This window comes from Tiliqua scincoides, chromosome 2 (assembly GCF_035046505.1).
Source record: "Tiliqua scincoides isolate rTilSci1 chromosome 2, rTilSci1.hap2, whole genome shotgun sequence".
In the NCBI taxonomy this organism is placed as follows: Eukaryota; Metazoa; Chordata; class Lepidosauria; order Squamata; family Scincidae; genus Tiliqua; species Tiliqua scincoides.
This window is the reverse complement of record NC_089822.1, coordinates 179,468,026-179,612,204: the sequence shown is the minus strand read 5'-3', so window position 1 is coordinate 179,612,204 and position 144,179 is coordinate 179,468,026. Positions and strand designations below refer to the sequence as shown.

Below are 144,179 nucleotides of genomic sequence, written 5' to 3'. Positions count from 1 at the left end.
ACTTTAGATTACAGGTCAAGCCTATTTATACATGGATTTTTTATACACGGATTTGACTCAACACGAATGGCCCCTGCAAATGAGAAGGAATGTGCTGATCCCTGGAGAAGGGGAAAAATGCATCCCTTTAAAATCAGTTTTAAAAACTGAACAGTCCTTTAACAACAGCCTCCTCAATGAGCAAGAGAGAGGGCAGCTGGCTGACAATTCATCAATCCTTCTCTCTCCATCGGCCCCTCCCTTCCCCCTGAGCACTTTTGCATTGGTGAAGGGTGAGTGGAGTGGTTGGAGGAGGACTGATTGATGGATTGTCTTCTTAATGACTCTTATCTTAGAGTCAAAAGGTCAGCAAGGCTGTTTTTCAATCACCAGAGCAAAGAAACTTTGTTTTTTAAATTGATAGTGCATTTTTTTGCCATCCACCTGAGTACTTGGAACCCACTGGAATAATTAGTCTCAACCTGTACTATGTATATGCTTCTAACAATGATTGTCAATGGGGCTTACTCCCAGGTAAGTGAGGATAGGATTGCAGCCTTTGGGATATTTGGGGAATTTTTTAAAAACAGATCAGCAACTGCATGGGAGGGTCAGGAGGGTTCTTCTTTATTTTAAACAATTTTTAAACTTATACTTATTGTAAACTTACATACTTACTTGATTTGATTTTGTTGTATGGGAGTGTTAAAATTTTCCTGCTTGATTATGTCATTTCCAGCCATGACATCACTTCCAGGTTAATGACATCACTTCCGGTGGGTCCAGACAGATTGTCATTCTAAAAAATGGGTCCCAGTACTAAAAAGTTTGAGAGCCACTGATCTAAAGAATTCCACTGTTTTCAGGTGAAGCTAAGTAAATTCAATGCTTTTGCTACAAGATGTCCTTGTAGAACGCTTAATTACTGCTATGCAAATCAAGTCACTCCTTAAATATAAAATTACCCAGCTTTACCCTGCAGTCATTGCATTAGTTCCATTCATTTTGCTCCTGCCCTTAACAGACGATTCCACTGCCTTATTCAATTTTAATTTTTCATTCATTCACTATTGCTCTGGATAAAACCCTTTTCACATATGTACATGGGAATTCAAAATCAAACAAGTTTGTAATGGGTAGCCATTTAGGTTACTGGAAATGGACATTTTAAGGTCAGTCACTCAGAATGACAACATGGCACAATTTCAGGGAAGATGCCAGTTTCTATAAATCAAATGTTGACTGGGCAATCAAATGCTGACACCTATCTATGCTGGTTTGCCATGATATTTTTTTGGAGAGGATATATTTGCCTGAATCATGGCTGAAATGGTTAATCATTAGGTGGAAAGTGAGATTCTTCTGTCAACAAGACATGCTTTAAAGGGTCACAATTGCTCCATAATAAAAGCAATCACAACAGGGTGGATGTGCTACTCATTCAACAATATCACCATAGCAACCCCACTTTATATCCTTAAAGCATGTTCTCATCCTTGAATACAGTCATAGGACATTCCCTTTGGATGCAGTTCTTCAGTTGTCCATGGAGGTGTGGTTCGGCCTATCAAAGTAGACACTTTCCTCCTCCTCTTTGTGATCATACAGAAAGAGTAATTAATGTTCATTCTGTGGAATTATAAGTGAGCTGATGTGTAGAAAGGAGAATTCTGGAAGTCAGGCCAAGCACAAGAGCTGGTGTCATGTAGCGGCAAAGACAGGAGCTGCAAATCATGAATGGTCTGAATCTTGCTTCAGCCATGATCTCACCGGGTGGCCTTTGGCAAGCTGCTCCTTCTCAGCCTTGGCAGAAATATGGGAATAATGTGATTCACTTTACAGCACCGTGGCAAGGTTTAAGACAATATATGTGATGCGTTAATCACACTTGGAAAATGTTATGATAATGCTAAGTATTGTGATTACTATTATTGAATACATAAGGGTTCACTGGATAAATGGACATTCCTGAAATATTCCAGCACTGGCATAGCTGTTTCAATGGGACGTGTGCTGCATCCTGCAGTTGCGTGGCACTCACAGAGGCCTCCTCAAAGTAAGGTAGTGCTTGTTCCCTTACCTTGGAGCTGCATTGCCCTTATGTCGATGCTGCAAAGTGGGTTAGGATTGCGCCCCATGTCTTACAAATGCCATATTTCATTGAACAGCTGGTTATTTTCCATTTTCTCTGAATTTCCCTTTCTCATATCTTCTTATTTGTTCTGAGATGGCACAATGCATTCAACACAATGTGTTTCATTTGACAGCAGATTTCAGTGTGTTGCTTAATTTACTAACATCTGCACAAGTTCCTTAATATGGTGAAGGACAAGTTCAGCAAGCATTGAGAAGTGCAACTGCAGTCCCCACAAGATGAGGAGCAGTTCAGATCTTAGATATGAAAATGGAACCAGAAGTTCTGCATAAATGCAACCAAAGAACACATCTACAGGACAAACTTCTTTTGGTTTTCTAACAGTTTGAGAGTAATGGCTTCCCACAAAGAATTCCTGAGATTGTAATTTGGTGAGGGTACTAAGTGCCAAAGCCTATCCAACTTTCCAGCCCTAGTGTAGCTGTGCCAATGGGGTGTGTGCTGCATCCTGTGGTAGGAGGGTAGTTATGGAGGCCACCAAAAGATAAGGGAATGTTTGTTCCCTTGCCTCAGGGCTGCATTGCAGCTGCACTGGCGCCGGAAAGCTGGATAGGATTGGAAACTTTGTTATGTGACAGAAATCCCCAGGATCCCTTACAGAACTGCAGTTCTCAGGATTCCCTGGGGTATGAGAGTGGCTAAATTTAAGCTACTTATGTAGATATGCTGTGTTTAATACTCAATGGTTTGTTGCACATATAGGCATTAGGGAACAGCTCATGCAGTTGAAATGGAACTGGTAGACACCATAAGGGTTATTCATTTGAATTCCTGAGTCCATGATAGCCACAATTTTGTCTAGGTTGACTTTGCATGTCACAAAGTCACATGAAACCTGGCTAATCCTACCAGGTTCATGATTATCTCAGTCTTGGTCAGCTATTTGTACTTGATCATTAACCTCTGCAGTTGCAGCTGAGTACAAAGAGTTAGACTGAGTCAACTCTCACCCAATGTCTGTACTCTGAGGCGATGCAATTAAAAGAGGCAGCCCGCATCTATGAAAAGTCTCTGGTGAAATGCCCTAGCTTAGTGAACATAAGAAGAGCACCGCTGAATCAGGTCACAGGCCCATCTAGTCCAGCTTCCTATATCTCTCAGAGGTCCATCAGATGCCTCAGAGCATCAGGACAACAAGAGACCTGCATCCTGGTGCCCTCGCCTGAGTGAGGCATTCCGAGTGCCCAATTCTATCCAACTTTCCAGCACTGATGAAGTGGCACCAAGAGGGAGTGTGCTGTATCCTGGGGCAGGGCTGTCACAGAGACCTCTTCAAGGTAAGGGAACGTTTGCTCCTTTACCTCAGGGCTACATTGCTGCAGGAAAGTTGGATAGAATTGGGCCCTCACTTCAGTACCCCATTTGCTCGGTGCAAAATGAGAAGTATTTCTTCAACTGGGGGAGGGTGTTATTTGAGGATATAAACAAACATATCAGGTGTTTCCAATATTCTTCCTGGTTGCTGCCAGCTGCCATGGTTTCCTCGGAATATTCTCCAGGAAGAAGCTACATTAATACATTGTCAGCTCAATCCTAACCTGCCCTGGAGCAGGCAGGCCAGCCAGCTGGCCTGCAATGCATCCAGAGCATGGTTGAAGAAACAGATAGCAATGAAAGTAAAAAAGAAACAAAAAAGATAGGGCAATTTGCTCAGCACCACCATTCTTGCCTAAAATTCTACTGAAAATTCTTCTCAGAGGGCACTCAGATTGAGACACTATAGATAGAGGACACTAGGCCCACTTTCCTGGGAGTAAATCCCACTGAGCATAATGGAACTTACCGTTGAGCAGACATGCATAGGATTGCACTATCAGTCTGGTCAGAAAACCACAGGTGGAAGGGTCCAAAAGATCATGGACATGCTCCACACCTCTAGCTATCTATCACCTTCATCCTAAAGCTAGTGAGTACATTTTTGAGTTATACTGAAGTAGTACTTCAATCTTGGGCAGCACCCTGCATAAAACTCTGCCTTCATCTGGAACACTTGCTGGACCAATTCTGAAATACAGGGATTTAACATGATAGGTTTTAAAGGTCATCTCTTTTGGTGCCATCTTTCAGGATTTGTTTTCTGTTGTCATGCTCTAGCCTCTGGTCAGCAGCACAGCTTCTTGTTCCTTCATTTAAAGCCCTTCATTCATCCACCTGGGCAAAGCCGTCTCATTCCCCATCCGGTGACATCCAGATCAATGACTATAAATAAAAGGTATCTAGCTTTTAGGCTGGAAGAGATAGGCCGCCAAAGGTTTGTCAGATCCATATGCTGTCTTTTGCTCAGGCATTTGGATTTTACCAAAAACGACAAGGACAATCGTTTCAGTGCATCTGAGCATTTGCCCCTTTCTCTGCTGTGGTGCAGAGAAAGGGTGTCTCGGTGTCTAGGTGACAGCTGATTCTACAACATGGGGCCCCATCAGCAGCGTACCAGGCTGTTGCAAGTCAAAGACTGATAATTATTTGGTACTCGAGCATACAGAAGGCCAGTGGGGATGGCGATGGGGGAGGGAATCAAATTTACATGAATCACTACAATGGCTTTTAAAAGCCTTCACATGAAAAATGCATGACCAACCATACATTATTTATTCCGCAATGAATAGAATTTTATGAAGATCAGACTCCTGGGTCAGAGCTGACAAATTTGGCAGATTTAAGCCTCACATCTGTCTGTCCGCCAACAGCCACGATCAGGATGGAGATGTGTAATAGCTCTGGGTCTGTAATTTTACATTAAAACAATGCCCAGTTTTTCCTGTGCTCTGCTCACTCACGTGACTTCACCAGCATCAGTGTCTCACCTTTATGAGCACTCAGGCATCTTAAGATGAAGCTGACTTCCAGTGCCTGAAATGAAAAGTCTCTTTAAATTAAATCTCTATAGAGGGATCTGGCTCAATGGGTCCCCTTCCCTCCCACCCACCCACCCTCTGTCTCTTTGTTTCAGGATTCCTCATGCTGCTACTGAATTGGATTAGGAGGAGCCAGTGGATGCACTTCCCCAAGCAGTGCCACAGATAAACGCTCTAAAGTTCTCTTTCATTCTCTCTGCTGTTTCTATTGTAATCCTTATTTGAAATTAATTTGGTGCAGTCTCTGGTCCTTCGGTGTTCTGCATGCTAATGAAGCTCATCTTCTGCTTCAGCTGGTGTCCTTCTTTCGCATGCTGGTCTGTTTTACTGTATTAGGAAAGCTATGCTCCGTCATTGTACATGTACAGCAGTGCATGTAGAGCTGCTTCCTCTAAAACACATGCACACCACCACCACCACCACCACCACCACACCTGCACAATTTTCACAGCATCAATCAAAGCATGTTCAGGAGTGAGCTTTTCATACTGCAGGTTCAGTGACAAAAGCACTTCACACGGAAACAATACTATTTATTTATTTATTTATTTATTTATTTATTTATTTATTTATTTATTTATATGCCCCTTCCCCATGCCAAAGCAAATGCCCAAGGCAATTTACAAAGCTCCATAATAATTGTACAATGTATCACAACAGTAAGTAAAAAACATTGAAATCAAGCATTAAAACAGTGATTTTAACATTAAACACTAACAGCCCAATCCTGAGCTGCCCAGCGAGCACAGCTGCAGCAATGCTGAAAATGGCTGCCACTGCATCCAGCACACCCCAGGCAGCCGCCGCCACCTTCTTAGGAGAAGGGGACTTTCTACAATGATTCTACGATGACGCAAAGGTTGGCATAGAATGAAGAGCCTCTGTTTCAGGTGGGCAGACCAACATTGAGGTTCAGGATACAGTGGAGCTTTGCTCCACCAGTCCTGCCTCCCTCTCGCCCCACTCCCTCCCTGCCCTCTCCCCGCCTTCTCTCCACCTCACCCTGCCCCAGAAAGCCTTCTCCCTGCCTCCCCCCACACCCCCACCTACCTTTCCACTACCTGGCGATCTACGTAGCCACCAAGCGGTGGAGCTCCAGTGTTCCACCTGCACAAGCCCAGCGCTATTACAGACATCCATTAAGCAAACGCCAGATGGAAAAGTGATGTTTTGAGCCCTCATCGAAAAGCCATAAGCAGGGTGACCAGATACAATGGAGGACAGGGTACCTCCTGTCCTGTTAAGGATACCTTTAATCATTGTATAGCAGAGGAAATTTTGGCAAGGTGGAGCTTAACTTGGAAGGGTTTAAAAAGCTGCACATGCCAAAATTTCCTCTTTTATATAATGATTAAAGGTATAGGCACTCTATCCTCCATTGTATCTGGTCACCCTGGCCATGACGAAGCAGTAGTTCTTTACTCCCCTGGAAGGGAATTCCGTAATTGTGATGCCACTGCAGAGAAGGCTTATCCCTGAGCAGCCATCCCTCTAACTGGGGATTGAGGCAGCACTTGATGGAGAGCCCCTTCAGATGACCTCAGAGGATGGGCTGGAATGTATGGGAGAAGAAAGTCTCTCAGACAGCCTGGACCCAACCTGTGAAGGGCCTTGAAGGTTAGTATCAGCACCTTGAATTGAGACTGGGAAAGAATAGCAGCCAGTGTAGCTGCTGAAGCAGTGGTCCAACAGCTTGTCTAGCCCCTATACTCACCCAGGCCATCGCATTCTGCACAATTTGTAGCTTCCAAACAGTCCTTGAGGGTAGCCCCACATATAGTGCATTATAGTAGTCCAGTCTGGAAGTCACTAAGTCATGAACCACTGTGACCAGGTCTGATAGGCTCAAGTACAGTCGTGGCTGGTGCACCAGTCGAAGCTGGGCAGACGAGCAACTAGCCACTACTGCTGCCTGAGTCTCCATAGAGAGCTGCAAGTCCAGGAGTACTCCCAGACAGTGCACACATTCTTGCAGGGAGAGTACAACAGTATCGACAACAGGTAGAGGACTCAGTATCTACATCGAGGATTTCCTGACCAGGAGGATTTCCATCTTTTCTGAATTCAGTCTCAACTAATTGGCTTTCATCCAGACCCCAACTGCCTCCAGGCAGCACCCCAGGACTTCCACAGCCTCTCCGGCATGAGATGGAAAGGATAGAGATACAGTTGGGTGTCAAGCACTTTCTGGCAGCACGCTGAGTGATGCACTGCCAGGACACTGGCCTACGTGCATCATAAGCTTTCCTACCACACACTAGAGCAGGTAAGCCAGCGGGAGAGACAGGAGGGGGTGAAAGGAGGGTAGAACAGGGGCGGTGAGGCTGCAGGAAGAGATTAATCTGGAAATCAGTAACACAAGTCTGAGCATGTGCAAGTGAAGCATACCCAAGTTTTCACTAGATTGACACAATAAGTTCTGGCTTGGTTATAGAAGTGAAAGAGCTTCCATGTACTTTGTTTCCCCACATACCTATGAACTGCAAGCTGAAGTTTGCAACGCATCATCAGTTCAGGCTTCCAAGCATGGAAATCACTCAACAGGAATCTTTCTGTATCTGGAAAACATTAACAGCTGCTTGCCAGAGGTCAAAAGACCTAAATCCATAGCTGTCTGTCATGTAGACAATTATGGCAGGAGGAAGATACAGGAGAAGTCCAAATGGCCTAAAGGGCATCATCTTTGAAAGATAGAATAACAAAACCTTTAATGAAAAAGGAATTCCTGATTTTTTAAATATTCAGGAGAAGCATGATGGCTTGGCAATCTAAAACTTAGCACACCAAGGAGAATGCAAGGTTGAACTCAAAATGTCCATTTTATGTGTATAGAATTATGTGTGTGCAGAGAGGGATAGAATTCAGGCATGCAACTTCCTCACTGCTATCGGCAACCTGAAGTGGTACGGACCAGGAACAAGCTTTATAATGTTTTTCTGCTGATCATGGAAGGGGTTCTAGCAGCACCTTAGAGAATAAATTTACAGTTTTGAATTCTGGTTCCTGTGTGTTGGGATATGGGACAAGTGAAAATGTGTTGCTTTGAATGTACATCTTCGGCATGAAGTAGCTTACCCAGGTTGCTTTGAGAAAGAAACAGTGGCCCTGTTCAGATGACACATCTAAGCCAGGCCCTTTCACTCTCACTCCTCCTTGTATTTCATTGCATGACAGGGAGGTGGCTGAATGGAACCACCCTTTCACACATGATTTACACATGTGAAAATTGGATGCCGGGAGGGGGACAGGATATGAGCGTGTATGTCCCTAATTGTGTAGATAGAAACTGGTCAGTCATATCATCCAAAAAACCCATGGAGGAAGGAATCACAGACCCACTTAATATGTCATTTCAATCTAAATAAATCTCTTCCATGAAATTACAGGCTACTAGCAATGCAACTGGCAAGAGAAAGTGTGAACAGAAGGCTCTATTCAGAGAAGGAAACATGTTTTCTTCAGTCTCACTCTCTGATCTTGCTTATGAAACACTTATTATTGTAGCTGTCTCTGGGGGTGATTTTCCTAATAATGGAACACAGAGCTAAAGTCTATAACCTTGTTCAGGGGTTACATGAGGATGCTGGTATACTGCTTTGTGGACTGGCTGATAGGAAAGCCCAAGAGAGAAGTGCCAGAACACAGCTTGCTTTGTAGGGTGAGAGGAAACAAACAGGAATGATACATTCACTGTTTTATTCCCTCTAAAATTCAAGTTAACATGTCCACCATTAAAATGTTGCTCCACAAATAACAAGCAGCATAACACATCTCTGAGTTTAGAATCCTTGTCTCATGGCCAAACAACATGCTATGCTATATTGGTAGTACGTAGGAGTCACAGGGACCTGATCCAGACTGGGACTGTAGCACGGACAGAGAGCCACCAACTTTCACTCGTACCACAGTTCTGATCTGGACTGGGGCTTCCTATGGCTGATACTTCCGTCTGGAAGAGAAGCTTGTATTGGTGTTGGAAGTTGGAACTTCAGCCTCTTTTTTCTCTACTAAAAGCAGCCATGTGGTGTGTTTGTGGAGGCAAGTGGGACTGGTATATTCATACAACATTAAAAAAAAAATACTGCAAACCACTCTGAGAAGGGGGGGGGGGAGAGGGATCAGAGCCACCAGCCAGTCAGCTGTTGCAAAGCCAGTCATCAGTGATTCAATACTGGGCACAACCAGCTTGTAGCCAATCAGCACTGTGCAAGCTAGCTCTAATACAAAGCCCACAGAACATGTTTCCCATCCTGCTCAGTTTTCGAATGGCAAAAAATACATCTGACAACACTGCAGAGAGTGTAATTCCAGAACACAGTGACTTCTGCTTCTTATATAGATGGGTGCACCCTTGGAGCACAATCCTATGCCTGTTTACTCAGAAGTAAGCCCTATGGTCCTCAGTGGGGCTTACTCTCAGGAAAGTGTGCATAGGATTGCAGCCTTATGGCCCAATCCTATTGGGCTTGAACACTAGCAGAACAAGTGTTTCATCAACGGTGACTGCCATGCGGTAGTTGAAAAAGGGCCTCTGACAGTGCACTGAGACAAAGGCATGTGTTGCCAGAACACAAACAGGGAGGCCATAGCAGCCCTGCGTATGGCAGTGGCTCCATCAGGACCCACCGACCCAGGTAAGTCAGCAGGAGAGGTAGGTTGGGGTGGGGGGAGGGTGGAACAGGACAAGAGGTGTGGGAAGGGCAGATCAACTCCATGAAGGGGGTGAGTTCAGTGCTAGTGGCACTGGCCAAATCCTAACTCCCTTCCTGGACCCAATCCTTCAACCTACTGTAGATACGTATAGTACATGAAATTTTTGCCAAGTCATCAAGCTCTAGTTCTCACTTTGCCTGATCTCCGGGTCAATCAGAGGGCAGAGCCTTTCAACTCTGAACAGTTTCCTTTCTCAGCTGAGCTGTTGCTCAGCTCAGGCAGGCACCTCTTTTTATAGTTGCTATAGTTACTTTCCTGGGACATTCCAGCCAAAGTTAACCTTTTCTTCTCCTTCCTTCTGCTGCAGCCTGGTTCTGATTCTGCTTGGCAAATGCTTGCAAAGCAGGTCTGTTTTTGGAAACACCAGGATGGGACCCTCCTTCCCAGGCTACAATTCAGTGCACCATGACTTCAGAAGAACACCCATGGAAAGCAGTGGGTCTACTTCTGAGGAAAAAGGGTTGCAAATATCTCATCTCTCTGCTGTGAATTGAATTGCACACTCTCAGTTGTGTGTTATGGGTTGTATGTTGTATGTAGAGCTTCTGGCTTAACACACCAGACACCTTAAAGGTGTCTTTGATTCATGGTTCTCCTCATGTCTACCTTAAAGGTGGATTTGATTCATGGGTCTCCTGCAGTGGTTCCCAACCTTTTTCACTTGCATATCCCTTGGCAGCCCATTTCCATAAATTGTACCCTCCATATTAGCAAAATATTTGTAATTAATAATACAAGCCTTCATCTCCTCCATATGAAAGCCCAGACTTCATGTATTCATCGCATATTTTCTCTTTTCATCTGTTTGAAGAACAGGAGACTCTGCTCTTGCAGTGTTTTGCACCAGAAGTGTGCTGAGAAATTCTGGGTGATAGATCACTTTCCATATTATGTTTCAGCTTTTTTACTGTGCTGGTTTTCAATCACTGGTTCATAGATGAACTGATGACCAAAAACTAGCCCTTGGTGGGGCTTTTACAGCCAACTAGCTACCTCCCTTCCTGCCTTGCAAGGCATTCTGGAGCACAGCCTGCCTGTTTCTGCCATTATTTCATTCTTTTTCAATTACCCCTAAAGGTCCTGTTGAGTGTCCTTGGGAGTACGTGAATACCAGGTTGGGAACCACTGTTTTACTGGTATGTAGTTTACAGTGCACTTACTCTGATAGTGTTTACAAAAATGTGGTGGAGACCAGAATTTTAAAAAGAATAAAAATGTATCTTATGATCTTTTACTGTGTTTAACCCCCGACTTATCTGAGGGTCATAGAAAATTCCATGAGGCCTGCCCTCGACTTATCTGTAGGGTCAGCTTATATGCGGGTGTCTGCAGTGAGTCCCATTGTGTTCATTGGTCAAGTCAAGTCAAGTCAACCTTTATTAGGCATAAACATTTGGTAGGTGAAGACTCTACAGAAACCATAGAGTGTGTTCATTGGTGCTTACTCCTAGGAAAGAGTGCATAAATTGCAGCCCTAGCCCATAGTTGTCTGCTTGAAGCACAAAGAGATGATTTCACTAGTGCAGATCAGAATAGACCCCTCCATACTGCAGAGGCTTACTCTTTGATAAGGGAACAAACATTCCCTTACTCAAAGGAGACCTCTGGGATTCCCCCCCTCCCCTGCAGGATGCAGTGTGAGCTATTTTGGCATGGCTGCATTGGCAGGGGTGGGAATCATAGGACTGGGCTGTTTCTTAGGTGTTGTCAGGGCCAGGTTGCATCCAGTCAACCTTGCAGCAAAACTTACAGAACTAGAGTGAAGGCAGGAGGAATACTCTACATGCACCCACAGTTTACACAGAAAAAAACTACTTAAGACATTATTCATTCTTGGCAAATATAATACTTGATTCTTCTTCCCCACTGAATAGAAGGGGAAATAATAAATACTATGCATGAATCATACAAAATGCACACATGTCGCCGTGTTGTTGATGCTGCAGAAGTACTCTTTTTCCAAACTTGCTTAGAAATTGCTGCTGTCTATAATGCCACCCATGGGAGTGCTAAACACCAATATTTGTTTTAAGACAGGCTGGTAAAAAAACAGATTAATGACATTCTCCAATGTATGGATGCAGGTAGGATACCATCATGCTGCACAAAGCCAATTCCATGAATTGGCCTACGGAAAAACAATTACACCAAAAAGCTCAAGTATTAGATCCAAGTTCAGACAGAAATGCTGTAGAAAATAACTGGAAAATGGAAACAATTACAGCATCAGAATTTGGTACTCCTCAAAGATCTGGCTCTCCTCAGGATGATGTAAGGCTTTCTATCCCACTGCTTAGTATAGGTATTTGCCATGATGTTGTCAAGGTTATGTCACGGCTGGTTTTTCCTATACAGGTCCAGCCTATTTATACATGGATTTTTTATACACAGATTTGACTCAACACGAATGGCCCCTGCAAATGAGAAGGAATGTGCTGATCCCTGGAGAAGGGAAAAAATGCACCCCTTTAAAATCACAGTTTAAAAAACTGCTTTTTTACTGTTGCAGAGAGACAGTCATACAAGTGATTACAGGCATAACCTAAGTATCCACAGATTTTTCTATCTCATAGCTGATGAGAAGGGCCCTTTAAATTAAAGGAAAACAGTTGTTTAATGCCAGAGTTGTTGACAATCCATCAGTCATTCTCTCTGCAAGCTTCACTCCTCCCTTCCCCCTGAGCATGTGAAAGAAGGCTAAATGGCAGATTATCACCTCCATTCTTTCCCCTTCATTGATCGCTTCCTCCTAGTGAAGCTCCTGGAGACAGACTGATTGTGTCTGTGTGATTACAAAGGTCAGCAAGTCTGTTTTTAAATCACCAGAGCAAAGAAACTTTGTTTTTAAATTCATTTGCTATATTGCCATCATTTGCTATATTGCCATTCATTTGCTATATTGCCATTTGTTTTTTTTGCCATCCAGGTGAGTTCTTGGAACTGAACCAGGAATAATGAGTCTCAACCTGTATAGAAAAGCCTGGTTAGCTGTTGTGAGTTCACTTGGTAACTCCAAAACATAAATGAGCTACCTTATTACAGATCAATAGCACTAAGGACAGGATTGTCATGTGACTTCACATCCTCTCACAGAGCTTGATTGGACTATGCTGTTCCCCAATATATATGCATGGAAAGGAGCAATAGTGCACTTATATTCTTGCCATTCCGGCATGGTTACCCTGTTTCTGATATTCCCAGACATTTATATAATACCGTAAAGTTTCAGTCTAGTCTACAAATATATACCTGTAGACCAAGATGGCATGGCTGTTTAGCAGAGATTGGCCAGTGCATGTTGATTGTACATACATAGGCCATATTTCAACATCTGTCAACTCTTATGTGGATATTGGATACATACAGATCCAGGTACAGAGTAGGGGTGCTCTCCCCTTTGTGCCTATGAGCTGGATCAGGGAAAGGTTTCACCTGATCCAACTTTAAAAAATCCTCATTGCTTTTTACAGCGTCAGTTCACACATTCAGCTGCCAATCATCAACGCTGAGTAATCAAGTTATAAGAAATCAACTAATTGAACCAACCAATCTATGGTGGGAACAAGATGACCAAAAAGGGGTGGAGATGATTATTTTCCCATTAATTTCCCCTGTTTACACCTGCCTCTTCTGTGTCTTTATTGAAATTGCTGTCCCCTTGGGAAAAGGACTTTTTTCACTTTAAAATGCCATGCACACTGGTGGCACTGTTTAAGCCATTTCTGCCCAACATTGTACATACACAACAGGAATCAAATGTGTGCCCCTGTGGACTGGGCAAAAATGATAAGCAGATAATAACAACATTGACGCTGATAGCTTGAGCTTTCTGGGATTTGCTTTCTACTAATTTCAGAAGCATTAAAGAATTACAAAAAAAAAGTATCTTAAAATGCTGGTTCCATCACTACAGGTATTCCTCCTTCAAATCAACATACCTCTGCTTTCTGACTTTTTTCTGTTTTAGGTTACATCCTAAATAGTGCCACCTGATACCATTGTTTCACGGCCAGGTATCCAGATCATTTTGACACTCTACACGACACACATAGCTGATTCTGTATTTCACACTTTTGCCACCTGTAATGTTGTAACACGTGTCAGAGTGCTACAAATTGCAGAGGCATTGTAATTTCAGGGTCAGGCTTTTTTTGTATTCTGAACATGCATTGGTAGTTTATAACCTGCATTCAGGTGGGTGCTGTATAGATAACCTGATTATGCTTCTGTCAGAATGGTTCCTTTAAATCACCAGAAGAGCCTTAGGAAGAAGCACTGCTGACTGTCATGCCTTCACACATGCACCTGAGGGTATGGTGTCAAGTTTCAAGTGTGTTTGAATGTTTTCCCATTGCTTTTTTTTTCTTTTTCAGCATTATGCTTTTATGTTTGAGATATATTAAGAGTTACATTCAATGAATAAAACACGTTGGTACAATAGTATAACACCACATTACTATATTTCAGTACAGTGCATTGAATTTTACAATTATGGCTGTACCAAATATTCACCCATTTCAGTTGGGGAGGGGGAGGTTTAAAAATATTACTTTCAAAGAGCAGAAATATTTCCTTTAAAAAAAGTCATTTAGCATGAATGCATTAAGCCATGTTTGCCCAACGTTGCATTTACGCAACAGGAATCAAATGTGTACACTTGTGGGTTGGGTAGAAAGGAGTTAATGCTTTCTAGACCAGGGGTTTCCAAATCCTGGCCTGGGGGCCAAATCTGGCCCTTGGGAGGATTTTATCCTGTCCCTGAGGTGCCCCAGGTTCTTAGGGCTAAAAATAACTCAAGACACACTTCTGGGTATATACTGCATTCAACCACAAGAGGTGCCAAATGTAATGCAACGTAATGGAAAGAAATTATTCCATTACACTGCATTACATTCCGCACCTCTAGTGGCTGAATGAAATATATACCGATACTTAGAGACCTGGAATATAAATATAATGTTTGTTAAACTTAAAAAGGAGCAGAAAAAGTTTGAGATTTGCATTGTAGGTTGCTTGCTGCTTTTTCAAAATCCATTTCCCCCCTTTCCTGTGCAAATCAATTTTGTCCTCCTGTCCCCTCCTCCTTCCACCCCACCCGCTTATTGTATTCAATCAAACTCTCAGCACAACAATCCTCCATTTATTTATTATTTATTAATTTTCTAGTCCTCGACATTGCGTCAGATACACGATGCAGCCCTTGCGCCAAAAAGTTTGGACCACTATTCTAGACTGATCACATGGTGATCCTGGCCAATCAGGGAACACGTAGTGAACTGAAGATGCCTGGGCAATCCTTCCTAAACAGGTAAATGTTCTCTATCACAGCTACATCCCTCTCAAACAATGAATCACCTTCTGACATTAAAACGTTTGTAAAATACCCATTTCAATTTGGCCCTACAACACAATATGTTATAACAGGCCCTTTGCTATCATTATACAAAAGAATTCCCTGACTCAGATTTCCATTTGTGCATTGTCTACTATTAATATGATAGTAGCCTTTACAAAAGCCAATCTACACATAACAACAACTCTAGTTAGGTGTAACTTTCTTAGGAGCATCTACCTGATAATAAGATCTTTTGTAACAGACTCATAAAAACATAAGAACAGCCCCACTGGATCAGGCCATAGGCCCATCTAGTCCAGCTTCCTGTATCTCACAGCGGCCCACCAAATGCCCCAGGGAGCACACCAGACTCCAGCACAGTCCCTCACTTTTTCCTCTTCTGTTCCAATTATGCCTCACTGGGTCAAGATAATATGCTATTCAGTTGTAAACCATATCTTAAGATTGCTGCAGCACTGGGAGGATGTGTAGCAAAATACAGTGCTTCACATTTATCAGTCATCAGACACTGAGACTGCAGCAAGAGAATTAAGATCATACCTCTTGAAATAGTTATCATCCCAAAAAAAGTTCTGGCTATTGTGATATCTGTAAAACCTTGACACGTTCATTGTCAGCAAAATGGTTTTCTATGCATATACAGAGCACAATTTTCATAATTCATTTCTGTTGTACAGTACATCTTGGCAGCTGCATTGATAGTGGACTCTCGTTTTTTGACTTTTATCATTTTGGTCATATATTTTTGTCCCCTCAGCCTACCAGTGCCCAAGTTTTCTGTACCTTAGAAAGGTTTTGTGCAGTTACCGAATTGGCTTCCCCAAGTGCTTTCTTTTATAGAGCAAAATAGCAGCAAATGACTCCCGATTGAGCAAAATACTGGTGGGACAGGAATCGGCTGAATAATCATTTTCATTCTTGCCCTTTATTCACTCAAAATTCACATGCACACACCCCATTGCTTTCCCACCTCCCAGATAAATGTGTCTGTATTTTTTACTGTGCAGGAAGAAAATCAGCTTGGACCAAGGCAATTTTGAGTGGACAGATGACTGGCAAGGAAAGAATCTCTTCCCACTGATCCTTTGTACAACACCAACTCCTGCTATTCTGCATTATAAAAAAAGTCCATGGGGAAAGTCATCACAGGTCTATGGTATACTTAACAGGTGACTCTCACATTATGGCCTCCATAGTTACATATTTAGTATAATTTTCTGTGTGAGCTGAGGCCAAATATACAAACCTTCCTCACTAATGCGTGTGGATGTGAACACAGATGGGGAATATCAAGGGCTGATAAAGCCAAGAAAAGCCCTCCAGCTGTTAATGCAGGTGGAGGGAAACTTGTCCGGTTCCCTGCCTGCGTGACATGGTGAGCAGCTATTGGTTGGGGGAGGAGGAAAGCTGGGGCGTGTAGTTTAAAGGCTGGCGCCCATGCTTTCCCAGCCTCTTTGTTCCTCGGCAGCAGTGGAACCCACCCACACGACCTTTAATCACAGTCAGAAGTCTAGCTGGTTGCCTTTTGGGGCCGGGTAGGAATTTTTTGGCTTTTCCCCTATTGGCCATGGGGTGAAGCTTTTTTCACCTACCCCTGACTGTCCCCTTGGGGTTCTTGTGGGTCTTTCAGCCAGGTTGGCCGTGTCTGGCAGGGTAGTGCGGGAACTGGAGGAGAAATAGGGAACTGGTGTCTACCTTCAGGCAAGCAACACGCCAGGTTAAGGCCAGTGCTGAGCCCCAAGGCTACCCGGATCGGGGGCAGCCTGGCTTGACCCTGGAATGGAATTGGGATGCTCACCTTCATGGTTCCCCAGCTCAGGGTGGGCAGAACAATTCAGCTAGCTGGACCCCGTTTCCAGGGGTTGGTGATGAAGAACCTGGGGGAGCCTTGGGCGAGCTTAGGTTCTGAGTCAAGGTGGTTCGCCCAAAGGCGGGCTCAGACAGGAACTGTCTCCTCCTAGTTAGGTGCCCGGACTAAAGTGGGGTGGAGTATAATCAGGACCCGTTGCATTGCACCAATCGCTGCCCTTGTAATGGAATAAATCACGGCCCTGTTTCAACCAAGTCTTATGTGTCATGCATGTTTGTGCGGGGATACCTGGGCAAGTGTGCTATAAGCAGAAGTGTTTGTTTCTGTTAAGATAGGATTACAAATCCTTGCAAATAAGTTCACAAAGGCTGCAATCCTATGCATGCTTTCCTGGGTGCAAACTCCATTGAACATAGTAGAGCTTACTTCTGAGTAAGCATGACTAGAATTGTGCTGAAAAACTGCTAATCCACAAGCATTTTCATTAAACTACTTGACATAGCTGTGCCAATGGGGTGTGTACTGCAACCTGCAGTTGGACGGTAGTCATGGAGGCCTTCTCAAGGTAAGGGAATGTTTGTTAACTTACCTTGGAGCTGGAAAGTTGGTTAGGATTGTGTCCTTAACCTTTTTTCCCCCAAAAAAAGTCATTGAAAGGCAGTTTTTTCTTCTTGTTTGCCTCAGCAATCTGATAAATGTATTTTATTTATTTAAAAGATTTATATATCACTTTTCCTAAAGCTCAAAGCAATGTGGCTGCCTTAAGTCTGGTTCATCTAAGAAATCTTATGTGTGCCTAAATTGATGTGTTGATTTTGTTGCTTTCTAATAAACCTAGAATAAACCAAGCTAGATATTTCAGTAATTTTTTTAAAATAATATTTTTGTCTGGATTTCAGACTTGATTCTGAAACAGCAACAATTAGAGATGGTGTACCCCAGGCTTTAAAAAAAAAACACAAACTGGTAGGAGGTTGTGTGAGTGAGAACCATAATACTCCTTTACAATCGCCAAACAATGAACAGTAGTTTCTTGTCACTACATAGGAAGGAGGAGTCTTTCATTACTACTAGAGTGACTTATTGACCATGAATTTCTCCACTTCTTGATACCTTCAATTTCACCTGCTTAAGCTTTTTAGGATGCAGTCCTAACCAACTTTCCAGCACTGACCTAGCTGTGCCAATGTGGTGGCCACTGCATCCTGCAGTGGGGAGGCAGAAGGGAGCCTTCTCAAGGTAAGGGCATTTTTGTTACCTTATCTTGGGGCTGCATTGCGGCTAGGTCAGTGCTGAAAAGTTGGTTAGGATTGTGCCCTTAATTGACCACAGATTTGGTTAACATGGCCCAAGCCAAAGACACACAGGGTCAATTGTGCTCTGCCGTAGTTCTCCAACAGACACTCTTTGGAACAAGTGTATTTATCTATACACTGTTTTGATCATTCTCTACTAAAAGCAGTTGCATGATGTCAACGACAGTAAAACGTATTGTTAAGGTACAACAGTCTAAGATTCAGTCAAAGTTAAGTATGTTTACATCCTCTTGTTTTACAACGGAGATAAGCAGGTTCTTAATATTTTGAAATAAATAGATGGAGATTAAAATATGTGCTTAACTTTGACTCCTTGGGCATGATACAGCATGACTTCTTATTAAGAAGGCTAGAAACTGTGGAACTCCCATGTGGGAGAAGAGCGTTCTGAGCCTTCATTGGTAGCTTTCTGGCAGCTAGTAAATCCTATTTGACTTCAGACCCTCTGTGTTTTTTTCTGATGGAATCTGGATCCTACCGTAGGTTGTGTTTTTATTGTTGTTTATGTTATATTCCTAACCTATTGCTGCTTGAATGTGAGTGCTCTTGCATGAAATGATAGAATACAAATACCTACAGAAACATTTGACTGTATTTTCCTCATTATCACTGCCCCTTCTGTACCTCCTTTTATCCAGTTAGCGAAGCAGATATTACAGCACCTAGTTGAAACATATTTCTTTGCAGTAGCTTCAGTTCATGCCAGCAAAGCCTATACCTTGCAATACCAGCAGCACTAGTTTTCTAAAGTTGGGGAGTCCAGTTCTATCTTTCATCATGCATTTAAAGTGGGATACACTGGCAGCATGTCTGTGTGTTGGCAACCTTCAGTCTCGAAAGACTCTGGTATCGCGCTCTGAAAGGTGGTTCTGGAACAGCGTCTAGTGTGGCTGAAAAGGCCAATCCGGGAGTGACAATCCCTTCCACACTGGGAGCAAGTGCAGTCTGTCCCTGGTCTGTCTCCCTGGCTATGGGCCTTCCTTCTTTGCCTCTTAGCCTCAGACTGTTGGCCAAGTGTCTCTTCAAACTGGGAAAGGCCATGCTGCACAGCCTGCCTCCAAGCGGGCCGCTCAGAGGCCAGGATTTCCCACTTGTTGAGGTCCACTCCTAGGCAACATATCTAGTTCATGATAAAATACTGGACAAACCAGGAAAAGAAAAGAAACTAGGCCTCAGTCATTCTTACTCCCTAGCCCATTTCTTTCCCCAGGTGAGATTTTAAGAGCAGCAAATAAAGGTGTCTCTTGGTGTGCAAAAATGGATACCTACACTTTATTTGTTTCCTGCAGGATATGTTGATTTGTCAAAGTATAGTGATTCCTCTTCTCCCTTTATGTTCCATCCATGACCTATGGGTGAGATGATGAAGGGCAGAGTTATCTATAAACACAGCCATCCTTGCAAATTGATATGATGGAGAAATCATAGTACAGAAAGGTAAAGTCACTATGAAAACTACATACAAAAATGATGGGTAGAACAGAAACACAAGTTTGATAACAGAAATAGAACTGTGGTATTATATATATATATATATATATATATATAAAATTTCATTCCCTTTGAAATATTCTTTCCTTCCACAGTGCTTTGTGCAACCCAGAACCGAAAATTCCAATACTTTGAGTAATAGCAACATATAGCATTTGTATACCACCTTTCTCACTGACTTTCACAACACATTGTGAGGTTCTTACAGACTCAAGATGGTTCACAGGTCAGCAAGGGAGGAGAGCGGCACGGGAGCATAGGGAGATAGCAAAAGAAGCAGACACAGACTTGAGTGGAAATGGAAAAGGTGCAAAAGAGAGCAACTAAGATGATTACTGGGCTGAGGCACCTTCCTTATGAGGAAAGGCTACGGCGTTTGGGCCTCTTCAGCCTAGAAAAGAGGTGCCTGAGGGGGGACATGATTGAGACATACGTACAAAATTATGCAGAGGAAGGATAAAGTGGATAGAGAGACGCTCTTTTCCCTCTCACAACAACAAAACCAGGGAACATCCACTAAAATTCAGTGTTGGGAGAGTTAGAACAGACAAAAGAAAATATTTCTTTACTTAGCGTGTGATTGGTCTGTGGAACTCCTTTGCACAGGATGTGGTGATGGCATCTGGCCTGGACGCCTTTAACAGGGGATTGGACAAGTTTCTGGAGGAAAAATCCATTACAGGTTACAAGCCATGATGTGTATGTGCAACCTCCTGATTTTAGAAATGGGCTATGTCAGAATGCCAATGCAAGGGAGGGCACCAGGATGAGGTCTCTTGTTATCTAGTGTGCTCCCTGGGGCATTTGGTGGGCCGCTGTGAGATACAGGAAGCTGGACTAGATGGGACTACGGCTTGATCCAGTGGGGCTGTTCTTATGTTCTTTTTGTAAAAGGAGCAGGCAGAAGAGTGGTCGGTCCAGAAGTCAGGGATACAGCAGGTCACAGTCACTATAAGGCAGTCCAAATCAGTACACAAACCAGCAGCACAACACACACCTGGAGTCTGTGCTTGCCCGCATATATACCGGGGCCAGCCAATCAGAGTAGGGCGACCTCATAGTCACAAGACAGTCTTGTGACCCACTCTGATTGGTTGTCCAGTGGTGCATTGCACCATTCCTCCATAGCCTATGTGACCCAGCACTCATCTCTCCCCAAGTCACATGACTCCCACCTGCAACAGGTGCAGTTGATTGCATCAGCTATGCTGCCTTGCTGGTTGCTTCACACCAGGCCCAGATATCAGGGCCTCCTGCCACATCCTAGCTAATAACAATCTCAAGCCTGGGATGCCAAAAACCTGACAACATTGGCAGGTTAAACTCATTTTTGCAAATGGGTTTTTACAATAACTGTTCTACAAGCAGCTCATAGAACTAACCCTTCGCTTCCAGCTGGACTCCAGGTACACTGCCTTTGTGCGTGCAGGCCCTCCTGCAGAGCCATTTGCAGTAATATTTAAAGGAAAACTAATCAGGCCGATGAATTTGCTTCTAAAAGAAACTGAAGACATAAAGGAGTGAATAAAACAAGAAATGAAAAGAAAGTACAACTTATTTAGGAAAAGGTAATACTGCCTCTCTGCCACCATTATGAAGGCAGGAGGATTGGGGTGGAACCTGGTCAGCAGGCAGCCAAGCTTATCCCTCTGGGTTCAGTCTGTTTTCAGCAAGCTCTGTTGGTATAGTCTGAAACTAGCTGGTTGCTGGCTGGAGCCTGGTAGGAACGTTTTGCCTGTTGCCTGATTGATGGTTGGTGAGGCTGTTCCCCCACCCCAAACTGTTTTAAGGGTGTGGTGTAATTCTTATTTCTAAGACTGCCCAGCTTGGGGATAGATGGTATAATTCAGCTGCCTTGACACCACTGGAGTTGGTATAAAGCTGTGACCTTCAGCAGACAATCTGCAGGTTTAAGGCAGGGCAGGAATGTTCGAAAAGACATGCTGTATTGCTGAAATATGTCCCCACACTAGGGGAGGGAGAATGTATGGAGATAGGACCCCTGGCAGAGTTTGTAGTAGCTTACTACCAGCCCAATTCTATGCATGTCTAGTCAGAAGTAATCCCATTATAGTCAATAGGGCTTACTCCCAGGTAAATGTGCATAGGATTGTAGCCTACATTATTTTCAGTAAATATGGCCCAGTTTTAACTCAAAACCTTGTCTTGTGTATTCATTGGGTGGTGAGTAGTCCCTGTCTAAATGCAATATGGTTGCAGTTCTCAAACTCTCCGGGAGTTTGAAACCCGCAGTAAGTCTTTGCGGGGGGGGGGGGAGGCAGCAGGGGCATGGGGAAGGCAGCAATGCGATCCCCAGGATCGCATGGCTCAGGGGGCTGCAGGGACTGGAATGCACTCACCAGTCCCTGCAGCAGCCGTCCCTGTGTGCGGAGCGCCCTGCCTGAGCACCTGCAGGGTGCCCCAGGTCAGGGAAAGAGAGAGTGGAGCAATCTGCTCTGCCTCTGCAAAAGCGGAAGCAGAGCGCGATCGCCCCACTCTCCCTTTCCCTGACCTGCACACAGGGATGGCTGCTGCAGGAACTGGAGGGTGCACCCCAGTTCCTGCAGCCCCATCAGAAGGGAAAGCGGAGTGATCGTGTTCTGCTTCCAGTTTTGCGGAGTGGGGCGCAATCACTCCACTTTCCCTTTTCCTGACCTGGGGAGGCTTGCCAAAGGTTGCGCAGGGCTCCCCACACCCCCAGTAGGCTGCAGGGGGCTTGGGCAAGCCCCCCTGCCTTCCCCCTCCTGGCTGCCCCTGCCCCTTAACGGGGCAGAGGCCAGGACCCACAGGCTGGGGCATCACGACGCCCCAGTTTGAATACCACTGCAATATGGAGTTAGGTTTTGGCTGATTGTCAAGAGGGATGATGCAGAATACAAGAGAATTATTACTTGAATTAAACAAGTCAGAGCACAATCCTATGCATGTCTACAAGTCAGAGCACAATCCTATGCATGTCTACTCAGAAGTAAGTCTGATTAGAGTTAATGGGGCTTACTCCCAGGAAAGTGTGGATAGGATCGGGCTGTCAATAGCATATCCCAAGAAGGCGATCATCCCAGGTTGTGTTTTGTCAAAATATATTTTCCCTGCTAAAAAGACTTGCTTGTCTACTCAAAAGCATGTCCCACTGAGTTTTATGGAATTTTGCTCCCACACAAGGTGTGTATAGAATTGTGGCCTCAGCACCCAGATAAGTAATCTAGAGCATCCCTCCTCCTCAGTTGCTGCTCAGAAGTGGACATTTCCCTCTTCCTAGTCATTCTAACTTACTGGCCAAGAATTCAAAACAAAATTCTTATTCTAAAGGCATCTTTCAAAAAGGAAAAGGAAAAGGTTCCCCCCAGTATTAGAAATCACCCATGCTAAGGAAATGCTATTCTTCAAGTTTCATATCTATATGTGTGTGAATACTACTTTTTAGTCACTTAAGTCTTCGCTCAGCATCTTCTCATCAATGCAGATTAAGAGTGCAGAAGGTAATCTTTGTTCCCCTCCTCTTCTAAGTTGCTTGCTTTTGTGGACAACTGCATCTCTCAAAGCTCAATCCCATGATTGGGCAGCACCAGGAAATCATTTTTTGACACCCAGAGAGTAGGTGGCACCAGCAGACCGGCCTGTACCATCCCACTGGTGCTATATGCTGCTTGGTGGTCGCCAGGACAGGTAAGTGTTGCACCAGGCAGTGGAGGGGCAGGGGGAGAGTGGCAGGATAGCTGAACAGAGTTGGGGAGGGGGGTTCAGGACAGGATGAGGAGGGAGAGTGCCTCAGGCCCAGGAGGGGGCAGGAACAGCAGAGCAGGCCTCTGCTGCATATGAGCCCCCATCCTGGGCCTGAATGCCCTACGTGGGGCTACTTGGTTCTGCCCCAGCTAAATTACTGCCACAGATTCAACTAGCTCCATTGAACAGCACTACACAGACAAGGGAACAAATGTTCCTTTACCCCTAGGAAACCTCCTTCCTGCTCAGATTCCACCAGCGTGAAGTCATTTTACTTTGACAGAGTACCAATTTCTTCCTTCTTGTAGGATGGTTATGTCCTTCCACACACTCAGACTGTAAGGACGTGTTTCATAAGGATGCTCTAACTTCATATTTATGTTAGAGATGACAAAAGTGGCAGATCCTTTGTTTCAGAGCCAGCTGTTCTACAGGGCCCCTTTAAAAACTGGTTTCCTCTGGCTGCTCAGAATAACTTCTGCATTGCCCACTGGAAACTAAATTAGACTTCACATCAGTTATCACTGATGAAATGGGAACTTCATAGTGGTAGAGGCCTTCCAGTGAAAGTCTAACCAATAAATCAATAATAAGTACACAGAAACAGATCAATGTTGCTCAGATTTTAGAATTTGCCTCCAAACATTGCCTGTGGCTATGCATCATTCTAATTATCCAAATTTCAGTATAAAATATCTGAAACGGTGAGACAAACAATGTCATCTAATAAATGGTTCACACATCACTCTGAAGTGCTTTTCTCAACTTGCATGTGTCTACTTACATGAACTATGTAACACGCAAAGAAAAGTTCGTGATTTTTGTTGGGGCAACTTCCACAACCTGCAAAGCTCCAAAATGGAATTTTCAGGTAACAACAGTTGCCACAGTAGAAATCTTTGCATACGTTATTTTGTTCACTAATTGAATGTTCATATGATATAAGAAAAATCAGCTAGAATGTGACCAGATGTATGAATTATTGGTTAGATTTTCAGAGCTGGACACTTTTTTTTTCTTTCACTAACTGCAGTGTACATATCTTCCTGATCTTTAAACAGATAACTGTGCATACACATACAGAAGAAAAAAAAAATTGGCATTCCAAGTGTGCATGTCAAGTAACCTTGGGGAGGGGGAAGCAATCGCTTCTAAAAATGATCACAGTTTAAAAGAGAATAGTTCTAGTTTCAGGCATAAATGGAGCCCTGGTTGTGAGCCAAAAAGTCTATGAATAATCCATTATCTCTAATCTGTCGAGGAGTGAATATGAGAGCTATTGTTGCATTTCCTTTGTGCTCACTGGCATTCAATTTCACTTTGTATTCTTCAGTGACATTAATGTATTGATGTTTACATCCCTACTGTACACAGATGCCAGAACAAGTAATAGAAAGATAGTGCAATGCTGCTAATGTGGAAATTAGCAGGACAAAAGTCCTTCTGCAAGAGATTTTATAGCAACCAATTATTCCCTGATGCTGTCCATATTTGTGCTACTGGGCAACTGATACTTATTTTTAAGGGGGTCTAAACAGAATATGATTTAAAAGACTTAGAAAAAGGAAAAGCAGCCCCCATTTTCTGTCCTGATTTTTTTAAAAAAAAATTCTTTTCAGTTTGGGGATGTCCAGGGATTGGTGCATGTAAAGATTACTGTACATCCATTTGCACAAGTCACTTCTAAATTAAAAATATAATGGTTTTTTTAGATTGTCAGACAGGAGACATCTCTTGTAATGGAGAGAGAAATGCAAGGGGCATCTCTTTTAAGGGAGAGAAAATTCAATTTCTGGAACAAGCCAAAATCAAGCTGTCTTGTAACACTCAGGCAGCTCTCCACCCATAATGAAGTGTGATAGTTTCACAGCAGCAGCTCCGCTTCCCTGGTGACAGAGCTCAATCTGCTAGATTCATTATATTTATGACCTCAGGATGAACTACAAGCAAGGTCTTGCGTGTCTAAAATCTGCACTTTTTAATGCATAGCAATGATGAGTCCAAATGGGAATTGTGTCCCAAGGCATTTGCAATAATATAGCTGTACCACCACAATATAACCCATATACTTACACAAAGAAAATGCAAAATGTTACTGAGGAGGAGTCAAAAGAAAAGGGTGGCCCCAGATATTTGGGCATCCGAAGTTGACAGTGCAAACTAGCTACACAAAGAGCCCAATCCCATCCCTCAACATCTTCCGCCATGCTGAAGGACACAGGGTGGGGCAATGGTGCAGAAGAGACCAGACAGCCTGGGAGAGGCCAGAAAAAATGTTTCTTATTTATTTCTCTGTAGGCCATCTGGCCATCAATGGGCCTCATCAGACCTATACCAGCTATTTTGCTGGCATGAGTCCAAGGTAGGCAGGGGCATGTTGCGCTGGAAAAACTGGGATAGCATCTTGATCCTGCTGCCAGCAGGATCCAATCCCTCCAGCCCCTGAACCAATCCCTTGCCCTGAACCTCCTCCAAGCCACTCATGACCTGTCCCCGCCGGCACCTTACCAGCTGTAACATGGGCTGGGTCTATGTGTGGTGGACACATAGAGTCTCTGGCTTTTTCCACCAATGGCTCAGACATGCCCTATGGCAGAGCAACAGTTGCACCACCATTAGAGGACATAACAGAGAATTGGAAGATATGTTGCCATAAGGCCATTTATAGGATTGCTCTGTGAGACCTGCAATCCCCAGAGCGGGTCTCATTGAATTCAGTGTGCATGTAAGCAGGGCTTACATCTGGGTAGCTATGCATAGGATTGAAAGGTTAGAGTGCAGGAATATTGCATATACACACTGGATGTCAGATGCCAGGTATTCCCTTGCATAGTAGGTCTGCAAATGTGAGAGGACTAAACCCTCTGACGGCTAGTCTAAAGGCTTGAAATTTCTCAGAAAGCTTCTAGACCTTTTGATGGTGGAGATATAAGGAAATATTTTCCCTATAAGCCTCTTGACCAGACTCCCAGCGGGGTGAAGGGGTGGAAGCATGATCCTAATCATGCATTTCTGGTGGTAGTGGAAGTCTATTTCATATGCACAGCCTGAGAGAGGAGCATTTTTTGTGACAAACTTGTTGACAGTGGTCAAAATCATTTCGGAGTGTTGCTGTCAGAAGTCTTTCCCTGCATCAGTCAAACAATGGTGGATAAAAACTGGCCATTGCTGAATTGGATAAATTGACCTGTACTATCCCCATCAAACTGCTGGAGCTCTTCACTGATGAATTTTGCAGATGAATGGACTCCCCTGTTCTTTTTGGGTATGATTACTATAGGCCTAAGACATCTGTGTGATGCCTCTTCAAACTCCTTCTCTTAAAATCCACCTTTTCTCTGAGGCCCTTGGCATGACACCTTTGTCCCTGTTTCCTGCTGCAGCTATGTGTAAGCACTGTCTTTCTAAGTTTAGCTCTGCCTCCATTGTCCTTCCCTTCCTCTGCAGTCTGACTTCTGACCACATCTAAATTCATCAGGCAAATACTGATCTTCTCATTCTAGGTAAAGCACATATATTTATGTTCTGGCTCTTCTGCAATGATTCCCCATATCCTTAAGACCAAACCACCCCCAATGACACACACACAGACACACAAACCCACATTTTTCTGGGTATGGGCCTTGTGCATTTTTTTCATGTACAGATTCAGTCCAAAAGGGTTATCTGCATACAGAGGCTGTCCCATGTGGCTGCCTGAGTTCCTTGGAGCATGGCTCAGCCTTACTATATCCTTTCTCATGCCTCTTGCATTCTGAATTCAGTCCCTTCTGTGCTGCATTCACTTTATGTGCCCTTCACTTTTTCCGATTTTGTAGGAGGAAAATATTTTACAGAGGAATTAATTATTCAGTACCTCCTCAGCAAAGTTCATATCCTAAGGAAGATTTGGACTAAATAAATTCACTGCAATATTCTGAAAAGTCAACTTATTGGAAACTAAATTCTAAATGAATGTGCTTAGTTAGAAACTAAAGAGAATCAATAGGTACGAGGCACACTACGTCCTATGCTCAAAGGCAGAATGATGTCAAAAGTTAAAGATGGTGTCTTCATTTGCACAAGTCACAAGTATTTCATCCAACTGAGAGCCAAATCCTATGGAAGTGTGCCAGTACCTAGCCAGCCCCAATCGGTGCTGAGCGCAGTGCCAGATGGACACTGCCTGGAGCACGGTAAGAGCTCCAGGCAGCAGAAAGGGCCTGGGGGCAAGCGTTCCGGGGTGGGAAGGAACTGGGGTGAGGGGAGAGTAGGACTGGCAGAGCCCTGCTTTGTCATATCCAATCCTCCATGTCGGGTTGAAAAGCCCAACATAGAGGTTCTCAAGTCTGCACTGGCAAAATAACTACTGCAGACTTGAAAAGTCCCATTACGGGGTCTGAAGCTTTCCCTGGGGGAAGGGAATGAAAGTCCCCCCAAGGAGACCGCTGGAGGCCCCAGCAGTGCAGCTGGATACAGCAATAGCCATTTTGGCATAGCTGCACCTGGTGGTTCTGCCAAGGATAGGATTGGGCTGCCCGACAATCTAATGTAAAATAAGGAACACAACCACCAAGTAGACTTTTCAAATGGAATTTAGAATATCCATTTAATTAATTTCCTGGCTTGTCCTGAAAGCAGACAAATGAGCACTTTATATTTTGCTTATTTTAAAATAAATGAATATGAGCAAATGAGAGATAGCTAGGGTTTGTTTTTTTTTTAATGTTACAGTAAAAATCGAAATCCATCATTACTAGTTCTGACCAATAAAAATGTGAAGATCCAGACAGTGTTGAAAACTTCTAGTATTTCCTGGTAAAAACTAGAAACTCCTGTGCCTCATGGGGAAAAACCAGTTCCCAGTAGTAAAAATGCAAAGCTCTGGATGGTGCTGGAGTTTTCTAGTATTATCTAGTAAAAACTATAACAGGCTGAAACTAGGGGGGAGAACTAGTTCCAACTAGGAAAAACCCATTTTTGCTACCTTGAAAATGTCTGGAGCTTCTCATTTTTCCCTCTTCCCAACAGATATGGGAGTTTCTAATTCTTAGGCAATACTAGAAAACTCAAACACCGCTCAAAACTTCTTGATTTGACTAGTTAGAACTATTTTCTCTCAATAGGAAAGGAACTTTTTCATTCTTCCATCGAAGGCAACACTAGAAACTTCCACTGCCATCCAGAGTTTCTAGTTTTACTAGTCATAACTAGTAATAAAGGTTAGGTTTTTACTGTAACGTGGATGTATATATAGCTATCTTACAATGTCCTCAAAGCTTCATTATCTGCCATAAATTTTATGTGAATCAATAAGAAAGTACAGGAGAAAATTTTAGCATTATTACACAAGGAATTTTGCTATCTTAGAGCCAAATTACACAATACACAGAATGCACAATGTGGCCCCGTGGTGTGTTTTTGTTTGTTTGTTTTGCTTGGCTTGGCTTGGCTTTTTAAAAGAGAGTACCAATAGATGTTCAAACAAACCAATAGATGTTTGTTTGTTTTGCTTGGCTTGGCTTTTTAAAAGAGAGTACCAATAGATGAAAGTGCAGTGGGGAGTTTGGGTCTTAGCACTTCTTCCACACTGCAATTCCAACCCCAAACACAGTTGTCCCTGCGTACAATTTTTATTGAAAAAAATCTCCCATTGAATGCCAATGGGCAAAGATCTAAAGCTCTCCTCCAATGCAGTTTTGCTTCCCTCAGCTGGCCATTTAAAAACACAATGGGTCACATTCTGCTTTATGTGTCATGTGTAGTTTGGCCCTTGGGCACATTATCAAGGCACAGTACAGCAGTGCAACAAATCACACATCTCCTGATGGCTTCTCTTTAATTTACGTAACTCTTTCAGTTATCAAGTCTCATTGAGTCATCCTTCTTCCTTCTCCCATTTCCACCAGCTGACCCCGACCTGCTAATTGGCTTCCACTGCATTGCAGTTTACCTACATACATATTGTGCTAGAGTTTCCCAGGATGATCCTGTTTCTTAGCTTTTTTGTTTTCAATTAACCTCCAACTGTTTAGGGGCCACTGCCAGGTACCAGATATTTACTTCTGGTATTACTTCGGTACCTTGCCTGGTACCTGGTATTTTCCCCTATTTTTCAGGCATTCTACTTTATAATAATAATAATAATAATAATAATAATAATAATAATACACAGTATTTATATACCGCCTTTCTTGGTCTTTATTCAAGACTTTATTCAAGGCGGTTTACACAGGCAGGCTTATTAAATCCACGCAGGGATTTTTACAAATTGAAAGAAGGTTCTCTCTTTCAAGAACCACTACATATTCAAGATGTTACACTCCGATCTGGTTTAACATTCTGGCCTCCATCCTCCCACGCTCCGAGCAGATGGAACAGCTCAGCTGCAGCTTGTCAGCTGCTCCAAGGTCGCACGGTGCCGGTGGCCTCGAACTGGCGACCTTGTGGATGTTAATCTTCAGGCAAATGGAGGCTCTACCCTCTAGACCAGACCTCCTGCCCTACTTTGCATATGTTATTCCTAAACAAGAGAAACACATGCTCTACAGCAAGGTTCTCCAAAGTTTTCGGCCCCAGGGCCATATCATCTATCTTAACATGGTGTCAAGGTGTGAATGTGGCCTTCAGGCCATGGTTTGGAGACTTCTGCTCTACAGTGATACTACAATGAAATCCACTGGGCCAGCCAAGTCCTCTTGATGCCTGGGGCAGCATGCCCTTACCCAATGGTGTGCCAGCCTATACTTCTCCCACTCTGTGGTGTTCTAGTTCATCTCTTCTCTCCAGGGAGTGGAAGGAGGTACAGTGGAGGTCCTTCCCACCAATCTGCTGGCTGAGGCAACCACTTCAGTTGGCCTCATGGATGGGCTGGTCCTGGAAGTATAAGTTAAAAAACAAAAGAAATGTAGGGGCCTGCATAAGCAAGCAAATGACAGAGATCGGAATTCCTTGGAAGCTGGAAAGAGCTTGTCTGAAGTCACTGGAGCATGAAGACTACAGTTGTTTTATGCTCCGAGGACAGAACTGCCTGCTTCCCACTCATTCTCAGCCTCTAGCTATGTAAACATTTCACAAAAAAATCTTCAGTCCTCTCTGTTCTTTAAGGAAAAGTAACCTTGGATAAGCTGTCCTAAAACTGCTTAGCTCTTGGAGACAATGAAGCAAAATACTCTAATTTGGAGGAAGGTGAGACTCTTCTTGCTTCCCATGCCTGGATCATTCATTCATGTAAAACTCAAATCTTTTGCAGAATCTGGAAAGCAATTCACGTTTTAGCTCAGATGCTATTCTTTGACTTTCAGCCCAATCCTAATGAGGGCCTGCACCAGCAAAACACATGCTTGACTGGCGCACACAAAAGCACTATAAAGTGCTGTAAAGCTCAGAGCCTTACTGCATGCACCACCAGGAGGCCTACTTGAGCAGTAGGGTTGGGGGAAGGGAAGGAGGGGTTTGAACAGGGGTGGGCAGAATGGGGCTATGACAGGGGCAGCGGGTGGGTATATTGAGCCTGGGAGGGGGCAGGACTTGCAGCACTGGCTCTCACCTTATCCAAGCCACCCTTCCAGTGCCCGATCCACCTGCATGGATCATCACAGACTTATGCCAGTGATACCACTGACACAAGTCCAGTTGACCTATTGTGGCTGCTGGGGTTAGCCTGGTGCATGGGGACAAATGCCCCCTTACCCCAAGGAGACCTCCAGCAGCCAAATATCCCATATGAAATGCACCATAGCCCACACTTCCACTGCTGTATCACCATGTGGGGATTTAAGTAGGATTGTGCTACTAGTCTGACTTAGCTCATCAACTGCAAGGACCAGACCAGACCAAATATCATCAAGTAAATATTGGGCCTCACAACATGACAGAAATAATGCTTGAGGCTTTATCTCTGGTACTTGGCTTGGAAGTGCAAAGCCTTCTTTCATTTTCCCTGGTGAAAACTTTACAGAATCTTCCCCTATTTTGTTCTCATTACAGCCATTGTCAGCTTATCAGGCACTGGTGAATGTTGTTTCTGTCTTCTAGTAGGTTATATGAACCATAGCATCTTAGTATCTATGAACAGATATCCTGTCATTCCCCATGCTTCACTGAAAAAAGCCTCAGTTCCCATGTGTAGCACATCGCATATGCCCCTGAAGCCATCCATCTTTCTGAAATCCTATAAAACAGTCTTTGTATCGGCATCTCTGAAACATGACTAGATCTAACCTGCAGTGAAACAAAGTAGCAGGCAACATTGTCCAAGACAGCAGACTGCATTTTTATAGCCCCAATCACCAAAATTGCAGCCAACTATAATCCACGATTGTGTGGTTCACACATGATGCTTGACCATAAGAATGCATACCAAAGATGTTTTGGACCACTGACAAGTATACAAAACATACAGTGTGAATCAGCCCACAAAAACATTCTCCAGCTGGTACAAACAGAATGACTGAAGCATCATCCTAGAGTAAAACTTATTCTGTTTATTCAAGACTAAAACTTCGGCTGCAATCTTAACCGCACTTTCCTGAGAGTAAGCCCCACTGAACCAAGTATGATTTACTTCTGAGTAGACCTGGTTAGGATTGTGCCCCTATTCTGTTACAAGAATTTATAATATTGCCCTTGAGTTTGACACCCTAGGAATCCAGTACATACAAGTCTCTTTCCAGAGCCCCTCCTTCTCCTTGCTTTGGATCCTATTGAAAGGGTAAAGGCTACGATGTTGATCACTGCTGAATTTTAATGGCAACCACATGATCGCCCATTAGGAATGTTAGAGGGAAAAGGGAGATTCCGTCTTCTCCATAGGAGAAAAGTAATACGTGCTTATGTGTAAAGTGTTTAGTTTAAGAACATAAGAACAGCCCCACTGGATCAGGCCATAGGCCCATCTAGTCCAGCTTCCTGTATCTCACAGCGGCCCAACAAATGCCCCAGGGAGCACACCTGATAACAAGAGACCTGCATCCTGGTGCCCTTCCTTGCATCTGACATAGCCCATTTCTAAAATCAGAAGGTTGCACATACACATCATGGCTTGTAACCCGTAATGGATTTTTCCTCCAGAAACTTGTCCAATCCCCTTTTAAAGGCGTCCAGGCTAGACGCCATCACCACATGGCAAGGAGTTCCACAGACCAACCACACGCTGAGTAAAGAAATATTTTCTTTTGTCTGTCCTAACTCTCCCAACACTCAATTTTAGTGGATGCCCCCTGGTTCTGGTGTTATGTGAGAGTGTAAAGAGCATCTCTCTATCCATCCCCTGCATAATTTTGTATGTCTCAATCATGTCCCCCCTCAGGCGTCTCTTTTCTAGGCTGAAGAGGCCCAAACGCCATAGCCTTTCCTCATAAGTAAGGTGCCCCAGCCCCGTAATCATCTTAGTCGCTCTCTTTTGCACCTTTTCCATTTCCACTATTTCATTCTCACATCTGAAAGTTTTTAAAAAGTTATTGAAATTGGGGTTGTTTTAAGGGTGGGAAGTCTTAACAATAAACCTTGTGATGAGGCACAGCACTTTTCATTAACTAAAATTCAGTCCATGTTTCATAGTAAACTAGGGCTACAATCAGTCCTATGCACACTTTCCTGGGATCAAGCCACATTATACCCAGCAGGATTTGCTTGACTAAAAGGGACCCAGTCTCAGACAGAATCTAAAAAGTGGGACAAGTTTTGAATTTCTAGCCTCACACAATGTTAACCCATTGAAATTATGTGCACGGGTTTGTTGTTATTTCACTGAAGATTTGCTTTTTCCAAATCCCTAATGTAACTAACAGCCAAAAAGTCTGAACAAATCTCTGTTAATCCTCCGGTAGCATTATCATTGTCAGACACAAGGCTAGCTACAAACTACAAATGAGAGTCTGCAGAGCATCACATTCTTTTCTTCCTCAATAGATAGAATTCATACTAAAAGAACACTTGCCCACCTAGAAGGCACTTTCACAAGAGGTGCTATAAAGTAGTTCAAATTCCCAGTGACTCTGCGTTCACTGAAGGATCTAAATTTCCTATTTCCTTGTTCTTATATTCCTATACCGTCTTTCTCTAGTTTTTGCCTATGGAATTTCCATATCCTGAGGTCAGTTTATAGCCTTCAGAAGGCAGCTGCATCTGAAATGGATCTACGGATCAAGCCATGCTATTTGTTCTAGTCAAACAGGCAGAATATATGAATTGTGAACTCTTAGAAGAAGTCCCATGGGCCAGATCCAGCACCCTTCCAAAGCCCTCCCCACGCGACTGGCACTTACCGTTTAATGGGGAAGGCTTGACAAAGCGCCTCTGTTTTCCTCCATTTCTCCTTAAGTCCAGCCACTTCAGCTTGGAAATCCAGGTGCAAAGCCTCCTGGGGCATCAGAGACCAGAAGCAGCTGGATGCGAGAAAGAATGGGGGCAAATGGAGGTACTTTGTAAAGGCTCCATGGAATGGTAAGCACCATCCGTGCCAGGAAAGCCTTTGCGGGCACACAGCAGTCTCCACTTTGGAGACCACTATTGAAATGAGTTACTAGCTACACTACCATTGTAACCTGAACTTTGGTTAGTATCATAGGGCCCAATCCTATCTAACTTTCCAGCACCGGTGCAGCCACAATGCAGCCCCAAGGTAAGGGAACAAAAGTTCCCATACCTTGAGGAGGCCACTGTGACTGCCTCCCCAACACAAGAAACAATGTATACCCCCATTGGCACAGCAGCATCGGCACTGGAAAATTGGATAGAATTGGGCCAATAGAGTATAAAACCATTTCATGGCTAAAGTGGGAGTCACAGTCATATGGTGTGAATGCCCACCATTATATCTAATCAGAAATAGGTATAGTACCCCAGGATCACCATGGAAATCTAGTTTGATATAATTGTGATCAGATGAGTCTTCCACATTTATTTTTGTTAGGATGTAGTTGAATTAGTAAATTTATTATAGAATGATCTCACAACTATGCTGAATATATGTGTTACCTTTATTAGAAAATGGGTATTCACATACTCTTTGAAGATACCTTGAAAGTCAGCAACAATGAATATGAAATCAATGTAAGCTATTTTCTTAAATTGTTTTAATTGTCTATCTATATGAACAACGATAGTTTAGGTAATTAACCCACTATCCTTCACCACCACCACCCTCCTTTTCCTCAGTAACATGACAATTGCACACTAACAGGCATTATGAAGAATCAAACGTTGCATTATCACACCCTAGTTATGTGCCCCAGTATCAGAATAGTTGGCACTTGGCAACAGTTAATGCGCCTTTGCAAGATCTTCTCTGTTTGCGGGAACAGGAGATCATATGTCAAGTAGATAATTGTAATTAAATAGCCATAGTGGAAAAAAATACAATTATTACTTTGTACAGCTTGCTGAACTGGGTTTATTTTGGAAAGACTTAAAACTATACATATATGTTTGCAAAGGAGTGGGATGAACTAAACAACGTAAGAAAATGAGAACCCAATCCTATCGGCTTTGAGCATTAGCAGTGTGGCTGCAGAGCTGGCGATGGATGTTGTAAAAGCACCATAAAGCACTTTTCAGCATGCAGTGAGTAAGCATAGCCAGCAGGAAGGCCTTGTCATCCTGTGGGCACCACATCCTGCCCAACAGCCATCTGCAAAGGTAAAATTTGCATCGGGCCAGGGGGGTGGCAAAAAGGTGGTCTGGAGGCAAGCAAGGAGTCTTTCTGGACAGGGGGAGGACAGAATAGGGGGCAAATTGGGTCGAGAAGGGGGTGGGACAGCCGAGCAGGCCTCTGCTGCATCCTAACCCCCATCCCAGGTGTGCCGACCTTATACAGAGCTACCTGGTTCTGCGCCAGATAAACAGTTGGCACAGATCCAAGTAGCTCCATTGAGCAGGCTGGGGTGCTACACAGGGTAAGGTAACAAATGTTCCCTTACCACTCGAAGCCCTCCCACCTGATCAACTGCAGTGCTGGATACAGCATGGGCCTCACTGGTCCAGCTCTGCATTGGACTGGGCTGTTAAAAGAAATGTTGAGAATAAAATAATAGTTAGTTGGTTATTTCTATCATTGCTTAGACATTTCTCCTAGCTGAGCATGCTTCTCATAATGAATATAACCAATAGAGTAAATCACTCTTGAATTCTACAAGTGTGTCCAAATCTTAGGCATGCATTGTATTACCCGCATCTAATTGCAGCCCCCTAAAAAGCAGTATTCAGCCAAACTGTTGTCATTTTTCTGCTTTTCAGTAAATCCCAAACTACCCATGCTGAACCACACAAGGCCATTGATCCTGGTGAGAAGCTGATACAGCCCTTCCATTTTGTTCCTTAGTTTCATCTAGCAGGACATCGATTATTTATAACAAAGAAAGCTGTCTTGAAAATAAGTCAATAAACTCTCACTTCGGTGCCTATGTATGTGAGAGAGACAGGACAAAACTGGCACAAGGCTTTTAGTTTGACTTGCTTGAACATAGTGGTGGTTGGTTTATGAGCCTTTGATTATGTGAGATTCTAAAAGGTTCCACAAGAGGCTTGAAGGACTGGTTCACACATGCATGTTCAATATTTGACAATAACCAAAATGACTTGCATGTCTGAGTGAGCCATCATAGATCAAACACCCCAGCTAGAACTTCCATATCACTTCACTTCAAAGTTAATGCTTTTCAATTGACAGTGCAATCCAATCTTGCACTGGAACAGGCAGGCCAGGAGGCCTGTGCTGTATCCAGTGCAAGATTGGGAACTGAAGTGGCACAGCTGTAGGCAAGGGGAAAATCTTTCCCTTACCTCTAGGTAAGCCACCACAGCCCCAATGGGTCTCTTCAAACTTGTGCCACCTCAAGAGGTGGCTTAAGTCTGAGGAGATCAGAGCGGCTTGCAGCCACTGCGCTGCTCGGGGAATGGGGTTGGATTCGGCATAACAGCCAGGTCCCAGTCCCGTCTCCTACTCCCTGCCTGCCCGCCCCTGGGACTGCCCTCTGCCTGCCCCGAAACGCCTCCCTCCCACCTCCGCCCCAGATCCTTGCGTTGGCTGAGCTTGGCCAACACAATCCTCCCTGCCTGAGTAATGCGCAGAGGCTGGATTCAGCCTCTGTGGGTTAGCCCGTGTCCCTGCACCAGCCCAGCCAACTCTCAAGGAGGCACAAACATATTTTACGGAACATTTGTGACCCTCTTGGACTGGCGCAAGGGTCTTGCATCGGCCCAAGGTGCAGTCATGATTGCACCCTGAATCACTTAACACATTCAGCCGCCGACCATAAAGTGCAGCATATTCAACCGAGGAGAAGTCAAGGGGCATGTGTGAATCATTGCTGAGGATATACCAACATGCAGTGCTTTAACCCAAGCTTGCTCCCTGAAGTGTTCATCCTGGAAAAGCTTGTTCCCTAAGGAGATTCAACAAGAAGAGCAGATGGTTGAAGAAAGTAGGAGTTCAGTATCTGTCTCTGCTGTTGTGCAACCTGCTTGGCAAGGGAAACAGTGCTTGGAGTTTATGACCCAAGATGATGTTGGCAGACTTGGATGGAAAATAAGTCTAGAGAGGTATCTCATTTCTATCAGTCTGCCATATAATTTGTCATACTCAATGCTAACGTTAGTTCAGGCTCCCTGGACTTGAGCTGATGCAGCAAAAGTGGTTATTGGAAACGCTATTCTGAACTGCTCCCAAAAAAGATATTGGTTGCTACAAGCTGCTAAGCAGAGTAAGATAATAACAATAACAATAACAATAACAATAACAACAACAACAACAACAACAACAACTCGGTATTTATATACCGCCTTTCTGGTCATCGAATTACTCCTCTGACTTTATATGATACATATAACTTGTATATATGTGCCAAATTTTTGCTTGCTTGGGTTAAATCACTGCATGCAACTTCTTCACTGTCCACTTCACACAGCTGACAGTCATCTCTAGCCAATGAAATATGATTGTCAGTTTTTAAAGTTCCCAAAAACTCCGACTAAAATCCAATTCAAACATAAGCATGCATAAACCCATGTATGGCTTTATACATGCCTAATTCTATATTGGATTGTGGCCATTTAGGGTGCAAAGGACTAACACGGCTGCTCTTCTAGAGGTCGAAAATGCATACATACAGAATGGTTACCACTTCAGCAACCCCTGCCTGCACACAGCTCTTTCTGCAAGCGACCGGATCCTGCCTCAAAGATAAATGTGTAAGTTATGTGGAGCAATAGATATGAAATTAAACCACAGGCAGGTGAGCTTAGGCCTTAATCCTACTAAGGCTTTGTGCTACAGGAATTTGCATTCTGGCAGCACAACGTCATTTAAAGCGGTGCAAAAGCCAGGCCACTATCACAAGCTTCCAGGCCACTGTTGCAAAAAGGCAGTGACACGGTACATACAACAGTGGCTTCCAAAGCCCCTACTGGTGCTGGTGAGCTTGACAGCAGAATCACATTGTGAGTGGAGAGGGGAAGGGAGGGGGTGGAAAATGGCACCAGCATATGCCAGATTGCATCCCCCTTTCCCCAGGCTGCAGTGCCTCTTTTCTCTCCTTCAACTTATGCCAGCAAAATGGCTAGCATAAGTCTGAGGAGACCCATAGGTGATCAGGTAGCCTACTGGGGGTGAGTAAACCATATTTACTATAATAAGTACAAAATATTTAAGTGCATTCTTAAAATATTTTTATTTACCTCCTATCCAATCAATCACCCCCCCCCCCAAAAAAAAAAAATTGGATGCTGTCTGTGCTCTATAAGCATGGCTGCATTGGCACAAATGGTGAGGGATGGGATAGGGTGGAGGACTGGATTGGACAGAAATGTCTATCACCATTTGAAAATGAAGAATCTTTTCCTATGTTGATTTTCATTAAAAACATGTCATTATCATCCTATTACATGAAAATAAAAGGAATTCTTTGCATTCTGACTACTCTTCGTTGATGTTCTCTGTTTTCTGAAGAAAACAAAAACAATAACCTTGCCTCCTTTGGACCTTAAAAACTGAGAAGCATGTGCACATCTCCCTGGAATGACAGCATTTGCCAAATGGCAATAGGAGGGACATCTAGAAAACAAAAGGCAGGCTGAGCTAAAGAGCAACGAAAGAAAAATTATTGAAAAATTGCCTATCACTGGAGTCAGTGAGAGCAGTGAAATAAGTGGCCGGATTATTGTTCTCCCATAAAAAGAAATACAGAATAGCTAAACTGAAAAAAATCTTAGGGTGGCTTGGAGTAAGTATGACAGAATGTGTTTGCCAACCTACACATGAGGAAGGAGTCAAGTGGAATTTCGATTGACAGTGTATGTTTTTACTGAAACGGGGGGGGGGGTCCTAGATGAGATTGGTGCAGCAATGCCAGAAAAGGGATGCTAAACCCTATTCACATGGGTCATTTCCTCATGAAAATGGAAAACTAGACATCCCAGTTGCTTTCCCCCTTACCTGGGAAAAGATGCTGTAACTGCATGTCTTTCCCCCTCTGGAATGAAAGCAACTGAGGGAGTGATTCTGGCTAGGAAAATGACTCATGAGGAAGGAATCTATTACCCCCTCCTGCCTCTCTGCTCCAAAAAAAACCACTTCACAACTCCCTCATAGCTGCAGTGAAGTAAAAAAGAGAAGCCATCATGAGAAACTCCATACATTTGTTGAATCACACCCAGTTTGGCCTTGAACTGAGGATCATGTGGGGATTGTTCAGACTTTGATAAGAGAACATAAGAACTGGATCAGGCCATAGGCCCATCTAGTCCAGCTTCCTGTATCTCACAGCGGCCCACCAAATGCCCCAGGGAGCACACCAGATAACAACAGACCTGCATCCTGGTGCCCTCCCTTGCATTGGCATTCTGACACAGTCCATTTCTAAAATCAGGAGGTTGCACATGCACATCATGGCTTGTAACCTATAATGGATTTTTCCTCCAGAAACTTGTCCAATCCCCTTTTAAAGACGTCCAGGCCAGATGCCGTCACCACATCCTGCGGCAAGGAGTTCCACAGACCAGCCACACGCTGTGTAAAGGAATATTTTCTTTTGTCTGTCCTAACCCTCCCAACACTCAATTTTAGTGGAGAGAAAGGATGGACCAAGAACAGGAAAAAAAATCCTCCAAAATGTTTTCCTTTCTTCTCAGACAAGATCTACCACCACAGAGTGGCAGGCAGGCTATATTATATGTAATATTCAATGAATGCATATAGAGCTTCTCAAGCTGAAAAATGAATGTCTATTATTATTGGTGATGGCACTTGTTTGATTTAAAATATCCATATGGTTTTTCTCTTCCCTTCTCCATTTTATGCTTATGGTGCAAATGCAGGTGATAACAGACTGCTGAAAGAACTGCTAGTGGATTAGGCTGAATGGATTGTGTGATATATTTAAAGCTTACATGCCACTCTTCAGTTCAAACTTTGAAGTGGCTACCAAAAAGTATTTAGTGGTTATAGTCAGTGGACTTCCTTTCCCTCCAGTGTCCTCACATCATAGGTCATCTACTATTAAAATCAAAGCATCCTTGATGTCAAAACCCAGCCTGAAAACAGGTTGAAATTGATCCAGAGATGTTCAGTCTCATCCAGCAATGCCTGGAATTGCACAGCAACCATCAGTACAAGCAAGCAGTCCTGGCGAGCAGATTAAACAAAAGGCAAGCAACATGGCTGGGTGCAAAGGAGAATGGGTCACTGGACCATGAATAGTTGTGAGAAAAGAAGATTTTGGAAAATGCAGTGTTTCATACAGAGGAAAGAAGAACCGTGCCTGCTAAACTCTTCATTGCTAAGCACTGTCAAAAGTAAGAAGGTATGTCTCCTTTTTCTCATGGTTCTACGAGCTTGCCTCTCTTCTGGTGAAATGGAAGGGGAGACGCTGACTCTTGCCATGTAAGCAGAGGCAACCTGACTCTAAGGGCCACTTGTCGTGGAGTGCAAATGCTGCTTCCACCTGCTGTTGAGCCACCCTGCACCTTACAGATGTTTTACTTTGGGAAGAACACTGACATTCACTTCAAGTTTGACTCTTTGGACATTTTGGTGCCAACTCTGCTCAGGCATTCCCTTCCTATGTGCACATACCAGATAAACTAGGAGACTCTCACATACACCATCTCCAGTTTTCTCTGCTTGGTTTCTCTCCCGTCTTTTTTGGGGGGCAAGACTGTATCTTTGAGAAGAACTTGCTCCTGAAAATGGTCTAAAAGGGCAATGTGTTTCCTCAGCAGCAGCCGATTAGCATATCTGCTGTATTTTCTCTGAACAGCCTGAGGAGAAGATTGTTCTCAGAGGTGGCAGGTTAAAAAGCACATGTGTGCACCAAGGGAAGCCAAGGACGGACAAAGCCTCACTGACTTGGGAAAGCAAGCCAACCGACATGCCAGGAGGGATCTGTGATCTCCAGGGGTTTAAACCAGCTGACAACAGAATGTGTTTCAGAGAGATTACAGGCTAATTTGATTTCAGGAGATTTGCACCACTGGCAAATCTAGGTGGATGCTTCTAAAGAGAGACTAAAGAAAAGCAGGTAAGAGTTTCCAAGTGCAAAAATGAAGGTCAGGGAAACACAGGTGGTGCAACAGCCAGAGAGCTCACAGTTATCTGTTATTAGATGACAGTTCCTGCAGAGTAGCTTGCAGTGCTGCAAATAGAAACCCCTTGGAAGGAGGTGGACACCTTGGGGGGAAAAAAAGCCTTGCACCATCATTACTGATGATGATGTACATTTCTATCAACGACCTTAGAAGAGTATCAAAAAACACTGGAAGAGAAGAGTCCCCCAAATCTCTTGGTAAGAAGGTAATCCTATCAGAATTCATTCTTTTCTAACTAGAGAGAGACAGGGAAGACCTCCAGGTACCTTCAATTTTAACTAAGGATGCAGCCCTATACAGACTTACCTTGGAGTAAGGGTGCAATCCTATGCACGCTTCTAAGTAGACATAAATAAATAAAATTGTGTTGTTAGTCCCACTGAACTTGTGACAAAAGGCACACATAAAATTGCCCTGCAAGTCTCATTGTTTTCATTGGGGTCTATTCACAGATGTGTGTGCAGAGGTGTCCAGGTCCTGTAGCCAAGCACCCTCTTGGGACATGACTTCTTGGTTACAGCTGCCAACCTGACTCTCTCATGTCTCCAGAAATCAAGTGAAGAACCTCATGGATCACCACCCTTCCAACATCTGTTGGTCCTTAAGCAAAATGAGAATAACTTGCCTTGATCCTTGAAAAAAAAATGTTCCCCCTTCCTTTCCTGCCCCTTCTTAAAAATCCTTCATTTCAGCTTGCTTGGTTTCTGAAACATATATTAATTTGAACAATCACTTAAACAAATTAGATTCACCTTCTGTGAGGACAGATCAGATGTGCCAAAGGCCAAGACTCAAAGGAGCTGCATTCTATTGAACCAAACCCACAGCTCATCTAACTCACTATGATCAACCCTGACTCAATCTAAATCTAAATCTCATTTACAAAAATGTGTAAACAGCTGATCACATATACACCCTATAATTCACAGATGAACATAGGGACACCACTGTAAAAACCCCTTCACTATTACACATTATGGAAAGCTCTGTTCTCTGCCTGTTGTATTATTCTGCATTAATCCTCTCCTCTACGGATTAAAAAAATCAAAAGCATGATGCTTTCTTTGGTTTAAACTATACTAGAATATCACAATTGTCCTGCAGTATGGTACCAAGCATTCAAAATATCCCTCAGCAGCTGCAATGTGTGACATAGGTACTAGGTTGTGTCCTAGCATTCACACACATGCATTTAATTCAGGAAGTTTGCACTACAGAGACACATGCACCTTCCTACCCCTAGAAGATCAAATTTCTAGAGAGCCCAAGGTGGTTGCTGAATCATAGCACTCCTCTTTCTAAACAAATGCACCCCTTGTATGGGTAGCTTCCATTTTTTATTCCTAGACATGTTGTACTGAAACCATTGCACATGCACACCAAGGCCCAAATCCTAAACAACTTTCCGGCACAGGCTTAGCTGTGCCAATGGAACATGTGCTGCATCCTACAGTTGGGTGGCACTCACTGCGGCCTCCTCAAAATAAGGGAGTGTTTGTTCCCTTACCTTGGAGCTGCATTGCCCTTATGTCAGTGCTGGAAACTGAGTTAGGATGGCACTGTTGTTGGCAACCTTCAGTCTCGAAAGACTATGGTATCGCGCTCTGAAAGGTGGTTCTGGAACAGCGTCTAGTGTGGCTGAAAAGGCCAATTTGGGAGTGACAATCCCTTCCACACTGGGAGCAAGTGCAGTCTGTCCCTGGTCTGTCTCCCTGGCTATGGGCCTTCCTTCTTTGCCTCTTTGCCTCAGACTGTTGGCCAAGCATCTCTTCAAACTGGGAAAGGCCAAGCTGCACAGGATTGCACCCCAATTCAAATAACATGGTATATTAAATGCTTCTTCTAGACTCACACAATATGGGCAATGTGGGCACCTCTGGCACAAGTCAGAGGAGAGCAGAGAGGCTTGAAACTGTTCCGAACTCCCCCGGGAACAGGGGTTGGAATCCAGCATAACTGCCAGATCCCAGCCCTGCCTCCCACTCCCCACCCGCCCCCAGGGCTGCCACTGCCTGCCACCTGCTCTCCCCCTGCCCAGGAATGTCTCCCTCCCACCTCCTACCCGACCATCCCAGAGCCTTGCATCAGCCCAGCCCAGCCGAGCCAACACAAGGCTCACTGCACAAGCTGCCACAGAGACTGACTTCAGCCTCCATGTGCTGGCGCACCTCAGCAGCTTACTCCTGTGGAGGCCCAAACCTGCTTTACGGCATGTTTGCGACCCTCCTGGGCTGGTGCAAGGGACTTGCGCTGGCCCAAGTCCTCCTCTGGATTGCACCTTATGAGTCTATTTTCATATTCCAGCTGAGAACTGGTCATGTACCTTCGAGAAGTAAGCAACAAAGGAAGGTGCAATGAGGGAATCCATTCTCTTTCTGCTTTTCCTGTGCAGGAATGCTCTCCTCATGTGCTTGACTGCAGAAAACCAGTATCAGTGTGTATACTGAGACAGTGACCTAAAAGTGGAAGCACATAAAAATTCTGCCTTTGGTCATTTCCCCTCCACAGCACAATAAAGTCAAAAAGATTTATAGCCAATTGCTAAATTCCACAGGTTCTTTCTAGCCTCCTGTGAAAAAGTACCACAGCTGACCACTTTTTTCTTCTTAACACTCTTCTTGTCATTGTTCAGGCTAATCAGTTATCTACCTTAGCTCTGAATTTTCCTAGTTTCCCCCCTCCCCCCGGTGCAAAGAATTACAACTGGGAAAACTAATTAATGGGTAGGAATGTATCTGGAATGCTGAACCAGTTGCTGTGATGAAATAATTGCAGACAGTAAGAAAATGGCTGCTGAGATCTGCCAGGAACCACAACATTTGTTCCACGGTTTATTGTATTGGAGTTTCTTGAGTGTTCCCCCTTGAGACGGAAGTCTGTCTAGGTTGCAAGATAGCAGCCTGGCCTCTGTGGATCTGCATGTCTTCCATTTGATAATTACAGGGCACCTGCTCCTTTAGAGACCATGTACTACAAAGAATAACACACATGAAAGGGGCTGCTTTTCGCTGATGGGCTGCTCATGCCAGATGAGCAGGAGGTTTGGAGGCAACAGGCTCCAGGACAGCACAAGTTCTGAAAACATGGCATGGTGACTGAATTAAACGCACATGTTCCAATAGCGCAATAGAAAGCCTGAAGCAAAACAAGAGTAAAAGTTCAGGCTTCATTCTGCCTTAGCTAAAATGCTCCAGAGAGTTGTATTTCAACTTCTGAGTTGAGTTTAAAGCCTAAGAGCAGAGAAATAGAAGCAACATCTTCTGAACTTCTTGACTTACAACCTCATTGTTGAACCCTCTGGAGAGATCATTTCCCACTCCTGTCCTGGTTATGTAGGATCATAAGAACATAAGAACAGCCCCACTAGATCAGGCCATAGGCCCATCTAGTCCAGCTTCCTGTATCTCACAGCCAAATGCCCCAGGGAGACCTGCATCCTGGTGCCCTCCCTTGCATCTGGCATTCTGACATAGCCCATTTCTAAATAGAGGTCCATATAGAGGTGACACTACAGGAAGGGTCTGATTGGGCATGTTCTTGGGTGTGGTGAGCTCCAGGTCTGAGCAGGCATAGCCACATGAATACTTACTCAAGCACTCTGTGGATCTTATTTTCCTTGAAATATACAAAGTTTCTTTCCCACTCCCTGCCCCTGAAAATAACTTTTAAAAACCTCACCTCTTCTTCCCCCACTCAGAGCTTCCCCCACTCAGAGCCCCACTCAGGGCGTGACACCACTCAGGTGTCACACCCCCTGAGGCAGCTTGATTCTGACTCCCTGGTGCTTTAGAAAACCTACAGCCCATTCTTGTGCTTCCCAGGGCTGCAGCAGTGCCAAAACGGCTACCATTGTATCCCATGGGGCTGGGAAGCAGCACCAGGGCTACTCTGGGTAAGGACACTTGCACCCCTTTCCCTGTGTAATGGCCACGAAGCCCTGATGGGTCTCCTCAGATTTGTGCCCACAATTGAGCAGGTGCAGATTAAAGGAAACCCGTGTCAGGTCTCCTGAGCTGGGAGGGGCGTTTGGATATGGCAGCGAACCTGCTGCCATCTTCACTCCCTTCTCACTCTATCACACCTACCGCCGCCCTCCCCCACCCTGGAACACCTCCCCCCTGTTGCAACTTACCATTCTGCTGCCTGGTGCTCACTGGGAGCTCGGAGTGGCGGTCCTCCATCCTCCGCCCAGCGCTGGCTCAGCATGTGCTCGCACTGAGCTGGAGCAGAGTGTCGCAGGCATGCCTTACAGCATGTTTATAACAGTAGTACGGCCCAATAGGATCAGGCCCAAAGTCCCTTCATGCAGGCTCTCTGGTGTTTTCATGGCTTTCTCAAGAACAGAATGGCAGCAATGTTGCCGGCTGCCACCCCACAGCTTGTCAATGCAAGAGTCGTGCCATTTTTCATTGGAAGTCAGCCATGACTGTAACCTAACCTGCTGAGATAGTTCTATGTGCTGCCTCCCCAGCAAATGCTGATGCAAGAACCCTGCCTGTTTTACATTGGAAGCCAGCCAATGATTGCAGTGGTTCACTGCTAGCTGTTTCTCTGTGTATTGTGTGTATGTGTGTTGCTTAACTCAATGACTGCTGGAGAAGGAAGGGGAGGCATGGAAAAGCAAGGTACTGTTCTCTTGTTGGGTCTGGTGAGGCTCTGCCTCCCCTGACTGCCCATCACTGCTTGGGATCCCATGTCCACACAAGGACCTGCACCTACGCACAGCCAACCTCTGAGGTAGTGAGGGTCTGCTGCTGCTCCCTACCTCCACCTAGTAAGCTTATGGGGAGGCTTCCTAACCACCTGTGGGGTGCAACAGCAGCAGCATTGCTATTTTGCAGTATATTTTACAATCCCAAACTGTCCTGCCTCCCAGTGCTGCATTGGTGACTGGGACATCTGGGGAAGAAAGGATGATCTGCTGCTGCCACTCACTCCTAACTGCATCCCAGTTAGCTTCCCAGTTGGGCCTTGGGTTTATCCTGAAGATAGCAGGGAGCAATGGAAGCGGCAAATCTCTCTCCTCCAACACAATTTTACAAATTGTTTTGCTGTTGTTCTCCACCATTGCTCAGTAAGCCATCCAGAGGCCAGTGAGAAGGTGAAACCGGAAGCAGCAGGGCACTGACAGCAGCAGCAGATGCAAGTCCTCCATCATGCTGCCCCCTGTAACTCTCATGTTAGTGGAGAAGTCTTGCCTGGTTCCCAGGAACATAGAGGAGGTTGTTGGCTTGCACATGGGATCTTGTAAGCATAGAAAGAGTGTCACAGGGGGACCCTAGCATGAGGGGGCTTTCTCTCCAAACTGGAGCCTGCAGGAGATCCATAGATGCAAGGAGAGCAACACAAGAGAGAGACTGGTTACAGTAGACTGCTTAGATTTAAATCTTTGTCCATGGAGAGAGTACTGATAAATCTAATGATGCTCATCAAAGGCTGCAAACAGACTGGCTTCATGCAAGCTGATGCAGAGAGCTCTTGAGACCCCTCCCCTTACTATGAAATGAAACAGATACTCTGGTAGGGCCCCCCTCGGTCCCCCTCATCCCTCTAAGGCACAAACGGAGGGCTCTTTTAAACAACAGTACCCCCCTGCAGTTAACAGAGGAACAGAGACTATGACAAAGCAGCTGAGGTGCATCATGGGAGAACTCTGCCAAAGCCTTTGTTGCTCTTCTCAAGAAAGAAAGGAATGAAGAGCCCTTTGCAACTGAAGCCAATACGGAGAGGAGTCTGCTACAGCATCTGTTTCTGCTCACAGTAGGAAGGAGTTAAAGGATGCTTTATCTTGGCCTTGGCTTGATTGGTTTTAAGTTGTGGGATGGGGGCCCCATTGCTAGCCATCAGCCTTTTATCAGTTCAAACCATGGTCCCATTCAAAGTCAGTTGCCCACCAGGGCAGCGCCCTATTTCTTATGGCATCCCACCACTATTTGGAAGTCATTTCTGCAGGGATGTTTCACTGAAGTCAATAAGATGACTGCAAAATAAGTAGACTGAAAGCTACGGCTTCCAATCAGACTCACAATATGTCCACATTCAGACCTCAGTCACGTCCTTCGCTTGAGTTTCAGCATTTTGTCATAAATTCTCCCAGTTGGAGTAAGGTGACGAATAAGGCATGAGTGGTTTGAGAATGTGCACGCAACCCCTTCATCTGCCACAATAGCTTAGAAGCTCCTGCATTCAATTTGCTTCATAACCTCGACATTATCCTTCAAATTCTGCTGGCACATGACAAAGTAATTGAATAGTCACTTTAAAAAAAAAAAAAGGTTGTACGTAACCGACCAGATTGACTCCATCACCAGACGTCACAGTTTATCACCATCTAATCAGCAGTGAGCAAGGGGAATTATCGTATCGGAATATGCCTGTCTCAGTTCATAAGGCAGTGATTATTCAGCCAATATGAAGACCAAGTCTCTCTTTGTTTCTTCAGATAGATGATATTCCATGAGGATTCCCCACAGGAGAGATTATAGCTCCAGTAGTGGAAAAAGCACAGCAAAGGAAGCCGAAGAACAGCCAAGAGAAATCTTCCTCTGAACATAAACATAACAAGCCATAATGCTCAGCTTTTGCAGGAGGAAATTGTAAAGCCATATTAGTAAATTAAATATGCATTGCTCTGTCAGTTTTGTAACACTGAAATGTGGTGGTTATGCTGGCACTAATAGAAGTATCAAGATAAGCTGTTGTGTTAGGCTTTGTTGCTTTGCATATTTTATTTTGAAACGGTTAGAATTACAGCACAGCATTATCATATTACAAGAACACGAACTTTCTACACCATAATGCAGAATAAAATATCTGGCAACCGTCTTGCCAAAACTGAGTATGTGAAATCCATCCAAATCTCTCTCCAGCCACATCTGATCACTTATCCAATTATGCTACTTCCATAGCCTTTAATAACCATTCCTTCCCAGTTGGAATTGATGCCATTTTCCCATTGCCCTACCAATGATGCCACAGCTTTGACTTTATCCTGAACCTAGCACCTTGAATGCCATGACTACAGTATGATTTCTCAGCTGCTGTGTCAAAGAAGCTGTTGGAAAACAAAGTGGGCTTCATGGATTGCAGTGATTTCACTTCCTCGGGGGGGGGGGGGGAAGTTTCCACATCACTTCATGATGGCTGCTTTCAATCCAGTTTAGAATCAGTGACCTCATCAGACAGTAAAATGGCATCTTGCTGTGCCATTTCAAACTCCAGGCAAACAGTTTCAGGTTTGAACGATTCCCTCCAAAGCTTCCTGGCATCCCACTTTCTCACATGTTGAAAGGGCAGGAGCATTCACAGTCATGCAGTCCCCCCACCAAGTTTTGCAATGCAATGACCTGTTTCTCTATACCAGGCCTCCTTCTTTTCATCTGAAAAGAAGCATATGGAAAGTCCTGCTGACCATCAGATCCAGCAACCTGTTTCTCAAGGGGCCAGCAAGGGGATTTTGGAAAGCTTGAACACAAAGGTTCCAATGTGCCACTGGCAGGCCTCACCTTCATGAATTGTCTAATCCTCTTTTAACATCATCTAAGCTGGTAGCCATCACATCTCACGGCCATGAATTCCAAATTCCAAGTTGCAGCTCAAGCACACTGGGTCTCCTCTGGTGCCCCCCCCCCACCTCCTCCTGCCTCTTGCCAGTCTTGTGTCGACGTCCACAGGTGTTCCCATGCAGTCCCAACCCAGCACATCGAAAAGGAACATATTTCAGGGAAAAAGTAAACATTGTAAAAAGCGACACTGGAAATTATATGGTGATGTCATCTGGAGGTAGGTGACTGTAAACAATGGCATGGTCAGGCCATTCTTGCAGTTGGGCAGAAGCAAACGGAGCACTGAATGCACTGCAAGCATAGAGAGACCCTAGAGCAGCAATTTTGAACCACTGTGCCATGGCACATTGGTGTGCTGCGAATGGTCCAGAGGTGTGCCTAGAGAGTTTGGGGGAGGGTCATATATTAATAGGGCCATTGGAGAGTATGATTCCCCTGGCCACCAGGGCAGTGTACCTTGTCAATTGTAAAAAAAAAAACTGATGGTGTGCATTGAAAATTTTAGCTGCTTCTCTGTGCGCCATGAGATGAAAAAGGTTTAAAATCACTGCTCTAGAGTAACCCCGAGATTGGGACCAAAGCTATGCCACTAAAACCTCTTGAAAATTCCTGTGGGTCAAAAGGTGACCTGTTGATTCAAGTGAATACCAGTAAACTAACATTCTCTTAAAGAATCAGAGGTGTTCCTAATCAAGAATGCCCTGTTAATGAGACAGCTGACTGAGGAGGCAAATGGACATTGGGAGGCATGCCATGGCCACTGGCCACCTCCACCAGCCACCTCACCCTGCCTGTCCATTTACCCAGCAGCAGCAGCAGCTATTCAAGCCACCTGCTTGATACCCCTTCTTGATACCCCTGCTTGATACCCCTGCTGCTAATCTCCCTTCCTCCTGTACCACTTCCTCTTCTCTACTTATGGAAAGGCAGAGGGTGGGAGCAGGGCCAGGACTTGTGTAGGAGGAGTACTGAAGGCAGTAATGTGGAAGGGAAGCAGCAGTAGGGCAGGAAGACAAATGGGAGGTATCTCAGGGAGTGGGGTCCATGTCAAAGGAGAATATCTCAGGTGGGGCATTGCTGGGCTTCAGCCAGGCCTGCCCTAACTGCAGGACAAGTCAGAAGAGATTTTCCAACTCTTCTGCTTCTGGAAAAAGTCAACTTCAAAAAATACTTAACTCTAATTAGTTGAGAACACAAGATCAGAAAGTGAAGCCATAGCATAGCGCTGCCCATGGCCTTTTGCCGACATGCCTTTATAGTGCTTTGTTCTCTATGGGAATGTTTGCTAAATGATCCTTCCCCCGCTGCTCAGCTATGACACATGACATATGCTGGGGCCATCTGGGTGAGTTTTATCACAGGCACCACCAGCATGATGTCCTGCTGTTTGCTGCCTGTCGCCAGCCAATACTAATCCAAGTAATATGGAGTAAACTTATGTGTGTATGAGCACCGCTGGACGTGGAGAGTCTTGCCTCCGTGCAACAAGTTGAATAAGTAACTTCCATCTCCTACATTCTTCTCTGGGCATGGAAAGGGTCATTAGGAAAGGGACTGGGAATATGACTGCAAAATAATTGCCCTGGTTTTGCCCTGGAATAATATTGCCCTGGTATAAATCTATGTTATGGCCACATTTGTAATTCTGAATACACCTCTGGCTGCAGCACTTCAAGAAGGATATTGTAGAGCTGGAAAAGGTGCAAGGGGGGGGGGAACCAAAATGATCTGAAATCAGGAACACCTTCCTTATGAAGTAAGGCTACAGGCTTTTTAGCTTGAAAAGGGGTGATTAAAGGGGGACATGGTTAATGGCCCTGTTCCATCCAGGGCTGGCCTAGAGCATGCAGTACCACCAGTTGAGTGTTTCCTGAATGCTACAGGCCAGCCAGCCAGGGACCAGGAAGCCTAGGAGAGGTAAGTAAAGAACATTTTTACTTCTCTCTCTATAGGCTGCCTGGTCCCAAATGAGCATGGTGGTCACTCCACCAGCTCTATGGCTGGCATATGTCTGATGAGCCTTCTGGGGGTATTTCTAGGTTGCAAAGGAAGAATAAGATCTGGCATGCATGCCCAAACCACCCCAATCCCTGCCCCAATCCACCCGATTCCCTTGCCGTCAAGTTACCTGCTCCAGTGGAAGTTCTGTCGTCCACCACTGCCAGCTCCAGCATTATCACTAGTGAGCCACAAAACGATGGAGGGGTTGCGGTACCAGTGGCCCCCGCTTGGTGGATGGCAAGATAAGATTGAACCATAAAATTATGCATTATGTGGAGAGGGTGGACAGAGAAGAGTTTTCTTCTCACAAACCTAGAACCAGGGAGTCATCCAAAGAAACTGAGTTTACCGGAGATTTAAGACAGACGAAAGGAGGTACTTCACACAGTGCATAATTATTCCATGGAAATGGTGGTCACAAGATGCCCATTAGCTTGGATGACTTTAAATTGGGGATGACTTTAAATTGGGGATTTAAATTGGGGATTGGATAAATTCATGAAGGACAATTCTATCAATGGCTAGTCATCATGGCTGTGTGCTCCTTCTGGGTTCAGTGGCAGTATGTCTCCAAGTACTCATTGCAGGGAAGCAATGACTAGAAAGAAGTATGCCTTTCCCTCCTTCTTTTGGGCTTCCCAAAGACAGCTGGTGGACCACAGTGGAAAGCAGGATGCTGGACTGGTTGGGCACTTGGTCCACCTAGGGCTGTTCCTATGGAACAGGCCATATTCACTTAGGGACCTCTTTTACACGATTCCCCATGACGGTTCTGTGACCATGTGCAGATATGTGGAGTCTTTGGCTCCATGGCAAGCCAAGATCTGTCATATTCTTAAAACTTTGACATTTGGGGAACTTGGGGCAGCATGGTAACACTCAGTTCACTATATGACTGGAGTCTAAAGCCTTCCATGTGGTTAGAGCTGCCAAAGGAGACATCTATAAGCAGCCACTATATAGTTAAGTGGACATTTGTTTCCACTTCCTCATTAATACATGGTGAATGGTGGTTCTCAGCACTTCTTGATGAGCACAGTATGAAGATGTAAAATACATACACCAATTAAGTATGAAAAGGACTGAAGCTCAGATTCACAGACTTATTTAACACTTGGCTAAGCATCACTTAACATGGTGCTGCCCATTTGCTTCTGTTGTAAAGTGGAATATGTTCAGTCCCCACAGGAACAGCAGTCATTACGATTTGCAATTATTAGCTTAATCAGTTTCCAGGGAACCAGACGAGGAAACAAAAAAAGCACACTATTAAACTCAACTTCATTATTATTGCTATTTTTATTATTAGCAGTAGTTGTATGAGAGATGGGAGAATTGAGGCACTAGTCAAATGACCAGTATATCCAATTACTAACCATTGAATACCAGTCAAAGACTGTGCTAAAATATCCTAATTAGAAAACAGGATAATGCAATGGATAGTGTTGGACATGGTTTGTTAGAGACCCGAGTTCAAATTCCTGCTTAGCCACCAGCATTTTAGGAAGGGGATACGCTTCTCTCTCAGGGCATATCAGTCTCTTCTGGCATAAGTAGAACCTGATTTTATTTAGACTTGTTGACTATGGGCCAATTACTAGAACCCCGGGTTGTGTTGCCTATTATTACAATTTGGTTGTTGGTTAATTTTGTCGCATAAGTTGTTTTACTGGGTATTAAATTATGTTAGCTGCTCTAGGGATATCTTAGATTGTTCGGTGCACTGATATTCCCAGTACTTGCAACTCACTGTCAGAGCGAGCAAGCAGCTATCGTACGTGCTCTGTCAAGGTGGGCATGATGTGCCTTGGGCCACCATGGCCGGCCTCCACAGGGGCAGGGCTGCTCAACCTTGAATACATAACATTTATTTACTCGTTCATATATTTGTTTTATGTATATCCTGCTTTCTAAAATCAAATATCTGTTTACTCAAGACAGCAAGGGAAGCAGGATTTCTTTTCAAAAGTCAATAACTAAAATATCAGATAATACTGTACCTTAAAGCTACAAGTAAAAAAAAAACAGAACAGCAGCAGAAACCAGATGCATAAAATCATACTTAGAAAGTCTAACATTACACTCACAGAGGAAAGTTGCCAGTGAGGTACAACACCGCCAACATTAACATGGCTGTTCCTTTCCACATGGTTTTCAAAACTGTAATCAAAAGGGTTGAACCATTTTTTTTCTGAATAACATGGTGTGAAGAACATGTTCTTATAAAGGTCAAAGACAAGAAACTTCTCTGCTGTCCATATCCCATGAACAAGTTTCTTGCTGCCAAGATTTATTTGACCATCTCCCAGTCGAGATGGTTGATTTTCATAAGCCATGTTGGCAGATCCAGTGTTTGTATCTGGAAAATATCTACCACACAAGGGCACATTCATCACAGTCTTATTTGGAACGACTCGAATTCCAACATCATTATGCATGCAGGGAGAACTTCTCACAAAGATCTCATCTGCCTTAGAGCAGAGAATATTAGAGAATATTAAATGTCACAAGTTTGGTCTTTAGGCGTGAACATGAATTAGTCCAAGGGCCAGAGCCAGAGAGAACAGACTGTCCGCACACTTACCTTGCCTAAGGAGTGGAGTCCAGATTTATGGTGCACCAAGGGCAACAGCAGCCACACAAGTGTCATTCTTGCCCTTGACTATCAACCTTCAAAGGTCACTCTTTGCAGCACTTGGAATGGCTCTAAGGCAGAGCCAGTGCTGGGGCAGCCTTCCTTTTGCTTTCAAGTGAGTGAGAATAATAGAGCATGACTGCCTCTTCCAACTCTGTCTTGATCTGAGGAAACAGCCCAGTCTTTGGAGTAATGGGCTGCTTCCTTCTCAAGTCTTCACATGATGACCCACTGAAGCAGCTGGCCATGCTGGGAGTGAAACATGCACATAGTTCTCATTGACTTTAATTGGGGAAGACAGCCAGTCCAAGCATATTTGGAGACTCCTGTAGTTAGCAGCAGCACAAATGCTCTTTAATATCCTGTAAATCATACTTGATTAACAGCTGGAAGACATTAAGGCTGATAACAGTCACCACTTGGCACATCAAAAAGGACAAAGAGGATAAGAAAGATTGTATTGCATCTCTTGGGTTCCCCCCCATTGCCCTCCTCCCTTTGTGTTGGGACTCCTGCTTGCTAATGAATGGGCCCAGCCCTTATGGGTGGGAGCAGAAGAAATTCTCTTCACTCCCTCAACCAGCTGGTGTCCTGCACCAGCCTGGCTGCAGCTGATGAAGTTGACAGTTATGGCTGCAGACAAAGGTTGGATATTGGTGAAGCTTCTACCATGTTCTTTGCCAAGTCCTCCTGGAATTTTCTGACTGCTGCTCATTGATCTATTCACCATTGGAGTTCACTGAGTGAGGGCACAATCCTAGCTTGCGCTGGAACAGGCAAGCCAGGAGGATTGCGCTGTATCCAGCACAGGATTGTGGCCAGCAGTGGCTTAGCCAGAGGCAAGGGGAAACATTTCCCCCTACCTCCGGGTAAGGGCTGCTGGCCCTAATGGGTCTCCTTGGACTTGCACCACCTCCTGAGGTGGCACAAGTCCAAGGAGAGCAGAGCAGCTTGAAGCCGCCGGATCCCATAACTGCCAGATCCCAGCTCCGCCTCCAGCTCCCTGCACGACCGCCCATCACCATCCCTCCCCCTGCCCAGGAATGCCTCCCTCCCTCCCCCTCCCCACCTCCCCTACACCTACCTGTCATCCTTTCGTCGGCTCATCTGAGCCAACACAAGGAGCTGGGAAGAAGCTGGCGTAGGGGCCTCCGTCGGTCTCCGCAGGCAGGTGCTTCTGGGAGCACCAGCCTGGCTTCCTCCCAAGGAGGCGCAAACGTGCTTAACAGCAAGTTGCAACCCTCCCAGGTCGGCCCAAGGCACTTGGGCCAGCCAAAGTCAACATTTGGATTGTGCCTGGAGTTTCATTGGTTGAAAGCAGGCATAGCCCTCTTTTGGCAACATGTTTTGGCAAAATAAGAAACCTTTAAGTCAAGACTGAATGAGGATTCTAGATTAACCCATTTTTGCCTGGCCCACAGGTGTACGTATTTGATCCCTGTCGTGTATATGCAACGTTGTATATGGTTTAAGATGTACAGAGTCTGTAACTCCCCCCATCACACACATGCTGACTGGGGGTTACAGAGTACCATTTTGCTTCCTGAGAAAATGACCCAAACAATGAGATAACTGTTTGGTCTCATAAGTCTCACTGGAAAACATGGTTGAACTCTGTTGCAATTTAGAGCACCTCTCTCCAGTAAACTTCTCAACTGTGCCATTGTGTTAGGGCTCAATCCTATCCAACACCGGTGCAGCTGCAATGCAACCCCGAGGTAAGGAAACAAACATTTCCTTATCTTGAGGAGGCTTCTGTGACTGCCTCCCCACCACAGGATGCAGCACATACCCCATTGGCACGGCTGCACCAGCACTAGAAAACTGGATAGGATTGGGCCCTGAGCCATTTATTCATTTTAGCAATAATTGTCCTCCAACTTGGGGTTGGAATAGTTTTCTTTGAATTAAAAATTAGCTGTAAATATTATTGTGATGCTTAGGATTTGTTTTTGCTTCTTTGTTTTCTCTGTCTGTGTGTAGCTTTATAGCATAATTTCAGCATGTGAACATTACATTAAAAAAAATAAAAACTACAGGGGCATGAAAGATGGGAGACAACAACACAAAGTAAATAGAAGCATCTACAGCAACTTCTTCAGTTTCAAAGGCTGTAATCCTTTATATAGTTACCTGAGAGTAAGCCCCACTGAACATAGGAAGACCTACTTCTGAAATAATCAGGTGTAGGATAGTGCTGAAAGTTCCACTGAACCCAGAGAGTGGTGCTCACTCTGGACTTTATCCAAGTGGTGCACCATCCCACCCGAAGTTCATGTGACCTAGGTTTTTTTTATTTTAGAAAAAAAAGCTTTTAAACTACTAATAATGCAGATCCTGTTAAGAATGATTTTAAAAAATGTGGAAGTGGATCTGAGAGTGATCTGAGTTCTACACTCCAGGTGTAGGCAGACATGACTGCTCCTCTCCTTTTTCACAACAGCTGGAAAACTTGAACTCCTTCCATCTCCCTGGAAAGAGGGGTGAGGGAAGAATCCCAAGAAAAAGAACAGAAACAATGTACCTACCATGTAACAGGGCACTGCTCAATCTAGCTACATTACACACTGATGATGAGTATCCTCACAAATGCATCATTTCCCCTGTTGTCTCTAATTTGTCATCTGGAATATGTGTGTAGAAGTATGGGGCTTTGGGGTAGTAATTATCTCTTGCTGTTGCATACATCTGTTTGCATTGTTGCATGTTTGGGGAAAATCAAACCATGGTTAGCACAAACCATGGTTTAGAATGATGTTTGAATTAAGCCAATGAAACCCCAATAGTACTTAAATTTAGCAGGATCGTGCCTTTACTCTCTTTTTTTGTAAACTGGTGTGCAGCATAAGATCAAAACTGAATGCCTAAGAAAACAAGCTGCAGGATGTTGTTTTTCACTCTCTAGAAGATATAGTATAAACTATTGTGTTTTACACATTTTGGTACCTCTTGTTCACTGTGTCCTATTTGCATACTTAATTCCTAAAAAAAAAATACACCAGCTATTTTAGTTGGTAATTAATCTTCTGCTATCCTTGATTTTCATACAGTCTGCATAAACTTATCTGTAAAACATACTCTTCTCAAATGTTTATTTATTTAAAGAATGTGTTTATTATACACAAAAGCTTCTAGGCTTAAAAATGACTTCTTATTTGCTTTATATATATTTCTGATGCTAACAATTCATAGCAACACAACAGCTCTTCCCCCATTATGCTGGACACAAATAAAGGTGTCTGATCACTTGTGTAAGTTTAAAGAGTGACCCAGCTTCATTTAAAAAAACAAACCATGAAATGTAGGGAACAGGCTGACAGGTTGTACGTGTTGATACATTATGTATGAATAAATGTGCATTGATACATTGATACATTATGTATGAATAAGTGTATGTACATGCATACGACATAATGCCTGAACAGCCCTTAAATAGAGAGATGGATAGATAGATGGATGTAGCCCCTTGCTTTGCCTTTTTCCATCATAATGGAAAATAACATTATGATAACATAATGTCTGAACGGTCCTTAAGATTATCTATCTATCTATCTATCTATCTATCTATCTATCTATCTATCTATCTATCTATCTATCTATCTATCATGAAGGCAGTGATTGACACATCACTTTCTTAGGGCCAAACACAACATCACTTTTGATTTCAACCATGTCTTTGCTGTGCCATGTGGTTTTTGCTGTAAACAGTGTGTGTGGGGAGCCTGATCCTGATTGGGACCACAGAGGGATACAAGACTTTAACCTTACTTTCACTGTAGTCTATATGCAGAAATCAAATCACTGTAGTTTATATGCAGGTCAGAGCCTCCCTCATATGTGAGCTGCCCTGAAAAATTACCTCTCTCTATCCAGGGAAAACAGCATAAGCGGGAGGTATCCCTCTAACTGAGACTGCAATGGGGAGCAGCATTAAAGGCCCTCTATTCCCATCAGTGGCATGAGTATCACAGTGGTTAATGCATGTGCAAACACTGCACTACCTAAAAGCTGTTAGGAATACAATTATCAAACAAAAGTGTGATCTGGAGAATGAAATTTTAAGGATCCAGATTCCAGAGTGAAGGTTAAAAGGTAATGATGAAAACGCATGTGTATGACACTAAAAGAAGAGGTGACTATACTAGAATTCCCAGTGGATGAAGTGGCTCATAGGATGATGTTGAGCTGTCATCCTAGAATGAAAAATAAAAATTATGCACCTCTAGGTAGTCCCAGGACAAGAGCAAGTAAGAAGCAGAACCTGGTGCATAAAACATCACTGTCTGGTGCTTAATTTCTGTAAGGTGTTTGGACAAATTTGGAAAAACAATTCATACATACTAAAAATACAGAAATTCAATTAATTGATACAACGTGAAGCTTAGCTGAAGCTGATCAATCCTGATGATCAGAGAAGAAACCATCCTAGGAGAGAATCTGTCCAGGTTTAAGCCAGGGGTAGAGTCAATAACTTCTCCCCAAAATCTTTGATGTGCTAGCTTTGGTGTTCACTGATGCATCAGACAAGCTTCTGCCTTGCCTGTTAACAAAAATAAGGTCAGTCTGACTTATAACAACAAACAAATAGAGTTCAGAAATGTACAAAGCCCATGTCAAAATTCCACTGTTAACCTGACTTTTCTTAAAGACAGATAAATCAAGTTTTGATTTCTGGAAGAAACCTATGGAAGAGAATTGGAAAGTCAGCTTTTTCAGCCATGTCACCCAGGAAAACTGCCTTTTGTGTGATCATAAATACTGCTTGATTCTGGGTTCATTACAGCAATATTCACAAAATGTGAAAGAGTGGGTTGCAGTTCTGAGTTTTCTTGAGCAGCTACCTTTGTCCATTTGTCTAACGTCCTGGGCAGCTACAAGAAGTGCTCTTCTTTTAATAATCACCTTCTGCAAACTGCTAAACACACACACACAATTATTGAACATAAGATTGCACTATTTATTATATTTTATAGATAGCTGTTAAAAATCTCAAAATGCTTTACTAAGCAAAAGGAATGAAAAAAATGTTTCCTTGTCCCAAAGGGGCTCACAATCTTTAAAACATCAGAAGAGAGGTACCAGCAAAACACTACGGAGATATGGGATGCTGTACAGTACTGGGATGAATAAGGACAGTGGCTCCCTTGCTGCTAAATATAAGAGAATGAGCACTTAAAACATTCCTCTGTGCCCATTTAGGAGGAGGGAAATAGCAGAAGTATGGCCCATAAAAAACAAGCAGTCTCTTGTCCCTCTCGGAACCCTTTCCTTAAGCTGTCTAGATATTTCACCCTTCACCCTGCACTACTGATTTCTCACTGTGGCTTCCTCAAGGTAGGCTTATTTTTAGCAGACTTTGATTGCTGTGGTGTACTCGGCATTAGGGGGTGGTAAGACAGTAGCATCCTCTCATTTCTGAAATGGTTGTATGTCAGCAAGCTGTTTAGAGTTAGCCATTTCTAGCAACTATATTACTATATGGCACATTTCCAATCAAGCGATCATTCATTCAGTAATGCCTCTATGACTCTTATTTTTTCTCTCCCCACAGCTTTCAATATGCACAGCGTACAATTATTCTAACCTGGTAATAAATCTTCTTTGTATCCAGGAAGTCTTAGGTGGATCAGTGGCAGGCCTGAATTAGATGTCCAGAATTATATAACAAAGAGCCTGGGTGGGCAGGGTGGGCAAAATCCCCAGAAGCCACACCCGTGGGACTAGTGGGGGCAGCACTTCTGTCATTGCCACTTCCACCTGCCCTCCAGAGCAGTGGAGCAGCACTAGGATTCACGTCACCCGGTGTGGGATGCCTGCGCGTCACCCCATGCAGTAGGCAGGGCAACACCCCAGGTGGTGGGCTTGGTGATGTGCCATTGCCCTGCCCCCACTGGTTTTTTGGCTGTACCTTTTGTTAGAACACAGATATTTCAATGTGGTTTGTTTCATTGCATTCTGCATGAAATTGCACATTGATTGATATATAACCCGATGGTATTATTCCTCCAAATTCTTATTTTTGTGACTGTGAAAACTTGTAGAGTCTCACACACACACACCCGTGTCAACTTACTAACACCTTATTGCAGCAGTTCTCAAACTTTTAGCACCGGGACCCACTTTTTAGACTGACATTCTGTCCAGGACCCATTGGAAGTGATGTCATGGCCAGAAGTGACATCATCAAGCAAATTAAAATAAATAATTATAAATAATTAAATTAAAATAAAAGAAATAATTAAATAAGGGGGAGCCAGTCCTGGTCCACCAAGTGAATCTACTCTGAAGTAAGTCCTATTGTGGTCAATGGGGCTTACTCTCAGGAAAGTGTGGGTAGGATTGCAGCCTGTGAGCCCAATCCTATGCATGTCTACTCTAAAGTAAGTCCCATAGTGGTCAATAGGGCTTACTCTGTAGTCTGCCTGCAATAACAACCCCCCAAAAAGAATCAGTGAGATTTCCAGCCCTCCCCAGTGCCCAGTTTAAAGTTCTTCTGTTTCAAGCATATCAAGATAAAGACCTTCCTGGCTTTGCAAGTGCAAAATAGAAAACCTTCCCCTTATCATTCAAGCCTCTTTTGTGTTCTTTGGGGGGGGGGGGGGAGGCTGCCTTCTGTTGCACTCCAGCTCCATTGGATCAGGACCCTTCTGGTGCCCTCACATTCCCCTTTGCGTGGCCTGACCACCAGCCAAGGCACGTCTGCCTACTCACAAGTAAACATGACTGTGAGGCTGCTTTGCTTTCCATAGGGCTTCATAGATTGGGAGGGAGGCAGCTGGGAGGGAGGAACCTCCTTCTCGGGTGTTTTTTTGGGTTGCACTCATTGGATGAGGACCATTCTGACGTCCTTGGAGCTTCTCAGCCTGCCTTGACTAAGGCAAGTCCGCCTACTCGCGAGTAAACGCAGCCACGTGGATTCGTTTAGGGCTCAGACTCGCAGCTGGGAGGGGGGAACTTCTCAGGTGTTTTTGGGGGGCTGCATTCATTGGATCTGGACCATTCTGGTGTTGTTGGATTCCTCTCAGCCTGCCCTTTCCGGCAGACTATGGCAAGTTCGCCTACTCGCGAGTAAACGCACGATACGGCTCACTTTCACTTTCCATAGGGCTCCATGCATTTTTTCCTTCCGGTTTTTTGGCCATAACGTTTGAAGGAAATGAGCTATTTCAATTCTGTTTTTTGCACTGCACTCTGCTGGAAATTCTGCATCCGACAGTGTATGGCATGGTGTGGTAGCTCCTAACCCCGCAATGTTAGCGCGTCCTACCCCAGGGCGTGTCATCCCCCCTGGCGTGTCACCTGGTGCTGCCCGCACCCCCCGCACCCCCTAGCTACGCCAGTGCCCCAGAGCCATTCCACAGATAGGTAAAGCCCCACAAAGCTGTGGTGTTCAGAACCGCTCCATGCGGCTAGGTAAGTATCCAGGCGGGGGTGGTGTGATGCAAGGGGGCAGCATTGCAGGCCTGCATCCCATTGTACCACAGGGACCAGGTCTGTAACTGAGATGGATTCATTGAAGAAGTGAAGAAGAAATGGCTCTTCCATTAAATACTAAAACTTCCTCTTTGATCATTAAATCCCAAAAGATGAAACCCAAGGATATGTCTGCAATAATGTTGCTTTGTTGGTACCTTAAAAACACAAGTCCAGAATTAGATGGCAACAAGCCCCAAAGTTTCCAAAAGTTCATATAAGGCTGTGACACATAGCTGGTGAGTCATCTAAAGTAGGTCAGCAATATCTACATGTGACCTTTGACCTTTCTAACACATAGTATGAAATGTAATAACACTGGAACTAGTTATGAGAAAGAAAGCACATTAAAGACATAAATGTCCTTCTCAGTCTTTCCTTCTTTATCACACAAAGGAGGAATTAGAATTCTCGGACACCTGCACAACTAGATGGAACACGCGCCTAATGAAAAAAGACATTACTGATAGCTTAATAAAAGGAAACCTGTCTACAGCAAATTGGTTTGAGGTAGTTCTGCCGACACCAATGGGACATCCATGAGACTATTTCATAGAATGAGAACAGATTCATTGGGATGACTACTGATAAAGTCCTGTTTCAACAAGAATGTTTCTCGATAGTCACCTGATGTACTGTGCACCTGATGTACACACCTGATCACCTGTGGCCTGAATGAGAAGTCAATCCTTCTTGGGCCAAGATGTGAGCATTTGCAGAATTCTCATATTTTGTTTTATGAAATGTATATAATTATTTTCTTTGCCTGAAGGTACTCACTCAGGCTCCCAGATCCTGATTGGTCCTGCCCTTATGTCAGTACTTAGCAGAGACAAGTAGACTGGTAAACAACTTTTCTTTGTTGAGAACAGGAAACAGAGTGCAATCCTATTCAGAAATGCTCCCAGGTAAGTATGTATAGGATTGTAGCCACAATCAACTAGCAGCACAACTTTCTAACAAGTTGTTTTCAGAGCCAGGACAGGAGCAGAACATCACCCACTCCACCCAATAGACCTGAACCACCCCAGAGATGTGCCAGAAGGGAACTGGACCATGCCATTACACTTCACCTAAAAGCTCATTTAACATACTGTATTACAACATACCTACTTGCAAGATTGTGAAACTGATTTGATCAAAAGCTTATAAGGTTTAGGGCCCAATTCAGAAACGGAGATGGGCTGGCGCAAGTCTCTTGGGCCGGCCCAGTAGAGTTGCGAAAGTGCTGTAAAGCACTTTTGCACCACTGAAACAGCAGGGGGGCCAGCCCAAGCCATGTTGGGCCAGTGTAATGGTAAGCCTGCACCAGCCAAGTCAGGCCAGTGCAGGGGTCTGGGGAGGTGTGAGGAGGGCAGGAAGGAGGTGTTTTGGGACAGGGGGAGGATGAGTGGCTGGTGAGCCCATGAGAGGGCCATGACTAGGTGGTGGGTGGGGCCAGGATCTGGCCCTTGAGCGGGATCCTAACCCCTGATTTGGATATCCCGATATGCTTGGATATGCTTGGATCTGCACCACCTCTTTAGGCCACATCTTTAGGATCCTAAAGATCCTGTTTAAGTGGGACAGATCTGAGTAGCCCCACTGGGGCTACTGCGGCTTTACCCAGGGTATGGTGACAGAATTCCCCTTGCCCCAGGCTGAGCCACAACCAGCTCCAATCCCACTCTGGATACAGGGCAGAACAACCAGCCTCCCCATGCCAGCACAGGATTGGATTGGGCTGTTACTCGCTTTTCAATTTCCTGGTCATTTTGCAAGACATGTTGGGACAAGAATGTTTTTCTCCTAATCCCATGATCCCCCACTGCAGAAAATGTGTGCATTCCATAACCCAAAGCAGTAGCATTCCTTGGAGGCGGGGGGGGGGGGCAAAGCACTAAATTTTGCAAGGCACCTCAATGCACCCTGTAAGTTGCCCCTCCCCCTTGCCATCAGAGCCATTCCAAGTGATGAAAGCAATGCAGAGGAGATGCTTCTGGGAATGCTACTGATCCAAAGAGTCTCTTTGCCACCAGATGGTTGTCCTGCCTAGCTATTGCTCTCTTGCTTCTGCATGCAAATCAGTTCTGGGCAGAGTTTGTTGCTCAGCCTTCCTCTCTTTGCTAAGTGGGCTTTTTCTCTATTCAGAAATAAAATGTGTTGGGGGGGGGGAGACAGAAGAGCTGCTTGGAAAGCAAACAAAAATAGTTACCAGTGAGGAAAATGAAGATTTTTTTTTGCCCCCTAAGGTGAACCAACAGAGCATAACCTCCCAATTATGATGCCCTCCTTTCTGGTAGATGTTGCAGCTCGTTTTTTTTCAGGCAATACATGGAAGGGAATTCAAATGGAATTTTTTTATCATTCACTGATGCCCCACTGGCAACAGAGCAAGAAAAGATGTGATTGCAAACGAAGGGAGATTCTCTGGCAGCATTCACCTCTTTGGATTCTCCTCCTAGCTGGCCATACACAGTGCTTTGTACAGGCAGATCAGGCTCCAGCAAAATCCATTTAACATTTCCTTCTGGCCCCGGTGTGCTGTTTCTTCAGTAAAGCGTCATAAATCACGGGGCATCAATATTCATTACGAAGATGCTTCTTACTTGTTAACCAAGCATCTGTTATATCAAGATGATCTTTCAGATTATTCTGTCTTCGCCAGCACACATTTCTGCTTTCCCAAAACCAGATACTACCGGAACTGTCGTTGTAAGCCATAACTTGGCTTTTTTTACTATAAAATTAGAGTGAGAGTGGGGACAAAAAAACATGCATTTAAAATTCAGAGTTATGTTTAATGCTGTCTTTTAGATAGTAATGGGACTAAAAAGTGCTTGCCTTTTATTCCCACAAATATTACCTATAATATTCCATCACTTTTTGGGATGTTGATTTGGTTTTATGATGTGTGTTTTTGTTTGTTTGTTTTTTAATTGTACATTGCCTTGGGCAGGGCTTTAAAAGTGTGTGTGTGTGTGTGTGTGTGTGTGTGTGTGTGTGTGTGTGAGAGAGAGAGAGAGAGAGAGAGAGAGAGAGAGAGCTGATGATAGATCCATCAGAGCAAAAACAACAGCTTGTAAAGCTTACGCATCCAAGTTACTGTGGTGATAAGAGAGAGAGTGGCACTTGATCAGAGCTTCTGGAGACTGATTTCAACATCACATTTACATTCATGGGTGATCCCTTGAATGACTATATGTAGAATTGTTATGTGGGAATTAGAACTCAGTCTAGGCCATGGTGGTCCAACACACAGCCCATGGGCCACATGTAACCCATGAGCCTCTTTTGACAGCCCTTGAAATCTCTGCCAAGCCCACACACTCCTTCTCTCCCTCCTTGTGCTTCAACTGCTTTTCAATCTCCCTGCAGAATCATTCCATCTTCTCTCCATGACATCATCATGTTGCTGCCAATTACTTCCGTATTTGCACCCTTGGGGAGTGGGGCAAATAGCTCCTTTAGCTATCAAAGTTGGACCACCCTAATCTAGGCAGATCCAAGAGCAGGTTCTTAGGTTTCTGTCGTTTCCTATTCAGATTCAGGAAAGTTTCAGAAATAATGACTATCTATGTGTTATTACTTCAGAAGTGAAGCTGTATGCCCAAAATGTTACAGTAGAAGAAAAGCAATTCTTCGTACCAAATGACCAAATTTGCCATTAGGCTTGCTACTCCTCAGTGCTCAAAAATCCCTAACATATTACTAAAAATACATAAAGTCACCTTTAAAAAAGATTTTCAAATAATAATACCATTTATTTTTCAAATGTGTTCCCTTCTTTAGCCTTTTTGAGAAGTGTTATTATATTGTCAAGATGTTTTCTGTAAATAGAAAATCTAGATTTTGTTACTATGAATTATTTCTCATAAGAAACAAAATCTTAAAATCTATTTTATTATTTATACAATGTAACAACCCTTTGATTGTTGCAAGCCCAGACCATGAAAAATGGCTGCAAAATGTCCATCCATGAAATACAGCAGTGCTTCCCAAACCATTTCAACTGGTAGCTCCCTTATCCCACTGAGCCATTGGCAGCAGCTCCACATTAAGGATAAAATCCTATACAATGTATATGGCAGTGGGTCTTTTGAGAAATTTCCACAACTCCTCTGGCTCCTTACCTCAGCTTCCTGGGGAGTCATAGCTCACAGTTTGGGAACTACTGAAATATAGACTTTTTATAGTCTAGTAATAGGCAGCCCCATCCTAACCTGCACTAGCACAGCTGGGCTAAGTGGCCTAGGCCATATCTAGCACAAGTTAGGAGCAGGCTGGAGGTTTCCTCAGTGTGAGACAGTGGTTCTCAAACTCTCTGGGTTTTCTGGGTTCCGCTAAAGCGGAAGTGGAGCGCAATCGCTCCACATCTACTTTCACTGTTGTGAGGAGCCCTGCTGCAGGTTGCGCCGGGCTCCCCACACCCCTGGGAGGCTGCAGGGGCTTGGGTACGTGTACTGGGTACTTGGGTACGGCCTCCTCCCTGCCTCCAGGCTGCACCCCTCCCCTTAAGGGGCCAGGGCCTGCAGGCTGGGGCGTCGTGATGCCCCAGTTTGAAAAGCCCTGGTGTGAGGGAATATTTTTTTCCCGTACCCATGTAATGCTCTAACCTGCCCAATGCAGCTACTTGGATCTGCACCAGCTAAGGGTACAATCCTATCCTGCACTGCAACAGGCAAGCCAAGAGGCTTGTGCTGTATCCAGCACAGGATAGGGGTCAGAAGCGGATCATCCAGAGGCAAGGGGAAACTTTTTTCCTTACCCCTGGGTAAGGGCTGCAGGCTACTATGGGTCTCCTTGGACTTGAGCCACCTCCTGAGTCAGAGGATAGCAGAGCTGCTTCAAGCCGCTCCATTCTCCCTGGGATCGGGGGTTGGGATCCAGCATAAGTGCCAGATCCCAGCCCTGCCTCCTGCTCCCTGCCCACCTGCCCTGGGGCCATCCACTGCCCGCCCTCCCCCCGCCTAGGAACGCCTCTCTCCCGCCTCCCCCCCTCTGCCTACCTTTTTTTCTTGAGAGAGAAAGCTGGCACAGAGGCTTACATCAGCCTCAGCCCAGCTGCCTCTCAAGGAAGGTCACCTCCTGTGCTAGTGACCCTCCTTGCATCGGCCCAAGGGCGCGTTTGGATTGTGCCCTGTATCACTGGTGCAAATCTGAGCAGACCCATGCAAAGTGTTCAGGCCCAGGAGGGAGAATGGGATACAGCTGAGGCCTCCCCCCCCCCGGCCTGTCCCACCCCCAGTCCACCTTCCCTGCTCAGAAACACCCCATCCCCACCTCTATTCCACCCTCCTGCCACCCTTCCCTGCCTCAGAGTACTCATCTCCGCTGGCAGACGGTGGTCAGGATGCAGCGCCAGTAGGCCGGCACAGGCCTTTCCATCATGCTGCTAGCTCTCAAGTGCTTTACGGCACTTTTGCAACACTCGATGCCAGTGCAGTGGTTGTTGTGCTGGTGGAAGCCTACAATATGATTGCACTATGAGATACTTGAACTGAGAATTCTAAAAAGCAGCCCAATTAGAGGGAGCATCATTTTTGCCTTCGGCACCTTCAGCACCTTCAAGGTTGCTACTCATTCATAACTGTTCATAATTAGAGAACTCAATCCTCAATAAGCTGGAGCTTTTGTAATTATGAATTATTTCTCATAAGAAGCAAAATCTCAAAGAATAATAGTAAGTTTTGCACGGTGAATCACAGACAACTGATGTATTCTCCACATAGATTGGCTGAACTAATCAGTGAATCCTTTGCCAACAGAGTGCAAGTTATGTCACCATTGTCTAACTGCTGTTTTGAAAAAATGTTGCCAGGTTAAAAAATTTCTCTCCATAGTTAATAACTAAAATAATTAACAATGTGAATCAGTACTCACCCATGCTTACAGTGTAGTTTGATGTCCTACTTGTTTTGCCCTGTTAGCATATGAACGTACAATTCACTAGGTTGACAGGTCCTTATACTGGCCTTATACTGAAGCCCAGTATTTGGTGAAAGCTGCCTGGAATTAAGCACTGTGGCTAATTCTTCTATTCTAAGCTCAAAACGACTTGAATGTGCAAATGCAGATGAAAAATATGTGTTGTTCACATGTAAGGCCTGAGGATCAAACTAAATGACCATCATTCCCAAATGGGAATCATGGCAGAGGAAAAGGGGCTTCATTTTACTTGGAGGCAGCAGCCTCCTGGGTGTGTAGGGAGCCCCACAGAAACCTTTGCAATCGAAAACCAGATGCAGATCACAATCTTTATTTTTAGATTTTCCAAGGCTTGAGAAGCGATGCCTGCACTCCCAGGAGGCTGCTGCCAATACTGGTAAGTAAAATGAAGCCCCTGTCACCCCTGGCAGTGGCATGATCCTAGAGATCATGTTATTGTATTTCCCCCTCCCCCTCAAAGACTGGCAGTGGTTCCCAAACTCCCAGAGAGCTTGGGAACTGCTGACGGATTGGATCTGGAGAAGGTGCGGAAAAGAGTGACCAGAATGATTATTGGGCTGGGGCACCTCTCTTAAGAGGAAAGGCTACAGCATTTGGGGCTCCTTAGAAAAAAGGTACCTGAGAGGTAGAGTTAACAGAGTGTCAATACCTTAGGAATGCAGCCTCAGTCAAGTCCCCTCTCAGTAGGGTTACCAGATTCAAAGAAGGACAGAATGCCAATACCTTTCACCCTTATTAAATCCTTCCATGTTGAGCTGCACCTACCAAAATTCCCACGTCTATACAACGGTTAGAGGTATAAGCACTCTGTCCCTCTTTGTATCTGGTAACCCTACTGAGAGGGGACGTGACTGAGGCTGCAATCCTAACCACACTTTCCTGAGGGTAAGCCCCATTGAACAAATTAGGACTTATTTCTGAGTAGACCTGGTTAGGATTGTGCCCTGAGATGTACAAAATTATGAAGGAGATGGATAGAGTGGATAGAGGAATGTTCTTTTCCCTCTTGCACAACACCAGAACCAGGGAACATCCACTAAAATTCAGTGGTGGGAGAGTTAGAACAGACAGAAGAAAATATTCATTTACCCAACGTGTGATTAGTCTGGGGAACTCATTGCCACAGACTTCTTGCGGTGATGGCATCTGGCCTAGGTGCTTTTAAAAGGGAATTGGACAGATTTGTGGCAGAAAAGTTCATCAGAGGTTACAAATCATGATGGGCATGTGCAACCTCCTGATTTTAGAAGTGATTTTAGATTTTAGAAGCTACCTCAGAATGCCAGATGCAAGGAAGTGGTACCAGAACACAGGTATCTTATTGTCTTGTGTGCTCCCTGAGGCATCTGGTGGGCTGCTGTCAGATACAGGAAGCTGGACTTGATGGGCCTTTGGCCTGATCCAGCAGGGCTCATCTTATGTTCTTATGGCTTGCTGAGAGCACGTTGGAAGAGGATCATGGCATCAGCTGCCTCCTGGGGCTGCACTCTGGAGACAGAAGGGAGAAAAGGAAGGAAAAAAAACTGACACAGCTGCAAATTGCTTCTTCCCTGGTGCTTACAAAGCACCAAGTGGGCAGGGAAAAGCCATTCAGTGCCTACCCCTCCCCTCTGTTGACTTACCAGAAGGGCAAAATGTCACCTCCCCGCTCCATGCTGCTTCTGTTGCTGATGAGCAGAAGTGATGCATGCTGGGTTCCCAGCAGGCACAACTTCTGTTCACTGCAAGCAGAAGCGGCATGGGACAGGGAGGCTTCATGCTGAGCTCTTTTCTCCCCTTTCCCCCTTTCTCCCTCCAGCACTGCTGGAGAAGGGAAGCTGCTGTGGCTTGTGTGCCCATCTGCCCACTCACTCATCGCCCTTATCCATAGGGAGGCCTGCATGCGAGCAGAAGCACTTGTTCAGGCAGCATTTTGAAAGGGATTCAGGGAGCACTGGGTCATCGGCCACCATGGTTCTGGGGCTGAGCTCTTGTAAGCCCTGGTCCATGTCACCAATCACAACTCCCCACAACTGTGATTCCATATAATACCAAGAACTGTTTTGTCTGACTTCCTCCCCCCATTTTTTATATCTCTATAATATAAAACACAGCAACAAGTCTGTTTAGATTCCTGTCTGGTTTTATTTGCAAAACTGGAGAAATGAGTTTCGGCGTTAATGAACATATTACTGTGCTTGACGTTTGAGGGTAGAGGACAGGAGCCATCACGAAAGTACCTGTGTGAATTGAAGTGCGTGCCGTATGTTAGCGCAAGTTGAATGGCACTGTCAAGCACACCCAACCAATTCCCTGCAACTCAAAACCAATTAGTGGGCTACTGCATCTCAGCTGCTCCCTTGTTATTTATTTATTTTCATAAACAAAGGCAAATTGTTTCAGTTAATTACATTCCATGTACTCCTACAAAGCGAAGTACTGAAAATAGGAAGTGAGAAAGTCGAGGCAGCTCATTTCTTAATATCGTTTGCCTTCATCACCCATGGTGGTTTTCAGTTGTTGTGAGTTCTAATTTGAGAGCCCATGTCAGTGTTTCCCGCATGGACTAGCTGCTTTCTGCAAGTTTTGCTTAGGTTTCCTCCGGAGGAGCTGTTGCTCAGCAGAACAGCACCTAGTTTGCCTGCAGAGGGCCAGTCAGGGCAGCAGGGGAGGATAGCCCTTGCCTTCCCGATAGCAGAGTGGCACGGGAACATAGGGAGATAGCAAAAGAAGCAGGCGATCCCAAGCAGAGCCAAAGAAGCAGACACAGGCTTGTTTGTTGCAGAAGCAGGTATCGGTCAAGGAGCAGGCAGAAGAGTAGTCAGTCAAACGGTCCAGGAGTCAGGGATACAGAGAGGTACAGTCACGGTAAGCAGTCCAAGTCACAGAACAAACCAGCAGCATGGCTCACAGAAACTCCACCGCAGCAACCCACACTTAGTGTCTTTTCTTGCCCCCTGTTCTTGTATACATCTTACATATATACCAGGGCCAGCCAATCAGAACAGGGTGATCTCATCATCACAAGACAGTCGTGACTCATTCTGATTGGCTGTCCAGTGGTGCATTGCACCACTCCACCATAGTCTATGTGCCTCTGCACACATCTCCCCAGGTCATATGGCTCCCACCTAACACAGGTGCTTCTAATTGCTAATCACATACATGTACAGTGCTGCTGTTTCTTTATTTACATTTCATCCCAGGTCTGGACATTAAGGCCCCTCCTGCCACATCCTGGCTTTCAACAATTCAGGGCCTGGGATGTCAGACAAGGCCTTAGGATCAATCCCCAGGTAAGACTGAGGAAAAACCCCTTCTCAGACTCTGTAGCTCTGCTGTCAGCTTAGCCAGTCTTGAACTGCATCATGACAGTAGCTTAGGCAGCTTTCTCTGTTTCTTCTGAGCAACTTGTCCTAATATAACTAATCCAGGGTTACAAACCAGTTGCTCCGGACTAGGGAATCTTTGCTACAACAAGCTTCATTCGGGGAAGGTGCGTGACTAAAAACAACTGCATGTGTTAATTTATTTGGACATGTGCCTAACTCTGAAGGGGACCAAGACATTTTAAAAAACATTCCAGGGGCACAAAAGACAATTCAGCTGTGTGTATTGGTTCAAAAGTGACCATGTGGCAATGCCATCATAACTAGGAAAGAATGCATGCTCCCTGTTTCTCTTGGGAAATCACCATTTATACCCACTCCAGCAAAGCACATAAAGGAAGAATGGAGAATGTGACACCAGGAATTTTTAGTTTACCCCAAAGGGTCACCTCAAGGACCAAAGAGTATGTGCTGATTTACAGGCCCCATTTTTTGCCACTCGAACTAACTTTGTCTACAGATCTATTTTAAGTTGAACTTGGAGTCTTTCCCCTCAGTGGGGAGAGTGTTTCTCTGTCTGACATGTATGCACCTTCAATTTCGTGATGGAAGAAGGGTGGGATATAAATGTAATAAGAAATAGTGTTTGGTTCTATTGTTCTGAAACCAGAAAGGATCCAATAATCCAATGATGCACAAACAGAACTCTTGCATGGAATTCACCTGACTCCTCTCATGCAGCCTCAGTGGCATCGCTAGGGGGTGCGGAGGGTGCAGGCCACACAGGGTGACGCGCCGGGGGGTGACGCGCCCTGGGGGTGACACACTAAAATTGTGGCATTAGGAACTACCGCATCATGCCATACACCGTTGGATGTGGAATTCCCAGTGGAATGCAATGCAAAAAACGGAATTGAAATAGCTCCTTTCCTTCAAAAGTTATGGCCAAAAAAACAGAAAGAAAAAATGCATGGAGCCCTATGGAAAGTGAAAGTGAGCCGTACCGCGTGTTTACTCGCGAGTAGACATACTTGCCATAGTCAGTTGGAAAGGGCAGGCTGAGAGGAATCCAAGGACACCAGAATGGTCCTGATCCAATGAATGCAGACCCCCAAAACACCTGAGAAGTTCCTTCCCTCCCAGCTGTGAGTCTTAGCCGGAAACAAAGCCACATGGCCGTGTTTATTCGTGAGTAGGCAAACTTGCCTTAGTTCGTCGGAAAGGGCAGGCAGAGAGGACTCCAAATAACGTCAGAATGGTCCTGATCCAATGAATGCAGCCCCAAAAAACACCCGAGAAGGAGGTTCCTCCCTCCCAGCTGCAAGTCTATTGAGCCCTATGGAAAGCAAAGTAGCCTCATGGTCACGTCTACTCACGAGTAGGCAGATGTGCCTTGGCTGATGGTCAGGCCAGGTAAAGGGGAATGTGAGGACACCAGAAGGGTCCTGATCCAATGGAACAACAAATACTCCAGAAGGCAGCCTCCCCCCCCCCACACACACACACACACTAAAAAGGACAAATAAAGAGGCTTGAATGGTAAGGGGAATGTTTTCTATTTTGCACTTGTAAAGCCAGGTGGGTGCCTGAAATAGAAGAACTTTAAAGTGGGCACTGGGGAGGGCTGGAAATCTCACTGACTCTTTTTGGGGGGTTGTTATTGCAGGCAGACTACAGAGTAAGCTCCATTGACCACTGTGGGACTTACTTCTGAGTAGACATGCATAGGCTTGAGCTCACAGGCTGCAATTCTACCCCCACTTTCCTAAGCTCCATTGACCACTATGGGACTTACTTCAGAGTACACAAGCATAGGATTGGGCTCACAGGCTGCAATCCTACCCACACTTTCCTGAGAGTAAGCCCCATTGACCACAATATGACTTACTTCAGAGTAGATTCACTTGGTGGAACAGGACTGGCTCCCCCTTATTTAATTATTTCTTTTATTTTAATTTAATTATTTATAATTATTTATTTTAATTTGCTTGATGATGTCACTTCTGGCCATGACATCACTTCCAATGGGTCCTGGACAGATTGTCAGCCTAAAAAGTTGGTCCCAGTGCTAAAAGTTTGAGAACTGCTGCAATAAGGTGATAGTAAGTTAGTAAGTTGACTCACGGGCGTGTGCGTGTGAGACTCTACAAGTTTTCAAAATCACTAAAAGCAGAATTTGGAGGAATAATACCATCATGCACAATAATATCATCATGCAATAATATCAATCAATGCACAAGTTCATGCAGAATGCAATGAAACAAACCACATTGAAATACCTGTATTCTAACAAAAGGTACAGCCAAAAAACCAGTGGGGATGGGGCGATAGTACATCACCCCGCCCACTGCATGGGGTGATGCACAGGCCCCCCACACTGGGTGATGCGAATTCTAGTGACGCCACTGTGCAATCTCCAAAACTGATTCTGGAGACACTCCAGAAGGGTATGGGATATGGTGCAAGGAGCTGCAGCAGGAGGATCTACTGAAATCAGGGGGAGGAGCAGTTAGGCAACATCAGTTCTGCATCCAAATCAACAGGTGTAATTTCATGCAGATTTGTGACATCTGGGTCCAACACTGCTCAATCAGCTGTTGGGAGTAAAGTGTTTGGGGCTGCGTCTCATGTATTCATATTTTGGATGCAAACGCAAGTAAAATCATTGGACACCTTCTGGAAAATATATTGATGTTTGAAGTACCAGGATTAGGCTGCCGGCCTGTGAACACTTCCTTGGGAGTAAACCCCTCTGCAATTAATTTTGAATAACCGTACAAAGGATTGGGATGTTAGACCTTTCACAAGAGCTGCAGGCGTTTCTAGTTGTTCATCTTCACAGGGATTTTACAAACAGAGGAAACATTTTGATCCTTCAGAAAAGGGCAGCTCTATACTCCCAATCAGGGCTTCCTTCCTAGAAGAGATGCTGGGGCTTCATTCAATTCTTGTTTTATCTCAGAGACCAGTTGAGGTGGGGAGCAAGCAAATTGAACACTTGGGGAGGTGGGCATTTGCAGGGGGCAATCAACAAGTAGGGAAGGGTTAAGCAATTTTCTTCCTGCTGCCAGCTAATGCTCCCTTGCAAGGGTAAACTTGGGGTCAAGAACCCCAAGGGTAGTTAGTTAGTTAGGTAGTTTCACCCTAAGTTGCCTTTGCAAAAATTGATCCAGGCAAGGAAAATGTGAATTTTCCTTTGTTAGGTAAATCAAATAAAGCATCCAGAATGCAAAGGCTTTCATTCAATTTTAAAAGAGCTGCTTCCCACATTAGCAACCATGACAACCACATTCAACAGTTCATAACAGGGTTCTGAGTTTTCAGATAGGTAATTCACTATGTGTCACTTCCAGAGGCTCAGGTACACTGCAGTATAACTTGGATGTTACACCCCTGTACTTATGTTATTTTACTCCTGTTTTACATCCTTCTCTTTATTTACAAAACCTGTGTGCTGTGTCTCCCTCTAACTCTGCATCATCACAAGAGCTTCCATGTGAACTAGTTTTTGTTTTACTTCCCCCATTTCAGTGTCTATCCTATGCACATTTGGCTGTAATGCACATTGCAATCCTATGCACACTTAGCTGTAAGTAAGCTCCATTGAACAAAATTGGACCGCAGACATTGCAAGACTTGCTCTGTATGCCATGAGTGGGTAGATTTGTCTCAGACAGAGGCAACTTTTACCATTGGGCACAGAAACTGATTTTCTCAATAGAGAAATTTATATTTATAGATATAAATATTTAGATATAAATCTATATATAATTTTAAATGTTAACTTTGAATTACATAACTCACTTATTTTTTACAAGAACACAGCCTTCTTTAAAATGCCAACTTAATTATCATTTGGCTGTCCATCAGCTTTTCATTTTACAGACTCTTGGCTCAGCCCTATCTTGCTGTTAATCATACTGGAAAATGAAGACACTGGTAAGAACATACTGTAGTAAAATGGTGATGATAAAATTTATTTTTATGACTTTGAAATGTCTTTCTCAGGTCCACTCCTGCATTGACTTTGGATGTGGCACACTCATTACAACTTGTCACTTTCAAAAAGTGACTATTTCTTATTTATCATACCAGAGCCTGGAAGACTAGCAGGCTGCCTGACATGGTAAATCAGAGCTTTCCTCACACAGAGGATGCCTGCCTTCACAAAGAATATTCACTATGTGAAATTGTAAAGGTCACAGCTTGTTGTGGCAACTTTACCAGGAGCCCGTGAAGCAGTGACAGCAGACTCCCCATCCATGAGCTGCATTGGGCTCATGCTTGCTCATGGTCATCTGGAGGAAGGAAGCAGCACGTGAGCCAGAAATGTCCACACTCCATTACATATAATTTGCTACAATTTAGAATGTCACAGTGGAACCAGTACACTGAAGCAGAAACCATTCTGGATTCGGACAAGCAAGATTCAAGTTCAAATCCTCACTCACTCATGAAACTCAGAGTCACTTTGAGACCTAGGCTGCAATCCTAACCACACTTTCTTGAGAGTAAGCCCCATTGAACAAAATAGGACTTACTTCTGAGTAGACCTGGTTGTGACTGTGCCCCTAACCTACTTCACAAAATTGTTGTGAAAATAACATTGAGGGAAATCGAATATATGCTACCCTGTGGCCTTGGGAGAACCATGAGATACAAATGTAATATAGTTTCCACAGCTGTGATGGTTTGGGAAAGAGCTGTATTGAACTCTGCCATCATTGCATGCTTGCATTTTCAGCTCACATGTGAAATTTCAAAAATGGGAGCCATAGGATGTTTCTTTATAGGCAATTCAGCAACAGAGTCACATGCATCAAAATAAATTGTGGGAGTCAGACTTCAGTAAATATCATGACAGGGTTTCCTGTTTTATATAGTTTGCTTGATGACCCAATTTGGAATTGTGGTTTAAGTCTTCAACTTACTAAAATGCAAATCCGCCTCTGCAAATGCTATCTTACCTATTGTTTCAGAGCCCAGTCCTGAGCTCTTCAGTGCTGGTGGTATGAGCATACCACTGGCACTAGGTGTCGCAAATGTGCCATAAGGCACTCCTGCAACACCCAGTGCTGACGCTGGCCCAGCGCCAGTTGGCACTGAGCCCAGCACCAGCCATACACCTCCCAGAGCTAGGTAAGAGCTCCTGGCGGCGGCCTCGGGGGTGGGTGGACGGTGTGACAAGGGGAGGAACTGGAGGAGGGGTGGGACTGGTGGAGATATGTTCCAGCAGATCCTGAACTCCATGTCAGGCTGGAAGGTTATTTTGCTGGTGCATACTAGAGAGATTCCATGTTGGGCCTTCCGGTCCAACTCCCATCCCACCCAGGTTTTGTCACGAAAACTAGAAACCATTTCTTTCTTCCTTTTTTTTTTAGTGTTGCAGGAATGGGGAGCCCTACAAAGGGCTCCCTGCACCCCCCAGAACAGCAGCGCTGGCTGCAAGTAAGTAGAAAACTCCTGTCCCTGTCCCCTCCTGTCCCTGATAGCAGCCGATCCTGGGATCACATTGCTGCCTTCCCTCCTCTCCTGCAACAACTTACAGTACTCCCAACAGTGTTTGGGAAGCACTGCCCTAGCATATTGGTAGAGCACATGCTTTGCATTAATTCAGCCAAAGAGTCCATTCCTGGTATCTCCAAATCAAGGGTTTCAAATAGAAGGAATGGGAAAAATCTCTGCCAGAGATTCAGATGCTGCCTTTCAGAGTGGGCAATATTGGGCTACAACAGTGATTCCAAAAGCTTCCAAACAGTGGTTCCAAAACCTCCCTTAACCTACTGGGTCATTCACAGCAGTTCCCCATTAGGGTTACAATCCTATACACTGTATAGGATTTTACACTGCAGGATTTTACAAGGATTCTGTGGCTCCCCTGGCTGGTTTTTGCAGCTCCCTAGGGAGCCATGGCTCCCAGTTTGGGAACCACTGGGCTAGAGAGACCAAAGCCTTACATTTGTCTGACTCGGCATAAAGCCATTTCACAAGTTCATCCAAAGCAGTGATTTTTAACCACTGTGCCAAGGCATATTAGTGTGCCACAAATAGCCTGCAGGTGTGCCACAGGAGTTTAGAAGAGGGTCACAGTAAGGCCAATGGGGAATGTGAGCCCCCAGCTGACAGTGCAGTGTGCCTTGCCAAATGTCAAAAAACTAATGGTGTACCTTGACACCTTCTCAGTGTGCCGTAAGATGAAAAAAAGTTGAAAATCATTGATTCATAGGAATGGAAGCTTGAACATACTTTTTTAAAAGAAGTTTCATGAGAAAAAAGAACAGTGTTCTCAAAACATATTTGTTTTCTTTTAAATGGTTTGCCTTCACAACAGTGCGCCACTAATTTCTCTGAAATGGCAAATTCCCCATATATTTCACAGAAGTGCATGAGTGTATTCTGAGATGATGCAAAGGAGGCATATTAGAGACATCAGCACTGTAGTTCTGGCCGCAACCACACCTGATCATTCCTTTCCCCCAGCATCTTTGGAGAAAATGAAAGAATTGCACCACAATCACTGAGACGCTCAGACACATCTAGCTTTATTTGTCCGATCAGAAAAGGTCAAGAACGACACCAAAAAATACTTCAGTCTCTGCTACCTACTGACATAAAATACACCACAGAATTATAAATTGTCCAGTGGTTGAGCTGGGCATCGTTGGGGTTGTTCCCCAGTTTTTGTACATTTCAGGTGAGAAATGAATTTACAGGTGAAGTATGATGCGGAAAGGGTCAGAGACAGGGATAAAAAGTCAAGACAATGAGATTTGGCACTACAGTTTTGGTGACATTATACAACCATTTATCATGACTCCTTTTGCAGAACTCTCAGTGATATTTAAAAATTCCAAATGGCCACGCAAGTTTCACTTGCAAATCAGATTGAAAATGTTATCTCCTGATTCCAGCATTCTAAAACATTTACTGAATATTCATATAATTCCCACGCCATGGCCATACTACCCTTGTGGCTAATGATACCGCTCTGGTTGTGTCCATGTGATCTTGGCAACCTATGGGATGTGGAAGCGTCACACTTTGCTAATACAGTGTGGGAAGAGCTCATTTACAAGGGAAGAGCCACCATGCTACAAAGTGTAAACTGGGCAAGTATAATGTGTCACTTGGGGCTAAGAGTTAATTCACACAAGCATTTAGTTTCACTGCGAAATGGCTTTGAGCAGTCAGCTAGTCATTGAAGTGGGCCCAGAATCTAGTCTTGCCTCACCAATTACATATCCACTGAGCCTTGCATTTGAGCAGTGAATCCCCTTTTCTGAAGCCTTATAAGTTAAAGGCTGACGTCACTTTGGATACAGTATCCAAGTATTCATGGAAAAATAAACACTTGCACTACACTTCACAAGTGATGGTGTACACTTTATTTTTCCTTACACTGAGATAATTTATGTATGGGGAAAAAAATGGCATGCGTAAAGTGACTCTGTCTCCCTTTCTCATCCACAGAGAGTGGTGTATTCAGATATGAGCCTCATAGTTTATAGGAAAATGAACCTCGAGTGGGTGACAAATTCATCCTAAAGAATCTAGCCATGATCCAACAGGGTGAATATCACATGTATACATGACAGTGTGCACAAATACATATGGTGTTTTCTGCTAGTTCCTTCCACAGCAGTTCCACACTAAGCCACAGACTAAAAATCACTTTGCATTAAAAAGAAAGAGGACTGGGGGGTTAAGTGGGATGAGAGACGCCAAAGGGGAAATCGATGAAAAAACCCAGTTGTATATGCAAAACCTGGCAGGAGCATACCTCTGGACTGTGTTCATAGAACCTTTCTTGTTAAATTACTATCTATGGAAGATGCTAATTTTACTGGCTAATCTTCCTCAAAATACTGGCTAGCACAAACGCGACTCTGGTTTCAGCTTCTACTCCAGCTAATCTGGGAAACCCACTCTTGCATCTACTGCATCTCCTCTTGTGGGCATCCAGACTGTAGACACTTCCATTCATACTGTGGGATTCAGAAAGGGTTGCCATGTGGCAAGCCATAATTTGGGTTGCCCCTAGTGGACTTTGGCAGTCCTTTTTGGTTTTTTTATTTCAAATTCAATTGGTATTGAAATATTGGAGACTATTTCAAATTCAATTGGTAGCCAACAGATGCTTTTGAATTTGCATATGTTAGTACAATTATTTCAGTGAGCAACAGTCAGTATTTCCCTCTGTGAGAGGTAGCAACCATAGAAGTAACTTTGATCCCATGGCTCATTGCATGTGCTGAGGCTTCAGTGCACATGAGCATTCCCTCTGTACAAGAGCATTCCCATTCACACCAATGTCAGGGACAGCTCCATAGGCATCAGTGCACTAGTGAACTTTGAGGTGGGATGAGGATGTGCACTTACACACACCTCTAAGAATGAGTTAGTGCTGGAGGTTTATCCAGTTTATTGTGACATCATAAAAGGCCCCTCTGCCATCCTTAGTTGCTGCAGGTTCCCTTTCACATCACACTCTGAGAAACAAATTCTAGTAATGAGAGGTGATTTTTCCCCGTTTTGGGGCTCCATCTTCTCAGCCATGTAAGGTCTGAGAAATTCTGTTTGCCTTTTCTTCTACCTTCTTGTGAATGTACTCTGGATTTGCTTTTTTTGTTTTTTAATTTTTATTTTTCTAACAAATATTAAGCAATGATTTTAAAAATATTTGTACATTGTAAGATATATTCAACACCTAACATGCCTTTGTACAAGATCTTGACTTAGTTACAAATCAACGAGAACAATGCACCAAAGGGAGGGAAGAAGGAAGGAGAAAGGACAGAAAGAGAGAGAAGAAAGAGAGAGAAAGAAATATCCATTAAGATGACACCTGCACTTGGAGTTAGTTGATTCTTGTTGCACAGATAGCATGGTGCCCTCTCTGAACTAGAGCAGTGCTTTAGAGACGTGATGTTGTTTTTCCCTATAACCCTCTATCCCCCAAACCATCAAGTGGCTTTAATGGCCTTCTGTTTTGGTGGCCTTGGCTTCATGGTTTACCGATCCCGAAGAAAGCCAGGGAGATACGGACCGTGAACTGGTTTGCTTGGCCATGCTGTAGTGGCTGATGACAGTGTAAAATCTGCCCCTGGAGTTGGAATCTTGAGCTGAATAGTAGGCATCCAGAGAGGCTGGGATGCACCGCTTGTGCTGGAGATAAGAAAAAAAAAAAAAAAGCAAGACAGGTGAGCAGCTTTAACAGTTTCAGCATGTTTAAAACACAATCTTTCTCTCTCTCTCTCTCTCTCCCCCATTGTTGGTGTGGCTGCATGCTATCATGTGGTGGAGGATAGGAATGGGCTATTAGAAAAGTCAGCACATCTGGAAGGAGCTGTAATTCTGGGGAGGGACACACCTGCTTCGCACACAGACTGTCTCAGGATCAATCCCTGGCATCTCCAAAGAGGGATGGGAAAGGCCCTGTCCAAAATTCTGGAGAACCATTTTGACAAAACTGAGTAGATGGACCACTGGTCTGGCTCAGGTTCAGGCAGCTTCCTAGCTTCCATCTCCCTGTGAACACACATCTAAGGAAACTCACTGGAAAACATCTAGAAGCTCATACTTATCACAAGTCAACTCAAAGATCAGTTTCACTGAGAAATAAGTGAAGGTTGGTTGTGGTCTTCATACAGATCTAAACCTGTCCAATTCAAAATTATTGTGGCTGTCAGAGAGTGCTGCAAGCCCCCATTTCCGAAAGCACTAACCACTTTTCAGCACGTACGTGACAAATGATGACTTTGATTCCGACAGGAAACTGCAGGACTTGGCTGCAGCCGTGCTGCCAATTAGATTCTATCATTAGCAGAGACAGTCCATTCATCTCAGACCTCATACCTTATAAACAAATCCATCTGGGCAACTGTGGTCGTAGGTGAACGCTTTGTATACCACAAGGAATACTATGCAGGCGAGGAATGCAAGAGCCAAACTTATAAGAATGGTGACCTGCAAAAGAGGGTTATAATATTAGTCTATTGACACATGCAGCATCTCACAGTTATGTGACAACCTAATGGACTGTAGTTTTCATTGCAGTCTGCAATACTTAACTAAGCATGGAAATTAAATAGATTCCAGATTCAATGTCCTGGGGTATTTACTTCCCTTTTCCCTGTATAAGACCTTGATAATGTACATTCCTCTTTGTGCATCTTCTTGGCATTTTGCTCAATAAAAAAACAACTGGGAAAGTCAACAAAAATTGCTGTGCCTCAACTCCTTTGATTCCAACTGGTTTCATATTTTTAAAAAAATGGTGGGGAAAATTTTACATTATATATTCTAACACTGACTGTATTTCCCTGCTCTTGGCACTTGATAGGAAGATTCTGTGTGCTTCCAAACATGTAAGAGTCAGAGGCATTCTGGGACAGAAGAGACAAAGTATTGTGCATTCAAAAGCAACCAAATGTGCCTTGATTTTCTCTTATTCCATTACAGATCCAGGAAAATGGTAACCTGTTTTCAGATGTTGGCACAGTACCTAGTTCTAGTTTTCCTTGTGATTCAGTGAGTTATGCCCATTGCATATGTTCACACTAAGTAAATCGTGGCTGCTAGGCTATGGGGGCAGATTCAATTACTGACAACTGTCCTACATGGTGGATATTATAGCTCAGGTTGCGTGACCATGTGATGAAACCACCTATGAGCTGGCTAGCATTTGATACATGCAAACATCATTTGGATAATAGCATCCTCAGTGTTCTGGGAGTGTCAGGTAGGTTAATCAGCATGCCTGACCTCCATTAAGAAGCATGCAGATTGTGCTCCCTGCTGTGGTGACTGAGCAGGATCCGTCCAGATGACACAATCCAAAGTGAAATTGACACACTTCTGGGTTAATGCTATGGTCATACTAGGGAAAACTACCTGGCAGCCCAATCCTATTCATGTCTACTCAGAAGTAAATCCATTCTAGTCAATGGAGCTTACTCCCAAGTAAGTGTAGATGGGATTGTAGGCTCAGTGTGTGGCAAATGGTGGGCAATGGGCAGATAATTGTGTCTGGCTATGTACAAACAGCCAAAAAAGAAACATGTCACTAAAGTAGTGCTATGAGAGTTATTTAGTAATTAAGCATTTCATTTTTTGTGCTGTGTGAGCCAGCCAGATCACAGGTGGACCATACAGCCTTAGGCCACTGCTAGCCACACTCCAAAACTAGGTTTCACAATGCCAACTTGTCCTTCTTAAAGCAGCCTTCTCACATATGCAAGAACATCAGGGAAAGACTATTCTCTCCACCTAGAACCTTCCAAAGTGGCAGTGAAGCCTGTCTTTTGGTTTACACCTGGTTAGAGCTATTACAGAATGGCTGGGTACTGAACAAATCAAAACAGTGTACATATCTGAGGAATTGTGTCAGGTCTTTGTACTTGCTCTATGACTTTGAGATTGCACTTAGATCATATGCTATCCCTGCTAACTGGGCAAAGAGGCAACTTTAAAGTGGTGCCCTCTTATATTTATCAACAGGAGAGCAACTATCCCTTTTCACATAGCATCTATTCCAGTGACTGTTGCTGGTGTCTCTTCTGTGTATGGGTGGATTTATTTATTTATTTAGATTGTGAGCCCCTTTAGGAGCAGGGAACCATTTATTGATCTTACTGTAACAGCAGCAGCAGCAACAACAACGTCCTTGAAGGGCATACCTTTGGCCTGCATGACCATCTCTGAAGAAAGGGCTTCAACTGATGATGTAATCATTGTAAATTTTTTCAGGCAAGCAAATTCCAAAGTCTAATGGTTCACAGTATGTTTGTGTGCTTACAGGCAACTCTGCCTTCACCCTAAATCAGGGTCAGAGTTGTTCACACATGCATTTGCAAGAGCACAAAAATAGGTTTATGCAAACCTTTTTAAAGAAGAGTGTATATCTGAAGTGAGTGTTGGATAAGGGCTAGGCAGTCAGATAATCGTCTAGACTTAACAGTTTTGACTCAGGTCATTTACATTTAGAGTGTTCAATCAGCCAATGAAAAAAATGAACAAACAAGTATTCATTGGAGTAAAAGCATGCATCTTTTAGATTTACTTTCCAGAATGTTATTTGCCAGTAAACATGAAAAACTATTAGACTATCAGAAGATTTAGGCTAGTGCCCTTCTATCAGATGTGCTAGCTTTCCACATAAATGGGGTTTTTATGATGAGGAAGCATTCAATTATGCAATTACTCCACCGACTTTCCAATGTAGTACAGTCCCAGCAGGACTGCCCTACATGCTTTTTCAGAAACTGCCCAAAGCCTTAGAATGCAGATTAACAGTGAAGTATCAAGTAACTATCATGGAGCTAGAAAGCTGAGTTGGAAAGATAAGATTCCTGGAGAGATGTCAGAGCGATTAACATTATGATGTTCTGAAACCCTTGAAGCTCAAGCATATAGGGGTTAGTAACGTTGATCAGTGCAGACACCTAGTATGTAGACCAGCAATTTTCAACCTTTTTCATCTCGCAGCACACTGCCAAGGCACTAAAATTGTCAAAGCACACCATCAGGTTTTTGACAATTGACAAGGCACACCATGCTGCCAGTGGAGGGCTCACATCCCCATTGGCCCTACTAATAAATGATCTTCTCCCAAATTCCTGTGGCACACCTGAGGACCGCTCACGGCACACCAATGTGCTGTGGCAGTAGTTGAAAATGGCTGATGTGGACAGAAAAGCAAAAACACACAGTTCAGCTCTTGTGTGAATATTGTCAATTACAAAACAAAGCCTGCAGCTAAATATTATCAGGTAGTTCTTTGGTTCTGTATTTAGGCTACCCCATCACTGCACCTGGAAAGCTGAGAAGGTCACATCTGAAATGTGATCCCAGGATTTTCTGAAAAGAAATTATTCTGGGAATTGTCCGAGATGAACATATGACTTTATGGGACAGCCAAAGTAGCAGCAAAAACAAGAGGTCCTAAGGCAGAGCAATCCAAACACAGAAAACATTAGGTGCATTGCTGACTTGGAGCACACTCAGTAAATTCCATGGCCAAAGTGTCATATGGCCAACAGCCACAACCTTTGCAAGGATTCCGCTGTCCTGAATACTCCCCAGTGCTACTGCTTCTCTCTCCCTCCTCCCCAGTATCCCATGCAAGCTATAAATGCTGACCTATCATTTTTCCATCCCACAAAACAGCCACTATTTCTCCTTTTTCACTTTTCTATTTCTCCTATTGCTTCTCCCAGCATATCACCTTGAGTCCCTGCTCCTCTGTACCACATTCCATCTTCCTGTCAATCCTATCATAATGTCACCACCTGGACTTTCTCAATTCCGCTATGAGAATGAGAAAAGAGCAAATGTTTATTGCCTCCCCAATTAATATTAAAGGGGGAGTGGGCTGCTGAACATTTACATCAGTTCTTAGTCCTTGGCAATAAGAATCAAGCTCTAGCCAGGGGCTAAATATTAAAAAGTCTCTTTAACCAACTGCCATAGTTCCATCCAGTTCCTTACAGTCTGTCTAATTTTCTTAAGTGCTCAATAGTTCTCAATAGATGAGTTTATCTACCCATTTGTCAGCCAGTTTCTAACCCAGAATTCAGAACTTTCTCCTGTTCTGAGCCTCTCCAGCCTTGCATACAAGACTGTTTTCTGCCTTTCTCCATTTTGACACACTCACCGAAATACTCTACAATAGAGCATTTTACATGAAAATGCACCACACAAGTTGATCTGGGATAAAATGTCAGCAGTCATTTAAGAACATAAGAACAGCCCCACTGGATCAGGCCATAGGCCCATCTAGTCCAGCTTCCTGTATCTCACAGCGGCCCACCAAATGCCCCAGGAAGCACACCAGATAACAAGAGACCTCATCCTGATGCCCTCCCTAATTTAAACCTAGTGCTGCAATAAAAAGCTGCCTATTCCAGCTACCTGGAAGGTGCTGTGTGTTGCAGCTCTCTCACTAGTCCAGCAAATACAGAGCTTCATTAATATTCAAATATCACACAATCAGGCAGCTGAACTACCTAATAAACCTCAAGGTGCTTTTTAAAGAACAACATGAACCTTAGCAGGTCTCAAAGCAATATAAATCTTCACATAAAGGAAATAAAAAAGGGCAGGCAGATAAAAACACCATACCCAGACGTTATAGCCAGGAATCCTTTCCATGCAGACAAAAGAGAATCATGTCTCATTGCCCCCATTCAAGCTCCTAAGATTTGCCAAAGATGGTAGTTTTTTCTCATTGACTACACATTACATTAGCTTGGATTGCTATGGAAACCAGTGTCTTCATTCCAAGTCACTACAGTCAAGGGAACCATTTCCAGTCTTAGACCAGACCTGAATTATATCTCCTCTTTTCCCATAGTTGGTTTACATCATGCAGTTAGGACCATGTTGAAAAACTAGACTGTTCTGACACTGTATTGCAGCTCATGTTCTGTAGAGCATGCTTAATCTCGATTTGGACGTCATAGGAATGCTTGGAAGGGGAAAAGTGTTCATGCACACCCAACTTTTGTGTGTTGATTATAAGATCTGAAAGGGCCCCTAAATGTGCAACTGTATGCATGGAGGGCTTTCTCCACATAGTCATGAACCCTGAAAAGGTGAGTTCCCAACTACATAAACCATTGTTGCGCATACAGGCCTAATAATGAATGCATGGAACTTGGGCACATGCAGTCCTGCTCATCTTTCTTCTATCCATTCAAACACTCTGAAAGGGGTCTGAGTTATGACACAAAATGTACTGATGATTTTGGTAATCAGGATGCTGGCATCTTTCTGTTTTATGTCTAATCACCATGTTGTTACAGCCCAAATTTAATGGAATCGGTGCTGAAAAGGAACCTCTTTTATAGGTAGGTCACATCATACTTGCAATAATTCAAGTATATGTGCTCAGAAAGAGAGAGAGGACAGTTTAAATCAGGGGTGTCAAACTCACTTCTTCGCAGGAGCCACATTGGATTCATGACACCTGCTGAGGGCCGATGAGGGATGGCGTTCCAGGGCGACTCCCAACCCCCTGCAAACACAACTGGAGCTGAGCTCTTTTTTTCAGAAGAAAACTGGAAGTGATGTTATAAGGCCTTCTGAGGCCTCAGAATGTCATTCTGAGGGCGAGGGAGGCGGTGCACACCCTCCCCAGCCCTCAGAACACCTTCCAGATAGGACCAGAGTGCTGCTATGTAAAAAATACAATACAATTTTTGGGGATTTAATGGTAATTTTGGCTACAAGGTATGTGATTTTCACTTTACACTCTGACTTCAAAAGCCAACCCTCATGTAAGGCACAACCTGACTATACAAGTTCATTGATTCAAACAGGAAAATGTATTTTAACAACCATTTACAAATAAGCATTTCCGTTTTTGCTAGTGCTCTCTATACGTTTCTCTGTAAGATTCCCCACCTTATTTTTTCATAAAAGATCTGGGATCTGGCCCCTGCTTCTGGAACCATCAGAAACTGAGGCATTTTCAGTACTCTCTGATCGTTTATATTTTATATGGAGCAGTAAGGAATTCAATGTTGTAATGATTTTCTGTTAGGGCTTAGCTAGATATTATTCTAACTATAGGCTGCCACTGAAAGCAGTGGCCACATGTTTAAGCACCCCTCTCTTGCCTTCCAGGTGAACTTTACTGATCTCATGATGTCTTGCATCAGAAACCCCAGGAATGACTGAACAACATCACCACAGTGTTTCACACTTCTTTCTACCTGTTCCTCATCATTGGCTGGAGTTGCCAAGATTCCCAGCAGTACAGAAAAATTTGTTAGTAACCAGTTAGGTCAGTAGTTCCCAAACCTTTTATCACCAGGGCCCGCTTTTTAAAATGATACCCCATCAAACGATACCCCACCTACGTTTACCAGATTTTTGTAAAAAGGTGATCTAGAAAGAAATAATTTTATTGATTTATTTACAAATAATAACAACCAGAAAAGAGACCCTCAAGCATTCATCTCCCTATATTTACACATGCTTGTAAATTGCAGGAGCTCAGCTCTTTGCAGGGTAATTAGCAGCTATCTGATTAGTGAATAGCTTCAGGGCTCGAGGCAATACATTATATGAACTTTCCATCACACTTACGCAACCCACCAAAAAACAGGTCGCGACCCACCAGTGGGTCCTGGCCCACAGTTTAGGAATCACTGAATTAGCTTGTCCAGGCTCAATCTAGATCAGGCTGACTTTAAGTTCAGAATCGACTCTGAATTGGGCTTGGTGAATGTCGCCCCCTCCCTGACACCAACTCACTCTGCCAACCCTCTATCCCACTCCTGCACCCATTTCCCAAGTTTACACTGGCAAACAAAGCTGGTGATAGTGATAAAGATAGGCAGCACTGGAGGCCTTGTTTGTAGAACATTCCTTTAAGCAAGAGCATCCACTTATGTCAGGAACCATGCGAAATGCGATCCTCAGTGTTCCCTCATGTCAGAAAGCTTTGGTATCTGCATTTCCCATGTTTCCCAGAATTATTGGATGCATAAGTTGTTTGATCATTTCAGCTGCATACATTCAACCAAATTTGCACTGAAGTTGGGAAGCAAGGGAAATCAATCGTTCCCTCCTATACTATCCTGTCCATCCTCTGAGATGGCCCTTTGTAACCCCACCTCCATCTGAGGTACAGTGGTGATGTATGAAAGGTCAGTCTCCTTTGCAGCAGCCAGATTATGGAATTCCTTGCCCACAGATTCATCTGACCTCTTTCACAATGTTCTTCTGCTATCTTCCGAAGATATTTCTGTTTCAGCAGGCTTTCAAGCTGACTGGACGGTAAATTACCCATAGTTCTCCTCTATGGACTATTTTTAATTTTAACTTCAGTTCTTCTCCATTTTAAAATAATCTGGTGTTTATTGTTTCAAATGTTTTTGATTGTCTTTAATTTGAATGTTAGCTGCCTTGGGCATTTTTGCTAAAATGGAAATACAGGATAAACACGTTTCTATGAATGAATGAATGAATGAATGAATGAATGAGTTGTCAAAGCTTCCCTGAATCTTCACTAATGCCAGAAGGCACTAGCAACAGCATTTCCCAAGTTTCCACAAATCAATTAGGGCCCAATCCTATCCAACTTTCCAGCGCCGGTGCAACCAAAATGCAACACCGAGGTAAGGGAACAAATGTTCCCATTCCTTGAGGAGGCCTCTGTGACTGCCTTCCCACCACAGGATGCAGTGCACACCCCACTGGCATGGCTACACCAGTCCTAGAAAATTGGATAGGATTGGGCCTTCAATGTGCAAGTCTTATAGTTCAGCTTCTCAAGGGTCAGTCCTTCCTTGCAAGGATACGTTTGGGAAGAGAACAGTGGTGCAGTTTGATGGTGTTGAAGTGAGCCCCTTCCAAATGGGGCCTAAACTTCATTTGGAAAGGTGTCATCAGGGAATCCTAAGTTTGCCATTCCAAGCCACCCTCTATTGGAATACAGGTCATGCTTGGAGAATCAGCTTTCTACCATACGATCCAATTCATATGTACAAAGATGGTGCCAGTTCCAGGTGGATTCTTAAAATATAAGGAGCTGCCTGCTAAAAATATAAAGGGCAGGTCTCCTTCTGTGCCAACCCCTTCCATGGCATGAACTGCTGCTGCCACTGTGGAATCCAGCAACAATTTGAGAGTGTGGTGGAAGTAGTGCCCCAGCAAGTAGTGTAAATGGAGGGGAAAATAGGCACAAAGCAATATGATTAGGAACAGCCCTTCTGTTCTTTCCTCTCTCAAATGATTAATCAGGGCGGGGGTGGTACTTGGGGAATTTCAGTAGGCCTCCACTGCCGCCACCACAGCAGGTGAAAAACCCGAAAGAGAGGCCACCTTGGAAACCTCCCTCCCTGATCCATAAAGGGGTTCTTAATACCTGGTAGTGAAATAACTGCATGTGGAATAACCAAAACAAAACAACAGCAAGCGTTAAACAGTCTGGGAAAGCATGGCAACCTACTGCCTGAGGAACTGACACCAAGCAGGCAATCAGATGCCCCAAAATGGTTGGATAAACAAGGTAAAATAAAACAACCAAGGAGGGAGTGCAGATCACCAAAGACACAAGACACAGGTCAGAAAGAGCAAGGTTGTTCCAACATAGGTTTTAGTAACATTGGCACAGATCTTACAAGACCAGCAGGTAACCTGACACAAAGTCACTGGATGTTAGCTGTCCTTAGCTTCTTATATTTTCTAGGAGTAAAAGGGAAGAGAGTCCAGCTCTGCACAGCGGAGAGGGGTAGACAAGCCTTTTGTTAATGCCCAGCCAAGGATACCAAATTATGGGCCATCAACCAAGAGCAGCTCTGTGCATATATTTAAAAAGTTATGGATTGCTGATGTTATAGGGTCAGCTGATCAGAGTCAGGTGGGATTGGTTGCCCAATGGGTGGCTCATTCTAATCGTAGCAGCAACTTTGGCTTGAATTCTTTGTCTCTGGAGAAGCCTAGACATGATGACAGCAAAGACACATAATACTTGCCTGCGATGCCATATGACTCAGAGACTTTTAGGATGCCTAGGTATCACAGAAGGTGCTAAAAAGGTCTAAAAATAGAGGTGGAAATACAGAAAATAGGGAAAAATCAGGAATTTTTCTCTTAGGGACATGGTTCTGGTTGTCACTATGCCTCTGCTAATGCAAAGGGTTTGGTGAGTCCCTAGTCATGCCTACTAATGGAGAAGACTACCTCTTATAGACCAGGGCAGGGATCAGGGCAATGAGGTGGTATGCCGAGGATAAGAATGGGGCAGTTATCAGCAACAGTGATTCCACCAGTATCCTGTCCTCCTTCCTGCCTCGATCCACCTCCCCGAGTCCACTCAGAGTTGCAGCAGCCAAAGAGCTGGTGCACATCTGAGCAGACCTATTAAGGAAGCAGAGGCTTACCCTGGGGTAAGGAAATGAACACCCTCTTATCTCAAGGTGGCCTCTGGGACTGCCCCCCCCCCAGGATACAGAAGGTGATCAGTTGCCTTGACTGTATTGGGGGTTGTTTAGTTAGAATTGGGCTGTAAGGCTGAAAACTTAAACATACTTATTTGGGAGTAACTAAATTCAGTGGGGATGAGTAGACATGCATGGGCTGGTGCTGTCAGTTAAGGGCATGTTTAAGATGCTTTGCACAGTCAGTTTCACCCACATTAGCTCAATGACATCAGCTCAAAGTCAAATCAAGTTCATGTATCAGATTATCAGTTCTTCACCTTAAAAATACCCCCATTTGGCCTTGTTTAATTTGAGATCTAGGGCTGTGTCTGCAGAGATCCTATTATACTAGTGCTCCAGATAGTCCTGCATACTCAGTAATTCAGAAAAAGCCCATCTGCACCTTCTAATTCCCCTGCCCCACTATCCCGTGAGTGCAGCAAGCACACAGCACAAGCAAGCACATCATGTTTCCAAGCAATTTGTCAAATAATTAAATTGCCTTTGCAGTAAGTAGCTGGCTCAATTAGACTGGCTAACCTCCATCACATAATACAATTTCCAGTGGCTGTTTGGGCCCTAATGGATTAGATGTCTTAAAATGTTTGTGGTGCCAAGTCACTGCCACGTGACGTATTTCACTGCCAAATCCAAAACCTTCAACAAACAAACAAATGACAGTTTGCTTTGCGAGGGAAGCCCTAAAATGCAGCTTCTGTGCAGATGCTCTAAAGCTGTAAATGTTAACAGCTTTACATCCTGCATAAATCTTTCTGTCCTTTCCTATTGAACATCTCGAGCTAGTCATCCCTATCATAGAAGTGAAAGTCTGGAATAATTAGGTTTTAGCAGATGAGAGTGGAATAACAATGAAATAGCACCAAGTTTCTAAAGTTCATGTAGGTGTGTGACTTATCAATCACTACCAAATAGGTCACGACTATGTGTGTAAAGGCTGAAAAAAGCCTTCTATGAAGTATTCTGGTTTCTGAGAAAAAAATCTTGCAACTTTCATGAATTCTCACAAACCTGATGTGAAGCCGCACAATCCTAGGCACGCTTACTCAGAAGTAAGTCACATTGTGTTCACTAGGGCTTGCTCCCACCAAAGGGTCTCTAGAATTGCAGTCTACATGAGTCTCATTCACATCTATGGAGCCAGTCACAGTTGCAAGCATTTCCATGTTCCTTCTAGGCTAGCCTGCTAAAACATTCTGTTGTGAAGCACCTTCATTTGTGCAAAGCATTCATTTGCGCCTTCTCAGAAGGAAGCTGTGGCTGAACCCAGCCTCTGTGGCAGCTTCCCCCAGGTAAGTTGCATCAGCTGAGCTTGGCTGACACAGGGGTTGGGGGGTGGGGAGGAGGTGTTCCAGGGCAGGGGAAGGGCTCCCCCAGGGCGGGTGGGGGGAGCAGAGAAGAGATCCTTAGGTGCAACTGGTGCAACTGGTGATTCTGGTGCAACTAGAAGAGATCCATAGGTCCTATAGTGGCTTATCAGAAGGTAAGGGGCTTCCCCGTTCCAGCACAAGATAGGATTGCGCCCCAAGTCCCATGAAGCTATCCTGTACCGTCTTAAACACTGTTATGTGTTTCTTATTAGTACCGACAGCAATATCTGTGACAATAAAAATAACTATAACAGGATAAGAGCTATTACAGAGAGGTTTTGCTGCCTTTGTTGCAGTTGGTGTGCCCCCCCCTCCATTAAAACTCTTCTGTTTTTGTATAATCTCTTCAATGCATGCATTTGCAAATGGACGTATGAATGCAATATATTCTTAATGGAAACTACATATCAGAAATTACAATCTGGTATTTTGGCTATTAACATGAACAATAAAAGTTGCTTCCCAAAGTTTCTTCCTGGAAGGGTCTCCAGTGTCAGGATCTGGAGTAACTGTTGTTTGTTCAGAGCAATATCTTTTTGGTTTCCAACAAATGTTCCAGTTAATGCCCAGTTTACCAGACAGGAAAAAGAAAAGTTGCACTGAGAAATAACAGAACAGACTTGCTTTTCAAACCACTATTAGAAGTAGGTGATTCAATTAATGGGATTACTGTACAGGGACATATCATCTAGCTGCCAATCTATCATAAGTGACAAGAGATATCACTTATGGCAGGATGGTCTGGTCTAGATGGGCAGGAGGTCTGGTCTAGAGGGTTGAGCCTCCATTTGCCTGAAGATAACATCCGAAGGTCGCCAGTTAGAGGCCACCGGCACCGTGTGACCTTGAAGCAGCTGACGAGCTGAGCCGAGCTATTCCATCTGCTCTGAGCGTGGGAGGATGGAGGCCAGAATGTGCGACCAGATCAAGAAAGAAACATCTGAATGTTGTGGTTTCTTGAAAGATAGAAACCTTCTTTCAAATTGTAAAAATCCCTACGGGGATTTAAATTGCCTGCCTATGTAAACCACCTTGAATAAAGTCTAAGGAGAAATCTGAGGACCAAGAAAGGAGGTATAGAAATACCTGTATTATTATGAAACTTTCCATCAGCTTGAGCGCTGTTTAATCTGTGGCACTTTACCACCCTCATTACATGTGGGATTTTCCAGTAATGGAACCCTTAGTGCTGCAATGGCCTTTGAAAATGCAACAGTGAATATAAGTCACCATTGAAATTACCAGGAAACTTCAGGTTCTATCTGGCTACCACTAGAGCACAGTCATGATATCTGAGTTTTGGGAGTATAACCTGTTGTACTTCTTAGAAAGCCAAAGGACCCCATATAGAGCTAACAGCAGCATGGGAAAGCAACCTGCCATCCTGTCCATGGAGTGTTTCTATGTGGCATTTCACACAGGCTGCAATCCTATGCATACTTTCCTGGGAGTAAGCCCATTTAACACAATGGGACTTCCTTTTGAGTAGACATGCATAGGATTGTGCTCACAGACAGCAGCGACCACACTGCAAAGCTGTACATTCAGCTGTAATTCCCAAGAAAAATTCCATATGGCGGAGGACCGAGAAAAAGGTTCACATTTGCCGGAAAGGTAGATCCACACATTAAATGAATTTATACTAATACAAAAACACTGATGTCAGCTGCCACATCCCAACTTCATTTTTAATGTCCTATGCGCTCTGGAAAAATGCACAGGTGACAACACTAGTGCTAGCAACACAGATTGCTACTTCAACACCACTTCACTTACCTTAAGGACAAAACAAATGTACACTTGAGATTCATTTTTGGGGGGGGGGGGTTCGGTTTTTTGTCCTCAAATCACGTTTTCACATTTCAGTTTTGTGTGTGGCTTTGACATTTAATACAACATTCCACAGAAGAGAGGCCGCAATAGCAAGAGCTATTTGTAAAGACCAACAATTGTTTACACATAAATGCAGAGAAATAATTTAGCTGCCCCATAGCTGGTGAACTTTTCATCTGAAATGCAATCAAGGGCAGCACATGTGTATTTTTTGAACATCCTTTTTGGAAATCAATTTAAAAATAACTTTTAAGAACGTGGAAGTAATGAAATGCTTGTACTGGTCTGGGCACATGCCATCATGGGTCATGAAATAAAACTATTAAAGCAGCGGTATCTGCACATGGTACACTGGCTCCTCTCACACAGAACACTTTATTATAATATAGATGAACCGGACTGGAAGGCATCTGAAGTCCATCCAGTCCAATCTCAACCAGATTTGCTTCCTACCCCTTCCTAGACTACCAAATGTTACAACATAGCAAGATCAGGGCTAGAAATGAATTTGGTCCAGGGTTTTCCCAGTTTCTTCATCAATTCCCAGTTGTGTCAGGAAGTTCACAGAAAAGCATATAAAAATACAGAAGTGGACGCTTCTGATTCAGGCTTCATCTTGCTCAATATTGTCTACAGGGCTTATGAGAGGAATTTTATTGGGGGGTATGAAGTTTCTTTTGGGCCCCTTCCCAAAGGTGGAGGGGGGCAATGGGGGCAGGCAGAACAGAGGGGGCAAAATAGGGCGGAGGGAGGGTGCTAACAGCCATAATATTCTTTGGAGCCCAGGTCTACTAGGGTTATTGATGCAGAGCCCAGGTCTACCCAACCTTGCAGCACTGGCAGCTAGATAAATATGGAAAACCAAACGCACTCCTAAGTCTCTCTAAAATCTTTGAAATATATAAAATCCATTGCAGAAAATTAGCATCATGGTATTTAGGCTCACATAAGAATGGACCAAAATGAACTTCAGCAGCAGCTGTAGCCCTGCAGCTGGGTCCCTGAGTTCCTATCTACTCCTTCATGGTTATGGGATCCACAAGCCAAAGAACTACTGAGGCAGGTTAGTTTCCTCCCAGATTTGACATTGTGTTAAGGAGGGTCATGGATGCATTACTGAGCCCAATGTGTATGGCTTGCAGCAGCAGTTAACACTGCATGCACATGGTTGTGCCCCAGTATTATGCACTGGCAGCGAGTTCAGGTAAGACAGGAAAATGTCAGGTCCCAGGAACTTACTTGGCCCCCTCCTTTGGCTCCTGGGCCCCCTTTCCGACCCTTGGCCTGGGTACAAATTACACCCTTTACCCCCCTGTCCTAGGCCCTGATTGTCTACATTCTTGCAGCAGCTCTCCTGAGTTTCACACAAGGATCTTCCCCAGTCCTACCTGGAGAGGCCAAGGTCAGGATTGAACCTGAGTCCTTCTACTTGCAAAGCAGGTACTTGTATTGGAATCGCGCAAGATCTGTCCAGGAGGTAGGATGTGGTGTCAGCAGTGGCCCCTTTAAGGGTTAAGGCCTGGGCATTCAGCAGAGGTGTGCTGCACAGCTGTAGTCACTTGAAGGCAATTGGGCCCTCCTGCATAAAAGCACCTGATGAAGGGAGTATTTGGTGTGGGTAGTAGAAGGCTGAACCGAAGAACTAATGGCTTATGGAACTACTGATGTGTGAATGGCTTTTAGAGCAGAAACTGCTGGAGACACTGAGATTGGTGTTTGGCTGAAATGCCTAAGACCTACGGAGGACCAAGGAGCTGCTGGCAGGAGAGGGGCGGAAGGAGGAGCTCTGCAGTTGGCTACCCTGGAGGTGGGGTCCAGTAGTGCTGCAGGGCAGAACTAGGGTCATTGTTGGGAAAAGAAGGGGAGTTAATTAGCTGAAAGTGGGCATAATTTTCTAAATCAGGGGTGTCCAAAGTTTTTGGCAGGAGGGCCGCATCATCTCTCTGACACTGTGTCGGGGGCCAGGGAAGAAAATGTAATTAATTTACATTTAAAATTTGAATAAATTTACATAAATGAATATATTAGAGATGGAACTTATATGAATGAAGGTCTTGCAATAACTCAAGGCCTATAAAAGGCCCTGCACAAAGCAAGGCTGGCCTTTCCTTTGCTGCCCCTGAAAAAATTCTGTTCCACTAATCAGTATAGAAAAAAAACAAAACTCGCTCACCAGTACTCCACAAGGAGAAAGGTTCTAAGCCTTCCATCAGAAGTTTAGCTGCCTGGGAATTCAGTCTCCAGTTGTGGTTACCTCTGAGTCATTAGAGCAGTGCTTCCCAAACTCCTACAAGGGAGTAATGTAAGTATGGGGAGGGGAGGGGAGAAGGCAGCAATGCTATCTCCAGGGTCATACTGCTGCTGGGGATGGAAGTGCTTTTTTTTAACTTACCTGCAGCTAGTGCTGCAGTCTGGGGGGCTGCAGGAGACCTCCACAGGGCTCTCTGCTTGCAAAAGTCTTTAGAAAAGAAAAAGGGCACTTCCTGTTTTATTGCAAAAACTGGAAGTACCCATTTTTTCTCTTTTCTTTAGACATCTGCAGGCAAGGGGAACCCTGTGAAGGACTCCCCAGACCTCCCAATTCTTCCAAGGCTGCAGGTAAGTAAAAAAAAAAAAATCCTCCCACCCCTGGGAGGGTTGCAATGCAATCCTGGGGATTGCATTGCTGCTTTCTCCCCTGCCCCTTTAAGGAGTGGGCAGGACAAGTGCTTCCCTAGCTGGGGGGTTGCAACCCATTGCATTAGAGAATGTAATTCTCTAGTTTGGAAATCATTGCATTAGAGAATGTAAGGAGAAGGGAAGGGGTGGAGTCAACTGTCCTAAGTAGCCCTAACATATGTATAGTACAGTACTCTATGTATGTGTCCTTCAGAGCTGTTCAAGATTTGGACTACTGCTAAGATTCTCTTTGCTGCTTGGAGCTCTGCTTCAGCTAGACCATTGGTCCATCAACCAAGTCCGAATGTCATGGTAGAAGGAGAAAAAAGCTCTCTATGTACTTTCTTCACAGCATGGATAACATTAGAAATTCTCTATCATGTTTCCCTTACCCTGAAAATGAATTGGTCCTCCACACTCCATAGTCATGTTGACCCTGTCAGATCTGGAGTTTGGTGGCTCTTCCATTGCCCTGTGTTCCCCTGTCTTCCCATCACCCACATGGATTAGAAGTTCTGACTTTATGCCTCAGTGTGAAATGTGGTCCAATGGAGGGGGAGGGAGATTTTTTTATTAGAAGTGTGAAGGGATGTTGCAAAGTATAGCAAGAGTAGTAAAATTGAGAGAGTAGAATTGAGAACTGCTCCCTCTTTGTTAATATTTCGGCGTGGACTGAAGACCTTTTTATTTCAAAAAGCTTTTAACTGTTGACAGGCTGGCTGGCTTTCTTTCTCCTTTTATATTAGAATCCACGGGGTTTGTTTTAGATTTTTAATTATTTGAAATTGTTTTTAATTGTCAATTTTGTATTTCAATTGTTGTAGGCTGCCTTGTGTGCCCATGGGGCAAAAAGGCAGGATATAAATCAATAAATAATAAATAATAATAATAATAATAAAAGAGTAGCCTCGCAATGGGGCTACTTGATTCACTGCCAACAAAAAGGTCGGTGGTGAATCAAAAGCCTCTGTCGAGTGATGAGCCGAACATGGAGGCTTTGGATGTTGTTTTCGGGGTAGGTCTTATTTGCAGGGAAACAGGGTAGGCTTACATCTATTTTGGCCCTGATCAATGAAAGCAGAGAACAAAGGAAAGGAAGACTGAAACAAGGGTGGCTCAACTATATAGACAAGTCCCACTAACTCGGCTACTTCTCTTTTCGTCAGGCATACTTGTACAGTGGGAGAAAGATGCTCTGTTTTGAGTGTGTTTCTGGATAAAAAGCAACAGCAACCTTTCTCCATGTCTGTCATGTGAAGCAACAAATAAAATGATTCTCTCAAGAATACACAAAGACATTGAATCCCAGCACCACCTACTGACAAGCCCTCTCAATGTAGTCCAAAAGTTCAGAATGACCAAAGGTCATCTTGACAAATGTTTCCTATCCAGGTGAGTTTCTACTGAAGAGCTCTGCAGCTCTCATTTAAATGCCTCAAAATGTCAGGCTGATAATAGCATGCCATCTCCAGCAGCTCCCCTGGCCAGGTTTTCAGAAGAGCTTGACACACTGGGCAAATGATTGCTTTTGAACATCTAGTCACTCTTGAGATATTCACAGAAACTAATTCAACCCTGTTTAGTGTTCATTTGGAGGCCTGTGCTTCTTTATAATAAATGTAATTAAATGATCTGAGGGGATTGGATAAAGCTTTAAGTTATCAGCCTTTAAATATCCTGGTGATTTGGTTATATTACTTGAAAGATGCTTCTTAAGTACAGTTAAACTATATCTTGACGTCCATTCAATAGAAATAGCTTGTCTCTTACAGCCCAATCCTAAATTTTGCTAGAGCTGGTGTAGCAGCCACTGCATTGTCGCCAGCCATCACAAAAGTGCTGTAAAGCACGTTTGTGATGACTTGTGAACAGGCAGCATCAGTGGGAAAGCCTGTACCATCACAGGTGCTGTATCCAGCCCAACAGCCACTGAAGCAGGTAGGTGCTATGCTGTGTGGCAGAGGGGTGGAAGGAGAGGGGCAGGAGGATAGCATGGAGGCAGGTAGGGGGGTGTTTCAGGGTGGGGAAGAGCAGGAAGATGACTGTTCAGGCTGAGGAGGGGGTGAGAATGGCAGAACAGGCCTCAACCGTATCCTAACCCTTTTACAGAGCCTGAAAGCCCTACACGATTTAGTTGGCGCAGATCTGAGTATCCCCATTGGGCAGGCTGGGGCTTGAGACAGGGTAAGGGAACAAATGTTCTCTTACCCCAAAGTGACCTCCAGCCTACCCAATTTCAGCTTAGGCCATGTGGCCCTGATACACCAGCACTGATGGGCTTATACATACATATATTTTCACTAATGCTGCTGTTGAAATTTAGAAAAATATGGATTCTTCAGTTTACCCTGGCACAGAGGCGTAATGCCCCTGCAGCACAAGGTAGCTCATGCCATGGGCATGAACTGGAAGGTGGGTGCAAGAGGATGCACTCCAATTGCTTTTCCAACGGAGAAGTAAAATGCATGCATCCTCTCAGCAGCTAGTCAGGCGAAATCACCCGGCTGGCTGCAGAGTGAGCGTGAGAGCTCCAATGTGCATGCACCTTAATGATGTCATGATGCTGTGGGGCATCATGGCATCACAGTGTTGCCCTGGATGCCAAAAGCCTTTGATATGCCTCTCCCCTGGCATAATGAAAGAAGAACTTGTGTGTGGGGGGGGGGGGGTGTTTTCTACTGAATTCTAGAAAAGTTTTGAATAGGGTCCAGAGAGCCCCCACAACAGACAAAGGCACACCATGAAATAATCCAAGACCTTAAAGATTGTTTTTGGATGCTTGCTAGACATCCAGAAAAATTCTGTAGTAGTCACATTCATTCCAGATTGAACCTGGTGGGTTTTGTCCACCTCTGATTTTCATTCTATAGACAAAAATAAAAATTTAAGAAAATTAAAAATTTCAGATCTCACTATATGGTACTGGATTGTAAGCAGAGGTAAGAAAATGTGGGATTGTACACAAAACAGGAATTGTAACACACATTAAACACAAATGCCCAGATTCAACTGTGCTGATGCTCTGCTAGATCAAGAGCAACACACAAGGAAGGATGCTGCATTCATGGCTTCTGTTTGTGCCTTCCTTTCAAGACAGGAAGAACACACCAAAGAAAAAAGAAGTTGACCACTTGTGCATGCTGATGTGTGATGAACAGAAGTGGGGGGGGGGGGGAAGAATTGTTAAGAAACAGTGGCTTGCCTGGATCTTCAGTAAGTGAGAAAGAAAAACAAGAAGAGGAATTGGTAAGATGAGGCCTTTTGCAATTCACTTTTGGTCTTTTGTTCCAGTGTGCCAAAAGGATGCAGTTTCACCCTGACTAGCAGTCCTTTACACTTTGGAAGCCTTCTTGTCTCTGTGATGCCTTTTCAACACTGTGAAGCTATTTTTCCTGGAATAATTATTTTTTAAAAAACCCACTTGAACGCTAAGGAAAAAAAAATCCATGTTCATTAGATAATGTTTTCTCCTCAAAGCAACAGTAGCTTTGCAGGGTGCAATAGGATCTTTCAGCAGTATCCCTGCATCCCAAAAATAGCTGGAACAGGTCATGGTGGTTGTCATAGCATGATATTATTTTAGTATCATTAACCAGTCATCTGAATCAGTAACTATTTGCATAAATGGAATTGCACCAAAGAGATATATACAGAACCCTACACTACAGGTTATTTATCTTATATAACTGATTCACCAGTGTTGTTAACCCTTCAGAGTGACTAAATGGGGCCCAAGAACTGCCCAACACCCTACAGAAAAATGTGGGGCAGTACCATATATTAGAGTGACTCCCACTTAGGGGTCATGATGCCAAGACCTCTTCTTTGATAGAACCTCTACTTTGATAGAACCTGACTTTAGCAAATATCCAATTTCAGAACAGAAAATTCATTTGTATCAGTCTGTATTTCTTTCATTCAGTTTCAGAACAGCAGTGAACCTTTGCCTCCTATTTAAAAAAAAAAATCAAGCATATATTACTCCTTTGGGGGCCATGCAAGATGTATGTCGAATCTTCAATTCCATGGTATCCATGAAAGATATGCATTTAAACTTTAGCTTTGATCTAGCACAGTGAGTACAAATGAAAAATGGAAGGTTTATACAACTAGTGACTCAAAAAATAAGTTTATCAAAGAAAGGGTGAGGTTTTGAGCCTTGGACACTGGAGAGATGATCGACGCATGTGTCTGATTTCCTGTGTGAAACATTTCAGGTCCTCTCCCACCCATCTTCTTCCACTTGATCCAAGGATGCAACTTACAGTGACTAAAGGGCTACTGCTGCATCCAGTGGCCCCACGGAGGCTGCCAGAGGTCTCATTGGGAAAGGTGATGTTTGTCCCTTTACCCTGAATAAGGGCACAGGGCCTGCAATGGGCTTCCTCAAGTCTTAAGTGGCTATTATGCCAGCGCAGACTGAAGAAGCTCTGTGTTGGGCTTTTTAGCCCAACACAGAGGATAGGATATGGTGGAGAAGGCCTCTGCCAGTCGCACTCCCTCCTGGGTTGCTTCCTCCCCCCCAATCCAACCTCCCTCCACCCTGGAATGCTTTCCCCTTGCCCCGAAAGGCAGCATTCCCACCAATCAGGTTTACTTCCACTGCAGGGCCCAGGACTGACTGGCACTGGCCTGGCACTGGTGCTCCTTACTCCATAAACATGCTTTATGGCACGTTTTTAACTGGCACTGGAGCACTGGCACTGGAGCTCAGCACCAGCAGTACTAGCATGTAGGATTGGGCTCTGAATCACACCAAGTCCAGGGGACTGGTGAATTTCTCCTCTATGAGGAAAACAACTAGAAGAGGCAAAGTCTCATGAAGGATGGAAACTATGGGCCATCACCCCAAATGATGTATAAAACTACTGAGCTAAGCACATGGACTCTGACAGGATACCACTGATGGAGCGAACGGAGATCATGCTAGAAACACAGCAAAATGTGTGATCAGGGAACAAATAAGAGAAATACAGAATCAAAGACTTCAGGTGATTTCTGTGTAAATTAGACTATTGATAGAGGGTCAGGGGACCAATGGTAACTGCTCTGTGAAAAGACTTTCAAGGAATTTGGTGACTTGAAAGCAGAGGGAATTCAAGGTCACATTTTGAATACGGGACAAGCCAGCGTTTATACATGGAACACATTCAGAAAACTCCTGTATAGCTGAACTTCTCTGAAAACAGCTCTGAGCTGTTTCATTCTTCAAAAGCAACTAGATTTGGGCAAGATACGTATTATAGTGATCAGCGCCCAAGTCAGATATATAATTTTTTGTTTTCTTATAAACATATTGACTATATTGTGACTCAGACTTCATTTAGAGACTGTGGTTACATTATATCCCATTCACACACCCTCTTGCAGCATGGAGCATCTTTCCCTTTGGTGAGATATTGTGTGGCTGTGACATGTACAGCAGAACCACATGGTTGAGGCCAACTGAGTCACCCCCACTTGATCTTGCTACCTAACCCTTGCTAACTGGACCAAGAGGCCCCTTTCAAAGTGGCGTCATCTTATACTTGGCACGGGGAGGGCAACTGTTCTTCTTCGCCCCAGCATGGCATCTTTTCCAGTGGCTGTTGCTGGTGTCTCTTCTTTGGGAACAGGAAACCATTTATTGTTTTGTTTTAAATATAAAGCACTTTTTGAACTACTCCTCTAGTGGAGTCTAGCAATCCCCTCTGCAGTCCACTTCCTGTTAGCATTCTCATGTCACAAATCTGTCTGCTTCATTTTCCAAAGCAAAAGGAAGAAAAAGCTGCCATTTGCAAAGAGTTTACAAATGCAGAGAGGTGAGTTATGAGTGTGACTGGGGGCAACTTGAGTACAGTTTGCAAGCATTTGCAGTTCTGGGTATTCAGTAGCAGCAGGAACGTATATAGTTCACTATATCCACAGATATAGTGGGACGCCTGAATATCAAATCTTTGTAAATGTTCATCAAATAGAGACTACATATTGAAAGTCAATCAAATAAAGACCACACAAAATATGTTATGTATTGCTTCTTCCGCAGTCAAGCCTACGAGCTGAGGAAGCAATGTGAAAGAACTGAAAAAAATAGTTTGTTTTTCAGTGGAAGGCTGTGTTGAGCCTATGTGATCTCCTCAGGGGCCTGAACTATGACTCTCAGATGGATGAGTAACTAGAGATGGTCTGCATATAAACTGTGTTTGGGTTTTGTTGCCCATTTAAACACTGGGTCAGTGGTTCTTAGCACTCAAACTTTTTAGAACCAGGACCCACTTTTTAGAATGACAATCTGTAAGAGCCCACTGAAAATGATATCGTTAACCTGGAAGTGATGTCATGGCCAGAAGTATCATCATAAATTTAGGCTTCAAACCTCATCCATGATCAGCCAAAGGTTCCATTATACAGTTCTGTTATTTTGCATAGCTTGGAATTCAAACATTCCAGCTAGGAAGTCAAAGGAGACACTGAATGCAATACTTGTTGGCATCCTTCAGTCTCGGAAGACTATGGTGTCATGCTCTGAATGGTGGTTCTGGAACAGAGTGTCCTCTCTAGTGCGTGAAGCCTGGGTAAAGTAGGTATGGAGGATAGGCTGTTACCCATGCAGCAAATCCCCTCTCTCCACGTCACTGAAATGGTCCAATGGAAAGGCAGAGGCCAATACGGTTGGTTCCAGCAGCGTCGCAGGAGTTGCCAGAATGTGACTGCGTTCAGCCATGAACTGCCTCAGGGACTCCGGCTCCTGATTTTGCCTCGAGGTTGACTCCTGAAGCCTTTTCCATAACTGGATGTAGCCACAAGGCAGTGGAGGTTTCGGATCAGAGTTTTCCTTCTCTCAGATGAGCTGCCTTCCCAGGCTGACCAGTCCCATCTACCCAGTGGCTGTTTAGTCACCTCTTACGACAAGTACAGCCAAACTGAGGGCCTATTCTTATCCCCAGCCCCCAGGGTGAATGCAATAACAGAATGCAATAACAGACATGAATAACAGACCTGAATCCAAAGTCAATGCAGACACTGCATGCAATAACAAACTTTAATCCTTCTCCATCCACACACCCCTTCCAGCATCCCATCTTCCCATCTATTCAGGGCAAACCACCATGTCTCTCTCCCACTGGGAGCCCACCCTGCCCAGCAACTCTGTACCCTGTATTTTCAGCTCTGTATTATCAATGCCAGCTGAGCTAGGTGCCATGCGACCCACCTGAAACTGGCTTGTGGCCCATCTGATGGGTTCCAACCCACAGTCTGAGAAACACTGCACTGGGCTTTTTGAGTGAGCTTATAGCAATAAAAAGTTGAGTTGTTGAAGGAAATCTGCTGTATGATTCTGTTCTCATTTATATATTTAAAAGATTTGTATCCCACCTTTCCCATGCTAAAGCAAATGCCCAAGGCAACTTACAAATACCACATTAAAATGTACAATATGTAGAACAAAAACTAAAATCATAAAAAGAAAAATAAAACCATTGGGGGAGCAACTATATAGGCCACAGCGTTATTACAGAGACACAGACATTAGAGGTCAGACAACAAAGCATATATTCAATAAGAGGTGTAAATAGGGGATGCATACTCAAAATTCCCCTGGGGGCTGGGGATAAGAATAGGCCCTCAGTTTGGCTGTACTTGTCGTAAGAGGCGACTAAACAGCCACCGGGTAGATGGGACTCGTCAGCCTGGGAAGGCAGCTCATCTGAGAGAAGGAAAACTCTGATCCCAAACCTCCACTGCCTTGTGGCTACATCCAGTTATGGAAAAGGCTTCAGGAGTCAACCTCGAGGCAAAATCCGGAGCCGGAGTCCCTGAGGCAGTTCATGGCTGAACACAGTCACGTTCTGGCAACTCCTGCGACGCCGCTGGAACCAACCGTATTGGCCTCTGCCTTTCCATTGGACCATTTCAGCGACGTGGAGAGGGGGGATTTGCTGCATGGGTAACAGCCTATCCTCCATACCTACTTTACCCAGGCTTCGCGCACTGAAGAGGACACTCTGTTCCAGAACCACCATTCAGAGCGTGACACCATAGTCTTCTGAGACTGAAGGATGCCAACAACAACAAACTCAAAATTATACACCAGTGATGTTTCAATACTTTTGGAACAATGTTAAAACTTATATGTGCCCTGAACCACTGAGAAGATAGGTTTTTGCTCAGTTCAAAGTGTGTAGCAAAACAACAATGGCTACAAATAAAGGGCATTGGGAGATCTTATTCTTCAAAATATTGATCAGAAATATTTGACTCTAGAAGAAACAGTATGCCAAATTGAATCCAATCTGTGATTAGCAATGTACTAACCTCACTGAGTTGGGATGGGCACCTATTAAGTTTCTAGATCTTAATTTGTGTGTTTTTGGTAGCTATACCAAAGGGAAAGTTCAATCATAACCATTACACTGGTATGCAAAATGCATTACAATGCATAAAATGTTAATTGTACATTCAGGCAGTTCACTGAGTTTTTCTGATGGGAACTCTTGTAAGGGAGGGCAGGGGAAACCCCCCCTCCCCCACAGACCTACATAGAACTAAATTTTCTCAAGGAAGAACATTTTGACATGTCTTCTCTGTAGCGGGAATAACAAAGAAATTACTTTGGGGCATTGGTGGTTGGACTTTAATGTTGCTTTAACATCATTTTCTTGTACCCCACCTACGCAAAGTGGCTAAGACATTTGTCATAATATATGTACAGGATGAGTCACACCGCTGAAGAATAATTGGTCAGCCTTTCAGGACGCTCTGTAATTGAGCTGAGCTACGAGGAAATAAAGTATTATATTTCAGAAGTGCCACACTGCAGAAATTGCACAAGAATTCAGCACAAGGAACAGTGAAATAACAGTAGTTGCCTAGGGACAAGAGCTCCTGTCAGATGTTACCACAATTAAGGAGATCAGATTAGTGCTCTCCTAGGTGGATGACAGATGCATTTACATAAGCTTCTCTTCTCCTTTAGACTGCTCATGGTAGAAGGATGCCTAATCATCTATTAGCTTGTTCAATAAATTATAACCAATTTCAGAGAGATCTTGGGGGATGCCTGTCTTTGCTGAAATTTTCTGCACTGAACACCTCTCTGTGAAGCAACCACATGGAAGGCGTTTACTGCCTTTTTAGTTTTGACATGGCTGAGGGTGGGGCCTAACCATTAGAAGAAACACAAGGCAGCCACTGAAAATGGCAGCCTTGTGTTAAATTCCTGTGTTACCTTTTTAACATCCAATACACTTGTACTGATATCATTCCACTGTGAATTTCCCTGCCCTATCAGGAGCAGCCAATGATGTGAATGAGGAGCAAAGGAAACTCACAGCAAGACACAAGTAAGGTGTTCTAGGTACTACAGTGGAGGACAAAGGAATTTGACAATATCATTTCCAGTGATAGTCTTGTATTTGGGGTAACTTTTTTCTGCTCTAATGGAAGAACAAAGGCAAATCCTCCTCCTGCAGGCTCATCCACCAACAGAATCAATGGAACAAGATGGAAAGAAAGCACCAGTTCACATTCTGGGATGACAAAAAGCCTAGTTTCTCCTCTGTAACTACCATTTTTCACTAAGGTGGGCTCTCAGGAGATTCTGTGTCTCATGCTAATGCTTCAGGTGCTTTCCTTGGGGTCCCCGTCTTTATTTTGGTAAAGGTTGTTTCTTTAAGAGAAAAAAAAAAAAGATTCTACCATTCTTGAAAATGCAGATGTTTGGAAGCAGTTTTTAGGGTAGTACTATGCTGCAAAAGACACAGTTAAAGACGACTGTGGTATTGGGGGGAATGACTCAACTTCCTGAGAAGCTCCGCTTTCTTTGTTTTTTTTAAATGGCAAGTTTTCAAGCCTTGTGACAGCAAAGACATGTCTGAACATGTATAGATAATATATGCAGATATCTGAGAAGTCAGATTCATTTTCTTGTAGCTGACAGAGAGGATTAGCAGAGGTTGGGGGAACAGTAGTACACTTCATAGCTTCCAGCCCCTTCCCATGATAGCAAAATAAAAATAATTATGGAGAAGCAAATTAGAATAATTTCACCAAATCTATACATGTTGGAGAGGTTGATTTCAGCTTTTCTTCATGCAGAATCCATGCAACCCTATCGATCAAGACAGAGAGAAATGGCACCATTCATTCATAGAAAAGCATAAGAATGATGTGGCATGGCAGCTATTTTCAACTGATGATAGTGACTTCCTTTGTTTTCTTACTATGACATTGTTCCCCAGCAAACACAATACTTACTTGGTGGGGTGTGACCAGGGAAAGCCAATTCTTATCTTCTGATTACCACATGGGACTGACCAAGAATTTGTCACCAGGAATCTTTCCTATACAATCCCTACTGAAATGCTTAGAAGTTGCACAGAAGCAAAACTAGGAGACAAACTACACGTTATCAAGAGCTGAATTCTATCCTCTCCCAACCCCACACTTGTGCAGCTGTACCAAAAAGGCTTGCACAGTATCCAGCAAGGGGGGGTGGTGGATCAGGAGGCTTCAGAGGGGAAAGCAGATAATAAACACCCATTTGTAAACCTCCTGCTACTCAATGGGTTTCCTCAGACCTGCACCAGCACTGCAGCTGGCATAAGTCCAAAGGAAAAAAGGGGGAGACGAGGCTGCAAAAAAGAATGGGATCCATCATCTGGTACATGCCAGATCCACCCCCTTTGTGGCCATCCCACCCCCCTTCCTCCCCCACTCTACCCCCCCACCACTGTCTTATCTGCTCTGGTGGGTCCAGCAACATCCCAGGAGTGCTGCCAGCACTTGCAATAGCATTCCCAAAATGGAAGCCAACAGAGCACTGTGTACTCCATCAGCAGCCATTTTACGACAGCGGAAGCCTCTCCCACTGTAGTAGGAGAGGGAACAACCCACAGCACACTCCTGAGCTGCCTGGCGTGCGGGGCTGCAGCAGCGCACAGAAAATGGCTTTCACTGCATCAAGCACACCCCAGGCAGCTGCTGCTGCCTCCTCTGGAGAAGGGGACTTTCATCCCCTTCCTCTGGGTAAAGTGAGTAGCCCTGCAATTGGGGGTCAGCATAGAATTCACAGCCTCCGTGTCAGACAGACAGCCCAACACGGAGGCTCAGGATCCAGTGGAGCCCTGCTCAGGATCTCTCCCACCCTGTTTCCTCCCCTGGCACGCCTACTCCCTGCTCCCTCCCCACCCTCCATCTGCCTCCCTCCCGCCCTGGAATGCCTCTTCCCAGTCTCCCCCCACACCCCCACCTACCTCTCCACTGCTCGGCAGTCCATGCAACCGCCAATCGGCAGAGCTATCTGGGCTAGCACTGGCACTCCACCAATGCTAGGGCCCACAAACATGACACGTATGTGACAATGCACACTGCAGTGAGCTGGCATGCTCTGCTTAGGATTGGGCCCCCAATCCAGAATACAATTGGGCTGTCCAAATCATACTTATTCCTGGATTAGAAATTTGCTTAATTCTGAAAAAAAAATTCAATTTTTTTAAATCAAAGAGCAGTCACAGTCACACCTTAACCAGATTGCGACTGCAGTGCATGTGGAGGGGTGAGGTCAACCCTTTTTACTACAAACAGTGGCGTCACTAGGGTTCGCGTCACCCTGTGTGGGAGGCCAGCGCGTCACCCCCCTGCAGTGGGCAGGGCAACACTCCAGGTGGTGGGCGTGGTGATCTACCATCGCCTCGCCCCCACTGGTTTTTTGGCTGTACCTTTTGATAGAATAAAGATATTTCAATGCAGTTTGTTTCATTGCATTCTGCATGAAATTGCGCATTGATTGATATATAACATGATGGTATTATTTTTACAAACTGTGATTTTAGTGATTTTGGTCAGTAGTGGTGTCACCTCCCCCCAGGGTGTCAACTTACTAATACCTTGTTGGAGCAGTTCTCAAACTTTTAGCACTGGGACCCACTTTTTAGAATGACAATCTGTCCAGGACCCATCATAAAGCAAATTAAAATAAATAATTAAAATTAAATTAAAGTAAAACAAATAATTAAATAAGGGGAAAGCCAGCCCTGTTCCACCAAGTGAATTTTCTCTGTAGTCTGCCTGCAATAACCCCCCCAAAAATGAATCAGTAAGATTTTCACCCCTACCCAGTACCCAGTTCAATTTAAGTTCTTATATTTCAAGCATATCACTATCAGGACCCACCTGGCTTTACAAGTCTAATTCTATTCCTGTCTACTCAGAAGTAAGTCCCATTATAGTCAGTAGGGCTTACTCCCAGGAAAGTCTGGATAGGATTGCAGCCTATAACAGAAAAAAATTCACCTTACCCTATCAAGCCTCTGTTTCATTCTTTTTATTGGGGGGGGGGGGCTGCCTTCTGGAGCATTTGTTGAACTCCAGTTGCATCAAATCAGGACCATTCTGGTGGCCTCACATTTCCCTTTGCCTGACCTGCCCAGGAGCCAAGGCATGTTTGCTTACTCATGAGTAACCACGACCATGTGGCTTAGTTTTGCTTTCCATAAGGCTCAATACATTTGCCAGCTGGGAGGGAGGGACCTCTTCTCAGGTGTTTTTTGGGTGCTACATTCATTGGATCAGGACCATTCTGGTGTTTTTGGATTCCTCTCAGCCTACCCTTTCCAGCGGACTAAGGTACGTTCGCCTATTCGCAAGTAAACATGTGATATGGCTCAGTTTCACTTTCCATTGGGCTCCATGCATTTTTTGTTTTCCAGTTTTTTTCCAATAACTTTTGAAAGAAAGGAGATATTTCACTCCTGGTTTTTCATTGCATTCTGCTGGAAAATCCACATCCAATGGTATATAACATGATGGGGTTACTCCTAACCACCGCAATTTTAGCACGTCACCCCCCCTTGCGTGTCACCCGGTGCGGCCCACACCACCCATGCCCCCCTAGTGACGCCACTGACTACAAATAGTAAAAGGAGAAGGGAGGATTTCCAGTACCGAAGTGGTTAACCCCCTTGTGCACTGTGCTCCCCATTTGGATAGGGCCCTGTGACTGCTTTTTGATTATAAAAAATGTTGTTGCAAGTCTTAAGCACAGTTCTTAATGGCACTTTCTACATAATGAGCAATTATGCCATTTTGTTAACATGCTAACCTGGGAGTAAGCCCCATTGAAAACAGAAGGACCTCCTTCTGCATAGCCATGCATAGTATTATGCTACATGTGCCATAGTCTAGTGGAAAATCATCGTCAATGTAAATTTTAAGTTTTCCCCCCTTCAGGGTTCTCTCCAGGAAGCTGAGATCATTTTGGCTCCTATTTCCATCAATAGGATTACTTGTTTGGTCTAAAATACAGTTACAGTATCAAAATGTATACCAATTTGGAAAAGATGAAGACTTGGCCTATGTGTATGGATAAACGTTTCACTTTTTACTGCGCTATCGCAGCAAGGTGCAAATGAAATTTCTAGCACATTGGTCACTGGAGAGCTCTAGAAAGCAACCACCCAGCAATATAATATTCTCCTTTAGAGTGCCTTTCCGCCTCTTTTTTCACACTGCCAAAAACTGAGCTGATAAAAGTTCAGCATTTACTCTGGTTTCCTTTTACAAAAACACAAATGCTAGATGATTTCATCAGCTTCAGATAATACCCATCCACATAACCAGAGGGAGGCATATTTAATAACTTCCCGAAAATATGCATTGGAATAAAAATGAAGAGTAATAAAACAAAATCCAGTGCAGAAGGCAATAAAATATAATCTATTATCTCAGCTCATTTTGGTCAGGAAATAATACCGCAAAGTTAATATGATGCACGTGAGGCTTTATGAAAAACAGACAGGAGAGGCTTTCAGCCTGATCCACTTTGGGTTGCGATGATGGGCGATTAGTAAGTGAGACTGGGAGGTATGGAATAGAAATCATATGGACTTTGGAGAAAGAAAATAGCTTGAAAATGAAACTGTCAGGCTGAGGATGAAGAACAGTCATTCCTACCATGGCCTTGATAAGGAAGGGAAGGAAGAGCTCCTTTAAAAATTCAGACCAATGTGTCATTGATTTCAGCCACAAACTCTTGTTTCCACTCAGCCTGACAGCTTGCTGCTCTTTTTGTAGCTCTAAGTACGATACATGTTTGGGAAGAAAACAGAAGATAAAAGGAAAGAACAAGAGAGTGGTGAGGGTGGAAGAAGACACCACAACAGGACTGTAGTAGTGGAGGATCTAGACCACAGATACAGATTTTGAGAGGTATATGCAGAAGAAGATGAGAAATAAAAGAGTGACATAAACACCAAGATTACTGTAGCACCTTGAAGACTTAAATGTCTTCAAATGTAGCAGAAGCTTCCATAGACAAGACCAGAGCTTCCCAAACTTCCTGGGCTTGTGCCACCCTTCGTGCTGCAGAGGTAGTGCTCAAAACTGGAAGTCAGTGCCAAAGACATGAAATGCATCATGTGATGATGTCACCAGTCACTTACATCTGAGTTGGGAGACTTAATTGAGCCTAAAATGGAGCAATAAGGAGGCGAAGGTGGGCAGGAGGACCTCATGCCTCTATTTTAAGGCTTGTGCTATAGCTTGTCCTGTTGGTGCTGGATAGTGGGCCTTCTGCAATGTCCCGGAAAGTGCCTCATGACACCCCATGGCATTGTGATGCACAGATTGGGGACCACAGGACTAGACTCTACATCGGGGTGTCCAAAGTTTTAGGCAGGAGGGTCATATTGTCTCTCTGACACTGTGTCGGGGGCCAGGGGGAAAAATAATTAATTAACATTTAAAATTTGAATAAATTTACATAAGTTTACATAAATGAATATATTAAAGATGAACTTATATGAATGAATGAAGGTCTTGTAATAGCTCAAGGCCTATAAAAGGCCTTTCCTTTCCTTTCCTTTGCTGCTGCTGCTGCTACTGCATCACAGACATGAAACAACAAGCAGTGGAGGGAGCCCTTATCCCACAGCTTACACGAGTGGTCAAACAGTCGCCCTCACACTGAGAGCAGTTGCTTCAGGCCAGTGTGGGCTCCAACAAATCTCCAGAGGGCCAGAGGCTCATTGGAGACTGGGGGCTCCCTGAGAGCTGCATTGAGAGGCCTCAAGGGCCGCAAGCGGCCCCAAGGCCATGGTTTGGGCACCCCTGCTCTACATCATCTGAAACATGAAGCATTATCCTCAGCTGGCAACTATGTATTGTTTATGGGTATGGAAGAAAAAATGGAAACGAAGGGACCTAAAGATCATGAAAGGCAAGAGGTGCATTCTGTGACAGTTCTTTAGGTAAATGTATTTAAGATTAGCATAGAAATGGCTCAAAAGTACTCAGAAGAGTGGGAAAGCCAAATTCTTCACCATGTATTGTAAGAGAAAACACACCTCCTAATTAAATCCCTAAAGGCCAACTTTCCTAACCAACTTTCCAGCACTGGCATAGCTGTGCCAGTGGGGCATGTGCTGCATTCTGCAGTTGGGAGGCAGTCGAAGAGACCTCCTCAAGGTAAGGCAATGTTTGTTCCCTTACCACAGAGTTGCATTGCCCTTACCTCGGTGCTGGAAAGTTGGTTAGGATTGCACCCTAAGAAGCCTATTGACTTAAGCAGGCTTTCGGTTTTGGTCAGTTATTCTTGGGTCTCTTTTAAAATAATTTAATTTTTAAAAAATCTATTTTAAAATAACATAATATATATTTATTTTTTAAATAAAAATAAAAATTATATTTTAAAATTCTCTTTTAAATCTAATAGAATTGGGTCCTTGAATAGAATTGAACCTAAATGGAATATCATGTCACTAGATTGCAGATCTGAAAGGATGGGTGACACACAGTCATTACTGTAACAATGATTCTGCTTCCATTTCTCAGGCCCTACATGCCTGTTTCAGATATTTCGCAGAAGAAATAACTCAGGGCCAAATCCTATCCAATTTTCCAGCGCCGGTACAACCGTGTCAATGAGGTATGCACTGCATCCTGCAGAAGGAGAACAGTCCTGGAGGCCTCATCCAGGTCAGGGAGGCGCCTTGGGTGCCCTTCGGGGAGAAAGGCAAAATACAAATCCAATAAATAAATAAATTTGCTCCCTTTCCTCAGGGCTGCATTGCTGTTGGATAGGATTGGGCCCTTACTCCTCTAAATATGAACTGTGCACCTCTTTTTTCCATTCTGCTTTGTAAACTGTTCGTGCAGAGCTATGTCTACTGTGGCTTCCATGTGAGATAGATGCAGGTTGTCTCTCATTTTAGCAACGGGGAATCCTGCCAAAATTTCATAACAACATAATTTGATTAAAATAACCCAAAACGAGATTGTATCCACAGAAAATGAGTCTCAGAGCACAATCCCAGCCATGTCTACGAAAAGGTAGGTCCTATTGTGTTCAATGGAGCTTTCTCCCAGGAAAGTGTGTCTAAGGCAGCATCCTCAGACTAAAAGTGATGCTGGCACGGGCTCTGCTGCACCCTGAGGGCAACCGGAGACAATGCAGGAGTAGGGAGGGGAGTAAAAGTATGTTTTTTCTTACCCTTGTCCACTCCCACATGGTCCCCAGTGGGTCTACTCAAACCTGTCAGCTATTTAGCTGGTGAAAATTCAAGTGGAGCGAAGGTGGCATGTCAGGGACAAAATAGGGATTAAGGTATGAGTGGAGCTCTCCCCTCTGAGACCGCCCTCCGCCCACTCCTGGAGCACTCCAATCCACCCACTTCCAGCCCAATACCACCCTTTCCCTGCCCCCACTGTTGGTTTATGTGTACCGACACGGAACTGCGCTCTTCTTCTGGCTTTGCCGCCTCTTGCAACAGTGTACAGAAAGGCCACCAACATCATGCTGTGGAAAATGCCAGCAGCCATTTTACAGCAGTGGAAAGCCTTTCTGCTGCTGTAAATTGGCTCCGTGCCATTGAAGTCTCATTCAGCTTCATTCTCATTGAAATTAATGAGACTTCAGTTAGCCATGACGAACTCAAGTCCCATTAACTTCCATAGCCACTTCCATAGTGGCGAGGGGGGCCTTTCTTTTTGGATACAACCCAATACGGTATATCGGTGTTTCTCAAACTGTGGGTCGGGACCCACTAGTCACAAGCCAATTTCAGGTGGATCCCCATTCATTTCAATATTTTATTTTTAATAGACTTGATGCTACCATGGGATGTGACTGCATTTGGAGAAATGTTACAGACCTGTACTTTTAACAAGCTACTATGTATATTATTTTAACAATGTTAGTAAATGGGATTTAATCCTGGATAAATGTGGGTAGGATTGCACCCTAGGATTGTTAAAAATTTTCCTGCTTGATGATGTCACTTCCAGTCATGACATCACTTCTGGTGGGCCCCGACAGATTCTCATTCTAAAAAGTGAGTCCAGCTGTATATATTTTCTAAATGACACCTCTGGCACTTGGGCATTAGATCAAATTAATCTCGCATTCAAAATCTGGCACAAAGCAGGCTAAAATTAGAACTATAGGAGTTGATTTGAATGGTTCTCCAAGAATTCAGATACCTTTCTTCTAAGGGGAAACCTTTTTACCTTTAATCTACATTTGGCTTCAAAATTTGGCATATTAGAGCAAAATCAATATAAAACTCAATCAGATCAGTCTTTATATTTTCACCATCTGAAAAATCATTCTTTTGCAGTTTGTTCATGCTAGTGTCAAATTTCCAAATGTAATCAAATATTTAAATTCTAATGGTGTTTTGCTTCTAAAGTTAAAAGATTGTTTGAGAATAGTTCTCAGGAGTGCTGGGTCAGGTTAAATCAATAACACTTCCCAGTCATGTAGGGCACATAGAGACATACAATGAAGACAGAGGTTCTCCTGGTTCGGAAATCCTTGATGCAGGTGCTGGAGTATCAGCCTGTGCTGAATGGGGTTGCACGCCCCCTGAAGGAGCAGGTCTGCAGCTTAGGGGTCCGCCTGGACTCAGAGCTGCTCCCGGATTCCCAGGTGGCGACTGTGGCTAGGGGGGCCTTTGCCCAGCTTCGGCTATTGCGCCAGCTGCAGTCGCATCGTGCAGACCTGGCCACAGTGATCCATGCCACGGTGACATCAAGTTTAGACTATTGTAACATGCTCTATGTGGGACTGCCCTTGAAGATAGTTCAGAAACTGCAATTAGTGCAGAATGCGGCGGCCCGTGTAGTTACTGGAGGTAGGTGGTTTGACTCTGTCAGCTGCTTCTCCAGTGGCTGTACTGGCTGCCCATTCATTTCTGGGTCCAATTCAAGGTGCTGGTTTTGACCTTTAAAGCCCTATACTGCTCTGGGCCAGGGTATCTTAGAGATCACCTACTCCCATACAATCCAGCTCATCTTCTTAGGTAATCAGAGAAGGCCTTTTCACAAGTGCCGCCGCCCAGGGAGGTACGTGGGGTGGCAGCAAGAAATAGGGCCTTCTCAGCAGTGGCACCAACGCTATGGAATTTCCTCCCCCTTGATTTACAAACTGCTCCCTCTCTTGAAACTTTCCAACGAGGCCTGAAGACTTTTCTTTTTAGGCAAGCCTTCTGAGTTCCTGGCCTTTTAAACATCATTTTTAACATCTTTTAACACCTCTTAACATTTGGTTACAGGCTTGGGTCTTTTTATAAACTGTTGTTGTTTGCTCTTTTTACACCTTTTATCTGATTGCTGTTTTTAAGATGTCTGTTGGAAATATGTTTTTATCTTGTTTGTAAATCGTGTGTTTAATTGTGTGTTTAATCATTGTTATAAACCACCTTGGATCCCTTCAGAGAGAAAGGCAGGGTATAAATAAAGTAAATAAATAAAATGAAGGGACTCATTAGATTTAAGCATATGCCCTACAAGCATGCCAGAGCCCAGGCAGCTTTCTATACAGGCTTATCAGATCAGAACTTTTGTTTTTCTCCGGTGACAGTAGTTCATTTGCAGGTGATTGGCATTCTAATGCGCTGCTGGACATGGGCAAGACAGACCTTGACTGATCCACCTTCACAGATCCACATGGACTTGCACCAGTGATATCACTGGCTCAGGGTTCAAGTAACAGCGACTTGGAAGATAACCGGTTCTTGGCAGTAACAGGTTCATCAGGTCAGCACAAGCCTTTCCTGGGGCAATGGAATAAATGTTCCCTTATCCCAGGAGGCCTCAACATGCCAAAACTCTCCAGCAGTATACAGCTGGAGCCACGCTGGCGCTGCTGCATGGCCACATGGGAAGTGGGTGGACTGGGCTATCTGACTGGGAGTTCAAATCTCTGCTCAGCTTACTGAGTGACCTTGACCTAGTCACTGTTTCTCAGTCTAACCTGCCTCATAGGCCTGTTGTGAAGATTTATTATTTTTTTTTAAAGGTGGTAGGTATTTGGTATGCTGCCCTTTGAACCTCCTGGGTGACCTTAGGACAACTGTGATCTCTCAGCCTAACCTACCTGACAGGGTTGTTGTGAGGGCAAAAGGAGGGAAGAAACCATGTATACCACCTTGAGCTCCTTAGAAGAATGGTGGTATAAAAATCCAAACAATAATAGATCAATGTAATTGGTCAGATGCAAATATTGTCTTCCTCAAAAGAGCTTAGTCCATGAAAGAGGTCTTCCTCTGGAGAAAGGATTCCTTCTTCTGGAAGGAACCTTTGCACTTAACCCAGTAAATAAAGAAACCAGGATGATAATTTCTTTGAGATATTTCCTAGTTTCTAGATAAGCAGTTTCCAGTAGCTGACGTCTGGAATTATCCTAAGGGTGGAAATCTATCCACACTTACCTGGGACTAAACCCTGTAGAACACTATGAGTCTTACTTACAGTTCAACTTTGTGGAATAACTTGATATAATGTCCTGCTTTTGCAGCAAAAGGAATAGTACCCAGTCACAGTCATCTGGAAAGCTGAGGTATCCCCTTGATCAGAGACCCTGGCACCACTGTCCTCATTTTGTAATTGAACACAGAATCAATCTTGTGTATACATGGTTCTGCTTCCTCTACTTAATCAATCGGGGAAGCCCTTTCAAGCAAGGGAGCAGAAAGGCACAGGAAAGCTCCTATCCCAGTAGGATATTGACAGATTGGTATAATTTAAAGTTTATATTTTGACGAGTGGGTATGACCTCTTTTACCTCTTGATCCTTGAAAGGAGTGAAGTGTGTTTTCTGTGGCTGCATGGGTTGAAGTTGAAAGCACCCAGAAGCTGGACAATAGCGCTGATTTCATGTTCTCTCACAAGCCAAGAGCCTTTTCAGCTTCTATGGTTGAGAAGGACCACTAAATCAGGTGTGCGGGATCAGCACAGATTGGTGTCTATTTTTAAACTAGAATCAAGCTAGCAGTCGCCTATTAATTATTCTGTGACAATTAGCGCCAAACATAGCTAGCTAGCAATTAGAATTTCTTACCTTTAATCTTTCTGTTACGCCATCAGTGAAACTGACTGTGAATTCAGCAATTTTGGGCACTCTGAGTTTTCCTTTGTTCTTCTGGTCTGGTTGATATTCTGTTCTTGTTTTCACAATCACCTAGAGGCAAATGTTGACATCTTAACTTTTCAGAACAAAGCAAGCATATTTTTGTGGTCTTAAATGTTACTTTCCCATAAGGTCAAGGTCTCTCTCTCTCTCTCTCTCTCCCCCCCCCCTTATATAACCTCATGTATGCAGCAATCATAATTTTAAAAAATAAAATACTGTAATCAGGAGGAGAAAAAGGTCAAACGAATATGCACTTGGTTCCCAAACATTTCAGCACCAGGACCCACTTTTTAAAATGACACTCTGTGGTGACCCACCTAGCTTTATGAGGCTAAAAAAACATTTTCACCTTATCAGCTGCTCAAGGCTCTGTTTTTATCCTTTTTACTATGGTGGGGGGCTGGAGCATTTGTTAAACTCCATGCTCATTGGATCAGAACCATTCTGGTGGCCTTACACCCCCTTTTTGCATGGCTTTCAATAGGGCATAGCCCAGGCATGCTTGCCTACGTGCACATGTATACATGTACATGTAGCTTAGTTTTGCTTTCTGTGGGACTCTATACATTTTTCTTGTCGGTTTGGAAGGGGGACTTCCTTCTCAAGTATTTTTGGGGCCTGCTTTCATCAAATCAGGACCAATCTGGTAGCACTGCGTTCCTCTTGGTCTGCCCTTCAAAGTGGACTAAGGCACATTCACCTACTTGCAAATAAATGTGCATGTGCGGCTCAGTTTCACTTTCCACAGGACTCAATGCATTTTCCTTGATAACTATCGGTTTGTCAGTTTCACAGCCCACCAACAATCAGGTCCAGCCCCACTAGTGGGTCATTACTTGGAAACACTGGATTTTGCAAATACCAAACACAACTTTTTCTTTTTTTTGGTTGAGGATAACATATCCCACCCACAAGGGCACCCCACAGGGCTTAATAGATCCCTGCTTCTCTCCCTGCTACACACACAGTAGCAGCCCAAACCTATTGGCACCATATGCCACTGGAATAAGTATACAGCGCTTTCTGATTGTTGCAGAAGGCACCACACTGAAGTAATACCTTCACTATTGTTCAAGTTACTTGAAAGCCAAGTCTTTTATATAGTGTACTTTCAATTTATATGGAACACAATTTGGACACATTAGAGCAGTGGCATTTCTTGCTACTGTGCTGCCCCAGGGTACACCTCCAGGGGTACCACCCCCCACTTGGAGATGCTGCCCCCTGCAGCTGCTGCCTCACTCACCCCCTGGGCATTTTGAGGGCTGGCGAGGCCAGCTTGCCTGGCTCTCAGAACACCTCTGGGGGAGATCCTCAGGGGTCAGTTCTCAGACAGGTGTGCCAATACTATCAGCAGCTGGCTGAGTGTCATGGGGGCACCATGGGGGGAGTACATGGTGGAGTGGCGCCGTCCCCCCCAGCTTGATGTCCGTGGCATTTGTCCCCCTTGCTCCCCTGGGTATCCAATGCATTAGAATCTGGATTGTGTCAGCCTTGCTCTGCCAAACTACATTCCGCCTCTGAACACTTCCTCCATAAACAGGAATGTTCCTATTGTCACCTCTGAAATAAGGGTATGTAAAATTATTTTTAGAAATGGCACATATTGTTCTTGCATTTAACTATACATTGTTGCCTTATATTTTATGAAAGATTTTTAAACTTTTAAATCATACCAAGGTACTCCAGGGATTGAGGGAGTTTCTTGATGACAAGAAAATTCATAGGAGGCCAACAAATCAGCATCATACCTAATCATCTTCTGCTTCAGCCTGACAGAATGGAGCCAAGCCCCAGGAATATCATGGGTTGATGTTTAGCCACATCCCTTCACAACACAAGGCCAAGTGGCAGCCCACTGGAGTTATCATGATAATTGAGATGGGGCCAGGATTATGTTATGGTGGCTGCCTTGGCTTTAACCCACCCCTTCAGTATATGGGCCTACAATCAGACTCTTTCACTCTCATGGGAGGTCAGTCAAGGATTTGCTGGTCATGTTTAAGAGGCTGAGTAGATTTGATTTTATTTAGTGTATGGCAAATAATACATGAACATATATCAGTTAGACTAGATCAAATATCAATGTCCAGTTCATGCAGCCATTCAAGGACAGAGTTACCAGCCAAGTAGAAATCTTGTCTGATTGGCTGGGGTGAGGGATTGGTGTGCATCCTGAGGAAATGAAATTGGCAAAGCAGGGACCAAAACTAATCCTGAAAGGTCACTTGGCTTGGGGGTGCTAGCTGGAAACCCTTGTTAATGGATTGTAAAGTCAACCTGAAAGGCTGCTCTGCTTTGGGGAAGGGTCAGTGCAAACCAGAACTTCCTTAATCCCTTTGAGGGGCTGATCAGCTGTTGAGCAGCTTTGTTGATCAGCTGTGATTTTTTTTTTTGTAGAGTAAGCAACAGTTTAGAGCCAGGTTGGGAGCCATAAAAGGAATAGACAGTAGCTGGCTGTCTCCTTTAAGGAAGAGAACCCACGCCAAAAGGGCTTGGAGTTATAAAACAGCTACAACTGCTGGATGTATATTGTGGCCAATTTTAAACCCAAAGTGCTTTTGTGCTTTCTTGGGGGTTAGCAGGCAACTAGTCTTCCGCACCCCCAACTTGCTTCTTCAGAGCAAAGGTACATCTGAATTGAATGCAATGAGGGTGCTTCCGGAGGTCACATTTGCCTTCACCCTACAGGTGTTTAATGTTTAAAGAGATATATTCTCTAAACTCCATGTGAGCACAGAGGCCAGTAAGACAGTAAGGAGCCCCCCCAAGCTCCCTCCAGCACTGTAGGAAGAAGAAGGTGGAGAAAAGGAAACTGCTGCACTCTGGACTACCTCTCCTCACCTATTTGGTGCTTAGGAAGAACCAAGTAGGCAGGGACAGGTGATTTGGATCCCACCTTCTTCCTTCAGTTAACATAAGATGAACACATTCTGCAGACTGCCTGGTCCACACCACTTCTGTTTGATATGATATGAGACAAACTGGGTTCTGGCTGGGAACCCAGTCTGGACCACTTCTATTTCAGATAGGTGTGACTAGGCAGGCTGCAGATCTTGCTCTTGATAAGTAAAGGGAGGGAACTGTGTGCATGTGTGCCTTTTCCCACATCCTCTGAGGGAAGCACATGAGGGAAATGAGGCAGCACAGAGGCAAGCTGTGGGAGATCTTGGACTGCCCCTGGGTACACCGTATTGTCTAAAACAGTACTCACATCTGCATCACCACTTCCCCATCCAGGATTCTCTCTGCAAAGTCCTCAGCAACCAAACTCCTTCCAGTATTAGCTAAACCCTCTGCGAGGTCAGCACGTCTTCTGCCCTCAGTACATAATTTTGCAGCTCAACTCCAAGTCTTTGTTCTGAGCCACTGGGCAGACACTTGTGTGGATATTATTAGCTTGCATTAGTCTTTTTCTGTCCTCACCCCAGCAGCAATCTTTCTGCTCTGCCTGATTCTCTTGGATTTAACCTGTCTCTGGCCTCTGACTTTTGTGTTCTGATTTAGCATCGTAATCCTGTTTCTGGTTTGCCCCCAGTTAATCCCAAAGACTCTCGGGCTGTCTCACAGGACTTCATGACCTTCTTCCAACTTCATTTTCCCCTAGCCTGTGTGTGGCTATTCTCGGTGCTGAAAGACCCTGGAGATCAGGCAGCTATATATTTGAAGTGGCTCTTCAGAACACATCTCCAGAGAAAGGCACAAAAACACTGCTAGAGGAGCATAAGCCTTTGTCCTTTTGACGAGTGTGTGAGGACAAGGGTTGTGCTTGGGACTGGGGCAATTCTTGTCATCCCCTGCTCCTACCGTTTCTAGAAGGTTGCCACATTTTCACTGCCTGTCTCTGGCATCACAATACTGCACATGGCCAAGAGACAAAAACAAGCATAGTGAGAGGGCAGCCAAATTCCCAAATTGGTTTATGGAGCAACAACATCCAGCAGGGACCTGCAGCCAAACCTGGCTATCTAGCAAGTCTATCTTTGTGGGACACAAAGGTGAAAAGAAGTGGCCATGATCCAGAGTCCACACATTTATATTCTGGTCAGAAGACTATTCATATGTAGTACCCTGTTGTGGAACCTGAAAACTGTTTGTACCTTACACCATCTAATCAAGTCTGCATGAAAATTAGATTTAAAATACAGGTAGGAACTTGGTAGCCGCTGATTTGGCATCCACTGATTTGATTCACCACTGATACTGAGGTCTATACTGAGGTATAACAAGGGGGGGAGCACCAAAATCCAATTTCCTACCTTTGCAATGTTAAATAATTATAATTTCATTCAATTAGATTCCATTATTCACCCCATCTAGTGGCTAAATAGCATCTATACCAATGCATTCTGGGGTGACAATGGAGGAGCAAGAAACCTGGAAGTTGGTCTATAAAGCTATTTTTCCACTGATTTGGTATCCACTGATTTTTTTTCTATCCACTAAGAGTTCCAGAATGGAACCCCAGTGAATAACAAGGCATGACCATATAATCACATTACTTAGAGCTGTTATAAATATAAGAACTGGGGAAGATATTCAGCATGCCCTGACATATCTTTCTCTCCCCCTGCCATTTTCCCTTTTTCATTCTGAAACTAATTCTGGGGAACATGAAAACTTGTACACTACTTTGTGACATTTTTATTAGTCCTAATAAAAGGCACTGTATTACACATGTTGCTTTTTTCAAAACAATGCATATGATATTCTAGGCCAAGCTAAGCCCCTTTGACAGGGCAATCCAATGCACACTTGTCTAGGAGTAAGCCCCACTGAACACAGTGGAATTTACTTCTAAATATGCATGTATAGGATTGTACTATATGGCTGCAATCCTATACATACTTTCCTGGGAGTAAGCTCCATTGGACACAATGAGACTTAGTAGACATGCACTGGCTTGTGCTGTATGTCCCATTGACTAAGCAGGCACAGAGGTCTGCAATGCACTTTTGCTTTGGAGTAAGCCCCATTTAACTCAGTGGGACATATATCTGAGTAGACATGCACAGGATCACACTGCACATCTCTTCTACTGAAATCCTTATGATTGAAACATTCTTAACTTTGGCTGGATCATGTTCAATGTCTCCAGACTGGCATTGCTTCAAAATGTCAAAAAGAAGAAGAAAACATGGAGCAGTGATCAGATGCGTGGACATTAAAATACAGAACTATGCCAACAAGCACTATCCCTTATCCTGCAAAACAGTTTATTAGGTGGAAGGAGAGTTCAATGCAAGATAAATTAATTCAGTTCTGATTGCTGACAGAGATTATTTGTGCACAGTACAGTGGAGAGAAACTGTTCCCCACCCACCTATCCATCGCGACCCCCCCAAAAAAAAACTGGCCAAAGGACATGGAGACGGCTTTTGAAAGGTCTACGAGCATTGCAATAATGCACACTGCATTTCAATTCTGGGTGTGCAAGCTAAGAAAGCAGTGAAGAGCATTGGCGTCTCTTTCCTGCTGTGTTCCTTGCTGCAGTAGCTGGCTGGGCCCTACTGCAGCATCTCTACTGCTTTCCTCCATGCCCTTTGCAAAGCCGGGGACCATTAATTAAAGAGAGTTGCCCATTAGCACCTGCTAAGTAGTGCTCTGAAAATGCATCTGTGTTCTATTTATAAACCAGTCAGGCTCAGCATTCAACCCCGTTCAATGCTTTGCAGCCCTTTGCAGCATGATGGTTTTCCACTATCTAATCACAGAGTGTGATGCAGAAACTCTGCCAGAGCATCCATTTTCTCTCCGCAGTGTCGGATGTATTTCTGGATTAAAACCTTTGACTCCCTGTAGTAACCTTTAATCTTGTTAAATTTATGTCTGATATGCAGATGAACTCTTCAACTCAATGTACAGAGAGGCCCCCCCTTACAATATCATATTAAGTATCAAGTATGGACTTTTTAAAAGCCAGATAACTTACAATATTGATACATGTTCTTGAAATACACATATTTGGAGATTAATTTCTTAAGAAAGAAGGGCCAGAGCAGAAGCCTGTCTTCAAACCATATCCTCTGATTCAGGAACAGACTCCATGGGGAAATGTTACTCAACAATGAAGTGGAAGCACTCTGCATACGCTCAGAGGAATTATTTCAACCTTGCCTACCTAGTGTCAAAACTAGGCCCTAACACTAGAAACTGATTGAGGCCCAAGCTCAAGAGGAATTCTGTGTATTTCCTCTTTAGGGGTTGTCATTCGTTCAGGTCCTTTCATTTATAGGTATATAGAAAGCTGTACTATACCGAGTCAAAAATGTGGGCCATCAAACTCTGGCAGGGGCTTTCTAGGGTTTTGGACAGGGATCTTTCCCTGACCTACCTAAAGTTGCCAGGGATTGAACTGCATATCTTCTGCATGCAAGGCATGTGTCTTACCATGGAAATGGCCCTTCACACCTTAAGTTAAACTAGGGTTGTCAAGCTTAAGGCCTTTGGGCCAAATGTGACCCCCATAAGCTATTTATTCAGCCCCTATAATTGGGCTCTCCCAGTTTGATAACTGTGCTCTCCCGTATCTTAGAAATATGAACATGATTTACACTTTTTCTCTTCTGCCATTTGTAGCTAATGAGTGAGCTAATGCGAGAACAATGTGCTTATTTCTGGCCATCATCTGTTTTATGATGTCACTTTCTGCTTAATGGTGTCACTTCTGGCCCTCAGCAGGCACTATGAAAGCTAATCGGCCCTCTGTACGAAACAAGTTTGACATCCCTGAGTTAAACTCCATGATTATTGAATTTGTTTAATAAATTTATACCCCACCTTTCCCCCACAATGTTATAACTGTAGCATGTTTTGGCCTGGGTTTTTCATTCCTTTCATAAAAAAAACAAAAAAACATGCTGGGGGGAACATGAAAAAAGCTCAAAGCCATGACAGTGGTTAGGGAACTTCAACTTGTGTCCCAGTCCTGGTTCTGATCCCAATCTCCCCCCCTCCCTGCACAGGCTATTTTAATTATTAAAAGTTTTCATTGACTTTTGGAAGTGTGTTTTTTGTTGTTGTTGTTGTTGTTTTTGCTCCTATAAATAGTACATAGGAGTGTACAATCCAGGTGGAAACCCCAATGGGGGCAAAGTAGGGACAGGACTGGGTGTCAGAAAACAGATGGTACAATACTCCTGATTTCCACTCAGTTTTGCCCAGCATCCCATCTACATAATGAACAGGGAGACTGTGAAGATGTAGAATTGTGGAATTAACCCTACAGAAAAGCTCTTGCTGAGATGATGGGTTATTACCCTCACCAGCTTCTTCAAGCTTCCTTCCAAGATCAGATGAAACTACTCACCAACTACTCACACTACTCTCATGAACCTCATGTTCAAACACATATATATGCCACCACAAAGCCTTAGACCATATGATTAAAGGTCGGGTGTCTCATGCAAAAATGTATAGTATAAAAACGTACATACTGGTGATCGTTCAGTGACCTGTTTTATATCTCTTTCAATACCATTGTAACTAACTGAAGAAGCAGTGTGGTGTAGTAGTTAGAGTGCTGCACATGGATAAAGACTTGGATTTCTATCTCTGTTCAGCCATGACACTTACTGGGTGATCTTGGGCCAGTCACCATGCTTATCTCTGCATGTTGGAGTTCTAACATGACCAGTTTGCAAAACACGTTCCTGATAAAGCCGCTCATGTTCATTCCAATTTGGATTTCACATTGGATATAGTTCTGGATATTTCTTCAGCATCTGCTTGTTTAGTGTTGTTGGATATGTTCCAATTTATTCAACCTGAAGATGGGGATTGGCTGCTTGGAGGTTTGAGGTCAATCATGTGCCCAGTTGATCCTTGCCCATCCTGGCTTCTAAAAGCAGCTTGCGGGAGGGGGGCTGATTTGCATTTGCAGCACATGAAGACATTGCAGGATGTTAATCTGCAAGGGGCTTCCCTTGAAGACAACAAAGAAGCTTCAACTGGCACAAAATGTGGCAGCCAGGGTTCTTTCAGAGGCCTGTTGGCCTAAATGCATTATGCCAATACTTTATCAACTACATTGGCTTCCGGGGCAGTTCTGAACCCAATTCAAGACATTGGCACAGTCGCATAATTTTTTAAAAAATATTTCATTTTTTTTTTTAAAGATACAATTCCCTTTTCACATTGAGGAATGGTGCATCAGATAGTGACTTGTTCATGGTCTCTCAAGGGGTTTACAGCTGTATGTGGATTTGAATTCAATAGCAATGAAGTTCCAATACTTCATACCCACTGGGACAAACTGGTCCTATTAAGAAGCACAAGCCAAAGATCATATTCATAAGTGGTTTGAGCAAGATACAGCCCTGCCCCTTAGCTTCTCCATAGTCTCCCAAAAGATACCCAGTGCTGTACAATGATCCAGAGGCAGTCTGCATCCTCCTTCCAGTTTCCACAAATACTTTTCATATTTGCAAACTACTCAAGAGTTAGTTTGTTCTTCTTCAACAGCCCTAACCTGCAGTCTAGTCCAAGCCACTGTCAGTCAGTTGATGACCATGAGGCCCAAGAATATTAATCCAAGCTGATTCTGAGGTTAGGCCTCACTCTCTGCAACACTAAGGCCTCAGTTTGACCAAAACGAAATGGACAACAAAGGACAATTATCCCTTGTCTATAGCCTTTAGACCCAATCCTATTTCCTCTGCCACTCGTTGACGCAGCAGTGCCAAAATGGTGTCCAAAATGGAGGGCCAGCCCAGGAGGTCTCCTCTAGGTAAGGGAACAACTGTTCTTTTACCCAGATGTAAGCCTCTGCAGTGCAGATGGGTCTACTTGGACCTATGGCAGCTATTTAGCTGCCATTGGTCTGCATTGACCCACACTGCAGGATCAGGCCCGGGAAGGGGGTTAGGATATTGGTTGCACTAGCAACACTGATCCTGCAGCCTTCCCAGGACTTGATCTGCCCAGCTCCCACCCCCTCTCTGCCCCCACCCCATTTTGCCCCCTCCCCATTCCTCCATTCTATTCTCCCGCATCCCCTCCTACTTTTCCCATCATCTTAACTGTTCCAGTGAGTAAAGAAACATCTGATGATGAAAGTGGGAAGGCACTGGCCTTCCTGCTAGCACTCCTGGCAGCGTACTAAATCATGTGCTGTCGGAGCACCTTTTGTGACAGGCTCTGACTGCTTTATGGCAGCAGCATCGGCTGGTTCCCTGTGGTAAGTATAGGATTGGGCCATTAGACCTTTTCTAAATCTCTTCTGTCACCCCACCATCAATCCAGCACCTGCCAGGAACCACCTAATCCTGGATACTATCCTGGCAACCCTCCCTTTCCTTCACCTCATCCTGGACCCCACCAATTCGAAGCCTACTCCTTATCCCATGGTCTCAGAACAAGACCTCTTGAGCTGCATGAGTAAAGAGCAGAGGTCAGGGAGAGGTAGATCCCCAGGTTTCCAGTCTGGGGATCTGACCAAGCAACACTGAGAAAGATTTTGGAGATGCTGGGGAGTGCTGGCAGTCAAAGTAAACAGTGCTAGGCTACCTATAGAGAAGTAGGCAAATGCTCTGGCTCAGGACAAGGTAGCTCCTTTTATTCCAACAAACACAGTCAGCTGTATCTCTGGGAAGCAATTCAACCAGGATGGGCAGAACTATAGAAACTCTAAGAAATAAAAAAAGGAACTAGGGCAAGGGAGGTGTAAAACACTACCATATTATGAAATCTTTAAAAGCGCTGATTTGGGGGCGAAAAGAAGAAAATGGTTGTGTAGCCTGACTTGCATTTGTTCTAGATCTTTTTGTCACTCAAGGAAAGGTCAATCTTTTCTATATTGACCTTTTCTAGAAAGGTCTAGATCTTTTCGTCAATCAAGGTATCATTTATTGTCATTTTCTTCTTGCACTTAAACTCCCTCTTCTTCACCAGGAACAAAGTGATAATATCTAACGTAACTGGGGACTGTGCATGCTTTAAATTATTAAGCCCCAATTATTAAGGTCCAGAAAAGGACATCGAGCCCTGATCCAAGTCCCAATTTGCCGCCAAGGAGTATATAACATATTGCAGATTGGTGATACAAAAAGTGCAGATCATGAAATTTTAAAATACGGCTTCTCAGAATTATTAATAATAGAAAGTCTCACTCGCTGCAGGAGTCCCTGGGATTGGCAAGCCTGATAAATAAAACATGGTGTTCCTGCCAAGGAGAATGATTGTTTCCAGGTTTGGAATTGGCCTGTGCACTCTTACAGAGCTCACGGCCAGGGCATTCCCTGAGCTACGGGGAAGAAGACAACATGCCAGAGGAGGAGACTCAGACATTGTTTTCAGAAGTTAAAATCCTGACTCATTGCAATCCATGTGCAAAGTTCACAGTGGTTTAACCGGGGGGGGGGGCAGCCAGGACGTCTATTTCCCCAGCTGTACTTCCTAGGATAATTACAGCTTATTTGTTCAAATTGGTCTCTAGATACCTGAAAATACCTGCTGGTGGCCCTCTAGATTTCTTTCTAAGACCTTCAAAAGCCTACAGAATATTATTTTGTATATCCACTTCGTTTTTTACTGTACTCCCCTAAATCTCTTGAACTTTCGATACCCATTTTCTTTTAGCCCAGAAAGTTTTCTAGTCACCTTTCTCCTTCTGTTCCCAATCCTGATCTCTACTGTCTGATTCTCCGCACTTTCAAAACCAAAAATTGCTCCACTGCTTCTATCCCTTCCTAGCTGTTGGTTTTCCATCCCATCCTCCCTCATTTTCAGACTCCTCCTCCAATTCTTGGGTTTCTTTCATTTGTGCTGCTTTCCTTCTCATCCTTGAAAACAAAACCTTCTGTAATGCAAACCCTTTCTCCAGCTGCCTTCCTCTTTCACTTCCACTTTCCCCTTGCACTTTGAAATTCTTCAAGCATGTGGGCCACACGCATTACCTACATGTCTTCTAGCTCCCATCTTGATCCTTTCCCATTTAGTTTTTGTGAGTCTCATGCCCTATGAAAGCTGCTATTATCAAGTTTGCAAGGGACTGTAGTGAATTTCTCCAGGCAACAAGTTCTCATTGTTGAACCTACCATCCTCCTTATTTACCTCTACTTGAGCCTCTAAACCAGTACCATCAGTACCAGTACCCCTCTCCTCCCATCTCTCTTAGCATTCATACTTTATCTCATCTTCCCATCCTTGAAGTGACCCTAACAGGTTAAATCCTTTGTCCCTGTCTCATTTTTCCCTTTGCACTTGACCTGGCTCTTGTCCATGGCTCTCACTATATTATTATGCTGATGGTTCCCAAATCATCTCCCTACCTTATCTTGCACCTCCATCCAATCCTTTATCTCTTACCTTCCACATTTCTTTCTGAATGTACTGTTGATGTCTTAAGCTGAACATAGAGATGACTGAGCATTTACTTCCCCAACACCTTGCTCAAGCCCTCTCCTCCCACAGTGTTATTGTTGCAAATACCATTATCTCTCCTATCTGAGACAAACAACAGTTGAGTCATAATTTAATCTTCACTGTCCTCCTCTTTGTGTATCTTTCAATCCTTCATCACCACATTGTGCAATTTCCTCCTTATCAAGTACCTTCCAATTTCACACTTTTCTCTATGTATTGGCCTGACAGCTAAGATCTTCTTCCAAGAGAATTCACTTGTCCTAACACCTTTTTACTGCCTTTCCCTCTTGCCAAATTTTCCCATTCAAATTGGTTTAGAATGTCACTACCAAACTAGCCATTTTCTTTGCTTGCTATGACCCTGTTAACAGCCTCCTAAGTCCCTTCACATACTTCTTATAACACATCATACTCAAGTCCAAATTCTTATTTCTAAGACATTTCTGCCTTTGCTATGGACTGAATTCATAAATAAAAGAGCATCTCCTCCCATTCCACTTTTGTCACCTTTTCCCACTCAAGAATGAGTACAATGTAGGGACTAGAACTGGAAAGACCCTGGTTTAAATCCCTGCTCTGTGATGAAGCTCATTGAGTGACCTTTGACCGGTCACTATGTCTTAGCCTAACCTACCTTAGAGGATAAGCCCGTAGGATAACTATATATCCCACACTGAACTTTGTGGAGGAAGGGCTGGCTATAAATGTAATGAATAAAGTACATTCTCATTTCCATGTCATCTGTCCTGCTCCCCATCCTGAGAAAAGCTTCTATTCCTTCCTCTCCAAGTTCCTATTCTGGAGGATACTGAACGCTTCACATACTTAGCCCTAAATGAATCTCATGCAGGGGATAACTGCAAAATTCACCTTATGGTGGGAGAAAAGTGGCTGCTTGTCCCTCAGCTTCCAAGCCCGGGCCAGTTTTCTTGAAACACTCAGTTCAAATATGCACATGGTCCCTAGTGAACACAGCCTCACAGATACATGCATGCACAAATACACCATCTGAAGAACTGCCATGATATGTAAGTAAATTTACTTGTCTGTCTCATGCTTATGAACAAGACAAATAAATAATGGGGAATAAGTTTATCAGATTTGCACACTGGAAATTGAAGGACGGACTGCCAACATTGTAAAGACAGATTGAAGACCTGGGCAATAAACATCAAAATGAAATTCAGCAAGAACAAATGTAAAATGCAACACTGGAGGGAGCGGATGGGGTGAGAATCAATCCTTGAAGCACAACAAGAAGGATAAACAGTCAAACAAAACGGTTACTTGGCAGTATTCTTGAAGAGAAAATGGAAGTTACACTGGATGCTACACAGAATTGTAGCAAAAAAAAGAAAAAGAAAAGGCACGTATTGTATGGGGAGATGTTAACAGAAATGCATAATGTCCATGATATGGGAAATGATACAGTCATATTATGTTGCATGTTTGGCCCCAGCGGGCTTAAAGGATAACAATCTGCAAACAGTGGAAAGGTTACCAAATATCAGCTCAAGTCACATGGTGCCGTGACATATTCACAGTGACTGGTTGCACTGGAATGTGGACAGGGATGAGCTTTCAAAGGAACAACCTACTGAATGCAATGAAGCATTGCATGGATTAACAGCATTCTTGCTCAGATATGCAGTCAGGGGCACATTATCATGCTCACAGATTCCAATGCAACAAACGATATGGACGTGGGTGCCAGTTTTTGCACATGGATCTCGTTTGCTGGATGGGATCTTAAGACGATATACAATGAACGCAAACTGCAAGAAAGCAAGTTTCTTGCCTATTCTGAAATGCTTCTGTCTTTACCATGGGCACAATCCAGCTAAAGTCTCAATAGTAGAGATGTAGGGCACAATCCTAACCCCTTATGTTGGTGCTTTCCAGCACTGACATAAGGGCAATGCAGCTCTGAGGTAAGGCAACAAACATTCCCTTACTTTGAGGAGGCCTCCGTGAGTGACACCCAACTGCAGGATGCAGCACACGTCCCATTGGCACTGCTATACCAGGGCTGGAAAGCACTGACATAAGGGGTTAGGACTGCACCCTTAAGCAGACATCCAACTTTAGCACTGAAATCAGTGGGATTTGGATCATGCTCCACGGCTACCTGTCTGCACTTTCTGCCAATAAGTCCCATTTAAAATTAAAGCACTGAATTCCCAGAGGCCTAACTGCACACTAAGAGATCAATTGGTTAATGCAGATTCTTAATTGGAGAAGGTTAAGATGTGGAAGACAAACAGTCTTGCGGACAGAGTATATTAAGGTGTAGCAAACTCTGCCTCGGTGCAGGGAATGGGACCTACACATACTATGCATCCCAAAATTATTCTGAGCTGCAGCTGCCTCAGAATACATTTACAGCCACAGTGCATGAATTGTAAGGAGCCCGCAACCAACATAAATTACTGCCAGGCAATGAAACCCACTAGGGCAGCAAACAGAAGTGTGTTCATCTGCACTATAGATATAGCTTCAGATATTTTGGCCTATTTCTCTGCTGTTTTATTTCCTTCATCCCCACAAAGCAGAATCATTGTGTTTTGGGACTGCTGAAACATACTTACAGCTTTGCTTAACTTCATCCTACAGGGGAAGGGTGCACAATGCATAAACCATCTCCAGCACATTAACCTTCACACAGATATACCTTAATGCAGATATGGATGACCCACAGGCCACATGAAATGTAGGCCACTTCACTGTACCATCTCAACAATTCATCAACTCTTGATGTTGCACGTGTAGACCAGGCCTCAGACCTCACCCAGCCGAACCTATACTGGAAGACCGCAAGATGAAAAAACCTAACCTAGCACTTCCACTTCTAAACATACCATAACATATATCTACGGTTGCCTTTCACACCAACTTCAATGTTTGTGTGCTGGGAAAAAAATCACTTTTTAAAGAACTTCCACTCCAAGATACAAGTAGCACTGTAGGGTCAGTTGGAGATGTTACTACTAGGCATTAACCTCTATCTGACAAGGGCGCTATAGAAAACCATACCAGGTTCTTTCTAAAATGCAAGAACAGAGCGTCCATCCAGGATGTCTTGTCAATAAATGCTTCCATTCTTCTTTTACAACATCATTGTCTTTTCTTTGTAGCACTGGATTTAATTAAGGCCCGCTTAAGGTCTGCTTTTCCACTGATTGCAATCTGATAAGGGTGGACACTGTACAGATACACCTACATCTCTTAGGGCTTGTGGAAGGGACATGCTTAAAAAAACCCAACATGCTCCCCACAAGTAGAAAACTAGCATGGAAGAGGAAAGGCTAGGCTATTTGTGGCTTTTCTCGTGCTTAAGTAAGGAAACAGATAGTAAGTAGCACCTGGTGGAAATTCTCTGAAAATACTCTTAAAACTGCAAAACCACTGTCCCACCGGAGTTGCATCAAAGGAAGAATTGTCACCCAGGTGCAATACCTCCTTCATGCAGAATGGTTATAAATGCAGCATCTTCTTCAAAGCAACTCCTGTGGAATGGAAATCTTGGACTTGCATATACACAATACCAAAACTGAATCTGCCACTATCGTGATGGTACATGCCTGGTAACAGGAAAGGACACCAGAAACTTTTGGGGGGAGTCGGAGGACACTTCTAATGCAATGCCCCAGAAAACGAAATTGTTGCTAGTATATGACCTAATTATGAGACCCTTTAAAAACACCTTTCTTATATTTTAGATTGCACAGGGAAGAAACATAGTTTGTCCTATTTTGTAGGGAGGCAATGCCTTTTCTAAATACCCTCCTATCTTAAAAAGAAACAAAACTCCCAACAAGTAGAAAACTAGCATGGCAGGAAAAAAGCTAGGCTAGAACCTCTTTATTGCTTTTCCACTTGTAGGGAGTATATTGGTTTGTTTTTTTAAACATGAGAGTCTTCAGAAATTCAGTGCATTTTCTTTGCACTGGAAAGTGATACAGCCAACTCTACCATCTCAGGACTCTGCTAATGCATTCTGCTGCATCCGTAGATAGGTTAGTAGAACAATCTCTACTCTTCTAATTTGGGTGGGGAGTCTGGATTCCTGTCTTTCCTGTAGTTTTTAATAGTTCTGGGTGCTTTGTAGTTGCTTTCACAATGAATTGGTGGCTTGCCTTGGCTATGCTTTCTTCAGTGTGGATTGCATATCCTGTGACCCATGCGTTTAGGGCAAACACAGTTACTTCTTTGTTAATAGGGTTCCTGTCAGTAGACTACGACAGGACTTACCATGTACCAAGACACTGTGTATGTGTTTTTCACATTTATATTCCACCCTTCCTCCAAGGAGCTCTTCCCATAATCCTTACAACAACTCTGGGAAGTAGCTTAGACTGAGAGTGCCTTGTCCAAAATCATCCTTGAAGCTTTATGGCTGAGTGGAGTGTTGGGCCTTATATGGCTGAAGGATGAAGGAAGAGACAAATGAGGGGAAAGAGAAGGGGCTGTAAAGCTCACCCGCATCTCCTCCAAGACACCTGATTGCCATAGGGCCTACACAGCCCTGCCACTTGCTTCACAGAAGCCTCAGAGTGATCATAGGGGTTCACTGACACTTTGACCCTCTTCCATGAGGCAGACCAAATGGGTATCGCTGGGATCACAGGTCTGCTCATCATCAGCCAGTGGCAAGGCTCTTATGCTCTGCAACTGTGTCTGCACTGCTCTTCCTTCCTGTCCCATCCCTTCCTCCCCTGCAAGGCCTGGAAATGGTGACCAGGACACTGGATGTGAACCAGATACACTGCTGGACTGGCTGCAGCTCAGCCCCCTCTCAAGCCATCAGTCAGGAGCTACACTGTGCAAGGCAGTCCACCAGCAAACTGCAGCAACTTTTCTGCTAGGGCTGATCATTCCTCAAACAAAGAGATTTTCCTGGTCCACACCCGACACTCTACGTCACCAAGTCTTGGACGCTTCCCAAATGCATACATTGAACTAGAAGGTATAATTCACCAGGCACAGCTCTCATTCAAGAATCATTCAAAGAAATAGAACATAGGTGGGGTCTGTTGTTTGATCAATTCTGCTCCATATCAGTTCCTCTCCCAACACTTCTTTTGTGGCATATGCCTGAAGAGAGAAAAGCAGCATGGAGGTCTAACCATCCCATCCTAATCATGGACATGATTCAATCAAAGTTTGCTTCATCTTTTTTCATATTAATGGGATTTAAAATTACTTTGGCTGGATTGTGTCCCGTATTTATTTGGAAGTCCCATTGATTTCAGTGGGATTTATTTCCCAACAGACTCTGCATCAAGTGGCATTGACTTGATTGCAAAATCCTTGAGGTTGGTTCATGTGACAAGGCATGCTATGACTTCACTGGGATATATAAAGAAAAGGCCAAAAAAAAAATCACCACAACGACAGGATGAGAGATGAATTCATATGCTAAATCCACATTCAGAAATGCCCAGGGGATAGCCTGATCGCCTAGGACAATGTTATTGGTTTTTAAAAAAGAAAAGCTTACAAACTATTCACATTGCCAGGGTGGATAGTGAGGTAATGAAAATTCAAGAAGTACTTTAAGGCACAATTTCAGTAGGACATTTGCAGGGACAGGAGGAAAGGAGACAAGCCTGATGACTTTTTTAAAAAACCACAAGATTCCTGTATTTCTCTTCATTTTTCTTGTCCCGATTCTCTTTTCTCTCTAATGTTTCTTTCATTTCTCCATTCCTTTACTGACTACTACATTTCTGGTCACACATTTGTGTGATCCTGCTCACAGCACCTTCACTTAAGGCTGCTCCCTTGCACACAATAGGAGGATGAAGTAAGCAAGCCCTCATCACAGTGCTGAAAGGGGGGCTCATATTTAGTTTACCCCCCCACACACACACACACATGCACACCTACTCAAAAAACACAAATGACTGCATCAACCACCAGTTATGCAAATCATAAAAATGTGTATCAAGCTGCTTATTTGTATTTGTATTCCGTTCTCAAGAGCTCGGCTTTCTAAAAAGTGCAGAATGGCTGGTAGAATAAAAATGGAGGTGGGGGGTCCATATAGCCAGTCCTCGTTATAGCCACAAGACAGTGGCATAGCTAAGGGGGTGCAGGGGGTAGCAATTGCACTGGGCCACAAGCTTTGGGAGAGGCAACAACCTGAACTTGACACTAGTGGCCAAAATTGTGAAAACCTTGGTATTTTTTAATAATACCATCATGTTATATACCATTTGATGCAGAATTTAATGCAGAATGCAATGAAACAATCCATGTCAAAATATCTCTATTCTATCAAATGTTATAGCCAAATAACCAGAAATCAAAAACACAACATTAACAAAAACTGGATTTTCTTAACTCCAAAACTGACCAATGAGACTGATTGTTTCAAGAGCCAATCAGCTGTTATTATGATACAGCAGGGAACCAATAAGGTTTTACTATGGGGGGAGCCTGGGGGGGAGGCAGCTGGGCAAGTGGGCAGCAAGCTGCTGAAGGGGGAGGAGGCAGATTCCCCCATTTTCACTTTTTTAAAATCCTGGGTGTGACATCACTTCCAGGGCATCATTTTAGCACTGGACTATGCAATCATTAGCTATGCCACTGCCACAATAAAATGCAGGTCATAGAAACTAGATCCCCTGAGCTCTGGAAATCCTGCCCAGGCTTCTGTCATTGACATTTCACCAAGCACTGGCCACAGGTTAGCAAGCTCTTTTGATAGCCCTTCTAGAAAATACTAAAGTACCAAAAGCACCAAGAAGAAGAAAAAATAGAAGTACTAAATAGTTCATTTTTTTTTTCATTCCAAAAGAAGATGCTGAAGGCATCTGAAAAGAAGAAAACATTGTCCAGCTTTTTTGTTTCTTTATCCTTTTATGGCAAAATAGTAGATCTTCTGCCTAAAAGGTGATGCTGGGCTTACAAGGAAGCAGATTTATTTCATGGATGACAGAATTAGTCTATTTATTGCCCAGTCTCTTTTGGGGCATGGTTTGCACTTTCATAATGCTATGATCCAAAGAGGAGAGGGAAATTCTCCCATTAGTGTGCTTGGCTGTACTGCTGTGGTGGGCACTGTCTGCTACCTTTGCCTAATGGACAAACCTATTTCTTCATTGCATGATTTTATCTCTCATTGGGCCCAATCTTATCCAATCCCCCCCCATGCCAAAAAGGTGCATGCTGCTTCTTATGCAGGGAAGGGCACTCCGACAGCTTGAGCAAGTAGGTAGAAATATTTTCTGCTTACTGTTTGGTAAGCTGCACAAGCAGCATTGAGTCTCTTTGGGCATATGCCACTTTTGGCGGCATATGTCCAAGGAGAGAGAAGGAACAGGGATGTCCAAAAAAGAGGAGACAAGATTCAGCATGTGCCATTGCCACCAGATCCACCGCCTCCTACTTTCTTCCCACACCGTTCCTCCCCCCTGAAACATCCCGATCCTCTCCTCCCCTGTCCCTCCCATCATCTGGGCGCACTGCCTTCTCTCACTGGCAGATAGAGGCCACACTACTGGCCTACTAATGTGGCCACCAGCAATTGCACTGGTGGTCTCATTGTGGTCACCGGCAGCACAGAAGTGTGTAACGCTGGTGTCCGCCAGGACCCAAGCAGAAGTGCCTGGATCCTCCCAGCTCCACCAGCCGAGCCCAACAGATAGAAATGGGCTGTAAACTGCTGAACATTTTCTAAGATTAGCCAAGGCCCTTTTGAAAACTGTACGAGAGACAAACAGGAAAACCACTTGGCCAAGATTTTCATAGAGAGAAATAAGTATTTTGTATTCAGGAGCCTAAACTAGCAGAATCTAATGTTTTTGAATGATTTCCGGAATCCACAGTCCATAATTGATGTCTGAAATCTTTCTGGCTGAAACCTGAATTAATAAAGGACCAACTCCAGTATCTCATTTCTAAGCCTTTTTTCAACAAGGCATCAGTGGGAAAAACATTAATGACTTCAGTATTTTGCTTGAATAAATACTGATTGGTGTATTAGAGAATCTGACCCCTTCTTAATCTCAGTTTGTTCAGAATCTGAAACGCACATGTTTTCAAACAGTTCTAGGATTTCCAAAAGATAAGAACTACCCTGGATCGAGTCTATCTCACTAAGCACTCTACCTTTATCAGCACCCAATATGAGATCCATCAGACGAAAATGAGAGTCATTTACAGTGCTCTCAATAATAATTTGATTCATTTACTGTTCTTGACTGATCACTACTAATGTGCCCTTCTTCCATGAAAGGTGAGATATCAAACAACTAATTCATACAATGTAGTCCATGACCCATTTTTAATTTGGTAAATTTTTTTTTAAAGAAGTGACCTGTCTCTGATAGCTCCTTAGCTAGCACTCTGCCTAGTGAAGCCATATCTAGTGGCTGTAATAAAAAGGAACTTATTAACTACACGCAAATGGAGCATGTATGGCAAGATATTTTAACTCCTGTCCTCTCGAGAATTCTTTTTGCAGGATATCTGCCCCAGTAGGTCTCTATACACAAACAACTTGAAACTCTACCTCACCTCCCTGACAGGGGATGCAAGCATAATGTACCACACACAGGTATGTAAAGGTTAGGAATACCATGCTGCAATGTATTGATGCTGCATTTCTCTCTCATATCTCTACCCCCCCTTTCTGACCTTTCATGATTATCAGATGTGTCTCTGATATATCAACCCTGTTGCCTAACCATCCCTTCCTTTTGCAACAGCTAAGAGCAGGCAGGAAGTGTGTGCTCCCTTTTGGTGAATGCCAGGGGCTCCAACCAACCATTGCTACTGCTGGCCAAACACTCATCAGAACCCCTTTTACTTTTCAGGACTGCGCCATTGCCACAGGGGGCTGAACACCAGTCCTCTGCAGAATTCCATGACCAAGAGGGAAAGGTCATATTTCAAGCCACTATGCTCACACCCCCAGCAGGGCACCACCACTCTCCCTTGCAAATAGTGAGTATACATCTCAATCCAGAGAATAGGCATGATAGATGCTGTCATTAATTCCATGTTACTCCTTCTATGTTTCTCCTTGCTCCCCAAAGTAGGGGCCCCACAGAGGAAGGCAACGTGCAGACCCCTACAGCCTGCCTGCCCACAGTGATCAGTGGGAGTCAGTTGCTGCTCAGGGAGGTTGCTGGTCTACTCCTTCCCCTGCGGCTTTGCAAACTGACAGTGAACCAACTGGTGAAGCCAGACCTCATCCTCACCTGTTACTTGACTGTCTGTTGGATAACTTGCAATGGAACAATAGCCCTGACTGGGAGGAAGTGCTTGATGACCCCACTGGCATGTTTCCCTTTCAGATACTCCTCTCTTTCTCTGATACCATTCAATAAAAACTTTGGCTGATCACCTCTGCTGTCTCCTTGTGGGCAGAGACCCCTTCTTCCTACTCTTGCTGTTTCTGACCTCAGCTAGCCTCAGAGTAGAACTCTGTGATGGGAGGGGCCTTCCTGTCAAGGTGTGCAGCATCCTCACTCCATGACTCCTTGAATTCCAAGGAGTTCTCGGTGATCATGAGCCTCCTGTTTTCTGCTGCCAGCATTCAATAGGGCAAACAGTACCAAGGAAGGGCACCACATAAACAGCCACACCCGGAGATGCCAGCGATGAAGTGAAGGGCATGGGTATGGCCAGATGGATGGGCCACTGCAATAGGCACCCTCTGTCACCTGCCAGCCAAATGACTGGCCTGTGCAGAGGCATCACTAAGTGGGTGTGGACCGCAGCAGGAGATACACACACCCTGGCCCTCAGAATGCCATTCAAAGGCATAAAAACATCACTTCTGGTATTCCTCTGAAAACCAGTAGTGTGTTTTTTGTTTTTGTTTTTGTCTCTAGAAGGTATTCTGAAGACTGCAGAGGCCACAGACAGATGTGTGCGGCCTCTGTGGGCTTCAGAAAGCCCTCCAGAGGTGACTGGAGCACAACTCCAGTCACCTTTGGAAGGCTTAGGGGTCAAAAACTGTGGATTTGCTTATCTGCGGATTTGCTTATCCAAGAACAGATCCCCCACAAATACTGAGGCACCACCTATGTGATATTGTAATTTATTCTGTATGGTCTGGTATGGAAGGAAGTCCATCATGAGGGTGATGCAATGAGCTCTTGCACTGGGTGACACAAACCCTCTGGGCCTGTGCAGTGCTCCCTCTGAAAGGTCCATGTGCTACAACCTCCCAACCAGATGTGCATGTTTGCAGCCACGTGTGCCATGTGAGGTACTCATTGCTTGCCTTCTGCTGTGGCTGGGTGGGTGGAAAGCAGCTAGTGCTAAACTTGCCTTTCCCCCTTCTTATGTCCCTGCTGTGTGTGTTTCAGTCATGTAAAAGGTGAATGCCTTGCCAGTTAGAGCATGTCCCTAGGCTAGGCTTGAAACCCTCTTGCATGTCTCCCAGCTTGCATCTTTGAGCAGTGCACTACTAGGAACCTGCTTTGCCTGCAAGCTGTTGAGGCCCCCCTTGTGACCTAGTCCCTTCCCTGGCCCCAAGATTCACTCCAGGTGGTGAATGCCCCCATTGGGACTCAAACTCCCATCATGACATGTGTGATTGCTGTACGTGGCTGCCCTATTCTGCAGGAGCTCTCTTTCTGCCATTCCTGTGCTCTGATCAAAAAGATATTCCTTAGATGTGTGTGTTTGTGTGGGTGGGATAAGGGAACTTGAACCCTGGGTGCAGCAGTTCCCACCTCATCTTTGCTGATGGTGCTGTAGCTTCTGTAGGAAGTGGGGGTGGTGTGGCATCCTTGGGCCACGTCATGTGTATTTGTGTGTATTTCTGTGTGGTGCCCTTGGGAAACCTCCCCATGGTTAGCAGAGGTGCCTGTTCCTCATTCACACTTGCTGGTAGGGGAGAGTTCACCTAACATTGGCTGCTCAGTGGCCCTATTTCTGCCCCCTGTTCTGCTTACCCTGGCAACACTTCTGCAGTCACTGGCATTAGGGATGGGTGGATGCAGTGCTTGGCTCCTTGGACATCACATTGATGCCACACAAATGTAACACCAATGATACACAGATGTCATGCTGATGATGCACTGATGTCAGGATGCTGTTCTGTGGGTGACCAGCTGTGTTGGAGTTTCAGAGTATGCTGTTGGTATTGCTGGGCAAGATTGTGCTGACATGCTGTTGCCTGAATGGACTTAAAAGATGATAGACATTGCACCCTGCATCTGTTGATATCAGTGCAGTGCTGGGTAGGACGGGGCCATTAGTATTTAACAGGCAAGTTGATATATCAACCTTTTAAATAAAATAAATACATTTATTTAAATAAACAAGTCCAGTACTTAATGCCTTGATTTGCTTTCTTGTGTCATCAGAGGATATACCTTTCCTTTTCTAAAAGCTTTGTAGATGCAAGGGTCCACATTCTCATACTGAAGTATAAGAAAATAATAATGTATATATTCAAATAATTATGAATTATAAATCTTTTAGTCCAGATCTTCAAATGTGCTCCTGTGTGCACATGATGCACCAAGGCAGTGGAGTTCACTCAGTACTCAGCTCCATGTGTTATCCCCGAGGTACACTCAGATCTATCCCTACCACAGTTACAGGAAATGGGAGATGTCTTCATAGACGACATGAGCTCTGTATAAGTGGTGATGCTTTTATTCCCTCAAGGAATCATTAGAATGAGACAAAAGGATTGTTAATAGGGGGGTTAGAAAATTTTTGACTTCCCTGTACATCAGAAATTATCTTTACTTTTCAAAAGTCCCTTTTAATAATGTCTAGTTTGTTACAAGAATTCTGAAAAATTCTGTAAAATGTGTTGGCATGATCTGGAGGAAGGGCTTCTGATGTCCTCTTAAGAAAAGAGACTTTCCTTCTGAAGCCATCTAGGGAGAACTAAGAACCACAGCTGAGAAATACTTGCATCTCCTAACAGCCTACATGGTCAGATACTCATGTCTAGCATGTCAGATACCTATAAGGACTTATGTTTTTCATGTCACAATCCACCAGAATTTGACCCCTTCATGAGACATCATCTTAAGAACCTACAAGAAACCAATCTGAGCAGGCTGCAAAGCTTAAATGCTCAATCCACTGGTGAATGATTACTCCAATTTAGTTCTCATTCTAATGTCATCATCAAGGGGCATGGCTACAACTGTATAAAGGCAGTCAGGGTGAAGAAACATCTTCTGTCAACCAAACTTCCTTGATTTTTCTTTAGCTTCCAGCTGCCATGCTTTCCCCCAAATACTTCTTGGCCACCACCCATAGTGAACTGAATTTCAGATGTTTACCCCCCCCCCTCCCATCCATCCTTCTACCTAAAACTAGTATTTCTTATATGTGCATAATCAACTATTTGCCAGAGCTAGGCCCAGGTCACCTTTATTCCCATTTTACAGATGAGTAAGAAAGTCATTTTACAGATAGAGACTGAGGGTCCAATCCTATCCAATTTTCCAGTGCCGGTGCAGCCATGCCCATGGGGCATGCACTGCATCTTGTGGTGGGGTGCAGTCACAGAGGCCTCCTCAGGGTATGGGAACATTTGTTCCCATACCTTGAGGCTGCATTGCAGCTGTACCAGTCCTGGAAAGTTGGATAAAATTGGGCCCTGAGGAAGTAATTACCCAGTGCCAAACATTACATGGCTAATTGATGTCTTGAACCCAGATCCCAGTTGTCCAAAGCACATGCCATTCACTAGACCAACTGGTTAGGTCTATTCAACTACTACATACTGAATGTGGCATAAATGTATATAAGCAAAACCTTTCATTATATGAAGTAGGCTCTAACCTACAAATGCTTACGGTACAATCCACCTTACAGTTCTTCTAGACCAGGGGTGTCCAAACTTTTGGCAGGGGGGACACATCACCTCTTTGACACTATATCCAGGGCCAGGAAAATAGAATTTATTTATTTGAATAAATTTACATAAATGAATATATTAGAGCTGGAACTTACATGAATGAATGAAGGTCTTGCAATAGCTCAAGGCCTATAAAAGGCCTTGCATAAAGCAAGGCCAGCCTTTCCTTCACTGCAGCTGCTGCATCACAGATGTGAAACAGCAAGCAGTGGAGGAAGCCCTCGCCCCACAGCTTACGCAAGAGGTCAAACAGTAACCCTTACACTGAGAGCAGTTGCATCAGGCCAGCTTGGGCTCCAGCAAGTCTCCGGAGGGCCAGAGGCTCATTGGAGACTGGGGGCTCCCTTTGGGCTAGATTGGGAGTCCTTGAGGGCTGCAAGTGGCCCCAGAACCACGGTTTGGTAAGAGGGCTACATCATCTCTCTGACACTGTGTCAGGGCCGGGGGGGGGGGAAGGGTTCATTTACATTTCAAAATTGAATAAATTTACATAAATTACATTAATGAAAACATTCTAATGAATACATTAGAGATGGAACTTATGAATGAATGAAGGTCTTGCAATAGCTCATGGCCCATAAAAGGCACAAAGCAAGGGCAGCCTTTCCTTTGCTGCCACTGCTGCATCATAGACGTGAAATAGCAAGCAGTGAAGGGAGCCCTCATCCCACAGCTCACGTGAGAGGTTGAACAGTTGGCCGTCATGCTGAGAGCAGTTGCATCAGGCCAGCTTGGGCTCCAGCAAGTCTCTGGAGGGCCAGAGCTCATTGGAGACTGCAGGCTCTCAGAGGGCTGGATTGGGAGTCCTTGAGGGCTGCAAGTGGCCCCAGGGCCAGGGTTTGGGAACCTCTGTTCTAGACTGCTCTTCTGGAATTCAGAATGAGTATTTTTCATTTAGAAAAGGAAATACTATTTGGGAGAATTTTGCATTTCCAACTTTGTGTTTAAATGCTTAGCCTCTGGAGGGTGGGGGGAAGCAAACAAACCCTGATGTATTTTACTATACAGTTTTTTTGGGGGGGGGAGACACTGAAATCTCATTTTATAATTTGCTTTTTTAATTATTTTTTTCAACTGCACTGGGGGAAATGAACTCCAGAAAATAAGTACTTAAGAAACAAGCCTTCATTTTTGTAAAATACAAGGAAAGAAAAAAAAATCTTCATTTTAAACACTTCAAACTCCAACATCAGACCCATTTCCAGGAATTTCAAACTGCACAACAAATACACAGCCAAACTGTGCCTTCTTGCTTCTGAAGAACCTTTTAAACGAAAGCTCGTTGCCAACAGAAACATAGGCACCTAGCATGTCTTTGTCGCCTCTTAATTATGCAAATTCCACCCCATTCCAATATCTGTATCCCCAAGGTACATTGATGGAATTCCATTTTTGATACTATACTGAGGCACTTGGGAGTCAATTCTGCTATTTGGGAATGAGCCTGATTCTGCTGGAGTGAACTGATGGAATCCATTCATCATTTTTTCTCAATTTTGCCATATACCTACTGGCATTATACCCACCCCTTGCTATGAGAGTGCTTTGTGCATGTTTACAATATGTGCAGTTTGGGAACTGAACATATTTACTTTGTTCTTCCTGCATGAGAGTTATACCTTCTGTGCATTATATACATACATCATTAAAATAGATGTAGTACTGCAGCAATTCACTTTTCCCATAAGGATTTATATCACAAAGATGTACTGGGCACATAATCTTTTGAGATCTGTCTATGAAACCACATTACCTCACCCAGTGACAGTACTGACACCAGTCAACAATGTGTTTGGATTGGATAATAGGCTATCTAATGATAAGGGATCAATGAAAGCCAATCAATGATCTCCACTTTTCAGCAAGTAACTTGAAATGTGTGAGCTTTGATTAGGAGTTCTGCAAAAGCTATCCCTTCCTATAAGTCAACTAAAAAAAAAATGAAGGCATGGAATATTCCTTGACTACATTTCACATAAAGGAATTCAGTTGGGAAGGCTAATCTCATATCAAGAGGACCCATCTGGATTGCAGTTATCAAGCCCAAACACAATTTGTGAACTGTAAAATAAAATAACATAATCTAAATGCAGTTGCAAATGATAGTGATTCATAACATAATTGTTTTAGTGGTTTGAATACAACTTAACCTGATCCCACTCGGTTTAACAGAAGATTAGGAGGAAGAGACTGAGCCATTTTCCAGAATTTAGTCATGAACCATTTCCCAGGTTTTTGGGGTTGCTGGGTTGTCAGCTGTGCTTTTAGCACACACTCAGGCACACAATAAAAGTCAAGCCCTTTTTATATGGTTGCATTTAACTGGAGCAATAGCTAGGTACTTAAGGCTACTGAGAGACAACAGAACAGCACAGTGGAAAAGTATTGCTGCCCATTTTCAAGGTTGATTTTTTTTTTCTCTCCCTTTTACCTTTTCTGGAGCTGGAAACTGCAAGTGATTTACTTCCAAAGGTGTTATCAAAGGAACTGTCTGAAAACCATCCTCCTGGGATGGTTGCTGCTTGTTCTTGTCATTCAAATTGCTTCCCAGTTTCACCATCCTTAGATCTCACTTTCCAGACCTAAAACATATGGAGATGACCAGTGTTAAAAGGGTGAGGGGGTGAAGCAGAAGAAATGATGAAGGGTACAATGATTCTTGTGAGGCGATGACTCAGTCAGACCTTTGGTGACTACTGTAGGCTAGGAAACTAGCGGAAAAAGCATCTCATGTTTCGTGGCATGACATTTTAGGGCACGGTTTCAAAGAATACAACATCCAGCATGCATCCAAGCAGGGTCAGATTCAGCCTCCCTTTGCTTATATAGCCAAACACAACAGGCACCCTTATAAATCAAGACTGTGTCATGCCAGTGAACCCCGCCTTCCTCCCCCCCCCCACGCCCTTCTGCTTTGTTGCAAATCCATAGAAATGGCAGACTTAACCAAGAGATGGTTGGGTCCAAGATTTGGTTTTAAAAGAAACCATTTTATTGGGTATTAACCCTTTAGAGTGAGGTGCTTAATGGAAATCATTCTTTCGCAACCTCAGGTTGACAAGCAGCTCTCCCATGGAAGAACGAATAGGGTTGTCCTCTAGGAAGCAATCCTAGTAAGGGTGATCATTATAAAAGCCTTCTCCCTCCTCATTTTTTCTTACTGCTGATCAACCTGTGCCAGGAGACTGAAGGGAGACTCCCAAATAAACACCCCCTTCCACATCAGAGCAAGCAAGCAAAGGAAAAGCCCCCACGCACGCGACCCCCCAACTCCTACCCCTCGGTCTCCCACGGGGTACTTACTGCAGGGCACTCCACGCTCTAAGACGGCCGGTGGCGCAAAGGGGCTGCGGACGTTTCTTAGGGGGAATGTTTTTCCTGGGTGGTGCTGAATGGACAGCGCCTCGCTCCTCCGCCGGCTGCTTCCAAACGCTACTGAAAGAGCAGCTCTAGTCTGCGGCACGCGAACACTCCCAAGCTGGGGCGGCGGCTTCCATGCGGGATCTGGCACCACCTGCTGTTGGCCACCAGCGCTGGGAGAAGAGGAGCCAGAGCAAGGCGTCTACCCGCAACGCCACCTACAGCCTGCTCGGGGAACGACAGGTAAGATCTCCCTTCAGCACCGTGTCGCCAGCGGTAGAGTTGTTCTCTCCTGCTTGTGCGCTGCTTCCATCTGCTATGATGTCACTTGCAAAGGGGCACGTCGTCAGGCAGCAGGACAGCAGACAACAGGGGCAGCTGTAGAGGGCGGTGGCGGTACTTACTAGTACAAGCTCCTAAGCAGGCATTTCCAGCAGAGCTCACCATCCCTGGGGAAGCGATGAAGTGGTGGGGAGGGAAATGGTAATACCTGACTTGGTTCCGACCTGGATCTATAGGCAAACTAGAGCTGGATCTCAAGAAATAAACAGAAGACAACACCCACTGGAAACGAAAGAGTCAATTTCAAGGGACGGCATTAAGCCACTAAAAGAAACAATATGCTTTGCTAGGGGCCTGGTTGCTTGGGATCAGGCTGCAAGATTAGGAGGTTGGTTTGCCTGTAAAATGAGATAAAGGCTTCCTTTCAGTCTGCCAGTGGAAAAGTCAATAACGTATCTAGTGCTACAGACATAAAGATGTCAAGGACTAAATCTGCTCGGACTTAATCGCTCTGTCCAGCTATTCATCTATCTTGCTACCCTGCATTTTTCAACCCAAGAGTTGTCAAACAATGCAATGACTTGTGCTGTGGCCTTTAACCACTGATCTGGACCTCAGTGTTGATTCACAGTTATATTTCCTGGAGGCAAAGAAACCAATCCACTTTTCCTGCTTCTGGGGGAAGCAATGCTCTTTCTTCCCTCTAGCAGCAGAGACCCCCTACAGCATTGTCAAAATGAATCCAATGCTGTTTCCACACATGGCACCAAAAAGTTTCCTTTTGGTCTCTGTTGCACTATTTGTACCATGTGTGAATGTTGTTAATGCAGAATAGAACCTGAAAGAGAAAGACAATTACAGAAACACAGTTTGGACTTCACAGTGTGGGCTTCACATTCGCATCAGAGTGTCATCAGGAAAAGGCAATTTAAGTCTTCACTGCAAAAACATCTAGAGTTTGCTTTCCCCACATTGAGCTTCTTCACACTAGAGTTTCATTGTATACTCTAATATGTTAAGTGAACATCTAAAAATGTATGAAGTGTAAATACGGTGTTTGAACACCTGTGTATCAGGAAACTGGGATTGACTGCAGCTTCCTGTTGAGTGTATAATAGACAGCAAACCTGGCTGGTTGCGATGTAGGAGGTGCAATGGCCATGGGATTCTATAGGAAACGTACCCCCTTCCACAAAATTGCAAATGCCTTAGCTGACTTAGACAACTGCAGAAGAAATGCAGGGAACAACGAC

At 44.1% G+C, this 144,179-nt stretch overlaps 1 protein-coding gene across 2 annotated transcripts; it reads right to left on the bottom strand.

Annotated features, from left to right (window-relative positions):
• Window positions 1–78,843: 78,843 nt before the first annotated feature.
• NSG2 (neuronal vesicle trafficking associated 2) lies at window positions 78,844–141,844 on the bottom strand. 2 transcript variants are annotated; one of them, XM_066617294.1, is made up of 4 exons: window positions 141,716–141,844; window positions 114,999–115,118; window positions 79,726–79,836; window positions 78,844–79,035 (listed from the first exon to the last, which is right to left on the bottom strand). In XM_066617294.1, exons 1-4 carry the CDS (start codon window positions 141,842–141,844, stop codon window positions 78,844–78,846), a joined length of 552 nt encoding a protein of 183 aa, XP_066473391.1. The 2 variants fall into 2 exon arrangements, with proteins under 2 accessions (XP_066473391.1, XP_066473392.1); XM_066617295.1 differs by having other exon boundaries at window positions 115,035–115,118.
• Between the last annotated feature and the right edge of the window lie 2,335 nt (window positions 141,845–144,179).

Excerpts from the sequence above, each read along its gene's own strand:
- NSG2 (XM_066617294.1), bottom strand. The coding sequence starts at position 141,844 with ATGGTGAAACTGGGAAGCAATTTGAATGACAAGAACAAGCAGCAACCA. Across the intron at positions 115,119-141,715 it reads AGTTTCCAGCTCCAGAAAAG|GTGATTGTGAAAACAAGAAC; the intron begins GTAAAAGGGAGA and ends ATTTGCCTCTAG. Across the intron at positions 79,036-79,725 it reads CAGATGGATTTGTTTATAAG|CACAAGCGGTGCATCCCAGC; the intron begins GTATGAGGTCTG and ends TCTTATCTCCAG.